Source organism: Passer montanus, unplaced genomic scaffold (assembly GCF_014805655.1).
Source record: "Passer montanus isolate IOZ18808 unplaced genomic scaffold, ASM1480565v1 scaffold31, whole genome shotgun sequence".
Classification (NCBI taxonomy): Eukaryota; Metazoa; Chordata; class Aves; order Passeriformes; family Passeridae; genus Passer; species Passer montanus.
The window spans coordinates 1,545,141-1,689,319 of record NW_024367819.1 but is presented as its reverse complement, the minus strand read 5'-3'; the positions used below and the strand labels follow the sequence as shown (position 1 = coordinate 1,689,319).

The following is a 144,179-nucleotide window of genomic DNA, read 5'->3' as shown; positions in this document are numbered from 1 at the left end:
TATGTAAAAAAATAAGACGCCTATCATCTTATTTTTGTTTAATTTTTTTTCCTCAGTGCTTTCATAATATATACAGTCAGTAAAATGAAAAAAATCCAGAAATGACTGACACCAAACATAACTCAATGTTCAATCAGTGACATACCATGCATATTGTGTTAACACAGATTGTAATTACTTTCTCACCAAATGGTATGCCAGATCTTTTCACTGAATAAATGTATGCAAGTGATGTGCCATCATTCTATCACTGCCAGTTTAATAGGCATCTCTTTGAAGAGAAGAAGAAAAGTGAAGGTATTCAGCTCATTTCTTTGAACTTGCACAATCAGTATTGAACAGCTATGTTTACTAGGGAACACAGAGGCTTTTATTAAAAAGTTGTATAGAATTAACATCTAAAATGATGATGAACATGAAGGAAAAAACAAGAGCTCTGAACCTAAGAACCTTTGACACTACTGGAACATGAAATTCCATTCACTAGGGACACAGAAGAAAGAACAACACAGATGGGATGAACTTATTAGGTCTGTACTTATCCTTTCTTTCAAAAAAAAAACCCCATCATTAACATTTTGTCTCAAATCAGTGTTGCAGATCCTTTTGTTCTGGAATCTCTCTTTAGACGGGTACACTATTTTCCTTGTATGTTTTTTTGTTGTGAAACAACCACCTGAAACGTGTGAAGATAAAATAATACTGTAATGCTCTTCTGTGCAATCCTTGAGCTAGCATAGCATTGATGTGTACTACTGAACATAAAACATATTGTGTCCACAGCATATAGATTGAACTGTACGAGAGATCTGACACTGCAGCATGACAGGGCAGTAAGGGAGCAAGAAGGAACAGCAGATACAGACAAAATGTTGAATTATAACAGGTTAAGCCACGTTTGACATGCTATAGGCTAGCACAGAACAAAATCAAGTGAGCTTGGAGACAAAGCAGCAGCAAGCTGTGAAACAATTTCACTTTGACAGTTTCTGAACAGCTACAAAACCACTCTCAGTTCTGGTGCGTCTCACTAGGACTATGGGATGGATGTCAGTTTTATGTAAGTTTGTAGGCAGAGTGGAAGAATTAGGGAAGGAAGGGAGTGTCCCAGCTGAAATGGGTACATAAATAAATTAGTTTCACACTGGCGATAGATTTCATTTTACATGAAACAAGGCTTCGGCATTTTGTTTCAGGCACTTTCAGTAGAAGGAAAGCCAATGCAAATAAGGAGTGTAGATTTCATTTGTGCTAGACCAGTTTTTGGCTTTTATATGCTACTCAAGGATTTTGGTAACTCAGAATGTAGAAGACATCTTTTAAACTCATTCTCTGTCTGAATCCTGCAAAGCCTTAAATTAGAATGTTATAGGATATTTTGGAACAGAAAAGGCTCCCCTTTTAATTCTTCAAAACTGATAGGATGTTTATCCCTCTAAATCAGGACATAAAATTCAGATGTTGAGTTAGGCCTATTTTGGACCATTGATTTTTTCCCAAAAATAATCTTATATCCTCACATCTAAATTGTAATCCGTATATCCAACTAGTACTGAGAGAGGGGATTCAACATCCAGTCTTGAACTACAGGAGATATAAGAGATAATTGACTTTCAAAAATACACCTCTTCATGGCTTTTTCAGGAAGTTTAAATGTTTTGTTTGAATCTCTCTTTTTGAATGTTCAAGGGAAATATTTGTGAAAAATATCTGTTGTTTTCCTTTTCAGATCATGGTGCTAATAACAGCAGGATCATAGGTTTGATCACTCTATGGACCATTCACTTAAGAACTGAACTCAACGACCCTTCTGTGTGCCTTCCAACTCAAGATATTCTGTGATTTTTGTGATTTGTTTTTCAAAAACGAGACCAAGATACATTATGGGAAATAAAAATGCGATTAGGAACGTTTTATCAAGTACAAAGTAAGGAGACACTAGTTTCACCTCCTACAACAGATCACAAGATATTTCTAAGTAATTTTTTCATGATGTTATTCTTTCTCATAAAAAAGGTAAAAGTTTTCAAGTAGGAAACCATACATTTTCCAGTTAAGTATTTCAAAGGTAGCGTTAGCATACTCAGGGTTTTGAAGCTTCATAGTTTCAACAATTTAATGCCTTTTCCTGATTTAGGGTAAATTTTGGCAAAACACTTCTAAAGTGGTATTTTCTAGAAAGGAGATTCAAGATCGCCCTCCCCCCAGCCTGTTTGGGAGGTAAACCTCCTTTGAGAAAAGTGGAAAAAACTGTTTATTTGGCAAGCAAGGTATGGGAAAATGAATAATATTAAACAATAAAACATCTCACTGTTCTGAAGAGATGGCAAATTCAGAAAGTCCTTTTCATGGGGTGTAGCTCAGCTCACTCAGTTTCTTAACAGTCCCTCCTGCACTGGAAATGCTGTGTCCTGGGCCCCTGTTTTTAGTCCAGAGAAGGACTGATCAGTTCCAAGAAAAAGAAAAAGTCACAGTCCAGATAACTTCTCTACCTCAGCTAGCTAAAAAAACTAACTAAAAGCAAAGGAGAGCTCTCTCCAGCTGTCTGTGCTGCAGATAACATGCACCAAGAGAAAAGGCTTCCCCCTCTCTTCATTCTCAGATTTACTTTTAAAGATGCAGAACTTATTTTTAGGCTAAACAGACAAATGGGGATACAATTTGGCATCATAAAGTCACCCCAGAACATGCCTGAAGAGTTTCCACAGTTTCTTCACTTTTCTGCATTAATTTCCATGAAAAATTATATTCACCAACAGCTCCCTGTCACAGGTTTCTTCTCTAAGCTCACAGCATTTTTGAGGATTTGATCCAAATTATTCCTTCAGTATAAGGGCTACTACATATATACATATATATCTATATATACATATATATTTAAAGCGATAATTTTACACTGAAAGAATGACACAGGAATAAAAACTTTAAATCTCATTAATAGTGAGCCATCATAAGAGCAACAGATAAACAGATATTTGTTACTTTGAAAAAACAATCAATTAATAAAACCACAAATATAAATTAAGAAAAAAAATTGTATGCCATTATAAATCAGTATCTAGTAGGTCTATCTTTCAGGAAGTAAAAAGATGGTTTAATCCCCAAAAAAGCCCCAACCCAAACTCCCAATCTCACTAATATACATCTATAACAAAAAGAACAAAACCAAATTTGCAATAAAAAGGAAGATCAAATGCAGACAAAAGCTTTTAGATATTATTAACATTGACTTAGAACAGAGGATTTTTAAAAATTTGTCCAATCAAAATAGGTCTCCATTGTTTGGAATAACTGATACAGTGCTTTTTATTGTCTCTGTTATTTTTAGCATAAGTAATTTTAAGCTGATTAAATTTATTTCTCATTTGTCTGCAATTGATTTTTTTTCTTTTTAAAATTAACTGTATTGATCTGTTTATATTCTTTAATAAAAAAAAATCTGACACGGAAACTCAAGTGGTGGAATTAAAAAGTTGAGAGACATAACATGAGTAAAGAAAAAAAAATCTTTTACTCCACAATTTTGTCTGTTATTTATATAAGTGAAATTAAAGGATCAAATTAGGAGCTAGATCAATCTAGGTCTTTTGATGTATGTTCAGTTATCTGAGATGAACTTAGTACCCACTCGATAAAACTGAAAAATAGTACACAATAATTTCACAGAGAAATATGAAAGCTACAATAGACGCCTAAGTCTAATAATCTTAAAAATAATAGAATAAACTTGTAATTCTGTTTGGAAGTTTCTCTACAACTCTTAAAATATACATCTTGAGTGATTCAGTGTAAACATGTATGAATTAAATTGAGGTGGGATTTTTCCATTTACTACTGTAATTTTTCTTGATGCTCAGACTTCAAGTCTGTATTGTCCTTTTTTATGTTTTTCTTCATTTGGGTTGCTTTTTATTTTTGTTGGTTTGTTTTTTTTCTGGTTTTGGGGTTTTTTTAAATTAGGCTGAGCTGAGTTTTTTTGTATATGGAAGTTTTTATCTGTTTTCTAACCTTGTGGCAATTGATAAAATCATATTTATATGTCAATGAATATTATGTGTAAAAACTTAAGAATTGGGAAGCCTCAGTAGTTTGTCTCTTTGCACTTTGTATCAATAAAACAGGTACTCTAATGTTGGAGGTCATCTTGAGGATTTTGTTTTCTATAGTATAAATTACATAAACATTCCTAAATTTTGTATTCCTCCATAGATCTTTTAGGTTTTTTTTCTATCTTTTTTTTTCCTTCACTCACGTTTGTCATCTATACTGGACTTCAATGTTATCTTTAAGTCTATTTAGAGTTCTTAATAGTACATCAATTGTTAGATTAGCAAATAAACTGAGGCTGTCATCTCTTGAAACCTTTTAAGATTTGAAGCATTTCCAGCATCAGGGTTTCCTAAAAAGGCAATTTCAATTCAAAAACAAGATTACAGATACTTTGATTTTCTCTGAGATATTCTCAGGACTGATGATAAAAATTTGTGCTACTTTCAGTAGCCCTAATGAAAGAGAAGAGTCTAGATTCATGTCTCCTTCAGGCAGGAACAAAGCCAGAAGTCCTGCTATGTTTAGATTTCTTGTTTTTTTAAAACATGGATTTAATGTTGTACAGATAGAAGGAAACTGCTTCCTCGGGTTCACAGGAGAAATCAGTAAAAAACCCAGGGATTGAACTTGTACCTGGATTTGGAATCCAACTGGGATCCAGATGACAAAATCCTCTGGGTATCCTGGGACTTAATTTGGGCAGCTGAATGCATGTTGTTCTTACGCTAACAGTACTGGGTTAATTTGTGGAGATGTAGCTTACTGCATTGACACAAAGTGCTGTTCCTGCAACCAAAGAGAATGATGACCATCTTCATGATCAGTACTAAAAAAATCAGAACCGAAAAAAAAATCAGTACTAAAAAAGCCCCAAAGGGTGTTGACTAAAGTTCAATAATAATTATTGAAACATGTATTCACTAATGAAAAAAATCCATAAAAATTCAAAGACTGTGTAATCAAGACTTGATGATCTATGATAAGACAAATCTCAGCCCACTGCTGAGACTCATGACTGGATGCCAGTGAGGCTTTTGATTTTGTTTTTGAGATATAGGTGGTGCTCTCAAAGAGAAAAAAAAGAAACTAAGCACACATTCCCCTGACTTACCCTTGGATAGACTCAATCTAGTGAGTCTGAGCCACTGATTTATTTTTTCAGCATCATCCATTTGAATCTGTCCTTTTATAGACAACTTTTATTTCCATAGTGTAATCGTAAACCCAGTAAATATATAATGCAAATATACATCACACACTGTCATGATTGTCTGTTGTATCATGCTGAATTTGTTGCCACACTTCAGCAAATAGAAAATCCAGCAACCTTAAACTCATGCAGAAGATTATTATGGCAGAATTCATTAAATTGTTTGACAAACATTATCTAGCCAGGCATTATGATAAGCAACACTTATTGCTTGAGTCCTAATTATTTCAAAGGTATAAAGAGCAGAGTTTCCCATAGCAACATGGGAACAATTACACAGGTGTCATATAATGAAACATCTGTGTTGGAGTTTAGGACTTTTTTAGAATGAGGAGCAAAGAAAATGCTTCCCAATTATGGGTAAAAGAAGATTCGTCTTCCTACTAATTTGGCACAAATTGAAAGGTTAGGCTTTTAATTGCTTCAAAGAAGAAATTGGACTAATACAGTAAGAACAAAAGAGCAGAGTGCTGTCGTAAAGAGCAATGCAGTCTCTAATTTTGTATTAAACAAAAGTAATCAAAAGACATTTATACAGAAATAAACATAGCTGTGAGCAATCTGTTTCCACTCAGTGTGCTTAGACCTTAAACCTCAATCCACTGAAACTGGTTTTATGTGATAAGTATTTTAGAGCAAACAGACAGCAGGTGCTTGCCATTGAAGTTTGAAGTTGACTTTTACACTTCCTCCCAAAGGAGCAGCAGATGGTGATTCTGCACTCTGTAGGTTCTTGGGAGGTAAGAAAGAAAGCAAACACAAGAAATTTGCTTAATTTTCAGGTGTCCTGCGCAAGGGCTAACCTTCCACATGCTAACCTTTTCAAGTACTGCTCATATAAGTTCCATCTGAGGTGTTACCAAGGAGGAGGCAGAATCTGTAGCCTTTTCTGCTTGTGTACAGACCCAGCTGGGTGACAGCTCTTCTTCAGGAGCCCAGGCACCAGCATAGCTCCTCACTAATTTTTTTTCTTCAGTTCACTTTCAAACTTTTTATTTTATCTACACTTTATCTTATCCCTTTCTAGAACAAAATGCCCCAATATCAGAGTGGAGATATCCTTCTATGTCTTGTTATGCTGCTTGTTATGTAAAATCAGTAATGCTGGACAGAAAGATATATCAAATTATCAGCCATTTTTCAGGGTAGATATCACTGATATAATTTTCAAAATCTAGAAGCATTCCTAAACTTTAAGGCTCAGATCTATAATATATTAAAACATTTGTGCAAAGTAACTTGGATAATTACAAAATTTTCATTCAAGGTTTTTTATTTTCAGAAGAAATTAGGATTTTCTACTGATTTGTTTTTAGTGGGAAATGTTTATTTTTTTGTAAAGCTCTTGAAGTGTTTGCAAAAGAATTTTTTGGGTGAGAAAGAGGTTTTTTTCTTCTTCAGACACGTTCATTCTGTCACAGTGACTGACAGAAGAGCTAAACAAAGCAATACCTATGAGTATGCATCTTAACACAAAAGGATAACTTGCGGAAGTTTTAGCAGTTGCAAGGGTGCAAATTATGGATAAAAGTCTAAATTCTAATTGACATTCAGTGAAAAGACAGGTTAACATACAGAATGTCATGGTCATAATGCAGTAATCATCCTAGATTACATAGGAAGATAAAAGAGGTATTGTGTTGGAATATCTTCCAGGTTTTCCAATCCTCTTCTCATTCTTGGAAAGTATTACAACAACCACATCATGTATCTCCTGACCTCATGCAGGTGGAAGATCTACTGCGAAAAGAGAAGAGAAGAGAAGAGAAGAGAAGAGAAGAGAAGAGAAGAGAAGAGAAGAGAAGAGGAAAAGAAGAAAAGAAAAGAAAAGAAAAGAGAAAAGAAGAGAAGAGAAGAGAAGAGAAGAGAAGAGAAGAGAAGAGAAGAGAAGAGAAGAGAAGAGAAGAGAAGAGAAGAGAAGAGAAGAGAAGAGAAGAGAAGAGAAGAGAAGAGAAGAGAAGAGAAGAGAAGAGAAGAGAAGAGAAGAGAAGAGAAGAGAAGAGAAGAGAAGAGAAGAGAAGAGCAGAGAAGAGGAAAAGAAGAAAAGAAAAGAAAAGAAAGAAAATATCAAAATATGCATTCTGATGAACAGCAGGCATCCTCCCTTAACTGATGCCATATTTTAATTTTTTTATTCTTACAGACTACAAGAAAAAAAAACCTAAAATTTTTTTTTTGCTGTCATTTAGCAGGTTTTTGGGGCCCTATGTGTACAGAGCATTTCATGTGTCATTTGCGGGGGTTGGTGATTGATACCCAGATACAGAATTGGCTGCCTTTGGTCTTGACATATTTAAAAACTGCAGGCTTCCCAGTCTTCCCCATATGTTCCATTTATATATTGAAAACTAAGAGAAAGAAGGCAGATGTACAAGAGAAACAAGATGTTGAGTAAAATGAAAGTTTGTTGCTTGGTTTATGTATTATGTTTACAGATTCTTTGGGAAGAGTTGCTTATGCATGTGGATAAAACACTTCTTCGGAAAGCTAATCATTGTACATGTGTAGTTTAATTTCTTGTTTGTTGTCGAGGTCTTTGCACTGACATTCAACTACTCAGTTGCCTGCTTGTAAGGTGGATGACCAGTTTGCTAGACATGCAGGAGGGTACTTACCAGTAGCTACAAGGACTTCAATACTCTCTTAATTTGACCCAGTGGTATGGCAAGATTATATAGTGTTTCAATGCCCTGGTTCCCCAGCTGTAAAATAGAAGCAACATCACAACTTTACTTTAGAGCAGTGATATGAAGAGAATCGTGTTAAAATCTGTGAGGTATTTAGTTATTGCAGTAATGCTGTTTCAGAAATATATTTTTAAAAAATAGGAAAACGGGCTTTTCCCCTCTCAATGGAATTTCATTTATCTTTTGTGGCTTGTTTTTTTTTTCATTTGAAAATTGAGATAAAAGTGTATGATTTTTCTCTTCTGGAAAAGTTAGCAATATTGAGAGAAACGTGTGAGTTTGCGTACAGGCTGATAAAAATGGAGGATCACCAAAAGCTGACATCAGATTATATGACTCTGGAATGAAACGACATCATATGACCTATTGGACATGTACTGAGATATTCTAATGTCATGATGTTGCTTGCCAATAAAGTCATTAACCCCATAAGAATACTCCAAGTCTCTTTATATTAGGAGGAATTTTAACTGATTTCTTAAGGAGCTGACTCTACAAAAAAAAAAGTCCTAACTTACTTCATTAGAGTTCATCCTATTCAGCATAATTTATTTTATATCAGAATTACTCTTGGTTGGAAAGATAGATAACACACTTCAATTAATGTCTTCCTAATATAGCAAGATGGGTATAGTATAACATGCTTTACAAGATATTTATCTTCACAAGGTACCTAGTCTGTCTTATGTGATTCAGAATTAATAATGTGACATAAAGCAGATAATAGACTTGCCTTCGATAAAGTGTATGTTCGTACATTGTCGTGAGGTTATGGAAAATTATGCCTTGATGATTGTTAAATAAAAAAATAAAACACCTTACATTTGGAAGAGCAAGGAGAAAGAAATACGAGAGGAGCTCAAGGGCTTGAGGATGGGCAGAGTGAAAGAAAGGTGTGGTAAGAATCAAAGAATGATTGATGAAATAGGTTTCATGCATTCCTAAAGCTTTTTTTTTCAACACATCTTGATAATTGTGTATTGAAGTGTTCTTCACTTCCTTAATCCACCTTTGAGGATCATAGTGGCCCTAGAAAAAGGCGAAGTGATAGATTTTACTGAGTAGCATAAACAGCTGCATCTACTGAGCCAGACACCTCTCGACTGTAGCTCTAAACCAGGTGAAGGTTACGCATTAAAGGCAGATGTCATAAGAGGAATACTGCTGAGGAGTTTTCATGTGAAGTTGTCTATACTTGGGATTGGGTGAAAGCCATCTCAGTTGTCTTGTTGCTGACAGCTTTTCACTTGTAAAAAAAGTATTGAGTCCCTTTTGAAAAAAGTTTTTGGATTTCTTTTTAGTTTTTTTTTACTCTAGTAGAATACAGGCCAGAAGGCCAAGGAAAAACATGTCTGCCATGGAAACGTTTAGTTCCTCTCCTCTTGTTCTGAAATCCATCTCTAAGATGGCTATTGTCTCCTCTCTTACTGTTGTCAAAGGCTGTAGTGCTTGAACCCTCCTGTCAAACAACTGTACTGAAAACCAGAAAGAATTATCAATTCTGCTCTTTTCCTATTTCTATTGAGTTCATACTCCTTGCTTGTGTGCCTCTGTATTTTGTAAATATTGTTTTTTCAGCACTGTTGTCCAAAGGCCAGGTTTTTTTTTCTTGGTTATGTAGGAAATCTTAATGTGTCATACTTACAAATAGATCTTCTGAAAATAGTAACCAATCTGAAGTTTTGCATGAATCAAAATACTTCGCTAGCTGAGCACAGCTTGTGACTTAGTGGATTTCTTTTTTTTTTTTCCATTCATTTTGATATCATGAGAGAATAACATTGAAAAATCTTGGTCTAAACATTTGATGTCATAGAGATAATGTCAAGAAGTACGTTAAAGTTCATGCTTATTATGATAATCCTAAATAGATGTTGTAATAACAGTAAAAATGTGTTTATATGATAGGAAAAACGTTTGTTTTTTTTTTTCAAAAAAACCAGTGTACTACATTTTACATACTAGTTTTGCTAGGAGTATTAAGGCATTACTCTATTTTTCTGGCAGTTTGTAACTGTGGAAGGGTCTTTTTCCTTGGGGGAGCAGCCAATTGTATATAGCTGATGAAAAATTCAAAAATCTATAAAAAAATGTGGGTTTTTTTTTCATTTTACAAGTAAATAGATTTTATAGGCGACTATAATTTTTGCCTTACATCCAAACAACCTCATTGTAAATGTTTAATTTTAATTCAGCCATGAAATCTTGAATGCCAGCTCAATGACTATGTAAATTTTTTAGAGTCAGAAGTTGGAGGCACTAATTACTGGCCTTTGTGCTTACAAATGACTTCAGAATTGTTCAATTCATTATGCTGCTTTCACAATAAATCCCAGAAGCAAAGAGGCTTGTCATTTAAAATGATATAGTGCATTTTATCCTGATCAAGAGAAAGAGAAAGCTGACCCAGCAATGAAACTCTGGCACTCTCTATGTTTAGACGCCCTGGCAGTCCTCTGCTGGTAAAATCAACTGTAGTTTAAGACTGTGATTATATAAGATTTCAAGTATCTTAATTCCCCTTGGTTTCTACAGAATTCCAGTTTCATGGTACTGGCTACCAATAAAAAGGAGGTGATTGATCAAATTACTACAGTCTTCACTCTATGTACAATCTCACACAATGCAACAATTGCCTGATTTTAAAAAGTCAGTGCCTTTTGCTAACTGATGTGACACTTTTTGCTCCATTTTTTCGCAACAACAGAGTTCCATTATTATTGGTTGATTTCCCCCTTTCATAAACAATGTCTGGACCTGTGAAACACTAGCAATGTTTGTTATTTAATTGATTTTCACATCACACCCCCTTTCTAAATGGCTGATAAATGAGGATATATTACATCTTTGAGGGCCTTTCCTTCTACTGGCCCCTCACTTCAATGAAATTGCCATGAACAACTCTGATATTACTTACTTCGGCATATTTGGGAGAAAAGAAATCTGACAAATGGAAAAGTCCTTAAAAAATCCAACAAGATGGGTAAGACGAAAGATCTGGATTAATAATTTTTAATTACTTTCTTATTTCTGTTGCATTAAATTTGAAGAATAATCTACATATCAAGTGTCTTGAAAGTAATCAGACAATAATAAAATATCAAGGTAGATTTAAAGAAAATATTTTGACTATTCAGTTTTGATAGTTATTTTTACTTATTTTGAAGTTTATAATAGATTCTAAACATATTTTGAAGTTTTCTCTGAGAACATGAGGACTGGGCACTTTTCGTGGCTTTAAATGAGCCTCTCATGTAAACAGTTTTGTTTCAGTGAGCTGTTTTTAAGAAGACCAAATATTTTAAGAACTACAATATAATTATTAGAATTGTTGAATTAAGTCCAAATTTGTCACTCAGCTGGTATCAAGTATGCAGCAAGTATACACTGTACATTAAATCAGTCATGACAATACATAATGAACTTTGGTGTTAAAGAATGAGAGGATTTCTGCAACCGAGTGTAACATGGTTTGAAAATAATTGTTTCTGAACAGAAGTTTTGTCCCTACTCTCCCTCTCCCTAGTTCCTTTCTACTCTCCCCATTTGAGGCTAGTGATAGAAGCAGCATATTTACTTTTCTTACTTACAAGTTAAATAGCACTGCAAACATTTAGAAGAGAAAAAAAGTAGTGATGGTGTTCTAGGACAGAGTAAGAATAATAAATTGTGTTGTGAAAATCATTGTCTTATGATATTAAGAGACACCACTCTTTCTTCTTTCAATAAACTTTAGCACGTGTCAAATGCCTTGAAAACTTCTATTTGAGTTAAATTTTTTACTCTGTGCCAAACATTTGCCTTTTAATTTTATCATTATCAGCTTACTAGCTAAATATGATCACAAACAGAAAAATCACCATCTGTGTTAATGTCATCCATAACAAAGATATTGTCAGAAAGGATGTGGAAAGAATCACTCATTCACATGGTAATTCTATATCATGGGGACAAAGTCATATACCATAATATATTCAGTTGGTTTTCGTGGAGAAATAAAATTTCCTCTCTCTGACTTTTCTTATTTTCACTTTCACCCTCCATTTAATTTGATAAACCTGTCCCACAAAAAAACCCCAAACAACAAAATGACAAAAACAAAACCAAAAAAACAGCGAAAAACCAAACCAAACCAAACGAAACCAATAAAACCCCAAAAGCAACAACAAAAACACCCAACCAATCAAAAATCCCACAGCTCCCTCCCTCTAAAACCCAAATGCCCAAATCCATAACTCAAAAATATCTTTAAAACTGTGCTGGTGTGGGGTTGGTGTTTGCGGTTTATTTTTTGTTTTTCTTCCCATGTCTATTTTACAAGGCAAGAGAAAAATCAGATACCACTTTGTGAATATATTTTTCTCAGAATCAAATTTGTGAGGTTTTTATTTAGTCATAATAATTTAGCCATTGTTCTTCATATGACTTAAAGGAATATGTCCTTTTTGGAACACATTTTTTACTTAGCACAGAGAATTGAACCATTTCATTTATTCTTGATCCTGTTCACTCACTCCAGTCAGACATATATGCAGCCCTTCGGTAAATGAAACCACAGTTTATGCACCATCGACAATGGCTGTGAGTTTGTATCCACTGATTTGTGGAAATTGAGGTCACACTTCATGGTCCTCCAGTTTCCCCTCTGAAGCTGCTCCTGTGGTTGGGTGCCCTGTGGCTTTCAGTGGGTGGGGTGTGTCGGTCTGCAACACATCTGCTACTCCACTTTCTGCTCACTCGATTCGTATTCAGATCTCGTGAAACAAGCTGACGGTTCATCCTCAAGGAGCAGCTGCAAAAGTATTCAGTTCAAAGGATACTGCTAAAAAACAACTGCAATTCCTTTTCAGTCTGGTTAGAGCTGCTCTCTTTTTTACTCCAGTTCAAGCTAAGTCGTATGAAGAATTACCAGCTGTGCAGCATTGATTTGAACTGTAATAATGTGCTTGAAGATTGACTTCTAAAACTAAGAGGAAACCTGAGTATTCTTGCCAGTGTCAATGGCAACAGTTATTGAGGTTGTCCATAGGTTGGGGGTAAAAGGTTCAGTTCTCTTTTTTTCTTCCAAATCCCTATCAAAACTTTTATGTCAGTTGTTCAGAATCATGGTGTTCTTTCTTTCTTTCCATCAGATATACTGTGCAATTCCTGCATGCTCATGTCTGTGTTCAGATTTTGACATACCTCAGGAAAGCAGCTATCATAAACTAGGATTAAATGCAGCATTAATTTTACAGTAAAGTCATTAGTTGCAGGTGAATTACACCATGAGTTCTGTTTACACAGTGAAACACTGTTTGAAAAGGTCATTTCAATGCAGCATATGTTTTTTTTTTTTTTTTTTTTTGCTTTGCCCTAATCCTCATTGTTTCAAGCATCACTGTTCCAGAAAGAATGGCTGAGTACGTTTCAGTTGGTAGTTGTTAAAAATATACTGCTACTGAACAAAAGTGACTGTTTGCTTACAAATAGGCTATTTCTGGGTCTCTGGGCTGGAAACTCCTGCTGTACTCCCAAGACACAGCTCCAGCTATGAGTATTGCTCTTGCAAAAGATTGAAATTCTACTTCTCACAGCAAATGATGTTGTGCCTTTACATGAAGCATGCCAGACTGTATTTTTAGCTTGATAATGACCACATGAAGGTGTTACTAAGGTTGCATAGGAGTACATGGTCATGAATTCTGGAACCTTACCTATGTGGCAGGCAACAGCATGCCCTTTTAAATACAGGGTGTACCCTAGGTTTTCCCTTTGTGCATACAATCTAATTCACATTAGGTCTTACCCTTGTGTTTCTGAAGGTAAATATTATGGAACAACAAAATTCTTGGCCTCAAGGTCACTAACACGCTGCCATGTAGATTCACACAGAAGGTATTGAAGATCAGGTTTTGCAGTACTCAGGATTTTGATCATTTGCACATGATGTTAGCTTTCCTGGAAATTCCTCTATCAATAATGGCAATGAATCAATCAAGTGGCAATATTTTATTTTAAGTAATCAGTTCTATTTAGGCTCTGCTATGATCCCACTCCAACAATGCTGACTCAATATATTTTGATGGCTCTGAATTAAATATTTTGGAATTCCTATTCCATGAGAAATTCTTCAGCAGCAATGCTTAGTTATGATTCAAGACAAGTAAAAGCAAAACAAAAGCCTAGTCTTTCTGAGAGATGAAAATTTAATTTTTGGAACAGCTCTAATAAGCAGTGGCTTTAGTTTAGTTCATGCAAAAGATAGATTCCTTCTTGAGGAGCAGTATTTTTCCATACTTTAAAATTTGCTTTCTTAATTTGGTTAATATAGCTGCTCTTTCACAAGAAAACTTGACATCTCTGTTCTCCCACCATGGTCTCAGTGAGACACCTTTTCTGTTATGCTGAAGCAACTGATCAAGAGCAGCTCTATACTTTGCCAAGGCAAGACCCACTTGGATATCTGTACCTGAAAGGACACCAAAGAGAAGCTCAAGATTTCCCAGAAAACTCTTTTGTATATAGCACACGTTAGTAAGTATGTCACAGATTGCTGGCTGCAAAAAGAGATGCACCAATTATACTAGGGAGCAATGTCATTTTACTGATATTCCACTACTTTCCCATAGATTTCTTTTTCCTTATTTTTCTTTTCTTCCTTCTCCGGGTACCTTTCAAAAACATCTATTCTAGGTCTCAACATGACATAGATGGCATTGATTGTAAACACTGAAGCATTTTACATCATAATACCATATGAATGCCAAGGTGACCACTTCAGCTGCACTGTACAATTTAAGGTCTCTGTATGGTATCTTGTTTTGTTTTGTTCTTAAAAGTGTTTTAAATTGTATTTTCTATTCCACTAAGGTTATCTGCTCATATTTCATCTATCAGTAATTTTTGAACTGTTCTTAAATTGTAACCAGATTTTAGATGCAATTGGAAGACAGACTCATCAATCAATTCTACCTGTGAGAAGACAAACAGCTATTACTATTGTCAACTGGCTGTTTCCAAATGCTCAGCTTCTTCACCATGTTCAGAGACGAGTCCATGCTTCCAACAAGTTATGTCATAATTATCTCTGGAAGCAATGTTCTTCCTTGTCTCTGGGGATGAAGACTTAATGCTACAGCAATTGAAAGGAAGACTAAGGAAGTAGATGCATATGGGTAAAAAGTTTGATCAGTTGAATGACTCTCTTTTTGTCATTTCTGTCAAATATTTCCACTCTCTAGATCCTTTTTTTGTTATAGATTTGTGATCTTTTCCTTCCTTTAGAGTTCTATTTTTTATAGTCTTTACTTCTAAAAGCCTTCCATTCCCAGCCACAATCTTTGCTACCTTTGCATGTTTCCACAGCTCCACTTACATCCAATACATAATTATTTTTCTGTAATTTTGTTTTTTATGACATTTTCTGTTAAAATTGCATTTATTGTACAGTCTGATGAGTGATCTTGTGCAAACTGGTCACATTCCTAACTATTGCTAAAATGCATCATGGGGTTCTTTTGGACAAAAAAAAATTTACAGGTTTTATTGGAAAAGTTTGGGATTTTTTTCCTGGAAATCTTGAATCCAATAAGATTTGAATAAACCTGATTTTTTTTTTTCACCTATAACTGATTCAGCTGAAGGCTTATAACACTTTCTCCCAAGCTTGCAAACTATTTGCATTAACTTTGAGAACGGATCAGAAGAGTCTTCTGCATGATTCCCAAAATATTCAAAAATTATCTTTAAGGAATATACACATGAAAAAAATAATTTGCTTGCCATAAGAGAGTATTTCCTGTGTTTCACTATTTTCTAAAAATCATTGCCTGAAATTGTTTATATTTTATCCAACAGTGCGTTCAGAATTAATTTTTGTTTGTTTCTCTTCATTCCTTTCTCTCCTATGCCTTCTCATTTTTCTCTGTACAGAGAGTTCTTCTCTGCCTTGTTATATTCCATCTCTGGTGAGGCAGAGATATATAAATAATATCAAGTATATTCAAATCTCATTGGAATTGAGGACAGGTAAATAAAAGTTAATGGAGGAATTGGACTAGAGAAATAATAAACCAAATTAAATATGTATAAAACTCATTTGAAACTAATAGACATTAACTTACATTAACTTAACATTTCTGTCACCTGTTTTCCACCATCTGACCTAAGAAGAAGATCTGGATGAATAATAGGTAAAATATGGATTTCTATCAATGACAAAAATACTTCTTATGTCCCTGATTCCTTGTAATATCCATGCTGTGTAGGTCCTTGTGGTGCATGGTTGAATCTCATTTCACTTCATGAGGATTCTTTGAATTAATGTTCTAATGTAAATGGGGAAAGGTAATTCTTCAAGAATTCAAATAAATTTACTTTTCTTTCACGCCTTTTTAAAGTAATTTTTATTTTTAATATGTGTTACTCTTTATAATACAGTTTAATAGAGACATCATTGAAATAAAAATGAGTAGGTAATACTGTAAATTTCTAGTTCTTGAATTTTTCAGTATGCTTATCCACACAAATTCCTTTGAAAATTCAGTATTTTTGATCAAGGTCAATCCAAATGATTTATTAGAAATTTTTGAAAGAAATTGACATGAAAGAAACCAATTTTTCTGTGGGCCAGTTAAGAAATGGTATTGGTTTTAGAAAGAAATCCTGGGGCTCTGCTTAAGCCTCATTGATTTTTAGTGGGAGTTGCTGGACCTATTGAAAAGAAAATAGATACCTTTGAATGTTCAGCAACAAAGAAGCAGCTCCCATCTCTGTGTTACTCTAGTGACAAATGTTGGCTGGCTTCTCAGCACAAAAGAAAGGAGCTCTTTTAATAGACAGAGCTTATACTTGCAATTCTGATACTGCCAAGCTTGAAAAGGAAAATCCTACCACCTCCACTTTCCTTATTGCTGGAGTCAGTATCACCTGTAGGTAATGAAGCAATGGACACACTGCAAATCTCTGTGTACAGAGATGAAAAAATCAGGATTCAGATTACAAAGACAGATAGCAATCGCTAAGAGCAAAATGAAAACAATCATTGTAATATGAAATATTTCAGACAAGTCCTGTGGAAATAAATTACTGTTGTACTGTGGTAAATTACCATTCCCTTATGGTAACAGTATCAAGAACCTTCTGATTTGATAGTTCAGTATGAAGGAGTTTCTCAAACAAATGAGGAATATGGGGATTTCGTATTAGAAAATTAAGAAAAAAATATCACAGCAATTGCTAGATTGAAGCAAAGTCATTATTTACTTGGTCTATTACACATTAAACCAGCATGGGACACATACTAATAGTAGTTTTGGCTAGCAGGCAGCAGGGCAAAGCAAAGATGGTTCCTATTTGGACTATAATCCTGCAGCCCTGTGTTTGTGTGCAGCTTCTGAAAGCTGCTGGCAGGGCAGGAGTGGCAAGAAGCCACTGGTAAAGGGCCAGTTGGTTCCCTTTGCTGAGCATGGAGCGAACGAGGAGTAAAACTGTAAGCAGGCTCACAGCAGATGATTAAGATAACAAGGGATCACCCCTGAATTTGATAGCAAATATGAGGACAGTTTACAAAATTATGACTGGCACAGTCCTGCAAACTTGGCTTTCTTGTTTGGGGTGTGGTTATTTATTCCTTTTAGTAGCTAAAATAAGATGTGTAGATCTAGAGTCACATCTTGTAAAATGGAAAAAGAGAATGTTGGCATCAAGTCAGTCTAGTGCTATTCTTAATATGTAATGGGATTCCATTGGATTTAATAATGTGTAAATGACTTAAATCTATTTGGAGGAAGAAGCATTCCCTGATAATGGTGGCTTCAAACGATAGAGTGATATCTCACCCCAGTCACTCATCTACCAATTATTTATGTTCATCCTTGAAAGCTGCTCCATTTGCAACTAGAAAAGAATTTCCAAGTGCTTTGTCCTGTGCTGGTTTTAAATATTAAATTACATTCTTTAAGCAGATTTTAAAATTTATTTATTTAAAATGCATAATTTTCTTCATGAGTTTAAGTGTATAGTCCTCTCTGTACTTTACTATTTAAGTCCTTCTACCTCTATAAAATTTCATTTTATGCATAGAGAAGATGCTTTTCAGGAACTTTCCTTCATGTTGAGATTTTTGTAAACATTTGAAGTACTTTAACAAAATAGCAAATTGACCCTAATAGTATATTCTTAGGATAAATAGGAAATCAACACACCATACTGCTGTAACAGGTTTTATTTTCTTCATTGCATAGGTTCTAACTTTATAATTAATTTTCTGTTAAGTGTCACAGTAAAAACAGTGAAGTATAAAAAACATTGTATGTGATCCATGAAAGCCTTCATTGGTTCAGTCCTCTACTTCTTTACAAGACCAGTGAATTACTTTCAATTGCATACATATCTGAATCCTGATTTTTTCATTGCAGTGATTATTTATAGCCAATTTACTGAAAAGGTGTTGCAGAAGACAACAAAATTTCTGCCAAAAAATATAAAATAATCATCTCTATTGTGGTCATTGTAACTTTGATTTGCATCTGTCCATTTAATCACAAAGCTGAGGACTATCATCATGGTGCTCTTGCGTGGGTTGTGGATGTCAGGCTGTAAAGAATTGTTCTATCATACTCATTTCTGATACTTTTTTATTAAGATTTGAAGGCAAGTTTTTGTTGGCAAATCTTTATGAATTCTGAAAGACATAAAATTCCAGCTCACTATTTCTCTAAACCCTGTTCTTCTGCTTTGCATATAACATCTAAAATTCATCACAGATGTTTTTACATTTTAATGTGGTCCATTTTAGTAGGACACCAAATGGACTCAGGGATACTAAATGGCTTTTTCCAACCTATGAGACTCTATGAATCTCTGTGAATATATTGTTTTGTATAACTTGAATCACTTAAATATATAATTCAAACTCAAATGAAGAGCCAATAGCAGGACTAATGCAATCATTCTTTTCTAGCATATTCTCTAAGCCTCTAGCACTTCTAGGAATTTTACTCAATTCCAGCTACTTGTGAACACTTTTATAATAGTGATGTGGGGTTTCTCACTTTTTTTTTTATTTTTAAAGAAAAGAGGAAAATATTTTGGTAAATTCATGCAACTTCTACCATACAAATAGAAATAACACATCCCTATTTGGAGGATTTCTAAAATCAGAGTGACTATCTATTACAGAGGCATACTTCCTAGCAGAAAATATTCAAGGTGTTCCTTACTAACTAAATTTGTATTACTGTGCATGCTGGGAGCCATGAAATTCCAGAAGGGTAACACAAAGAACAAGGGCAGTCAGCATGCTTTTCACAGCATTCTGGAACATAGACACAAGAAGATGGGGTGTGTGAACACTGAATTTTAAAAGCTTCTTATACTTCAGAAAGCCTTTAAAACTATAAAAAATTTAAAGGATTTGTAAAAACTACATATGCACAGTCATCAAAAGAGCTTGAAATATGTTTGGAAAGATCAAAGAGGTATATCTTACATTATCATATGATGGAGGAAGGAGAAGAGAGGGAGAAGGGAGAACAAGTTTCTGGAGTTTGATGTTGCAGGTGAAGAACGGAACTGAGGATAAAGGTCTGCTTTTCACAGTCTTCTCTGGCACACACTGTTTGCCATCTTCACTTTTTATATCTATCTTAGTGCTACTTAGAAAATTGTAAAAGGAGGTGGGGTGTGAAATGTCTGAACAACCCATGATATTCTGTGGAAAAGAAATGTGCCAGTTTTAGTGCTTGAATGGCTGTAATTATCATATTGTGGGCGAAAGTGCTGAAAGCTTAACATTTCAGTGAAGTATGGTAGGATTATACAATGCAAGATGTTGATATGTACCTATAACTTGCATATGATATAGTGTGTCATTAAAAGCAACAACAGAACACCCATTGCCTTTAGGCTAAAACCATATGTGAAATGTAGGTATTTTCTAAAGGTCCCTTTATATGGATTCTGTGGATTATTTGCAACAGGCTTACACTGTGGCACTTGACAGTTCAAAGAGTTCTTTCGGTTTTACTATGGTGAGGGTACTGCCAAACTTGGGATTTCAGTACACTCCCTCCTAAGCAATTATAATGTCTTTCAGGATATTTAAGGAGCTATTTATTCAGCTTGCATATTTCTCTCCCTTTTTCTGACTTCTTTCTTTTTTTACCTTAATTTAAGGGGTGATGTCAGGTTAAATTTTGATCGAGTTTTATGTTTATGAAGTTTTCTTTAAAAATATAAAACAAACAAACCACAAAAGCAAACCAAAAACATGCCATGTATTGGGTTTGCATGACCAAATTTTAGTGGGGCTACAGGGGTGGCATCTGTGAGTAGCTGCCAGAAACTTCTTTCATGTCTGGCAGTGCCAATGCATGGCAGTGTCAAAGACGGATTTGCCGCTGGTCAAGGCAGGGTCAAACAAAAATGACAGTAACCCCTCTCTGATAACAGATTTAAGAAGAAGAAAAACAAAAGTTATTGTGCAGTCATAATTGCACCCAGAGAAGAATGAGGTGAGAATATGTGAGAGAGACTCCCTGCATACACCAAGGTCAGGTGCTGCATTGCTGCATAAGGTGCTCCTACTGCTGGGTCTGAGATTCCCATGCAGCCCATAGCACAGGCCATGATGACACAGCTGTGCAGCCCATGAAGGACCACAGGTATTCAGAGATCTACCTGCAGCCCATGGAGGAGAGCCATGCTTGAGCAGGTGGATGCCAGAGAGGATGCTGTGAACCTGTGGGAGGACCATGCTGGAGCAGGGTCCTGGCAGGGACCTGCAAACTCCTCTCTCCTGCAAGCCCATGGAGAGCGGAGCCCATATTGGAGCAGGGCTGTGACTGAAGGTCTGTAACCCAAGGAAAGTGTAGCAGTATTGTAGCAGTTTGTAGAGAACTTTTGCCCATGGTATGGACTCACTTTTATTAATGGGGAACTCTCTCCCATGGGAGGAACCCCACACTGGAGCAGGGGAAGGACTCCTCTCCCTGAGCAGTGGAAGGGACGTATGATGAACTGACCATAACCCTCATTCCTTGTCTCCCTGTGCCACCGGGGAAAGGAGATAGAGCTGGGAAAGAGGGAGGGTTGTGGGAGAGGTGTTTTTTAAGGTATTATTTTATTTCTCATTATCCCCCTTTTATTAGAAAATTCAATTAATCTCTAATTTGAGCCTGTTTTGTCCATGATGGTATTTGGTGAATAATCTCTCCCTGTCCTTATCCCAACCAGGAATCCTTTGTTATATTCCTCTCCTTCTCCAGTTTCCGAGGGGACTGATAAAGAGGCTTTGGTGGATACCTGGCATCCAGCCAGGGTCAACTCACTACAACAGCTCCCACCCCAATCAAAGTGAAACAAAACAATAATATCACAGTTATATTTGAGGTTTTTGTGTGTTTGTAACTGAAATATTACATTGTTGGTTAAGTGTTGAAAAGACAATAAAAATATTTTTAAATAAAAAGAAAACAAAATAAATAATATTAATTTGTTCAAGCAGGTGAATGCAAGTAACCTTCCCCAAAAACAGCACAGAATTTCTCATGTAACTTATTTCTGTGTACTCTTTCACTTTCTGTTTGTTTCTCTTTATGGGTTTTTTAAAAACCATTCATGGCTTGTGCTCGGATAGGTCACAATTGTTCTGTCTCCTGATTATCTTGCCCAGAGAGAGAATGAGTTTTGTTGGTTCAGAATTCAATTTATCCCCAACACTCACAGTCAATACAAATTACTACTACTCCATTCTGCTAAAAAACCCCAATTTCTGATTCTTTACATTTTCCATGTTGTCACTTTAAAATCTTTTGTACCTGCTTACTGGATTTTGTCTTCTGAGGTCTGGAGTCTTCCAGTCTATACAGGCCATCAGTGAAGTGCCCCTTTCACCACTTTCTGCGCCTGAAGTTACATAATAGCTCTTACTATACACTGCACTGAATATGAAAGATCCCCTACTTTGTCTGTGCTAGCTGCTTTTGAGACAAGGTCCTTTCGTGTTTTGCAATGAAGAGCCAGGAAGAGTCTAAGCAGATTTTTGAGCTGTTTGAGAGACAATAGCTATCCATGCTGGACATGAAACTATAAAGAAACAAATAAGGAATAGATTCCAGCTGCTTCCACTGTCTGTTCCAAACTCACATATATCAAATTTGCTTAACCTGTAAGAGCCATATTTTGAGTTTTTAATATTATCAGAGCATTGAAATGAGCAATAACTTTGTAGAAGTGTTTAGATGTTTTATATACTTAAAATGTCCATGAGGCTTTTCATGATCTACGGAGGTTTTCAAAGTGAGGTGCATTGCTTTATGGTGCCATTTATTTCCTCTCATATTTCCTCTCTCCTTGTGTTTAATGATATCTTACAAAAAACTACAGTATTTTTTCCTTGAGAGAGATCCCAACATATTTTGTAAATGGCATAATTTGGATTTATTAAAACTCAATGTAATTCTATTAAGCAGCCTCTCAAAATAGGTATGTGCATGTACAGTTCCATATTTCTGGCTGCCCTATGAGGAATACAGAAGTGCTGCACATCATATTTATAAGCTCTATCTTGAATTCTTTCTGCGAGTAAGACTCCCACTGAAGCCATCAAGCAAGTTACTTTTACAAGGAATGCAGACTTGTACTCAAAGTGAATATTCCTTATTATAGGCCAAGCCAGGGGATGCTAAGGTAATATTTAGTTTTGCCTTTAAAAGTACAAGGAAGTTTTGAGTTCTGAGCAAGAGCATTACAGGAGAAGATGAAGGGTGTACAGTGACAATAAAGTAGCACTTCTCAGCACAAACAGAAAGTCAATTAACTTTTCATCAGATGCCTGATAACCAAATTATTGGATGATGATTTCTGGGAAAAAAAAAAACAAACTAATAAAAAAGTGATTTTTGTAAACAAATAGGCAGAAAAAAGGAAACAAAATAATATGCCTGTGTCAAAGTCTGGTTTCAATTCCTTAGCCTGAGCACCCTTACAAAAATGAAAGACTAGATGGATGTGCTTACTTGTGCTCAGATTAGGCGTATGATTTTTTTTGCTGCATGTCCTCATCGCCCACAAATACTCTTATCAGAGGCTCTTGCAACATTTCTGTCCCCAGGTATCATTTGCCTGTTTATTATGTCCACATAATGTTGTGCTCTTATTATTAATACATTTTGAAATGTGAAGTCTAAATGCATTATTTTAAAAAACAAAAAAACCAAACATACTATTGAAATATTTTGAAATTTTAAAGCAGTTTTGGCTTCACCAGATCAGAATTGGTAGTTACCATAGTAACAATTCTGCAAGAGGGAATTAAACTTCATTACAATCATTCCTAAGTGTTGAATAGCTGCTCAAAGATTTGCCTCTTGACATATTGCAAATTTAAAAGTTCACAGTTCTATTGTAGCAAGAAAACAAACAAAATGACTCTTGGTTTTCTTTGTTTTTTGGGGTTTTTTTTCTCTACCAACTTGCTCTGAGATACAATGGTTTAGAAGCCTTCCTAAAAACAGCAGCCAGAATGACAAATTATAGCTCAGTGAAAGGTGTTCAGGAACAGTAAGGAGCCCATGCCATTTGTTCATGCCTATTGTTCCTTTCTCATCAAGCCAAATTCCTGTAATATCCTTTCAATGTATATGCAGAGTGAAAGATAATGGGCTGTATTTTAACTCCATTAGCACAAAAATTGTATGACATAGTCAGAGTTATGTAGCACTAGCTAGTGTGTATATGCCACCCATTGATTTGTATTGGGTTTGGATGGCCAGGTTTTGGTAGCACTGGGGGCTACAGGGATGGTTTCTGCAAGAAGCTGCTGGAAGCTCCATCCCCTGTCTGATAGAACCAGCTCCAAGATGGATACACCATTGGCTATGGCCAAGACCATTAGTGCTTTGCAGAAACAGATTTAAGAAAGGGGAGAAGTTACTGCTCAGGAGAGACTTCAGCCAGAGAAAGGAGGAGTGAAAATATATGAAAGAAACTGTTCCAGATGCTGGAGCAGAGGTTCTCCTGCTCAGCCCACAGTGCACACCATGGCGAGGCAGACTTTCTCCTGTAGCACATGGATCCCCACAAGTGAGCAGACATCCACCTGCAGCCTCTGGAGTGTCCCACAGCACTGTAGGTGGATGCCCAAAGGAGGTTTATGACCCCTTGAGAAGTCCACACTGGAATAGGCTTCTGTCAGGGCTTTTGGAAGGAAAGGAGCCCATGCAGGTTTGCCAGCAATACTTGTGACCCTGGGAGGAATAATGCTGAAGAAATCTAATCCTGCAGGACTGCACCTTTTGTAAGGAACTCACACTGGAGCAGCTTGTGGAGAACTGCAGCCCATTGGAAGGGCTCACTTTGGGGAAGTTCATGGAGGACTGTCTCCTGTAGAAGGGGAGTAGAGAAAGAATGTGAAGGGGAAGTAGGGTGGATCTGGCACTTCTATTCCTATAAACCTTTTAGTTGTATTCTAAACTTCTGTCCAACAAGATGTGCGCATTTGTTAATTGTGCAGTGCACATATAGAGACTTCAGCTGGTTCTGAACCTGACAAATGCAGTGTGACGCCTTCCAGAGCACTGGGATGCAGAGCTACACAAAATATACTTTTGGGAAATCTCAGCTTCCTCCACCTCTGCTGGGAAGGTAGACATCTGTTAAACACTCTTTTACAGACTTGAACAGACATCTTAGTTCTCTCCTACAAGATAGACAATGTCAGTTTTATACACATGTGTGCATATAAATACATATATATATACAAATGTATTTATTTATATATTTTTATATATAGATATATATATATGTGTATATATATATATATATATATATATACAGGCTCTTTCCCATGTGCAACTTGAGAGGGAGAAAAGATTCAAAAACAGAATAAATGTGTTTATATATATATATATATATATAGATATATATATATGTATATATATATATATATATATATATAAACAAAAGCTAATAGGGAAATTTCCAGGCTCCAAGGCCAGGTCATGTTTCCACAGGCTGAGAATTGTCATATTTGCAGCTTCTATCTCTTGCTATACCAAAAAAACTTTTGTGGGGATGGGGAGAGGACGTGAGGGAATTTGGACACAGTAAGTTGAATGGAAATGTTTCATTTGTATATTTGAAACTCTGTCAGTACTAGTCAAAATAAAACCAAACCAAAATTAAGTTCCCTGAGATGGAGAGAGTGATTTGAAGGGAGTGCAGTGTAACAAGCTTATTTTTTTAGACCATCTCTTAAAAAAAGAGCAAGCTCAGATTCTTCTCTCAGAAAAATTTCTATATTTCTTCAAATAGTGTTTCAAGTAAGTTATAAAAAAATCCTCGGATTAGGGATTTTTTTTTTTTCAAGTCCCTTGATTTTATACCCCCAAATGATTAAAACAGAATATCTAGTAACTCTCTGACATATCATATCAATTCACAGCAGCATCCCACAGTAATGTGTCTTCTTTTCTTGTATTTTTTAGTGCTTATGCAAACCCTCTTGGAAAGATGATTCCTACAGCTGAGGAATACTGCAATTAGTATGCTATAGATAGAGAAGTGCATAATATGCACAGTATATAATTTGTCAATGGTAGCATAAAAAATTGGTTCCTACCCTGTAAGAATTCTTGAATAAAAGTATCTGATATGCCAGATCCACCTCAGAGAATCAAGAGTGAGAAAATATAAAATTCTGTGTTCAGTGCTTTATCTGCAGAGTATGCAGCAGATAATTTATGTGGCTAATATAAAGTAGTAACAGTATAAGAAAATATGAAACAGGTCTTCTTTTATGAAGCTAGTTGTGGTACATATGAATTGGGAAAGTAGAGAAAGTCCCTTGGGAAAATAATATACAAATAGTAATTAAATACTGTATTGTAATGAATACACACTAGGAGATAAAATAGAACTTCTGGAAACATTCCTCAAACAGTCCTAGCTCTCCAGGAGTATGATTTTCTTCCAGACTAATAAGCAATTTCTGTAATCATAGAATGGTTTTTATTGAAAGGAACCTTATAACCATCTTGTTTCAATCCCCCTGGCATGGGCAGGGACACCTTCCCTTAGACCAGGTTGCTCAGAGCACCATACAACCTGACTTTGAGCACTGCCAGGGATGGGGCGTCCACAACTTCTCTGGGCAGCCTGTTCCAGTGCCTCATCACCCTCACAGTATATATATATATATACATATACATATACATATATATATATATATATATATATATATATATATATATATAAAATAGAGAATTCTGAAATAGTTTTCTTTTTTATATTAATAGATTTGGCTACATTTTATTAAAGATGGTAGAAGAAGATGTTCCCAGGAAAAGAATAGTGATCTCTGCTGTATTTGTATTAGCAGCACATGCATCTACAGTATAAATTGTGCTATTTTTTTTTAATTTATTTTCAGTATGAAATTTTTAAGGCTAGTACAGATGTTTCTATAGTTTTAGAGTAGCTTTACAATAAATTTTAAATTTCTTTAATTAAAAGGAAAAAAAATTCTGCATTTGCCAGTTGCAGGCACAATGGTAAAGAGGACACTGCTTTCTCAGAAATATGGTACTAATGACTGCCATTTAGAACAAATCATTAATTTGGTAAACTATTTCTGCCAGATTAGTACTTTTAGTTAAAACACAGGCAAAATTAATATACACAGGGACATTCAAAGCTGTGTATTTATTATGACAAAAATGCTCCCAGATATTGATATGTCTCTTAAAACATTATGATTTCAGGTTTTGTGAAACATGAACTTACTGATGCATTCAGTACAATGGTAAAATATATCTTAACAGTAATTTGAAAATTCAAACAAAAGTGGTTTTCTATTTGCTTATTTTTTTCTTTATTGTTAGAACAGAAGTCTAACATCTTAAGTCGAGAAAAACACCTAAAAATAAAGTGTAACATTGATGTCATTATCTAGTTATACAGCTGTCAGCAATACCGGTCATAGTTTGAACAAAATATCAGTAAAGTTACTGCCACTTAACTAACTAGCCCAGAAAATTAGATCCTGTTTTGCTCTATATATTTATGTTAGTCAGTTTTAATGTGCTACTTAACAGCGAAAGCAGCAACATAGTAAGTCTTTTATCCACGGTTTCTGAAGTGTAGCAGGTTTTCTTTCATCTTTTTTTGCTATTTTTTTCTTCTATCAGTAATAATATTAATGATAGTTAAAAAATCTCTTAGTTTTGTGATTGATGTCAGTAACTGAAGACTGCACCCCTCAACTGTAAGAAGTAATTGAAGTTTTCACAGTATCTGAGAACATTCCCATGGTGCTTTACCAATAAACCAGAATTTCCTGTGTGCTACCCTCTCGTTTAGTGCATGAAAGAACATGCTTGAGGGTGAAACCAAAGGCATTTTTTGACACAACAGCTCTAAAATTTCACAGTTTTTTAAAGTAAATATTAAACTATATATAAAAATTCTGTAACTTCAAAGTAATTATGAGATCAGGTGGCATGGCAATTATTTTCCTTATGTTTTGTATTGTGGTTCACAAATGGGTAATAAACAGTTAATATATTTAATGTATATGGCTTTTGTGAGCTTTAGTTTTTCATACTGACATAAAATAACTGGCTTTGGAGAGTAGTGCGAGATTTTTTTTAGCAGAATCTCCCACAGGTATATCCTGTGAACTACAAAATCGAATTTACAAGTCCTTCAAAAAGACAAATTAAATAACCTGTCTTCCTTTGACTTATTTCTGACCTGCCTTTCCTCCATAGCTACATCTCCCAGAAAAATACAAAGATCTTGCACTATTTTTCTCTCCAGTCCCTTTCCTTCTTAACCTCTTTTTCTCCTTTTTTTTTGTCTCCTTAATTTTTCTGTAAACAATGTCCTGCTTATAATCTTGATTCTGGGCATGACAAGAAAGGTCAAGAGGAAAGCAATGTAACATGGAAGAAAAAATTTTATTATCCTTTCTCACTCTTGCTCATGGTGCTCAGAGTGCTTTGTGTGTGTAATAGTACCATGAAATTCTTCCACGTTGAACTTCTGGGTATTCTGGGGTGTGAAACCTATGGTTCTTCAACACAGCTCTTAGATGTGTTTTCTTACCCTGGGGTAAATTATTTGTCCAAATTCAATGAGCGTCCTGCTGTGGCTTCCTTAGAAACCACTTTCCCTGAAGTAGTTAATGTCCTCTTATTCTCTGCTAATGAAGAGATTAATCAACCTGATTTCAGTATTTGACATTGCTGATAATCCACTCTTCCTTAATTATCTCCATAGCAATCCTAGTTATTTTACCAATCTAACCCATTTTTGTCCTACTTCATTGTGTTGAAAAACCTTCTGCTTCTAACATAACAAAATTAGACTTATGATCTTCCACTGTACATTCCAGCTATACAGCCATCCTCTATTTCCTTGTCTACATTTAGTAGGCTTCAATTATTGTTTTATAATAATAAATTCTGAGCACTTTTTACATGTTTTAAGGACAGGAGTACCAGGTTACAAGTTTAACTGTTTGCATTATAATTATTACTAAGCCGTGAGATCACAAAAAATTTGGTATCTTTGTAGAAGAAAATGCAAATAATCTAAAGCAGCTATATAAAAAGTGGTTACTTAATTTTTCAAAAGCTTGAAAAAACCCCAATGACGTGACCATAGCTGTATCCATACGCACTCTGTGAACCAAGACACTGGTTTTGTTGTTTTTTTTTTTTTTTAATATAGGTCCATTAAGTTGTTGTTAACAGTTATAATTAGCGGTCATATGCCATTCTAGAATAAATGTTCTGGCAGTAACATTTATGATAGTATAGGCTTAGCAGTTTTAGTGGTTGACTCAACCAATCCTACCAGCATTGCAAAATCACCAGGATGCTGGAAGAATTCTTGCTGAACCAATAAGGACTAAAAGTTGTATTGGTGCACCCTCAAATCTACAGTCTTTTCGTGGTGAACTGGGAGATGTTATCCTTCTAAATGAATAATTAAATTTAACTATCTCTAACAGGAAAGTTTTTAAAAACCTATATTGCATAAAGATTTGAAGGGAGTTGTCCACATGATTAATATGCAGATGGACATGACTCTTTTCTAAGAAGAATGCAGATATATTTTACTGAAAAATCTAGGTGTAGCTTCACTTAACAAAAGCAGATTTCATAATTTCTTTTTGTTTTGTTTTGTTTTTAAATTTGAGAAGATTCAACAAGTTATGTAGTACAATTTCACAAAATCCCAATTAAGTTTTTATATTTTATTATTTATATCCTATTATATTTATTTTATTCTGCTAATACATGCCTCCTAATGTCAGGTTCCCTCTCTAATCATTAAGTCCCAGTACAAAACTGAAGCTAAAATCTGTCCTGACCGCCTGTGGAAAAGAGAAGTGGCATATAAAACTTACGCAGCAAATGCAAAACAACATCCCTTTTCTACAAAAAGAAGAGAGGGCATACATCCCTCTTCTGCAAAAAGGAGAAAAGAAGGCATAAAGACTGATTGGGGAGGAGCTGTTTCAGATCTGAGAGTTCTGATTTCTGACCATAATGTAATCACACTCTAAATTGGTCACGTATGTTCCTTTTGCCTAAGTTGCATGGTGCTGTGTAGCAGACTCTTTGGCTTGTATCCTCATTTTCAGACCAGCTGCTCCAGGTGGGCAGAACAGCCCTGCCAAGGGCAACTACTTCCTTTTCCATGAATCTGGGGAACTGGCAGAGTGGAATGTCATATCCTGCCAAATATCTCTGAGGAGCACAGCAGGCACAGTGGGTTCTGCAATGTATTTCTGAAGTTGTTTGCCTATCTAAATATTCATTCAGCTGGAAAGCTGTATTGGTTACAATATCACAAATTTGAGTATGGGTTTTGGTAAGAAGCATGTGTCAAAAAAAGATTCAGAAATATTGCAGAAGGGTAAGGGAAAGCAGTAAGCTTGAATAGAGACTAGGTTAAAATAGAGAAATGTATTGAAATAGCATAAATACATCCAATTTAGTTCAAAGTTGGTGCTTGAGACCTTGATTGTGTGTTTTTTTCTGCATTGTGGTTTAACCCCAGCTGTCAAATGACCCCACACAAGTCACTACATCACCTTTCCCTCTGGATGAGGGAGAGAATAGGAATGATAAAAGGCAGAATAATCATGGGTTGACAGGAAGATAGTTTGATAGGGAAAGCAAAAGGTATAAACACTAGCAAAGTAAAATAAGGAATTAATTCATTGTTTCCCATGGGCAGGCTGGTGTTCAGCCATTCCCAGGAGATCAGGGTCCCCTCATGTGTGACAGCTCCTTGGGAAGACAAACACTATCAAACACCATCTTACTCCTTCTTCACCCAGCTTTATATGCTGAGCATGGTGTCATATGATAGTTCAATTGGTGGATTTCACAATGGTGAGTTTCTGAGCAGTTGCTTTTCTTTGAACACAAGTTTTTGTAGAAATCACATTCTTATTCAGTGATGTCCTATGGCAGATAGTTACTCTAGGGTTTTTTGCCCCCTATGGATCAAGACTGCAACCATCACTTTGACCAAAAAACATTGAAATTGCAACAATCTGCTCCTCTTCTTCGATCCATGGGTGGTCAGATCTTTCTGTTATTACAATTTGTCTCTTCCATATAGATTATTCTTCTAAAATAAGCATATATGTGTGTGTATATATATATATATATATATATATATATATATATAAACATTGATCCTTCAGTGTAATTTCACTCTAATCTGCCCTAAGGGGTCAATTACCAAGAATCTGAGATACCCTCACCTTCCAGGGTGGGTTACAACACGCCCCACAAAATAGGCTTCAAAATAAAGGATTTGGCCTCAAATATTTTGTGGTCAGTATAAGCCAACAGCAATAAAATTGTGAAAATTCTTCCCCAGCTTTCAGTGTGGAAAGCTCCATGAAGAGCTAATGCATGTTCTTAAGTGTTTTTCAGTTTGCCGTGGTCACCCTCCTCCCCAGTAGCACAGACTGTGATTCAGCGCAGTGAGCTCTGGGTCTATTTCTCTGAATGCAGAAGCCCATCCTTTCTTCTTGTTAGGGTTAGCAGTTTTGTCTGTGAGTGATATTTTTGGTAGCTTTCTGGGTGACAGAGGAAGTGGCATAGAAACAGCAAAAGCCTGTGCCCGCTAGGTTTTTCCTAATGAAAACAGTGAAATGCTCTTCCTTTTATTTATTCCATGCTTTTGTCCTCTATATATCTCAGTATGATAATGGCAGTACAGCAAATAATTTCAGCGTTATATTACACATAAAATGGGGAAGAATAAAGGAAATGTCCACATGAGAATGATAATATTTATATGTGAATGTAGTGTACGAAATGTGTTTATGCTACTGAGATTTAAATTTCCATATCTGACATATTGGTGATTTGTTTTTCTTTGATTACATCCTGAGAAGCAGCACAAGAAATGTATGCTCTTAACAGCTGATACATTGAATGTCATGTTTAATGTTTTTCAAACATAATCAAAATATTTAATATTTTCTTGTGGTTTCTTCTGTATAATGCTGAAATTAAAGCAAATGAAACATCATATTTTTTTAATATTCCTTGGGAGAGCACGAGAACCTATAAATGACACATACTGGGCTGATTCAAGCATATTGCTGTATTAGCATAAACATTTCTTTTTGAAAATATACACATAAAAATCGCAGCAGGGTTGTAAGTCTGACATTCCCATGCCCCATAGGCTTTATGCTTATGTACCAGTGCTCAGAAATGGACACCCTCTTCTTTTCAAAAAAAAAGAAAAAAAAAAATTACCAGTAAAGACAATTTAATAGGGGTATTTTGCATGTACAGAAAAGTTTGTCAGTGGAGAATCTCTAGAGGACCATGTCTGCACCTCAATACTGTGCAATTAAAAAAAGGAATCTATGCACAATCATTTAATGTAGATGATACTGAGTAAAAGGGTAATATTTTTTACTCCTTCATTCTGTTTCCATTCCTTATGTCCTAGCACAATGGTTCTTTACTGAATTACTATTTGGTCTTATCATAGTACGTTTTAACTGTGAGGAGGAAATGAGCATCTACATTTTTCTTGGGGAGATAATTCTATAATGTAACAAATGTCAATGTTTTGATATTGAATTTCCTTTTAGTCCATCTATGTATCCCTATTCATACTTCTATATTGAATATCCTGTGTTTCTTAAGAGAAGTATCTTGTAGACCAGCTCTGTTATTGAGACTTTTCCTTTGTTCTTAAATTTCAAACGTGCAATTCTACTGTGGAAAATTGCTTGAGCTTAAGGACATTTCTTGTTTAATTTGTTCATATTATTTTAGACATTCTGTAGTTCACAAAGAGGCCAAGTTATTTCTTAACCTATGTGATATCAGAAGAAACTTTATTTTATTACAATTATTTTTATCCCACAAAATCTTCTCCTTCCTTCTGTTTCACTTTTCACTCCAGAAGTTTTAATTGCAGAATTATGGGTGATGCATGTGCAGAAAGGAACACAGCATGACTTTCTTCTTCTGTGCTGCATTTGAAGCATGATTAAGAATGAAAAAAAATATTTCTACTAGGATACTGAGAAAATATGATATTGAATACACTGAAAATTTGGAATCCCTATTTTTGTTGAACTATTTGCTAGGTTAGACCTATATTGTCTGCTAACAGTAACAAAATATAAGATACTCTCTTAGAAGAAATTGTATTTGAAATTATTTTGAAGTTAATACAAAACATCCTTAAGAAAACTCCAAGCTAGTTAAAAAAATTAAGTGTTTTAAAGTTATTAATATTTTGAATAAAAATATGTAATTTTTTATGATTGATGGTTGAAAGAAGTTCAAAAGCAATCCCTGTTGATGAAATAATAAACAATATCAATTCACAAGTTCAGCATTTTCTAGTTTTATGGTTATCCCTATTGCTAAAACCAAAAGCCTAATGCAGATACATAAACAGATTTCTGGTTAACCAATTTCTATTTTTTGTCACTGATCATATTTCTGACAGTTCACTTTTGGTCCCTTGATGAGTCCATTTGCATTCTGTGACTCTTGCTTTTAAAATATGCCTAAAATGTTTTTGATTTTGGCTCCCAAATTTTCATTATCTTTCATCTTCCCACACATCTATCCTTTTTCATGCTATCATTCTGATATATGTCTCTCTTTTATTATATATTCTGATGTTTCCCAAATTGTAACTTGAAACCTGTGATCCACATCAATTAGTAAAAAACTAGTATATAAATAGTCCTTTTTGTATTGCCCCTTCTCCAAGTATAACTATAGCATGAAAGTAAAAAAAAATAATTTCCAGGAAAAAAGATGGATAAAGAAATGTGCAGTAAGCCCTAAAGACTGCAGAAATATGCCATTATGAAAAGGGATTCATAAGTCTAAAAGCATGTCTGGCTTCATTAGAACAGCTAATATAGATGGATAAAAGATGCTACCTCTTTCCTCAGGCTTTAGCTCTATTGCAAATGTATAAATGTATGAATTAAATCAGATTGCATCACCAGTAGAAATGTGTTTGTATTAATGATGTAATGCATATCTCATTTTTGCTTTATTTTTAAGGGCTTTTCATAAAATCAAGAGAAAGACCCTTAACATATGGGGTTTTTACCTCTAAAAATTACAGTGGTCATAATATTTTCCAATGAGTTTAGTGTTGGTAAGTACAGCAGCATGTCAGTGACTTGGGAAGAAAAATGCAGCGGGTGAAATCTGGCCCTTACTGCTATTGCTGTGCAAAAGCTGGCTGTAAAACAGTGCAGGGTTGGCTGAACATCAGTGACAACAAATATTCTGGCACTGTTGTGCAGAATGGCTGAAGGCACTCATCCATGGCACAGAAGAAAACACACTGGCATTGCTTTGGAAAAGATCAAACTTCCCCTTTGGTCAGTAAGTTGCAGATGGCAGCATATGTGTTAGCAGGTGGGGAAGCTGTTTACTCTCTTTAGCTCCCACTCTGGTTCCTGTTGGATGTTGCTGTGTTGCCTGGTGCCCATTCTGTATCCTAATTTGAGCATTAGTTGAAACAAAGCCCTTCATTTACACAGTGGATGGGGTTGAAAAGCCTCTTCATGTCTCGCTTTCTCTCTGCATCCCTGCCGAGTGCTGTTCAGGCTTGTTCCTAAAGATTTGTCATTAAATTACAAATCTGGAATTGCTGGAGAAAAAAATTATTTTTTTTTTCAGCAATCAGAAGATAATGTCTCATCAAGAAATCAAACGAAAAAGCATGGAAGGAGTCCTTAGGAATAAAACCCAATCAGTTCTGAAGGAGTGGAGGCCAGCTGGTGTTGGGTACTACAACCTGATATTCTTCTACTGTACCACTGTAATCTGCTTTAAGTGAGAGATTAAGGATAGAACGACTTCTTTTTCAAATCTGAACATATTCCTGCAGTCTTTAGGGTTTACTGCACATTTCTCTATCTATCCTTTTTCTTTTGTACCTGGAATTAAAAGCCTCTTTCATTCACTTTCCTGCACAAGGCAAATCCAGGAAAGCAACTGAATTTGTCCTCTTGAAACTGTCTTGGATTTGTCTCCAAAACACATACTTGTCCAAAGAGCAACTTAGTTTGGAAACAATCCTTGATTCACAGTCATATGGAAGATTTTCTTCTTTTACGATATCTGAAACTTGTGGGGCAGTGAAATCTAATTACCAGCAAAATTTCTACTTACTTTTATCAGTGAAGGTACATAAACTAATGTCTCCTAAATTGTTAGCTCTCCTCAAGGCAGTATGGCCGGTGGAGAGAAGAACAGGTTTTTGCTTGTCTTCAGTATTGTCCTGCTGGGTGTTTTTTGGGGGAACTGGTGCACAAATAAGAGGTTTTCCTACCTGTGAAACAGTGATAATAACACTGACCTTCTTTGCAAGAAAGCTTTAAAAACTAGGGATAAAAACCTTATATAAGAAGTATTATTATCATCGCCCCTAGCAACTAGCAGCCTCCTTCTTGACAGCTGAAAGAGCAAGTTTCAAGTGACAAAAATCCCAGACCTAAATTTCTTCTCACTGTTTTTGCTCATGAAACTCTTTCACCCCTTTTCCTCTACTATGTGCCAAAAATCTACTTACATTATTAAGTGGCTGGGGTGATCATTCTGCCTCCAGCTGCTAGAGGAAAGGGAAGACTGTAATGATCCTGGACAGGTTTTGAGATCCTGTGTTCCTCCAAAGATATCCTTGCACTGCTCAAACAGATAATAAACTGTTTCTAGTCTGGGTTAAATATCTAACCATAACTCCAGAAGTAAAATGAAGGACAGAACTATAAGCAGCGAACAATGTTATTATTTTACTCCCACTAAAATCAGGATCTCTGTTTTTAAGGCATACTTTGTACAGCCTGTCATTCCCCTGTGAGAAGTGATGTGAGAAATGCTTGCCATGCTGACTCTAAAAGCAAATGCTTTTAAAATTACAGAGTTCATTCGAAGCTGGATAAAGATATATTAATATGTGTTATGACAGGAGCTGTGTCAAATTCCATGATAAAATGAACAAATCAGGAATGTGCTCATATTTTAAGTTACAGGACTGTTATGAAAATGTATTTCCTTCTAAAACAGTGCAAAAGAAAAAGACATTGGAGGTGTGACAAGACGCTGTCACTTTTCGTCTCTTACTGGTAATTTGAAATTTTTCTAAAAAGTATTCCAATGAATTTTTCTGGAGTGGGAGAAAGGTTGCTTGCTTTGAGTGGAGATGATGGGGGGTGGGTAGTAAAAGGAAAGTACTTGTTGATGGATTTCCTATGCTGCAGGGTGCACTGTGACAGCCAGTGGGTTGATTCCAAGCAAAGACATTCACTTCCCCTGCAGAAATAACGTCAACATGATTTCTTTGGAATACAAAAACATTGATATTCATAGCATTCTTTTCTGCATTTAGTTTCTGTGAGATTTTAATGAAGATGAAAAATCCCAAATTTGGAAGTGATTTTTAAGTAGAGTTCAGGCCAGATCTCTCCTCATTTGAATTTTGATTCATGATCTGAAACAGAACCAAAGTGTAAAATATACCTTCCAACAAAAGGATACTAGAACAACTAGAACAGCATAAATTAATCTGTGAAATCTGATTATTTTATATCCTCCAGTTTGCACTTAGCTGAATGTGTCTTGTGTTCTGCTATGGATTTTTTCCTTTTAGATGGGCATCTCTGTTTGATGAGGTGTGGTACCTAAAGTTGCTGTTGGTAAAGGTTTTAGATGATAAACTGGGAATTTTTTTTCTAATATAGGTGTATTTGTACATTCACACATGCATATAGAACAAAAAAATCAGGTGCCTGTAAAATAATATCCTTGCCTGTTCCTGAAAAATTCTTCCAGAATTCCTCTATTTGCCATTCATTTTCCCATGGCAGAAGCAAAAAACGTGATATCGCCATTCTGATTTTTTATTTTTGTTTCTGAAACTTCTCATTTGTCTACAAAATCAATTACAAAACATAAAACATAACAATACTCCAATATGCAATGATCCAGACACTTATGTGCACTGTCTACTTAGCACAAATGAGAAATGAAGTGCAAATGTAACTTTTAAATATGACTTCACTGTAAATTATACCACTAGTAGTTGAAATGCCTTTGGTAGAACAAAAGGCATTAATGTCTATAGTCATCAATGCATGAGAAATATGCTGATGGAAGTTTCGTATTATTTTCATTGTTCTGTGTATGACTATTCTGTTCTAAAACCAGTCATTTAGTGAAAGGACTAAAAATTTTAGGCATTTTATGTATGATGGTGGTTTCATTTAGGCTACTTAACCTGGCATAATAAGGAGCTTGTTTTGACATTTCACTACAAAATGTAACCCTCTGTGGAGATCGTCTCCAGCATTATTTTGTACTAAAACTACTTATCAAAGTCAGCTTGTAAGTTTATGACAGTAGCACAAAAGCCAGTTTAAGTGAAAAGAAATAGAAAATACATAGATATTACAAAACAAGACCTACATCAAGCTGGAATGGCTTTATGTTTGTTTGGTTGGGTTTTTTTTCCCCTTGGAACAGTCACTTGACATTTTTCTGTATTCATTTTTACTCCTTTTTCTAAGCTTATTTGTTCTTAACCCTGGAGAGACCCCATTCAAAATCGATTTAAGTTTGTTCAGAATGATCAGTAAATCTAACAATATTTCCTTGGGAGTTACTAAATTTATCTTGGTCCTTAGTAATCACAAGCAAGTTTTCTGCTGGAGATTGAGTTAGTCTTGTAAGTTTCAAGTTTTCCCAACTGCTTCTTCTCCTTTGCAGTGAACCACAACAGAAAGGTTCTGAGTGGCAGAAAAGAGATCCTTGGTGAGACTGTCACCATAAAAATTACTTTTCTCTTTTCTCTTGAGTTCTTCTAAGGTCCCGAGGCCTTGAACTTCACAGTGAGAGATGTCTGACATATTAGTCAGATCCCATGGATCTGGAACTTTGGTCAACAAGCATAGATTACTTCACAGAGGATGAGGATGTGCATAAATATGAAATGCCCAGCACTTCAGTGCCTCAGTTCACTAACAGAGGGAGGAAAATCTGCAGGCCTGGAAGGAGAAGTATCACTGGAAGGAATTCTGACCTCTCGTCTCTCTCTCTCTGCTATTTGATGCTTAACCAGTATGGCATATCCCACTGTTAATCAGCACGTGTGCCCATTATTTGACTTATTTGCCTATCCAGCTGAATCCTGGTCTCTGCTGGTCTTTGTTTGTTGTACCTTCTCTAAATTGTACACATCAATATCACTCATCTTGAAATACCAAAGAAGCTAACAACTTAATCAGTACCTTTTTTTATGGCTCAACTCCAAGGCATTTTCTGTGTCAGTTAGCTCCTTCCACCACACTAGGGTAGGAGTATCCAAGCTGCATCCAGGTGTAATGTGGAGTCAGTGGCTGGAGACAGAGACAACACACACTCAATGGTCCTTGTGACAAGCAGTCTAGAGTTTATTCCCTCAGCTCCTTTTATAGGAGCTCCAATTTCCTTAGCTTACACGTGTGATTGGTTGAAATCTTAGCACCATCCAGCTCTCTGGCCAGTGATTTAAGGCTGAATGACATTGGCTGAGGGTCTCTTTGTAGATTGGAATCCAACCTATCCTTGCCCACCCAAGGACTGCAATGCTACTCCAGGTTTTCCAAATATGGACCTGTAAAACCAGCAATAGCCATCAAATTCTAAGAGGCCTCTCATAACCTTCTTTTCCTTCTCTGTGTCTTTGAGAATCAACTTTAGTTGTTAGAATGCTTGAAATTCTCAATAGTTTTGTGAAATTACTTGTTTTACTATGTCAACTACATGAATTTCTGTGAGCTGCAAATCCATGTAGGTAATTTTTCAAACACATATTTTTTAAAGAATTACAAGGTTCTTGGACTCACCAGTCAACTAAGAGGAAAGCATGGGCAAGTCTCATTCTGAAAACAAAGGCTCTGTCTCTCTCTCTTTAGTGGCTATGACTCAGGGGATGAGAAAACCTAGGGTGAGAGAAGGGGAGGAAGATACCTTTTTTGGTTGATTTTCTGGACTTTCTGCTCTTCCAAATTACCACAGTGGTACCGTGACATGGTGATACTGAGCACATGCCTCTACGAGAGCATTTTGTGAGGTGACTTCTATTATGCTTTCTACTTTCTGTAACTGAAGGAAAAAAACTCCTGAAAAACCAAAAACCAAACAAAAAAAAATCAAGAAACCAAAACAAATAAATCCCACAAACAAACAAACAAACAAAAAACCAACAACAACAAAAAAGAAAAAACAACTCTCCAAAATACAGAAATGAACTTGTTTCTATGTGGAATGTATAATTTTTAATGCATTTTTATGTCTTCAAGGAAGAAGAATTTCTCACACTCAGTTCCTGTTATCCTGCCATTGCTAGTAGCCTCTTTGAAATCACACTGGTATCCTTTGATGTGTCCTGCTCCAGGTCTTGACAACTTAAAAACTTAGTCAACTCCAGGGGTATATATCTTGCCTGTATCAGTTCTTGCTTGAGGATAGATGTTCATTTTTCTCTTCCCTGTCAGTTTACTTCACTGTGTGATATTCAGGCTTCTAATAACAATTTACAAGATTGCTGAAAGATGGCCTCTACTGTGTAAGGTGAAGTTCAGTGTACAACTTCTATAAGTCAGAAAAGGTTCTTGCATATTTTCTTTCTATTTTGGTTTTGTTTGTGTTTCACTCCTCCCCTCTCCCCCAGTCATCTCTCTTCAGGGACAAGGGTTTTTATTCTCCCTTTACTTTTTCCTCTATCCCATCTTGAGGCAATGTCTTAAAGTTATGGAAATTTAATTCAAAGACTAATGAATTCCTGTACTTCCACTTTCCCAGAAACAGGTTCAGAACATAGACTCCATAACTCTTTTGTTTTCACCTCCAAAAGAAACAAAACAGAAACAAGCATTCTTATGTCATCAAGTTATACAATAATGCCCTGTAACTGCATCACATCCATGTAAATAGCTGCCACATATTTGTAGGTTTTTTGACATTTCTGTAACACTAAAGTTTTTTTTTGCTTTCAACATAGTGTCACAGACCTGATAGGCATCTCACAGCAAGCTGTTCAGGTGCCTGTTTGGAGCCACAATCACACAGACATTCCTTCCCCCAAAAAAAGGAGTTCAGTACAAAGAAACTTGAGATACATCCTAAGGGCTGGCAGAAGAGTATAGTAGAAGGACTAAATAAAGAATAATAAAGAAATATTTCTGATAAATAATCTGAAAGTCAACATAGTAGAAAGATAATTATGAGTGTGTTCATATGTCTGGCTGAAGAGTCTCTGAGTCTGAAGCCTCTTTAATATTTTTATGGTAAGAGATAAGTGCTTCAATAGTCCACATAACATAGTCAATGTGTATCTTAAGGTTTGTTATAAAAAGACCTGAAAAATAGCTAATTGATATAGAGAAAACCTTGAAACATTGTTATTTTGTAGGTGTTGGTTTTTTTTAAACATCTGTAGGTGTTGGTTTTCCTTAAAGTCAAAAAAAATGGAAATGCTATGGATAATGTACTTCCTATATTGTCGAAACTGTTTCTTCTTTTGCATGAATTTGAGGTTTTATATTCTTCTTTTTTTAAACAAATGTGGATAAACCCTTCAACTTTGCTAGATCACCTGATCCACTTGTATTCCTTTTATTCTGTGTGGATATGATTTTGCATTGCAAAAAATCATATCCTCCAAATAAATTTTAAACAAAAATATATACTTGATGACTGCCATTAAGGCTGTAGGAAATATGCAAATGTACACACTTCTTTGAAGGACTAGAACATTCAAAACTTTAATAAAATACTATTTAGACTTTGTTTTTATATGTTGGCTCCCTTTTATTTAAAAGAAATTATCAGTAATACCTGATTTTTCTAATTGCCTCAAAGCTCCAAAATAAGATTAGTATATAATAACCTTCCTTTCATTATTTATTCATCATTCAATTTCTTTGCAGGTATATTAAAAATTGTTTTCACATCTACCAGAATAAACTTTAATAGTTCCTTACATCCCTAGGCATCTATCTGTTCAGTCCTCTCAGTGGTCATCTGTACATGTAAGAAGGTATGTGTGAGTGAGCTTCACCATGAAACTATTATTATGCCATGTAGCAATACACATTGCAAGTCAGAATGTGTTTATTTATAATCACTTTTTCAAAATAATTTTTTCTTTTTTCTACACTGCAGTCCAATTACAGAGCCCTCTCTCCATATCATTCTTGCACAGTACATTGCAAGCACTAATCTAAGATGATGCATTCAAAAATTAAGTATCGCACAATACAAAGTTTCCTTTGTTCAGAAAGATTGGACAGTTCTTTATGATAGACAAAGTACATGAGTAAGTAGTCTTTTTATAAATTCTAATTTATTTAATAAAAATACAAAAATATAAATATACATATATAAAAATATCAGGATGAATCAACACACAGACATTTTTAACTCAATAAATATGGCAGTAATATTAATCTTTTTAAAGTATATTTTTGAGAATAAGTTACAATGCAGATGCACACTATCCAACATAGTAGGAAAGGTAAAGCAAAGCAATTTAAAAATATGGAGTTTCCATGTAATTATCAAAGGCGCAAAAAGCCTTTTATTATATTTTCATTCCCTATAAAACCCTTTCATAAGAGGTTTCTAGGCAGAGAGAGTGGGTTATAAGGTTTTTTTTTAAATCTCAATCGTTCATATTCATTCACGTTGACTTATTGATTAAGCAAACCCTTACTAAGACAACACTTATTTTTTGTAAATTTTTTATTCCCAAGTAAGAGAGTAGGCCACTTTATTTATCTAGGAACATAGACATGAATTCCACTAACACTGACCAGGTAACAGATTACTTTGTCAGTCTCTATCACTGTCCTCTCCACCATACATATCTGCTAGCTTTTTAAAGCGTGGTCCCCAGTCACTGAGGTAATCATAGTCTTGGTTGCCTTCTGTGGTAAGTGATTCCAGAGAGCTAAGTGAATTTGCTATGGAATCATTTCCTTCATAGGCATATGTTGCTAATGAATCATAAGGAGGGGCAGCTGGGTCTGAATCATTTTCCTTTAACCTTCTATGAATAAAATCTTGAACATCGATGTTTTCCCAAAGAGGTGCAGTCCGCCTTATCTGAAATATTGTTTCTGGGATAACATCTCTTCTCATCTTACTTTCCTCCCTTGCTTCTGGATTTCTCAGCGTGCCAATGTCAAAAGCCTGGGTGTCTTCTTCCCCACCTCCTTCATCATTGTAAGTCACAATATTGTCCCGAACATCATCTTTCGAGATGATCAAGGGCTCTTTCTTCCTCTGTCGTTTGAGAGCCGTAAACAAGACAACTAATACTAAAAGGAAACAAAAAGTGAATGAACAAATGGATTGTTAGAAAGTAAATAAATGAGGCAAAATTTTACCTCATCTTTTGCCCTGGAAAGGTTTAAGGCTGGAATGGTATTTCTATTAGGAATGTCATGATAAAATCTATCTCCAAGTTAATAAGGGAAAGTATTAATTATTTGATAGCAATCAAAAACTTATTATTTTTTAAACTTATGGGAGAAATTATCAAAATATTTTGTATTTTAAATCAATTTGTAACTAAGCAGAAGTTGAAAAGTAAACAATATGATACAATATTATCCTACAAAGGTTTGATTTTTATTTTAATTTTGTAAGTGCCATCTTTTTGGTAGTCACTAAGGGTCCTTTCATCAAATGTAGTTGAATCTCCTTGGCAAAAGCTATTCACACTCTTGAAAGCTCATGATTTAGTATTCCCAAGTGTCTAATTCTCTTCTGAATATGGGATCTACAGGTCCATCTGAAAATAAGAACCTGAAGACCTTAAGCTATCAATATAATTGACAAAACTACTTTTGCTTCAATGACTGGGAGAATTGAAATCCAGTCTTTGTTACTAAATGCTTCTTTTGAAAAAACTTGATCCTCTTGGTTTATGAAGTGCTAGTTGAATAACTCCTTCTTCTGAAAGAGGTAAGGATTGATATAAAAAAGAAGCTCTATAAGGGGAGATAAAAAAATGAAGTCAGGATTTTGTGAATACATTCTGGTGTCTCAATGCTATTGATTTCAGTAGCAATTCTTAATGCTTAAGTGCATGTAAAAATCTGACTCTCTCTCCAGTACCTGGAGTAAATAAGAGAGGCCAGAAAGACCATCTGTCAATGAGACATAACAATGATTGCTGAACCATAAATTACAACAGTGCTGAATGATTTAGTTGAGTCCTAAGAGCGAAGTTTTTACTCTGAATCACCTGAGTACTGGTGAATAAAAGCTAAGATTTGACATGCTGCAGGTAGGGAGAGGGGAATAGAGATCTTCCACATGCCATGATATTATGTTGTGAATGTAAAATTAATAAAAATATGTTCCATTCTGTATTGTTTGTGTTTTCTTCCTTGTATCTGTACAGAGGCCTTTCTTTTCATAATGCTAGATGAGGAACACTTTAGTAAGTTTAAGAACTCCATGTAGGAGAAAAAAGTAGATCACTGAGTGGTTATTATTAAGTGTCTTTCACAGCCTGGTACTTAGTGTGTCTCACTTATGTTGGGCATGTTGATACCAGTTTACTATTATAACACACTACCTTGTTGAAAAATAAATAAGATGCTGAGTATCACCCTAGCTGTAGACTAAAAAGTCTGTTTATATACTCCACAACCACATGTTTCTTTGACTTTACATATGCCAGCAGCGCTAAGCAGAGCAGGGCCTCTAACCCTGGGGCTGAGACACGAAGTGGTCACTTGTTCTGCACAGTAATGATCCCTGATCCTCTTCTGAGTCTCATATTCTGTTGCTTTGGGCCTAAGGCACATTTAACTTCAATAAGTTCAAAGTTTAATACAGATTTGTTCAATCTGTACTAAAGCATTGCAGCCAATCAGAGCAATGTTTTCATTCTGAGTGAGTAAAGGCATGTGTTTCATGCTCTTTTTTTTTCCTGCTCTTGTTGGGGCATACAGGATGGCTTTAAAGATGCAAACCTTGTTGACATGATGATAAGAGCTGAGCAAGGTGAAGAGCTAGGTCTGGCAGAGTTTGAACCATAATTTTCTCCTGAGACTTGTGCCTTTCAAGTTCTGCCTCTCAGCAGACTATCAGAAGATTCCCTGACTATGCCTGGGTAACATCCTGGGAAAGCCAAGGGGGCTGATGCTGAAATCAGGCCAGCAGCAATTCCTGAATCTAAGCAGTTTATCAGTTTGTTAGAGCTCAAGTATTCTCCCTGTCTTAAGCCCATTACAGATACAGTTTATAGATATTACCCTTCTTCAAATACCTATAACAAATATTAGGAGGATCACAAAGTTATCTTGAATCCAGGGTAAAAACTGAAAGAAAAAAATCCCCTTATAATTATATAACCTAACATCTGTAGCTTCCCACTGACCCCTTGGCAAACTATGTTTGCTTGGACAGGTGGAAAAGGAAAGAAGTTTTCTGCAGAGTTTTACTGGAAAGTAGAGGTGATGACACTTCTCTTGCAAAACATGCGAGTTGAAATTTTTATGTTCTTAACACCAGATAATGAGCTAACATTTATTCTACTTCCTTCATATGTAACTACATCTTTCTAATGCTTCTACCTTCCAAACACTTATATGACTTCTGTTCTCATACTTATTAAATCAGCCGTTCTCACTATGACTTGCAAGAAATTGAATATTTCTATCCTATGCTTTTGAGCTAAGTATTTTCTGAACAGAAAAAACCGAAACCTTTCATCATTAAATAGCTAATATAATTCATAACATTTAATTGTTGCAAAACTTAGCACTCCACTTCAGAAATATTATTTTAAAGTTCTGGATCTAAATGAAGATTTGATTATGGTATTAACATTACTGAAACAAGCATGGTAACCAAAACTGACCCTATATTTTCAATTGTATTTAATTCAAATATCACAGTCTTACTCTTCTCACACAAACTTCTACAGAGTAACAATGATATATTTCTGCAGGGTCATGTGAATAAGGGTCTTAAGAATATCAGGCCTCTCAAAGTGACTAGATCTTTGTCTGGTCAAGTAAATATCTCATCACAGGTACCTACTTAGCAGGATGATGATGCAGAGGAGAATGGCCACCAGTGCCCCCGTGCTGAGGCCGGCAGGGAGCAGCAAGGCCTCGGCGCTGCAGGACTGCATGTTGCCCCGGCTGTCACAGGCACACACGCGGATGGTCAGCGTGCCCGTGCTGCTCTGGATCGGGTAGTCGTTGTCAAATATAATGATTGGCAGAAGATAGGTACTTGTCTTACTACGGCTGTATCCATTTCTTCTGGTCATAATTCCTGCTGTGTTATCTAAAATGGAAACACAGAATCGATAAATGTTTCTGAATTAAGTTTTATGTGACATTGTGGAGGGGGACGTTGGGGTCAGCACTTACCTTTGTTGTCCACAACAGAGAAGTTTGGGTGAACAGCAAATTCTGGCACCAACTCAAAGAAAAATTTGTGTCCTTGAGGAGGCTGATCTTTGTCAATTGCACTCACAGTCTGTATGAGCTATAAAGAAAAGAGTATTTCATGCTATTTTAGAAATCTTGTGTTTCAAATCTCTGTTTTTCATGTCCCGTAAAAATCCAATGAATCTCTATCTGAAGACAAAAACTGATGTCCTAAGCCAAATATTTCCCACATAACTACAGTAGAGGTATTAACTACAGTAAACAAATTATTTTATGGTTTAAACACATAACAAAGGATGAAAAAGGGTCCAGTCCTCACTGCAGAACAGCCATGTGCTTTGATTTGTACTCAGTATCTTGCAGTGATACAGAAACATTTGCCCTTCTGAATAAGCCATAAACCTCCTGTGGCTTCATGTAGCAATGACAGAGAGTGCTGTGTAAACCAGTTGTTAAGTGGGTCTAATTCTCAATCCACCTCATCTGCTCCTGGCGATAAATTGGAGTACTGCACTGGCAGGATTCTCGGTTCTCCTGGGGTAATAAAAAGAGAAGCTTTACTCCCTCCTAAATTGAAACCTCTGGCTGTGGAGCTTAATAGCTGCCCTAACAAGGCCACTCCAGCCCAGCTGGGAAGGAGTGATAATAGTGCCAGAATAGGGTCAGAGTAGAATGGGCTGAAAAAAAGAGAGGCTTCAAGAGTACCTCTGGATTGCATAAGGTTTCCTGTTGCATCAAAACGTGCAAACGTGGGCACTTGCATTTGTGTAGACACACATAAATGCTAACAATTTGACTCTTTTTTTAATCTATCTGCTGCTGGACTGGCAGAGAGGCTAAAGGAAACATCTGCAGAACTGAGGAAGGAAAAATTACATGGGAACAACTGTGGTTTGTGAATTCACTTGCAACATTTAACACCGTGCCACACTGCGGAGTCACAGTAACTCCAGAAAGCTCTGTGAGTGGCTGTTCTGTCATTTGCCCTTCCTGGTGAGTGTCACAGTAGAGAGTAACCCGTAGTCCACCTTGGCTTGCAAGGACAGGTTTGGATTCCATCACAAGATTACAAAACTGGTAGCATAAGAATAGGAGTGAGTCTCAACTAAGGATGCTATAACTCAGTACAGGTTCATTCCTATGGCACTTAAAGGCAGAATGAGTTCAGCAGCCAGACATTTTTCTTTCAAAGCCAAGAGGGAGCCAATGGCTGTTCTGAGGTTCAGATGTTTCCAGTGTTCAGGGTGTCTTGAAATCCCACAGATATCAAAGCCACTTGTTATCAAAGACTTTGTTTTTCTCTCTTATTTCCAGAGAAGGTGCAGCTTGACTTCTTCCAGAAATACAGTAATTGACAAGTAGCATTAATATGATCTGTAAATGTTGTGCCAATCAAATAAGGAATTCCTTTTTCATATATACTGTCTCAGAACATTGACCTTAATGGGACTTGAGGATACAGTTACATTTTGGAAGGTATTTAGTATCTCACAGAATTAATCATTATCTATAAAAGTATTTTTTCCTATTATAATTCATAAACTTGCTACTGCTAGTAGCACCACAAATATTCGACCCATTTTTTCTAGTTAACTTTGGATAATTTGATTACAATTAATCATATTGAATTATAAAAGAACAACAACAAAAAAAAACCCAACCCCCCCAAAAAAACCATAACAACCAAACAAAAACAAAAAAAAAAAAACCAAAATACAAACAAACAAAAAAGCCCACCAAAAAAACCCCAAAAAAACACAGAAACAGTTGAGGGGTCTGAGTTTAGTTCATTCACTTTCCAAACGCCTACTAAAAAAGCACAATATATTTTTGAATAGTTTCTTTTTATTTTTGAGGTATATTGAGAAACTTGAATGGTAATTTGTAAACATCAGCCTTGCACAAAAGGATGTGACTATGCTCAAAGCAGGATTATGAAGTTTTTCTAAGTGTAATTAGAGTAATAACTACATATAAAATCTCTTCACTTTTAAAGCATGTAATGTGCATTGATCTTTTGATTTCCTTTTTTAAAAATAATTTTTAGCTGTTTCACAAGATTAGTCAAATCCTTGTTTATGGTCAAGGATCCTGTTTAGAGTGTTTCTACATTGTAGTTTATGTCAATAACTTTCCAATATTCAATTGCTTTTGTCTTTCCTGTAAGCTGCTTCTGAGAGTTTTAATACAGAAAGCAAGACCAGGATTTGGTTTAATTTTAGTTTTTCACAGTTTAAAATATGCTAAAAAACCCCAAATATTTTGAGTGGGCTAAGACATCAAATTTAAATGAGAAAATTTTCCTTTCACATTAGCACAAATTTGAAAATACAGAAGAAATACAAAAGTATCAGGGAGAAGAGAGAATTAGAGTAAGTGACAACATTTGTGTGGTTTACAATTACTTGCTGAAAAACTCAAGGAGAAAATATCCTGCTGCAATAACTATCAGAAACTGTAGCTGAAGTATCTTGGGTCTTTTTAAGATGTAATCATTTAGTGTTTGTAAGGTTTAAATCCCTTCATATGCAAATCACATAGAGAAATACAATTGTACCAGGCACAGAAGAATCTAATTACAACAAATAATTATTGTTGAGGGTAAGGCTGAAGAAGAAAAAACCCAACCTCATTACCTGATCTAACAATTGGCAACCTAAATTGAGAACCAGCTGTTTGCCTAGCAGAAAAAAATGGGAGATTAAAAGAACAATGAGAAACCATGATTGCAGGTGAATTGTTCCAAATGATGAACAGGTGAAAGGAAATGAGAAATCTTATGTAATTAATGATTTTTTTTTTCAGTTATACAGCTGTAAATAAAAGACAATGATTTCAATGATAACCACCAGAGAAATGAAAGTGATCTGGTGATTTTTAAGTATCTCATTTATATGAAGAAAAGCTAGTACTCTTTTGTGTACATTTTGTAGTTTAATTTAAGAAATATATTCACCCATTTTGATGCACTTATGGACATTGAGTTATAATCACTTTTCATCAGGACTTGAGAGCAAGGTCTCTGATGCTGTAAGATTTATGACGGAAGAGTTATTCCAAGAAAATTGCTTTTACTCGAATATATTTCAATCAGATAAAGCTTAGAGAAAATAAAACCAGTCTCATTATTTTCTTTCTTTCATACCTTCCCATGTGAGTGAGCACATTTTAGAAAATACAGCAGTATTGTCACTATTTTGAGGGCTGCCTATGCATGTGCATGAGTACTTCTGTGTATTTAAAAAAAAATGGTATCATACTCTTGAGTGGATCTTAATGGGTCAATTCAAATTTTTTAAGTCACTTTTCTTTGAGGGTAATGAAAATTTAAACATAGGCATTGACATGAAGTTTTCTCCTTTACATTCAGGACAAGATGTTTGCAGCAGTTTGACAATGTTAACTGAGTAACAAGAAGAATTATTCCCAATAGAAAATTTCTTCATGATCTTGGGACCAGTGCTCATTTAACCATGCTCTTTAGCAGTACTCTGACAATGACTGGTGTCTTGGGAAAGGTGTTCTTTGATATCTTTATCATTGACATAGGCATTGAGATCAAGTGCATCCTCAGCAAGTTTGCAGATGACCTGAGGCTGAGTGGTGTGGTTGACACAACAGTAGAAACCTAGGAAATCTTGAGAAATAGACCTATGAGAATCTCACAAAGTTCAAAAAGTCCAAGTACAAGGTTCTGCATGTGGGCCAGGGCAATCCTAAACAAAAGCACAGAATGGGAGAAGATGTCATTGACAGTAGCCTTGCAGAGAAGAACTTGAGGGTTCTGGTGTATGAAAAGCAGGACATGAGCCAAAAATGTGCATTTAGAGCCCAGAAAGCCAACTGTATCCTGGGCTGCATCCAGAGGAGTGGTCAGCAGGTCAAAGGAAGTGATTCTGCTGCTCTACTCTTCCTTTGTGAGATCCCACCTGGAGTGCTGAATTCAGGTCTGGAGTCTTAACCATATGTGGGCCTGCTGGGCCCCAAAGTGAGGAACAAAGATGGTTAGGGATATGGAGCACCTGTCCTATAAAGACAGGCTGAGAGAGTTTGGGTTGTTCTGTATGGAGAAAAGAAGGCTCTAGAGACATCTTATTGTCATCCTCCAGTACTTTAAGAGGCTTATAAAAGAGTGGAAGATTGAATTCTTACATAGGCAGATGGGGATAGGAAAAGGCAAAATGATTTTTAACTGTAACAGGAAAGATTTAGATTAGATATTAGAAAGGAATTCTTCACTCAAAGGACAGTGAGACACTAAACCAAGTAGCCCAGAGACACTGTGAATGATCCATCCCTGGAAGTGTTCCAAGCGAGGATGGATGGAGCCCTGATCAACCCAACCAGTCTAGTGGGTCACATTCCTGGCCATGGCCAGGTTGTTCCAGGGTTGGAACAAGATGGTCTTTAAGGTCCTTTTCAATACAAATAATTGTATGATTCCATGATTCTATTTATTTCTTTCATGATGAAGACAGAGATTCTGCTAAAGGGTTTGGACCTATTTTCCACTGAAATAATGTTATTTTCAAGCATTGAAATACTTCACTTGTAATCCTGTTTCATATTGCTTTGTTTGTTCAACCTGGATGCTGTGATTTTAGGACTTGCACCACAGTCAAAACTATGACTGTGGTTTATGTTCAGGCTATTTTATAGTTATTCTTAATCATGTCTGGAAAAGCAGTTGGGGGTGTGTGGACTGCCTAGAGATACAGATTCCTTTTATATATCTCATACATCCTTAGGCAAAGGCTGCTCTTCAAGTTGTTTTAAAGACAGCAAGCAAGTAGAAGCTAGGTGGGAGAATTCTGAATTAAGAAGGGTCTCTGTGCACTTCAGAGCATGCTGTTAGTGTTCCTAAGGCTGCACTTGTATACACAGAAAGCTGCACAAGTAGAAGACTTTGGTTGTAGGCTCAGCCTTGGGAATGCCTTTAAAAGAAATATAGGAACCATTAAAGCAAATGTTAAGCTCTATCAGCACAGAGGTCATCACCATCTGGACACTTTTAAGATGGGCTTTTCAGTGCGTGCTGGCTTGGCATGTCATGCCAATAAATGGCTGTTGCACCTTGGCTCCAGGGTGTACTCTTTAAAAACTACAGCCACATGCTTCGAAAAGTTCCTTGGAGAAACATGAACAAGATGAAGTCCACAGGTGGCACATACAATATATTTTCAGGTGAAACATTTCTACTAATAAAACAAAACCTGAGACAAATGGAATGTTTGCAAAGAATTTTGCTGATACTTCTTTTCAAAACAGTAGTGCAATGGTGGTTGTTGTTTTATTTCTATACCTTTTCCTTTTTCAAAATTACTTCTTTCAAAATTCACTATATATGGTGAAAAATAATGTCACTTTCACAGAAATTTAAAGATGGTCAGTGTTGTAGATTGCCTTTCTGAAGTTTAAATACAACAAGATTAACATATAGCATAAAAATTGTACTTCCAGTCACAACGACCACTAGAGAAAGATATTGCTAAGGTAGAGAAACAGTAACAACTTCTGAATTTTTGTTGTTTCTGTATGTGACAGAAGGAAGGAAGAGGCTTTTCATACACTTGAAGCATTTGGGCTTTCATTTTTAGTTATATCACGCTCTTAATTAAACCTGGTTGTTGTACAACAGAGAAATATACTTTAAAGTATCTCTAAGCGCTTGAGAAAGAAATGTCTAGGTAATGTTAGGGTTTGTTTTTGTTTAACATTTTTTAACAAGTGGTATAGAAGAGAACAGAAATTCTGGATCTTAAAGCACTGATTTTTTTTTTAAAGTTATTGAACTTGTTTGGTGCTGCAAGTGTTTCTCTAGGAATCTGGAAAGACCTCACCACTTTGTATGCAATAAAATATGCAGAAAAAAGTCATGTGAGAGAAACTATGAATGGCAATCATGAAAACAATGTGTGCAAATGTTACAGGGAAATGATGGAAGAATCGCTTTTTTTCTCATCTCCTTTCTTGATCTTGCCTCTTTTCCTGCCTGTATGATCACAACTTAACCTTGAATGTATTACTAACAGCAAGCATAAATATGTGGGACAAAAGTTATGTAAAAGATGTGATGATATGGCCCATAGGAGCGCTTCAAAATCAATCCAGCTGTCAGTGGATGCCCATCTTGTCATTATGCAGCCTGAGTGATCACATAGATTTTTACACATAGATTTTTATTAAGCTTAGACACATTTCTAGGCTATACCCCTGTAAGGTGCTAGCTGCAGAAAACTGCCTTCATCGCGCATGTGCAAGCTTGAATAGATGTCTGCCACTTAACAAAACTTCACGTTCAGTAGTGCAAAGCAGTTTGGTTTCCAGATCTTGGCTCTGTTCCACAAATGTGTTGGCAGTTTTATGCAGGATTCAATGCTTATCAAAAGTTGGAAAACTCTCACTTCAATTCTTACTTAAAAAGACAGACTGTTAGCGTGGGTCTGTCACTAAAATAAGCCAAAAGGTGTCTACCTAGTGAAGCAGCTACAACGTATATAACATCATGACTGGTAATTAGCAATGAACTCTTGAGCAAAAGTGATCTCTCTCTGCTCTATTTTAAAAAGAGAGGGAGGGTATGGAGAGTAGTGAAAAGAAAAATCAGCCAGGTCTGTGAAGGAGAAAACAAACTTCCTACATTCTGATGTCTGAATGCCTGTGAATGACAGGAAAGAATATTGCCTCAGAGGGGAAAAATAGTGACCCAGGTTGTTTTGTTGATGGATGTTGAAATTAGATAATTTTTTGCCAACAATAAATGATGCAATAAACTATGGAGCTAAATTTTTACCAAAAAGTTGTTCAGCTAAATCAGTCTCCTTCTCAAGTATATCTTCCTGGTTTCCATGGAGAGTACTCATCCTCTAATCCAGCTAAAAAACCCAATTAATTCCTGTGACAAGGGTATGAGAGAGCTTGTACTAAAGCCTTCCCCACAACAGTCCCTGGGGCTCCAGGATTAGGGGTTTGTAAATTGCACAAGAGAAAGTCTGCTCCCTATGTTTCTTTAGCCTGTGTACTAGCCAATGGGATAAGATTCTCATGGTGACAAATGTGTTTCAGGCTAATGAGCATAAATTTTTATTAACCTTTTGTGATAAGGTTTTTCCCCATTGTTGCTTGGAGACAAAAGAGAAGGAGAAACTCTAGAATTTTCTTTCCTCTGACCCTCCTAAGGCTATCTGAAAACCACAAAGCGAAGCCTCTAATATCTATTGATGCTGAGAATGAGTAATGGTGGCAGAGAAAAATATTTGATCATTCTGATGCTTCCTGATGCACCTGAGACTTAGAGAGCAGTGTGACTAATAACTGGTCCCAGTTAAAAACAAAAACAAACAAACAAACAAACAAAAAAAAAAACAAAACCAAAAAAACCCCACACAAATAAACAAACAAAAAAACCCCTAAGTATATTTATCTTCTCAGTCTGATTCTTTTGTTATGTTACCAGATGCAGAAGCAGTGCTGTGATGTGTAAAGAAGCAATAATGGTTATAATAAAAAAGCTTGTTTAGGCAATCTCTAAAATAGGTTGGAATAGTACTAAATGAACACATTTTTATTTCTCTTATAATATATAGGGACTGCTAGACATGAGCAATATAGGTTCTCTGGAACTTAGCACCCTTGCCAAAACATTCAAGTTCATATTTCTATATTCATTGCTATTTTAAGCACCAAAATAAAAGTTCTGTCATGTATTGAAGGTAGTCTCTCTTCTGAAATACTAAGTCAATTACACATAAATGTCCTGATATGAACTCAGATGCCTCTCTTGAAGACCTCAGCTGTTAACAAACAGAAAACCAAAATGGATCCCCCTTTTTTCTAGCTACACTTGCTGCACATTCTATTTCTAGTATTTTTGTGGGATTTTCCAATGAGGAAAAATAACTGTAAATTAGATGTGTAGGAGGTCTGAAAAACAACAAGCATACCTATCTAAAGGGTCTCTGTCATATCTGTTATTAGGTAAGCACAGAATTTACCAGAAAGATAAATTATACTTCATACATTCATGGATATTTCACAAAGTATGATAGACTTGATGGAAATTGGATTAAGGAAATTGACAGCCAGTATGCCTGGACTGAACTTCTTCAAATATATGACAAAACCTGTGCTTGCTGGTTGGCAAAATTGCACAAGATTAATTTCAATTAGATCTTAATTTCTAAGCTTTTGAACCTTTCTTTGTGTTATGCAAATAAAATAAATGACTCACATTTCTACCAGTCATCACACTGAGATTTTAAGATTTATTTACCTCAGTTTTGTCTTTTGTAATGAGACATTGTTACCTTAACAGAATTTGGGTTCTACAGCAGCTGTTTGAACTTAATGGCTAGAATTATCTGAATGCATTCAGCATGAAAAAAAGCAGCTAAAAAGTCTTAAAGTAAAACTCTATAGGTCTAATAGCCAAAAGCTAGGAGAATTTTTATACTTTCTGTAAGATTTGAACTGTATTGTTATGTGGCAATTTATGTCACTGGTTAAGACAGGATGATGTGATTACAAACCTTAGTTATTGTGAAAAGCACTCTTTTTTCATTTTTCTGGTATGATAATTCCTCCTACTGTTTTAATTTAATTCATCACTTCCTTTGATGTGTATATTCATCTATTTATATAATTTACATGAAAAGTAGTAAAACTTTTTTTTAAAAAAAAGAATGAAAAAATTGTCAAATACCTCTTCAAAGGGACGTGACTTTTTAATCAAAGCATCCTCTTCCATCTTAACCCATTTTGCCTGAATTCTGATATTGTGTTTAATGAATGAAAAATAAATAGAATCTTATGCAGTCTCCCCACAATCTATTGTATCCCCTTTTTCTCCTTTTTTTTTCTTTTTGTATCTGTTAAACAATTCATAAAACATCACTTGAATTGGATCTGAACTGAGCAAGAGCGCATGTTCTTGCTCTGCATAGAATTTTGCAATACCTGAAAAGCTAAACTCATTTCAGGTACCATCTATGCTACCTTCAGTGAAGCCTCTGTGATTTAAATAAACACTAGTAGAAAATCAGGTAAAACATGAGCATGATTCTTGATCTGTATCCATATCACTCATCTTTGTAAAGTCTTTGAAGAGTGCATGGTCACTGTGCTCTAAAGAAAAGAAAAATAGTGTGCATTCTGATCCTTTCCACATATTTTCTGTGAAGCCAGACAGTTTTGTCTGGATGATGACAGCCTAAAGATGCTGAGACATGAGGATAGACCTAAGCTGTTCTTAGGGCTTCAGGCTGGATTGTCTCTCCTAGACTAGAAACCCACACATATTTGTGCTAGTGAAAATAATGATCTCAACTTTTTTCTTCCAAAAAAATTAATCAGTCTAGAGAAGAGGGTCATACATGAGCCATTTTGGAGAGATAATCTTAAAGTACTCTATCTGCTGCTAAATCCAGTTCTTTTGTAAATACTTTCTAAAAATCTTCGCAGGATTTAAAACTTAAGGACTGACTGGCATTAGCATAAATAGATGATGTAATGGCACTAATATTAATTTTCATAATATGCTGGCTCCAAATTCTGTTGATTTATCTACTTAATCAAATCCAAATTATCATTTTGCTTTATCTTCTTTTTTTTTTCTTTCTTGTCTATTGGAATTTTACAGAGTTCTGAGCTCGTTTAGGAAGGAATATATATTACCTTTGACCAGACTCCACTCAATATCAGACTTAGTTTTTACTCACAAGGGAAACAGTTGCATTGTCCTTTATTTTTGAAAAAAATTGGTTTACACATCATCTTAACTGAGACATAATAAAGATTTTCCTGCTTCATGTACCTGAAGGTGTTGCTACATTAAGTAAGCCAATGATAAAAATCCAGAAATAAATTGAATTATTGCACAATATAAAGCATTTTGTAGCATTATGCAAAACTATTTCTGAAAAATATTTTCTGATATTAGAAATTAAAAACCATCTTAAAGTACCATTTTTATTATATCCTGTGCTATTGTATTAGGATATTATTCTTTATCTTTTATGTTCTTTTTTGAATCAACTTTTTTTGCAGAAGATAGGAAATGAAGATGTTGGGTTAGTCTACTGCTGTTCAAACTAATATGTTGAAGTCTTCATGATGGCACTGCAGGATAGTTTCCTTATAAGTTCTTTGGTAATATAAGTATTGGTTTACCTGTCCTGCTTTTGCATTTTCACAAACAAATGTTTCATAGTAGTTGGCAAACTCTGGTGCATGATCATTTATGTCTAAAATCCTTATGAAGACAGGTATCTGGCTACTTTGTTTAGGATTATCTGAAAAAAAAATACAATACAAAGAGATATTTATATGAAAATAATCCAATACTTTTTTTTCAATATATACTAGAAATTTTCCATTTTCTTGATTATACTAAAACAATATATTTCATTTTCTGATGACATACACTACATATACATGAAAGTCCTATTTATAATTGAAACAAGTTTTTCTATTATTATATATATATATGTATATATAATGTAAAGTATGCTTAAATTGATTTGCATTAAAAACAGGTCATTGAGTTGTTATGGAGTTGTATTCTTTATAGCAGTTCAGCAAATAATTTATTGCAAATGTTGTTCCATGGGGCTGAGATGTTAAGAACATTTAACTTTTCAAATCAGTAAAGCAATAAAAGAGTGTCAGTGAACAACACCACCACCACTAAAGGCACACACAAGCACAAAACCATAAAAAACCTAAGTTGTCCTTTCTCCCTTAATTGTAAAAACCAAAATAATAAAATGATATATGCAGGATATGATCATCAATCAATCAATCTTCAAAGATCTCCAAACTGAAAGTATTGCCAGAAAGGTCCCTTACAATATGCATATTGAAAATGTAGTACATGTTTGACTAAACAATGAAAATCATTTAAGAGGAAAAAGTAAAAGATATGAATCTTTCTGGAAATGGTGATATAATTAATCTCTCCATATTACCCAACTCTCAGACTCTTAAGCACATTGACTCCAGGGGGATCTATAGGAGAATAAAGGGAGGCAGAAGAGTTTTTCACTAAAATCAGTCTGTTTCCCCCTTTGATGACTATTGCTTCAGAAAAAAGGTAGGAAAGACACATATAACCTGAAAGTATCTAACAGAATAGTAAAGAATCCAGGTGAAAGATTAAGCCCAGGGTTTACTTTGGATACGGAGGGCAAAAAATTTCCCAAGTCTTGACTTCAAACAAAACCATTTTCTGAGATAAGTTAAATCAGTTGAGATAAAGCATAATTTTTTCTCATTTACAGAGGTTATTCTGACAATATATTTATATGTCAGGGACATTTTTTCTTCTCTTCCCTCTAGGATTTTCCTGAAGACTTAGCTTGGGATAGAGTCAGTCCTTCACTCCTGCACCAAATTATTTTATGTGAATTCTCAAGGAACCAGTTAACTTATCTACTGTATATTATACATGGTTTGGTTGAGCCTGAGAGTTTCTACATTTCTTTGTAAAAAATGGGCAAAAACATATCTTAAAATAATAAATTGGACTTTTCTGTGTGTGTTTAAACGTGTCTTGTCTATCAATAATATCTGGATAAGGCCAAAACTAATGAAACAAGGTAAGTCATAGAAGCTGTAGAATTTAATTATTTTCCCAGTTCAAATATTCTTCTGAGATAAATTTTATCTTCATCTTACTGATTTCAGTTGCTATGACTGTGATGTTGTGCCAGGGAGTTTCTTCTCGGTCAAGTGGCTTTGAGAGGAATAAGGATCCATTTCCTGAGTAGATGTTGAATATTCTGTCAAGGTCAGTGTGTCGATCTACAGAATATCTGTCAAGATACAGTAAAACTGAGCATCACAATCTCCCATTGCAGTCTCCAGTTTAGCTCACAGTCACCTCTAAAACTGTGCTTAATCAAGAATGTTTTATTTACAATTGACCTAAGCTTTTCCATAACTACCTGCATGCTACAAATACTTAGAAACAATTTTAAGACTAGTGAGGAGGATGAAGAGCAAATTATTGTGTGGGTGGTATTTAGATTGATAATTGAAATTCCATTTTAGCTCATAATGTGAATTTTGGAATAATAACTAAAAGTGAATGTTTTTAGATAAGATTTTTTGTAAACTAATTGTTTCTTAGAGAACTCTGTCACCAAAGAATACATATTGCAGACACAAGGAAGTATCAATTTTAAAAATCTATTTTTGAGGTGTCACAAGGACCACAAAACTCAAGAGAAAAATCTTTCAATTACTTGTTCTTTGAGATGAAACTTCTTAAAATCTTGTTTTGTGATACTTGCTTTTGCTTTGTTCTTACCCAGTGAGGAAAAACTTGGTTTACAGCTGTTTTTTAATCAGCCTAGTAGCTGGCAGTCATTATCAGGTTAAATTGAGATTTTATACATATTTTACTTAGAAAATATTTTATTTTCCTCCTCCTCTCACACCTCCTACCTCAACACATACTGCTGTAGGACATAGAAAGCTTGTTCAGAAATGCAGAGATCAATTTTCATAATCACTTGCATGGTAAATAGACAAATTTAAGTGCTGTGTTTGTCACTGCAGATAATAATAGCAGTTTGGTAACAATTACAGCAATTTTGCAGCACTGAACTCTTAATTCTAATTGTTATTACTTTCTTGCAGACATTTTTTATTCAATATACTGTGATCATTAAATAGTTAAGTTATGGAACACGGATGTTATGTACAGAAATGTGACTGTTATCAAGCATCAGGGAGCAGAAATACAAAATTTTGAATGTTTTAGATAGTATAGAAGAATAATTTTATTAACAGCTTGCTACAACTGCTAGAACATGCTGACAATTAAATGCTGATATATCCTTTCTTTTTACCTGGTTCCTGTAGAATGCTCTTAAAAAGCATTCTCTAAACTTCTTATGGTGTTAATTGTATTTGCCTTCACAAACTCACATAGATATTTCTCTTGGACACTTTCCAAGAGCCCCCATATGCTCAATTACCCAAACAGCCTCTTTCTACCTTGCACTCTCATCGTTCTCTATTGATCCACATATAAAGAATTTTACATTGTATAATGGCTTACTTTATTGCATTCTTTGCTATGTCTGGGTCTTGGGCTACAACCTGTCCAATAATGCTTCCTTCCTTGGCATCTTCATCTACCTCTATTAAATACCAGGGTCTGCTGAACACTGGAGGTTCATCAATGTCTTCAACAGAAATTTTGACAAAAGCCGTGTCTTTGAATGGTCCCAGCTGAAGAAAACGAGGATCAGGATGAGTGTTGCTTGCTTCTACTTTTAGGGTATATAACACCTTGTTTTCAAAATCCAGATGCTGAGGAGCAAATAATAATAATAATAAAGAAAATTACATCACTTTAAAAAAAAATGTGAGTAAGTTTTAAAATCTGAATCAAAAGGTGAAATATTTTTAGGAGCAAAAGCTCAAAATTATAATCAATCTTGGGGAAGATGGAGTATATTAGATCTTATTCTAGACATTAAAATTAAGGATTATTATAGGATCCTTCTGCCTATTAAGTGTTCAGGTTCCTGAAAAGAACAAGGAGGCTTTGACTTATATAAAAACAAAAAGATAGAAACATGGAACTTTTACTCAGTCTACAGCAAGGAGTTGTGTAAAGTCTTATTTGTCTCTTCTCATTGGCAGTAAAAAGAGTAATTATTCCAGTTCTTAAATTATCCCTGTCCTATTTATCTTTTCTTTACTTTCTTTTATCCATTACCATTTACCTGTGCCTGTTCGGCACTAGGAACAAACCAGACTTGTCCCTGGTCTCCACGTTCTTCAGTAAAAAGAAAATCTGTGAAGTTTGATTTTCAATCCATGTGACATTTACAACATGTATATCCATATATGTATATGTAGGTAGACCTTCATAGATACATATACATAAAGAAGTATATGTGTTTCCGAATATGTTTATAGATTGGTATTTTATTTACAGGTAGTTATGAATTAAAGTTACTGATATATTCAATAACACTAAAATAAAAAAAACTATTCAGAGTTTAAGAGGCTGAATTCTGAAAAGCAACCAATAAATTTGTCAGACCTGGTATTTTGAATTAGATTTCTGCGAATGTCTTTGTTCTTTGGAGTTTCACTGACATCACATGTAACAAATGAAATATCACCAAGACTGGACTTAAACCAAGAGAGATTTTAGGTACTGGAGATAACTGTCTATTGAACAGATTAGAGAGTGAGAGTTGTCTCGGACGTGCAAATTCATCAAGCTCCAGGTAAGCCTACCACTCTTGTAAGTCTTAGAACAGCAATCAGCTGATAAACTCCACTGTGAACTGAACCTCTCCAAGTTTTCACTGCCCTAATTTGAAAGTACTGTGTGTGAGAGTCTATATATTGAACAGACAGCAGCCCCTGAAATATTGCTTTATGTGAAGTGACATGCCAGTAAATTTCCCTTGAGAGTTGAAAATAACAGATACCTGCTGAAGAAAGAGAAGAACAAAACTAATACAACAGCTCCTTGGCAGCCTGACCCCTTGTGAGATCTACCCTCCCTTCCCCTGGAAAAAGAAAAATAACCATAACACCTGAAGAGCTAAGTACATACAAAAGAGAGGGAGAAAAAGTAAACCTTTTTGACAGTTATAATCCCTTCCTGAGTGTCCTTGTCAGTGATGATATCAAACATGTCTGATCCATCCCCATTGGAGATGCTGTACTCAATCTCTGCATTTTCTCCCACATCAGGGTCATTGGCTTTAATTCTGCCAAGAGGAGTCCCAGGTGGTGCAGATTCAGGAGAGCTGAACTGGTAGGAGCCTAGAAGAGCAAAATCAAACATTTATTGTTTTGAGAAATATATTTTTTTTCTGAATAAAAATTATCTTCAATTTCACCTAGATTTTTTAAAATAACTAGAAGTTCCAAACACTGTAACAAAAATGCTGCTAGTCATCACATTAAACTTTAAAACAGGATTTGGAGTTGATTGACAAACTGTCAAAAAAATTCAAGTTATTCTTCAAAGCCATATAACACTGTGTTTCTTCTTTGTTTTTTTCTTCAGTTTTAAGGGACAAAGAAGGTACTAAACAGTGAGATACCAGTTCTTACTCTGATTATTAGCAGTATATTTTTTTTTCTCTAGAAATGTTCCTAGATATATTTAGAAATAGGAAAGGATTTTGTTTTGTTCTCTTAAGGTTGTTCTCAAACAAGAATTGAAGAAATAAGTGAGGATTTTGGAAAGAGACTATAATAGAATAACCTTTTCTTTTAATTATTTTGAAATATATTCCAGTAAGTATTCTGTTTGAAAATAATAAATTCATCTGTTATTGATAATACATGCTAAAGTCATGGTAAAGGGCATTTGGCTATATGTTCATGATAATTGGTATTGCTATTTTTATAATCAGGGTCTTCTCGAAAGAAATCTGATTACACAGACCTTTTACTCTTGCTTGTGCATATGAAAAGTGAATTCATACATATTTTCTGACAACATTTAAAAAAAATCTGATTTCAAAGCCATGCTGTAGCAGAAAAACTATTAATAGATGGATTTCTTTACCAGGAAGAAACAGACATAGAAGATGTTTCCTCACTAACAAGAAGAAAAAAAAAAATTCAAATTCAGTATTTCCTGTTATTTGCTACCAAGAAAATGTAAAAAAAAAAATCCAAACTAATCTGATGGGTTCAGATTTTGCACATAACATGCCAGAATCTGATGCTTCTTTTGATCTGTTTTTTCATGTAAATTCATATTACTTTACTGAGTGAAGTAGTAGCATTGGATAAATACCTTAAGTATCTGACAAAATTAGCACTTAATAAAGTGTACAACCTTTATTCAAAGTTTCGGAAGAGGACATATATAAATTGTATTGACTTGTAGTAATGTACAGTCAACTCTCTTTGTTGCAATTACCCTATTCCCTCTATTCACATACCCTTTTAAAACACCTAAAAGATCCTGACCTGATCCATTTAATACAAGGAATATATCAAAATTCTAAGTGCAGTATGAGTTCTGTCTCAGTTGCAAAAACTAAGTACAAAAGAGAGTGCCTGAAAATATATTTATATAGATATGTAGCAAAATGGAATCTAATGCTTGATGCTAAATTGTGATTGCTGTTACAAATTCAAGGTTGTAACTGTAAACTCAGCCTATTTTTCTGTGATCCACACAGACTAAATTGTATATTGTTCTCTCGACCCAGTCTGCAAATGGGATGAAAGGTAGGATTCCTGGCAGCTACACCATGAATTTCAAGCCCTGAACCCTTGACAAATTCAAGGGTTTGGCAGCTGAGCCAGATCTACCATAAGAACAGGTTCAGTCATGGTACTTATTACTCCTTCCACATAAATACCTCCCTTCAGTGCTGTTTTGTTTGAAAGCATTCCTATTTTTGTGGTGCTGTGTGAATGCCACACATTTCAGCATGTGAGATGGCTATTTGGTTCAGAGTACAATAGAATTCAAATATGTAAGGTTTTCATTACAGTACCAATTTAATTCCATTTAGGTCTATGTCTTCTAATTTTGCACAACTACTTTTAGGAAACAAAACAAAACAGAAAATGCTTCTTCTTGATGGAGACTGAACAACCACTACTTCACAGTGCCATTTTACTTTCTCCACTCCCTCTAAGAAATTAATTTTTGACTCTTAAATATCTTGATATTAACTGGTGTTACTTGCAACTGCTGTTCACCCTCTTCTTTGGGAAACAATTTTACTTATAGTTGGTTCACATAAGAGAAAATGGAAGACAAATATTTTCATAAAAAGCAAACTTCCAGAACAGTTTTTTGAAGGTGTACCCCTCTTCTTAAATACCTAATAAGGAATAAAATCTGCCTGATATTTCTCTTTCTATGATTTCCTAGAAAATATTAAAAAACACCATGCTGAGGAAAAAGAAAATGAGAGGGAAGGATCATCAGCACAACTGAAACTGCAGCATCGGAAGATCCCACAGCAGGCCTTCTGTAGGCCGGCCACACAATGTGTTTCAGAAATGTTCAAGGTAGAATACTAGGGAGAACATTGTGTGAAGCATCAAATGTTAAATTGTGTAAATTTCTTTTAAAAGTTCCCAACCCAAAGTTTATTGAAATAATCAGAAAAACATTCATAGACTTGAGGCTTCTGTTAATTTTGAAAGAAGAGCATCATTAAGAACACAGGCTAAGGGGACTGGAAACCTTAAATTATTTTGCAGTTCTATATGTTCATTCTTTCTTTTATCTTACTTTATTTTATTCAACAGGGAGGCTTACAGTGCAATGTGCCACCATAAATTATAGTTTAGGTTCCAGAATTCCTATTTGCCAAAATACTATAGGCTGCATCATGCTATACGTTTTTAAGAAGTATCCCCTCATGAAGTCGAACAGGAAGTTCAGTTAAAAATTGATATTTTAATTTATCGTGTGAAGGTGACTCTGATCAAGTGAATTCTGAATGTGAATTGAAATTATATTTCTTTATGAGAGTTTCCCTCCCCTCTCTTCTTTTAAAGCAATGTGTTATCATGGATAGAATGAAACAGTAATTTATAATTCCAAAGATCCATTCTTCCATGCTGTCAGTTTTCCAATATATATTTTTTTTTTATCTGCACTATGTTGAACAGTTTGTACTATTCTGGGTGTACTTATTGCCATGGTACTGAAGTGCTTTTAAAGTCCAGGAGAGCATTTTATAAATCAGCTCTCTTTGTTCAGTCCTTAGCGGATCTGTAAAGAGCCAGGTCTCTCATCAGTGTGAACAAGCAATTCAAATTTTATTATGTGAACACTCTTCTGGCAGGCACTGAACTGAGGCTGTAAATTTCTCCTATCTGCAGCCTATCAAACAGTTATCAGACACTGACTGTAACAACATGAGATTGGATTTAAACACTGGCCTAGGATAAAAAGACTTTTTAGGGTATTACTCTGAAGCTTTCTGTGTTGTGCAGCTTTCTGCTATTTGCTATTTTTTTCCTTATGCAAAGAAATTTTTAAAAACCTTATTTTATTGTGTCAGACTGGCCTAGATTATCAAAATCGTTCAAGAACTGAACACAGATTACTAGTACGTAAACCAAATGCTTAGACTGCCAGGAGAACAAAAGACCTGATCAACGCTGCCTGTTCAAGTCAGAGCATTAGAAAACCTGAAATGTATTTGCTTGCTTCAACACAAAAAACTAAAAGCATTAAAGAACAGATCTTTATGTTTTGCAATTAAATTCCTCTAAAGTCCCTGCAGTTGGCCTAAATTATTGTTACAGTTTATATTTCTGTAAGCAGAGTAAGAATGAGAAGTTTATTACTCCAACAGATAATTTGATATTAAAAAAATGTAGGCAGAGATTCCCATTTGCCTTGGGATGCTGCAAAATAAACAGACACAGCAGTGGGAAAGTACTACAAAAACAGTGACAAAAAACCCAAAAACAAAACAAACAAAAAAAACTTCCACAAAACTTCCAGATGGCCAAAGCAAACCAGCTGATTTTTGACAGGTTCTTTGGAAAACCAAACTCTTAGATGCTCCATACTCTGGGGAAAGCGAGGTGGATTGTCGTTGACATCAGTCAGTGTGATGTTCACGGTGGTGGTCCCTGATAATCCTCCCATCTGGCCTCCCATGTCTTTAGCCTGGATGACCACTTGGTATTGCTCCCTGTTTTCTCTGCTCATGTCTGGTAAAGCAGTCTTGATTATGCCTTGAAGGAGCGAAAAGAAAAAGCAGAGACAGAGTGGTGAAGGAGAAGTCCCATTCACTATAATCCCAGAGCACTTAGATGGATTCACATCAAATACTCTGTGCAGATGCTAATCCACAGCAAGGTGTACAAGGTGTACTGCAATAAACCTTTAAATCTCTGGATTATTTAATGTGATTTTAAGAAAAAAAGACAAAAAATGTAACAGATTATTCATTGGTTTTGTTTTGCTAAATCTATTTGATTATTCTTTTAATGACAAAAATTTCAATATGTTAATTGAGTTAATGAAATTTTGCAGTTTCTGTCCCCAGTTATTATTTATTATATTATATAATCTTCAACCCTGGTGGCATTTTGATATTATAGCACAAGGCTGAACTCTAACATGTCCAGTACTCATTATTCTGGGCTGTAATAGATCATAGATTTTGATGCTCAGTGATGTCTGCTGTAAATCAGCTGGAATTACAGCTAATAAAAAAAATTGGACAAGAGTCTAAAATTAGTTTTGAAAAATTATTTTGGGGTGCCCAATTTGAAGGATTTCATAACTGTAATTTGAATGTTTCAGACGCTTTTGTAGTACGAAGAAAAAGTCTCAGGTGAGAAAACTAAAAGTTTTCTGTACTGTACAAAAAAGTTCTGTACACCACTTTTTATTAAACTTCCTTTTTGAAAACCTAGAAAAGCTTTTTATTTTTATTTTTATTTAGAGGACTGGTGGCTTTTCAAAGTTGGAGTGAGCAGAGCTTTCTCTTGTGAAATGGTAAAATGTAAGCATAGTATCCTTTTCTGCTTGAAGGATTCACAGCACTTCCTTTTCTTTCTCAGAAGAAGGCTTTCATTATAGGCTCAGTTTGATATTGCAAAAAAAAAAAAAAAAAAAAAGGCAACCCTGGAAGATTTATACTTCTAGCAAGTGAGTGAAATAAAGAAAAAACCTTTGCAGCTTCGTGGTTATGACATTTATCTCTGAGCCAGGATTACCAGGTTCTGATTATCATACCTAGGCTTGCTAATACATGTAACATAAAACAGCAAATTGGATTAAAATGAAAAAATAATCCCTGAACCAAAGATGAGAGGCTGCGTGTTTCCCTTACTTTCTGACTGCCTAAACACTTGCTGCCATCAGTTATTGCCCATGTGGTACTGGTCCTGTTTCCCTGCTCATGACTGGTAATGATCTGTGAGTAGGGGACTGGAGAAAAGAGAAAAAAAAAGAGAGAGATTGAAAAAGGGGGGAAACCCAAACACTTTTATCCAATGCAAAATCTTTATGCTCCCTTTTAAAATTGTAGCCATGGCATTCATTATCTTTTGAATATTATGTCTTTGATGTATTTAGAAAAAAAACCAAATTGTTTCAACAGAAAGTTAGCCATCATCTGAGCACTCTCAATGGATTAGGAATTTCAGGGATTATAGAGAGAATTTCTCTTAAATTCTCAGTTAGAAAACCAGAATAATTTTGATAACATGCAAGAAAAACTAATGCAATGCCTACTGAGTCTTGAGTGCCTTAGGATCAGATTTTTGGAAGAGGAGAGTTCTGGTGACATCTTTCTTTTCTGAACACTAATTTTGAGTCATAGATATCCATAATCCACACTTGTTTTGTTGGGGTTTTTTTTGTTTTGTTTTGTTTTGTTTTATTTTGTTGTTTTGTTTTTTTTAGCTTGTGCTTATTTCTTATCCAATTTCTTGCATAACAGTGACAAAGGCTTCAATTCATTCTTTTCAACTTGAAAGCATTAATGATACTTGGTTCAGTTCCCATACCTCTTGGAATCATAATGTAGCTTCAAAAAAAAGCTTAAGTTAAAAATGAACTGATTAAGAATCAGTGGTCAGGGATCGATTCCAAACTTTTAGAAATATTTAATTGCCTGTGTGATTTTTTTTTTACCTTATAGTATGAAAATGTCCAGCTGCTACTTATGTTTTTCAAAAGTAAACTGATTAATTTCCCAGAACCTGCTGTAAAATAGGCTTGTGATTAATTTTGATGATTCTTTAGACCCTTTACAGTACTTTACACCTTTTTTCTTTTTTAACTTTTGGCCTTTCCAGTTAGCAAGCATCTTCTGGAAATCTTAGTCATACCAAGAAAAGCAATTTTTCTGCATTAATATTATTTTAACAGAATAAAACCCCCCATACTTTTATTTTGTTTCCAGTGAGACCGAATGGATTGCTAACCTGTTTCTGGATCCACTGAGAAATATGGCTGTCCCTGGAGGATGCTGTACACCACTTTGGCACTGTTCCCGTAGTTGGCATCATCAGCGTCTGTGGCTGTCACCTGAATAACAGATGTGCCTAAATGGGTACCAAGCAAAGAATCAGCAGATTTTAGGAAGGCATCTACTTCTTATAAAACACATAAACTTGTTGCAGTATTGAATTCAGTAAGAAATCAAACAATATACACTGAAACAATCCAGAGTTACCCTACTCAAGAGACAGTAAAATAAAATCCCATCTTCCTAGTGACTGGACCTAAAATCATTTTCACTTAAGATTCATGCTTCAGTTTAATAACATACAAGGACTGACACGTCTTTGAAACCCAACACAGCATTAGGTTTTTTGGTGATCAAACAGGTATGAAGGCTGTTCTCTGGCAATAACACAACCTCAGCTGAAACTGTTCACTTAAAGGTTTGGCTTAATTAATAAATAAACTTTAATCAAATTTCCCCATACTCATTTTCTGCTCAGACGAAAAAAGTCAAGTTTCTGAATTCTGGCTCAATGAAACACTTTGTCTCATCCTAAACTGATTTTTGAGGTTCTATTTAAAAAAAAAAAATAGTTTTGCAAGAAGAAATTTTATTTGTGGGATTTTATTTGTTTGTTTGGGTTTTTTTTTTCTCTTTTGGTCAAAGTTATTTGGCAAATATAAGACATTAAATGCTACTGATGTTTTTCTGGCATTTGCTCATTTTATGTGACAATAGTTTACCCTTCATGTGACCATCAAAAAGAAAATATAGGTTATATGGGATTATGAGTACTGTGAGCCAATAAATTTGGTGTAGTTTACGGGTTGGAAGCAAATGAAAGCTTCTGTAAAGCCTTTCTTATAAGATATAAAAGCACAAAGGTATCCTTCACAAGCTTTTATTTTCCTTAGTACTTAGATGTCAGAATGCATTTTGTTCACACAATCTAGAGCTGACAAATGTCTAGATAGATGGAGGCAGCCCAATAGCTAAGGTGTAAAGGTGCTTGACTCCTTGCCAGGGGAAGAAGGCTGCCTGAGAAGAAGCTCTTTACCTTATTTTTTTTGAGGTTCTATTTTTTGGGTTTTGGGGTTGGTTTTTTTTGGTTTTGTTTTGTTTTGTTTTGTTTTTGTGTTTTTGGGGGTTTTTTTGTTTGTTTGTTTGGGTTTGTTTTTGGTATCTCACTTTCTTTGCAAGGAAAAGTTCTAGTAAACACTGTCTACTTAATTGATATCATTCCCTATTCCTCTTTTTCTATACCTTCAGTCTCTCTAGATTGAAGTGCCCTCAGATAACTTGCAGGAAAATGTCTGCCTTGACTGTAAGTTTAGAAGACCCTCATTTACCTGTGATTAATGATATTGAAGTGAACAATTTCTATTGTTTCTTTTGAGCATATCCCAGGGACTGGGAAAAGTAGAAATCCAGAGTTAATCAAACAGATTTGTGAGGGTACATTATTATCAGGTCCTATTAGACACAACTATTTTTTTCATAGTACATAATACAGCTTTACAAATAATAGTTTTACCTACATAACAATTCCTAATATTTTAGGTTATTTGAAGAACATATCAAGTGAGGATGAATACTTCTTTCTCTGCAACAAACCAGTACAAAAATGTTGTAAAAATGCTTTGTCAGAAATCATCAGACTCTGAAGACGATTTTTACCATCAGGTATCTGTATTACTTTTTGCCTGGTTAAACAGCTAGATGTCATCTGTGTGCCATGCTGAGCTGTAAAGATTATCCCAAAGAAGATAATATTTAAGGACATTTTAATCACTTGCAGTGTCCAGTAGAACTGCTCATCTGGACAAAAAAATCAAGACACTTCTTTGATAATCGTAAAGTTCCATTACTCCCATCTGCTTTCAGAAAAGCAAGTTATATCCCCTGCTTCCTCAAGACAAACAGGGAAAGAAGAGTCAATATCCCTTGTTAGCCTATAAAAACCATAATCAATAGAACAATGTGCTTATACTGTGTGACGTTGTAGCGTATAGAAGCTAAGAATCGAGAGTAATTTTGCTGTCCATCACCAAAAAAAAAACAACCCAAAATACCTTTATGATTATGAAAGGTTTTTTCTGTGGCCTCCTGATCTAGGCACTGTCATGGGACTGACGCAGAAGTTTGAGTATGGTTATAGCAACCAAATGCACATGAATGCTCTTTTTTTTTATTTTCCCAGTATATTGTTTTGGTGAAGAGAAAAAATGCTGAATTTTTTTTTTTTTTTAGTTAGCTTTTGTTTGTTTCTTTTTTAGAGCAGTTATTACAGGGCTTAGGGCAGTCTTCAAGAGACTTCTGTGTTTGTCTCATTGGAATGTCTGTCTGTTTCCTGAGGCTCAAGTGCCATATAATTATGGTTGCTGAGGAGAGTACAGAAGATGTAACCATACAAAAACTTTTCATGAGGTGAAAAGATAGTATTACAAATCTCCTTTTTTCTGTTAAACTAATGGTACAACTGTGAAAAATTATTAACAAGAGTATAGCCTCAAAAAATTCAATGTTAGCAGGCAGTTAACTCTTTGCCAACAGTCTGCTGTGTCAAAAAGAAGGATGTTCACAAATGATAGACAGTACTTGTGCAACTTTCTTTCATGAGATAAGAAACTTCTCTTAGCTGTTTGGGTCAGAAATGCCAGTGAAATAAAAGAAATGATATAAAAGAACTCAATATTACCTATGGAATAATTGGTAAACGGGCAAAACTTTTTAATTAAAGAAAAGTAGGCCTTATCTTTGCCCTATTTGAATGGCAGCCACAGTATGATCTGATCATTTATTTGTTTATTTATAGACTATATTACCTCACAAGTAGCCTCTTACTACATTTTTAAGAGAAAATGAGCTTGATTTAAAGTACAAATAGGCTGTCTGGATGAATACAGCAGGAATGAAGGAATCAAGTACAGTCTTAGAAGAATGGGGAGTGGGGGAAATTATTTTAGTGTTTACCTTTGTTTCTCACCATCCAACTCTATTTTTATTGTGCAGTAAATTAATTTTTCAAGTGAAGTCTGTTTTCCTCAATGTGGTAATTGTTAAGTAATCATTCACTCTTTACTTAAACCCATGAGCTTTTCCATTTTCTTTTCTCTCCCAGTTTTGTTGAGCAGGGGAGTGAGAGAGCAGTTGGGTGGGCTTCTGGCATCCAGCCATGATCAAATGTGCCACAGAGCAAATTGGTGTGAAGAATGACACAGAAAATGTGAAAATAACTGCAATAACAGTCTAAGTAGTCTGCAAAGCCAAGTCCACTTCAACCCAATCTAACCCAGCAAGTTCTAATCCATTTTAGGTTGGTAAGTAAATCTCAGAATTCTCAAGAGGTATGTCCTTTTCCTTTTCCTTTTCCTTTTCCTTTTCCTTTTCCTTTTCCTTTTCCTTTTCCTTTTCCTCTTTTTCTTTTCTTTGTCTTGAGAATGGAAACTTAAGCACTTTGATAACATATATGTTGTATGATGTATGGGTCCTAATGTCCCTACATGCAGCAAGTCCCGAAACTTAAGCACTTTGATAACATATATGTTGTATGATGTATGGGTCCTAATGTAGGGGCAGCAAAGCGGACAAGGTAAACTTTGAAGGTAACCTGAGAGAAGACAAATCTAGATCTGTGTTAAGGCATGCTTCTGCATATATTTGTGTGTGCATAAAAATTCATGTAAGTGCATGTACAACTGTAGAACCCAAAAAGGAAAATTATTAGAGTTAGAGAGAGCATGCCTTCATATCTAAGTGTAGAATTGAGTGTCACTAACACAGATAACTAGAAATCATGAGGAGTGAGCCATAGATGTGTTAAGGCATGCTTCTGCATATATTTGTGTGTGCATAAAAAATCATGTAAGTGCATGTACAACTATAGAACCCAAAAAGGAAAATTATTAGAGAGAGCATCCCTTCATATTTAAGTGTAGAATTTAGTGTCACATACACAGATAATTAGAAATCATGAAGAGTGAGCCATAGATTTGAAAAAAGAAAAAAACAAACAAAAAAACAACAACAAAACCAACAAAAAAACCCAACAAAACAAAACCCACAACATTTTAAATAAGAATGCTTTTATGAATTATGTTTAAAATGCTTTCTATTCTTTTTGTGCTATTAAGTGTTTGAAAGAATCCCTCTGGTATAATTAGGTCTCCCAGCATGATACCAGAGTCCATTGCAAAACTGAAGTAAATAGCTTGAGGAGGATTGTTGCAGTGCAAAAGAGGTCTTCCACTAGATAAGACAGGCACATATTTTGCTATCTTTTGATGTGAAGTCATGCTGTTTAGCATGCAACTCTTGTTCCTACTTGGCTCTTTTGGCTGACATGAATTACAACAGCTTTTGCCAGTCAGAAGGATATATCTGCATCTACTGGAAAATTTTAGTTTTACTGATAACTTGTTCTGTAACCTTAATTTTAAACAGTGCTGTCCATCTTGGGAGAAGAAAATTAGCAGATTTTGTTATTAGTACCATGTGCTTCAAGATTCTACCACAAATGTTGAATAAGAAAATGGCAGATTTTTTTATAAAATTAGTATTTCAGAACAATTCAAACTTCTGATTTTAAGAAAAAAATAAGAAGGCTTAGGCTTTGGTTAGTAAGTATAAAGTATTCAAAAAGTTGTTTGGAAGTAAAAGAATCTGAAAATGCTGAAACAGGATGTTTTTTACATTATGAGACAGCTTCATTTCTATTTTTTTTAAGTTGACTTCTGTCAAAACTGGCAATTATTGAAAAGTTCTGACTCTTACAGAGGAGTTTTGTCTGTGTATGTGCAGAAAGTCTGTTTCATTTTCAGAAATAGAAGACCAGCTGGGGTAACTGGAGAGGCAGGAAGGACTTTATCTCCCTAAAGGAGAAGCTCTTATGCTTGCTTCCTGTTTTCAAACACAATGACAATCTGCTGTTCATCAAGTTTATTTACAGAGCGAAGACTTTAGAATGGAATTACTTTTAGAAGTGAAAAATATTTGGGTAAGCTCTGAAAAACCTCTGGAGGTAAAATGGATAATTTTGTATGTCTAGAAGCCCAAAGACTATGAATGGACATGTAGTTTGCTCAAACAATATCTCTCCAAGGATTATGCAGATGTAGTCTGGAGATACCCCTGCTGAAAACATGAGTGAAATTTTAAGTGAGCTACAGAAATGTTGAGGGGTTTTAAACCACTTTTGTCTTTGGGAGAAGATTGTTTCTGTCTGGAGAACAGGACAATTCACTAGACAAATGATAGAAGAGAAGCTATGCGGCACTAACCCAAGCCTAAAAAGTTTAGGGAGGTATTGGGCTCCCTAGTATCTCATTAGGCACCAAGTATCTCATTTCCACATCAGCTGGATGACATGCCTTCTGACTACTTCATATGTGAAGTACAGGAGTAAATAAGGTTGAGATATTATTTATCACAACTCTTATATTTTTATTAGAAGACAAACCTACCTAGAAAGATAAAATAATAGCAAACCACAAAGTGAACTCTGCTCTTTTTTACATGACCACAATTTAGTGAGGTTTTCTCTAGATTATTCTTCCTTTTATGTAGAAAGGGCCAGAAGGTTGGTAGCATGAAAGATTTTGTAAAAGAAAGGAAAATAACAAATAAAAGCAGAAAAGGAGCAAGTTTCAACAGGTAAATAGATACATGATCCAAGGCAGAAGAGTAAATGGGCATAACCAAAAAAATATAAAGCCAACTTAGAATAAGTAAGCAACCTCAGGAGCTAGACTCAAAAGAGCAGTAGCATTAAAATGAAAAAGTAGAAAGGACCTTAAAATATAGTTCAGTCATGTACATTGAGAAGAAATATCTTAAAAAGACAAGAGTGAGAAGGTAAAAAGATGGCATAAAAGTAGACATACAATAAATAATTTATTAATTCTATTTTACCAAGTTTAATGATTTTTGATAATCTATTACATAGTTATGAGGTGAAGCTTAGTTTCACTTGAAAACATGCTGTCTTATTTTTGTATCTCTTGTCTCACAAAATTTTTGATTGAGAAATCAGCTGATATACTAGCTATTGTACATGTTTACTGTGTCCTTGTTTTTGATATCCACTGACCTTCTCTTTTCTCTCCTTCTCAGGAACCCAGGAATCACAAATATTACACCACTGTGGTATAGGTAAAGAGTCACTGCAATCCCTGCTAATGTGACCAAAAGAAATTTGTGAAAGACTTAAGAACACCAAGCTATGCTGCCTACTGTAGCCTTACTTTCCCTACTTTCTCCTCTCCATTTCAGTCCTTAGCAGTAAAAGCAGATGGACCAAACCACTCATTTCAGAAATACAAGATGCTATTTTTGCACACTTTTACTTCAGAAACAGTACTTTATATTTTGTAAACAAAATGAAGAAACAATGCTCATAATTACTTGTGTGTGTTGCATTGGGATGGTTTGGGGTTTTGTTTACTGCATCCTTTCCTATGACAGAAAGAAACCCCATTTTAGATTGTGTTATTTGAGCTTGCATTAGAGCAGGAACCAAGTGCTAGTGATTGTCTCACCACACAGAGAGATGTAATGTGACTAAACTGCTCTGTCTACAATCTGCCTGCATTTGCAGTGAATAAAATACATACACCATTGTAACATAATGTCAGAAACTGAACTAGGAAAGAATGGCTAAAGCTGAACAAAGTCTCCCGCACTCACCCTCCTACTGTTTGATACCTTGATACAGTAACTTTAGTTTTCCTTTGGCAGTAATTGTAACTGTGAAATGCATCAGATGCCCTGCATGAGAATTTGAAAAGCATTATGGATGCAATAACAAGTGGGAAACAGTAAAAAGAATGAGGAATAACTTGAAGGACTGGTGAGTGAACAACTCTGTGCAAGTTTATTCTTTTGTGAAGCTGCTTTTTCCCCTTCTCACCTTAAAGTTACTTCTGAAACAGTAATACTGGTGCAATCAAATGGCAGAGATGAAACAGGGAAAAAGGTAGTCAGACTCTTAAGTGTTAACGCAGATTAGCTTTCACATTTCATTTTCTAATGACTAAAGAGGTACAGTAAAAAATTATCTGCCATCCTTAATAAATGACTTGCAACTTAGAAGTCTTGATTTTGTTCAATACGCTGTACATCTTTACAATTAGAAAACACTTTTTTTAAGGCAGAACAAATGTTTACAGTCTATGTTTAAAAATACGCTAAATTCCTATTAAAATACTTAATCACAGAATTATCCTCAAAATTCTAATTCACAAAAATGGTGAAATTCACCAGTAATGTGTTTATGGGTCTGAAGCTGCTGTATGTACAGAGGGTTGATCTAACAAGAAGTAGTTGCTAATGAAATTGACATGTTGAAGGAGCCACAAGTAATGCTGTAGTATGGCCATAAATCACCCTGATTACTCCTAATCTGCCCACAGGGGACATGGAAATGGGCCACCTGTATGAACTGGCAGCTGCCCTCCATGACAGGTCAATCACAACAGCTCCACAACTTGTTTCATTTTTAAAGATGAGAGTGGCAGTTTTCAGCCTATGCCTCATCTTAATTTCTGGAATACTCCAAAAGAGAGAAACAACATTCTGCTCTTTTTATAATTAAGCATAGGAAGAGTTCACCCTGTTGATCTTATTAAGAGAAGCTGCAGTTCATAAAGGCTGCAACATGCTTACCTCTTGGTTAAAAATCCCTACTCCTAGCCAGCAGTTTCAAAGAAGGCTTTAGTTTTATTCATAGGGTTTTAAGTAAGAACTTTGGAAATTTTTTGGAAGACCACAACTGCTTTTGAGAAAAGCCAAAGCAAAAAGCATCTTAAAGCTATACTACATGAATGAAGGAAGCTAAGAGTAGTGAAGAAATAACATTTCTGTGATTAAGTCATTATTCTATAAAGTTTAAAAAAAAAAAAGAAATAAAAAAGCAAGCTTAAAGAAACAGTTTTCAAAGATCCAGTTCTGATGTACATGCCTGTACTGTTTTGTATTTTGCAATGCACCACTAAAATGTATGATTTTTTTTTTTTTTTGAGAAGGAGCAAGCTGACTTTCTGTACTTATTTTTTATTTGCTCCTTTTTTGAGCTCAGCTTATGTATCTGTTTATGAGTTTTTGAATTTCTATCTATGAATGAGAACTAGAATTTTACTCTCCTTTGTATCTTCAAAATTAGTCTCTATATACAAATTAATGAGAACCTTTACAGAGTTTGTACTTTTGCCAGATCTGCAAACAGGTGCATTTTAAGCCATATGTAAATCTCTTTTTTGACCATGAGCAAGAACATAATTTTTACAATGGCAGGCTGGCCTCATCTTTATGTTACTTGGGATCATTTTTGTCATCTGTTGGAACTCCCTTTTGGGTAGTGATAAAGTTTGTCTCTTTAAACATTAATACAGCTGTGGAAAGCAGCAATTTCCATAAAAATGCAGTCAATGAAGTATTATGGCAGCCCTAAATTTACATTAGTTTACAATATGTGATTCTTGAAAATCTCTTGCTTCTGTGATATTTAGATACTCTGGATGTTGTCTGTTAAAATAACAATAAAGACCTATAATTTTGAGGAGAAATGGAGTCTAAAACAAAGCAAATTAATAAATTCCAGAATTATCTCAATTATTTGCTTTGTAAAGTTACATTAAGTAGAGTATCATTTTCACACAAATGCAGAACACTTCTAGCGTGTGCATGCGTCTATTTAAGTAAATACGAATGTAAGTACCTATATATGTGTGAGTGTATTGGTGTAGGTATGTGTCTAGAATATTAAGTATGGTCAATCAAGAGATTTTGCTATTATTGTCTCTAGGCACTTCATTTACCTTCAAAAGTGTTCAAATGCCTTAAGTATAATGTGTCAAATGATTCAAAAGCAAACGTGTTTTGCTAAAGACTGTTGAGCTTTCACTATGCCTGCAAATCAATTGAAAGTTCATTGGTGATTTAGTGCAAGACTCTACTGACAGTAAACGATCATGGGGACAATCTCATCTGGACATATTTCACAAATGGGCATGAAGAAAATTAAAGGTGCTGACTATAAGTTACTTGCTTGCAAAATACTCTTAAAAATGCCTGAGCCAACTTGAAAATGCTTAGACATTGTGGTGATTAAGATTCAGTGAAAATTAATTTGACATATGCTTTTAAACAGTTTGTTTATTTTCCTCAGGTAGACATACCTTCCTGACCAAGGTGTCTTTTAAAATTGTAGTCATGAAGTCAGTATCAGTCTTCTGGACCATGAAATATAATATTATTTTTAACCTTCCTCTCTCCTAAACCACATCTATGAACTAAAAAGGTGGCTACCCTTTAGGCGTGTGGTAATTTCTTTTCACGACTGTCACATATTTTGACTTTATGAGGAAATAAAGCTTTCATTTTTTTTTTTTACTGTGTACATAGCCTAATTTATCACAGGTTATTTATCATTGGTCTTGGAATAGAATGAAGTAACTGCTATTGAGCTGGCTTTCTGGCAGGAAGCGTTGATGACAATTTGGAGTTTATTGGCAGTTAAATGTAAGATATTCACACATGTACATACTTTGGGGATATTAAGTTAGATTGTATTGTTCTGGTTTGGTGCAGGGGGTTGTTTATTTTTAATCTCCAATTAAGTGTGAGCAATGTATTTTGAATATGAAGATATGAGCAACTTGCATAAGGAATAAAACTGTTACTTGTACAGGTCTTAATCATTCTTGATCTCAGTTATGCATCTATGAGGTTGTAGGAAAAAGCTACTCTGGAAAGTGTTCTGAGGCATCTGGTAAGGTAGTGCAAAATTAAGTAAATGTGAGCATCAGGATCTCTGTCATTGTGGAAACTTGCAGATGTACATTTTGAAAGATATTGAGAAAAATACATGAGTAATGGTGTAACCTATTTGTTCTCATGCTTACTAAAAGATGAGTAACAGTAGGAATAATATCAAGCGCTTTTCAAATAAGCAGAAGTCAGACAAGAGAGTTCAGATAACACTGGAGGATAACACTTTTCTTACCTTCATTTTCCTGACTCTCTGAATGCTGTGTATGGTACAGAAAATTTCAAAAATGACTATATGATTGGTAAGAAGGAAAAATGCTGTTTTATAACAGAATTCAAGCTGAAGTATTAATCAAACTAAGAAAAGCACACATGTACCTGCCATTCCTATAATTCATCTTCTGTGTTGCTATAAACTTGCAATCAATTATCATACTTATTTTAATGATTTAATTGAAAAAAAAACATATTTAAGTAAGATATACAAACTATGTATCTAATGTGTGTGTATATGTATATAAACATGTATATATAGGTACATTTTAAGTGAGTAATTTTTTTATTTAATAATACTGCATCCATTATGGACAGATATTTTATCATATCTATTAAGGTAAATAGTGGACTTCTTGGGGACAGGTAATGTTCTTTTCCTGTGTTTTCTACTCTTAGGCTGCTGGAATTCTGCAGCTAAATAATTTTTAATTGAATTGGTACTAATCATCCAGATTTGCATGAGGTAAAGCTTTAACTTCCCAGTAAACCTGCTAAAATTGAGGATTAAGGTGGAGTGAGATAGCTCACAAAAAAGAGGTTTACAGGATAAATGAAGGTTTTGGAATCTAGACCTTTGTTTTCTGAGAGATTGATCTGTTTGATAGGACTGCTATCTTTTTGGAAGACTGAAAATTATGTCCAAGCATCTTTATGTGTGTTCTCTCTGTGTGATGATTAGTTAATTTATATTATTTTGGAAAAAAAATGTTTTTTATCTTGAACCCAATATAATCTGTATTGTTTTACTTATATGTTTTAAAGATTCTTAGAAGTTATGCAGAAATCTGGTAGGGAAAAACAGATCAATGGAAACAACCCTCTCTCTATGATTAGTTTCAAAATAGATGCTTGCAGGTGTTAGTATGATTAAAAATAAAATCCTCAACTTTACACTCAACTGCATAATATTAGCAACTAAGGTGTGTACTCAGGCATCCAAAAAGCTGTCTTTTTAAAATAAAAAACTGAAAATATTCTGCATTCAATAGATTAGATTAACTAAGCATCCCAGATAGACTTTAATCTAACAAACAATAATAATTGTTAAAAAATTATACTTCTCAATATAATTTCAAAGATCTCTTTTATGGATACATATGAAAAAAATCTCAAACACATTCATCCTTTATCTAGTTACTTGCAATTCTTGACTTAGATCTGTGTAACCAGCCTTCCCATGCAACTACAAAACCAGCATTTGAGAAATCCCATTCTCAAAAATTTTTAAATTAAGAAAAGGGTTTTTTTTTTCAGACATCTAAAGGATTTTTTTCAGACCCCTAAAAGTGTACATAAAGTAACATAATTGCATGGTTTCAGAAAAGAACTCTGCATTGGCTTGATATAAACAGTGACATTAATGTTAGCACTTCTAATGCATAATCTGTCCAATACTAAACTGTATAATTTAATGTCTGGAATATTTTAGTTGTAATGAAGGCTATAACACACATATGCCTCTGTTTGACATGTTCCTTCTGAAAAAGACACAGGGGTTCCTAATATTGGTGCTGGTAATTCCAGTCATTATTACCAGCAGTTTTCTTGCTGCAGGCTTCAATATGGTCCCATAAATGTGAGAAGGGTCTCACTGCAAGTCTTATTCTGTAGCATGTCTTGAAACAAGGAAAACTATTTGGTGGTTGGAAGCTTCAGAGGCTCATAGGGGAATAAATTAGGTGCCTATAAACTGGCATTGTGCATAGGAATCCATTTACTGTGGCTCTGAAAACAGGTTGCACATGGTTGTGAATGGTAACTATGTTTATATCAAAAGATGTATAGGAGGGTGTATGTTGGTATCAAGAGGTTTAGACACTGGCTGAAACAACATGCTGTTTCAGAATGTAAGTGATAATTTTGGTTTTCAGATGTGAAGCCATGAAAGGATTTAACATCCAGTCAGAGGGACAGCATCTCTAATCAGGCAGACCATATCCTACTGTATTTCCCTGCAGTGTAAGTAAAAGTGCTGATATGAAAATTCTGGGAGCATTATGCTTTTGTTCACAGATTTTGCTGTTATGGCTGAAAATCTAATGAAATACAGGTAAGGAAAATTAATGCATCAAAAAATATTTAATGAGGTATGAGAGAAGAGCTTTTAAAGCTAGTTTCAAGCTCTAATTTAGAGATGCACAGGTCTCTGTTTTGGGGGGAGTGAGAGTTTATTGCTTTGGGTTTTTTTGTTCTTTCATTTTATTTTGCTTTCAGTGTACATAGATAATGGGAAATAATAAATTTGTTGCAATATTGTAGCCTGGCAAACAGTTTTGCAATGAGATAGAAAGAGATTCTATCAAAGAGATAGAAAGGGGAGGCACATTTAACACAATCACGATCTGAACATTCCGTTTGGCAAGTTGACTGTCATTCCAAGGCTATTCCAATGGACATTTCAACATCCATTGCTGCAGTAGCTGAACTTATTATGGCATATCTATGGAGCAGAGCTGTTCTAGTCTTCTATGAAGTAGTAGGAAATGAGTTTGTAGTCAGCTTAAAACTGCGCCTCCAAAATTTAGACCAATTAATTTACTAATCCTAAAGTCCCATAAAGTGGTATAAAATTTACTTATTCTGCTTATTAATTGCTGCATTTGGAATTCTGGTACCTTCTTTTCTCTTATGAAAAATATTTAAGGCCAGAATACTGTGGAAGGTCAGCAGCTGGAGGTCTAAGGGAGCTCAGAGGTCACAGACTGACAGTGAGTCGACAGTGGTTCAGTTCTCACAGGACAGAAATAAAAAAATTGTTTATACCTTCCTGTGTTAGCAGCAAACACTAGTTACTTTTGCTTGCTGACAGCACTTGTACAAAACCTCAATTTCTTGTAGCACCAAGAATCAGCTGTTACTCGTATCAGGTGACTCAATCGTTCTGGTTTTCCCAATGTGCTGCCTCAGATTTGTGGGGTCTTAATAAGAAATCAAATTTTTTTCCCATCTCAAAAGAAGAGAAAAAATAAGAAAGAAAGTGGGGAATCCTGTTTAGGTTCGAAGGATTTTGTAGCTGAAGAAAAATGAATATGTCAAGCGATTATTTAGCTGGATGAAAGAGTCTCACCTGCTTTTACCTGCTATATTTTGCATATTCCTGGCACTTCCCTAACACTAGCTCTAGCATCTAACCTCATGTTATCTGAATCAGGGAAAAGAAGTAGTAGAAAGGGAATATTGATCTTGAAAAATCCATCTATATGATGATTTAGCTCCTTAAACTTTCTTCTTCTGGGTTCAGAGGACAGTGGCAAAAACACAAGAGATCACACAAGAGAGGGAACAGAAACCAAAAAGGAGAAAAAGTGTGCCACTGTACCTTGATATGTTATCTGTAACGTTCAATGTAAACTTTAAATTTGTGAATTATTTGAAATATTCACAAAGATGTTACAGGTGTTTTCTAGCCAGGCTTCTGTAAAGTCTTTGACATGGTCTCCCACAGCATTCTTTTCTCCAAATTGCAGAGAGAGGGATTTGTTAGGTGGACTGTTAGGTCCTTAATGAACTGGTTGAACAGTCACATCCAGTGTGCAGTTGCCAATGCCTCAGTGCTCCAATGGACATCAGTTACAAGCAGTGTCCCTCTAGAGTTTTTACTGGGAACAGTGTTGTTTAATATCTTAATGACATAGACCAGGGCTCAAGGGTAGCCTCAGCAAACTTGTAGATGACCCCAAGTGAGTAATGTGATTGACACATATTAAGGACAGGATGCCATCCAGAGGGATCTGGGCAAGCGTGAGAACTGTCCCTACAGGAATCTCATGAGGATTAACAAGACTAAGTGCAAGGGGCTGCACCTGGATCAGGGAAATGCCCCATATCAACACAGGCTGAGGCATGAACATTGAGGAGCTCTGCCGAGAAGGACTTGAGGGTGCTCGTGGATGAGAGGCTGGACATGACCCAGCAATGTGCACTCACAGAAAGCCAAACATGTTCTGGTCTGCATCAAAAGCATCTTGGCCAGCAGGGTGAGAGACCACCTGGAATGGTGCATAAGTATCTCTGGGATTCCCAGAAAAGGAACAACATTGACCTGTTAGAGCAAGTCCAGCAAAGGCCATAAAAAAATTAGGCTGACGGATCACATTTCCAGTAGGGAAAGGCTGAGAGAATTGGAATTGTTCAGCCTTGAGAAGAGATGGCTTCAGAGCTACCTGATTGCAGTCTTTCAGTACCTGGAAGGACCCAATAAAAAGGGGGAGAGAGGCTATTCACAAGAGTCTTTAGTGACAGGAAAAGGGGGAACTGTTTTAAACTGAAAAAGGGTAGGTTTAGTTTGCATATTAGGAAGAAATTCTTTTTTTGAGTTTGAGGATGGTGAGGAACTGAAACAGGATACCCAGAGAAGTAACCCCATTCTTGGAAGCATTCAAAGTTGAGTTGGAAGGAGTCTGAGCAACCCGGTCTAGTGGAAAGTGTACCTGCCCATGGCCTACAAGGGACCTAGATACCTTTAGGGTCCCTTCCAAGCCAAGCTATTCTATGATCCCATGATACACACAGTAGATTCATATTAGTCTTAGATGTGATTACTTATATTGTATTTTATGTGTTTATTTTATCTTCCGTCTGCAGCAAAGAATAATATTAGTTTTAAAAGGACATTTAAATTTCAGAGAAATTATACATATTGATTGTGGAGTGAACAACATACAGGAAAATCCTAACACTACTGTAACATGCAGCTTGAAATCAGTGGAGCTGTAAAAACCTAAAATAACCTGTTTACAGTACCAGAGCTGTAAAAAATTCCTTGCAGACATCCTTTTTGCTAGGAAGATGATGTCCATATTATATACATAGATGAATGTGTAGACAATGCATAAAAGAATTTAAGGTAAAAATAATAATGATCTAAATTAGATTCTTTTGGTGTTCTAGTGATTTTCTTTTGAACGTTAGAAATATGAAGTTTAAAGCATCCATTCATACTATTCTTTTAAAGTTCTGCCTCATGCCAAATGCAAAATACTTATAAATACTTCTATATATTTTCCTAATAAAAATACTACACATGTCCTTAACAGACTTAATGCCCAAAAGTGAAAGAAAAAAATCCAAATAGTCCAAAATTATTTGAAAATATCCTAGAAAGATTTATTATTTTGACTACTTAATAAAATGAGGGTTTTGACTTTTTACCTTGATGACTTAAGATAATGTTGGTAGACATTGAACTCTTATTTTCTATATTTTTATTTATTTCATAACAAATACATTTTATTGCATGAAAATAAGAAAGAACTTAAATTAGGATAAAAATTCTGCATTTAAAAAAGATTCTGACATTTACAAAGGTTTTGAAATTCTTTCGTTATAGTGGCTAATGCAAAAAGAAATATTGAAAGTATTCTAGTTACGGAATTTCTGTCATCATGCTTAGTTTGACTAAAAGGAATTCTACTTCTATCTTGTAAAATATGGAGTTGTGGATGAAATATTTATTTGAAATGTATCTTTCTCTTAAAGCTAACTCAATAATTCATTTTAAAATAGAGTGCACATTAACAATTAGAATTCTGAAGTTTTGCAAGTTAGCAAACTTGTTTTTAAAGCTTGTGTCAAAGTCAAACCAGTCATTTATAGCTTCTTTTTATAAACATCTGAAACCAGGGAAAATATGCAAAAGAGAAAATATAAATATTTCCTGCTGAAACTTGAAAGATGAGAGCTGCTTCTCTTTAGTTGTTTTTACACATCTGTAGTTTAATGGTTACTGAGATAAGCAAATTCAAAAATAGAAAATGTGACAGTTACTGCATTTGGTTTATTTTCTTCCTTTCTATTATTTTTTAATTTTTTAAGCATAAGGCCTACTTGTTCTTGTAAGAGCTTCCTATACAAAATAACAAACTGTTTTTAGAAATGGACCTGGGATTATGTGATGCTGAAAACATGGTGTAACTAAAAATAATATCAGAATGGAGCGAGGGCTTACTTAAATGAAGCAGTAGTCATGATGATTATAGATTCCCAGGAGATACTATAGAAATATTGAACAATGACAAAGGAACTTCTAAGAGAATCATTGTGTAATTGGTGTTTCAGGATATACTACTGCACTCAGAGACAACAGCACAGTAATATAAAAGGTAATGTTAATGCATATTACCCAGTGTGTTTTACTGCATACTCATCTTGCTTTTTATTCTTGTGTATGTCTTTTACATATATATATTATTTGTATCTTTTACATAGAATAGCTCTTCAATACAAGGAATGTTTAGTCTTGCTATAATCCTCTACACCTCAGTTGAAAATGGCCATATTTATATTTCATACATAACATCCTTCTAACAAACCCCACTGACCAGCTAGAGAAAAACTCTTGCATTCTGATTATTTTCAATAAAAGTGATATAATGGAAAAATTATATGCTCTAAATGTAACCATTTAAATTATTCTGTGCTGTGTAGAAATCCTCCTGTGTAGAAATCTTAAAATATGTTATGTGTCTTTGGTTAAAACTATAAATTTACAAAGTAGCATTTTAAAGAAATGACTGGTAAACTAAATTAAGCGTTGTCCCTTTTTTAAATAGAATCAATGCAAAGATTAAAAATTTGTTGTGAAATACTCATCAGCTGCATGCTAAAGAAGCTTAATGAGATAAAACTGGTAAACCTTACTTATTAAAATTAGCAAAGCAGGTACAGAGGGATGTAATTGACCTGGGTGCCAAAAAGGATTAAATACCTAGGACATCTCATTGCTAACTTCCCTTTTCAAAAAGTTCCTAATAAATTTACTTATAGCCTGAAAAAGTGGTTTACTCACTGAGGTGTGATGTTTGATTGGATTTTTTTAGGGTTTTTTAGTTATGTTTCACTTGGAAAAATACTTGGACTGATCTTATACTCATGTAATCCTTGAAGATGAAATGAGTAGATTTTAAGTGTGATTAAGGCAGTATTTTTCATTCTACATGAAGAAAAAATTTTTAAAAATCATGATGCATAATATATATTTAACTTCTCAGAAGTTTTTGGGGATTTGGATAGGTAGTTCAGACTAGGTCATGCTTGAAATACAGCAATTCTTCATTGAGACCAAGACTATACTTTAGAACTTTGACATTCCATCAGTTTAAAATGTTGAAACTCTTTTTAAAATTTGCTTCTTTTATTATGTTTTGATTAACTTTTGTGGGTCTTCCTAGCCTCTTTTTCTCAGTTTTTGAAATTATATTTTATTTAATCAATTTACTAAATCTAACATGATTGACAGGATTCTTCCAGTCCACTCTAGTATTGTTCAAAAATATAGCTACAGCAGTCATATTTTGGAACTTCCATACAGCAGATGATTTTAATGAGAAAATCCATGTTATTGAGTTTTGGAATGTTTTAAACTAACTTTCTCATTCAACTTTTGAAGTCAATATTTGTTTAACATGATCATTTCCATAAAATTTATCTGAAATGACTCTGCAGTCAGCTCACTTCAGTGGTTTTGGTTACTCCCAGTACTAACTTTGCTACACAGCATTTTAGGTCTACCCATAACACTGTTGGATTGGATCCTATTTAGGCACAGCAGAGCTAATTTATATATAACTTGATGGCTGCACAACCAAGTGTACAAATAAGCATTCACATTTCCCCAGGGCTTGAATAGGTTGTGCTGAAAAATCCACATTATTCTTTCACTCTTCTTACTATCAAACTAGTTAAACATGACGGCAGTTTGCTTATTGGTACTGAAAATCACACATTCTGTCAGAGGTGTTGACTTACCATTTTCCCTTGTGTGCTCTAGACATAGTTATTCCAAGAAAGAGTCAGTAACACACTGAGAAGTACATAGTATGATTGTAATTTGAATAACAGATAGACACACAGCTGGAAACATTGTTAGTGATGATCCCTCTTCAATTTCTTAATCTTAGTGATATTTTCCTGGGCTTTCATAAATATCTGCTGTCATATTTGTTGCACTTGGCAAACATAATAAATATAATGATTAATAAAAAAAACAAGTGGTTTGAGACACAATAGAGAAAATTGGAAAGAGATGAAAAATTGAAAGAAACTGGGATTTTCCTGTAGATTTTTGACCTGCTTTTCATGAGTGTATCTATTTTTTATAGTGTGTATAGTGTAACCATATAGTGATTTCCAGTCAAAAAGCTTCATTGATTAGGTATGGAAGAATCTCTATATACAGTCAAAAATATCCCTCATAAACTCAACTGTTTATGTAGGTAGTACAGGAATACTTTAACTTTTTTATTTTAGTAGTCTTAATAAAATTGATTGCCCTCTTCCGCTTCTCTCTTTACTCTCTTCTTGATTTTATTATATTATTCTTATTTCCATCCAAGTGTTTTAGAGGAAAATATACAATTAAAAGGCACTTAATTTTTAATTCTGGAATCTGCTGGTTTTTTGAAATGCTATTTTGTGATTTCTTTCTTTCTTTCTTTCTTTCTTTCCTTCTTTCTTTCTTTCTTTCTTTCTTTCTTTCTTTCTTTCTTTCTTCATATTCACATTATTTGTTCTCACATTTTTTGAGATGTATTACTTTCACAGCAGCAATAGCCCTAATATGTATTTCTCAAATAATATTTTTTTGTTTTTGTTCTTACTTCATGACACGGCAGCCAGAAGAGCCAACCATGTCGGGGTGGGTGGTGCATGAGGCACAGCATCACCAGCTGGGAAAGGGAAGGGAAGGGAAGGGAAGGGAAAAGAAATTGGTTTCTGTTAGAGAGCATCAAATTGAGGGCAAAAAAAGATGGAGAAGGGCCTTGAGGGAAAGCTGAATGAGGAATGGCTGAACCCACTTGTTCTGCTCAGCCTAGACAAGAGGAGACTGAGGGAAGACCTCATTGCTGTTACAACTTCCTTGTGAGAGGAAGAGGAGGGGCAGACGCTGATCTCTTCTCTGTAGTTACCAGGGGCAGGACCTGAGGCTATGGCCTGAAGTTGTGTCAAGGGAGGTTTTGGTTTGATATTAGAAAAAGGTTCTTCACCTAGAGGGTGGCTGGGCACTGGAACAGGCTCCCCAAGGAAGTGGCCACAGCACCAGGTTCACAGAGTTCAGGAAGCATTTGGACAATGCTTTTCAGCACAAGGTGTTCTTGGGGTGTCCTGCCCAGGGCCAGGAGTTGGACTTCAATGACGCTTGAGATTCTCTCCCAGTTCAGGACAGTCTATGATACTGTGGTTCTGTGACTTGTTTTACACAATACTCCAACCACAAATTGCATTTTAAATTTTATATGAGAGAAGTGGTTAAAATGTTTGGGCTTACTGCTTTAACAGCTTCAACTTTGGGGCTTCTATTTAAGTTGTTTTTTTTAACAAAAAAATTGTACAAAACGGACTCCAAGTAGAAATGTATATATGTACATAATCTTATTTATATCGGTATATACATCCTCACTCTTAAATTAGCATTATTATGACTGTAATTCAGAAATATAGAATATCTGTTTCTAGAATAGACTGGTCTGGATTTGGCTTCTTGTTCTATTTCATTAAAAAAAAAAAAAAAAGTAAAAACTACTTTTATTCATTCAAATTCAAATGCTAAAAATTCCCATTCCAATGGGTTTTTTTAGTTTTTTATATTCCTAAATGCCAATTAAATGTCAACTAAACAGGGGAAAGACTAACTCAGATCCTTACTTTTGTCTTCATATTAGAAGCCAAAGGACATTTTTTTCTGGTTATATACTTTTTCTTAAGGAAAAATACACAAGCTCTTCTTCAAAGTAAAACTCACCTTTTTTGTGTCTTTTATGGACACTCCCCCAGCTTAAAGTACATTATGGTACTTATGCTGTTATCCTCCTCATCAAATATAAACATTTCACAGATTTAGTATTTCTCAGGCAGTGCCAAAGCACTTGTTCATATTCACTTCTCTTTTATTCATGCCTCTCCATTGACTCTAATAAAGTTGGACTAAGTGATAATGTTAAACATGAACATCATTTTTTTTCCTATCTATTCCCATAGAGTTCCTTCCTTACAAATATATTTCAAATTAAATGTGACAGGTGATCTGCCAACACTTTTCTTTCAGTGATTATCAGCAAAGCAAATTTTCAATGAAAAGGATTACCTTATTTTCCATATATCTTTAAAAGAAGCATGCTTGGGCTACTCACATCACACATGGTAGTGTATTTGTTCCTTTCTCACGCTTACAAAATATTATTTTATCATTATAAAATATCTTATTTTATAAATTAAGTAAAAATAGTATTTATACTCATGTTTTTAAAATAAATTCTAATTCTGTTATACTTTTCCTTCTCTTAGAGATATTAACTTCTGGAAATTATTTTGTGAAGATGCATATTAATCACAAGATTATTTTATGTGTATTTTATTGTATCTCTTAACAATGTCATCATCCATGGCTGATTTTGCAAACTATTACAGTAAGTCATGAAAAGTAAATAACTCTTGAGGGTTTTCCTGTTAGTTGTTTCCCACAGCCTAGGGATTTTATGTTTACTTATCTTATGACAGAATTTGTCTCTGCTGTAAAAAAAGTGGAGCACTTGGATAATCATGATAACTTCTGATGAATGTGTGCTGGTGAATATTATATATCACTTTATATATTTGAACAAAACTCAGAGAATTATTTTCCTGTTGTGCTGTATTTGTCACATCTACTGTAACTCCATATTTTTACTTATCATTTCAGCAGTTATAAATAGGTATAAGTTTTTACCCATAAAGGCAAATATAACATTCTAAATATATTACAATATATAACATAAAAATCCCATATTAGATCAAACAAGCAAACAAACAAAGAGCCTGCCAACAAGAACTATCAATACTGATAACAAAAAGAAGAAAAAACCCATTTTTTCATCATTTTGATGTATTAAATGATTTATATACTTACACATTTAAAGATGTTTCTGTCTAAAGGTACAAAAAGTTTTAGTAAATTAGACCTTAAAATACAAAGATGATACTCTTTGTGCAAGTGATAATGTCATCTGTGACAAAACTATGTAGTAGCTGATGAGACAGCCATCCATTTCTTGATGGTTCTGGTGGGCTTGAAAGACTAAAGAGTAGTTTATAGCATGGAAAAAGGATTAAAAAGTGGATAAAGATGAAACAAATGAATAAAAGCAGAAACCATTTATGGTACATTGCTGGCAACAGAAATTGTTCCATGAATATTCAGAGCAGCTAGTGGCAAGTGCCTCAAATAATAAATTACTTATGAGTTCCCAATCAGCTCAAATCTTTTTGTATTTTACATAAGAAGTTTTTACCTACCGACTCCAGACATCTCCGGAATACTGGCGGTGTACATGTCCTTGGTGAATTTTGGTTCATTGTCATTGATATCGTGGATTTTAATGATAAATTCAGACTCTGGCTCCACTTGTCTTCCAGTTTTTCTGTCTATAGCCTTGGCACGTAGCACGTACAGGGACTTTTCTTCTCTGTCCAATTTCTTTGCAGCATGAATATCTCCTGTATTTTCATCTATAATGAACAGACTGCCAGCCCCATCTCCCGTTAATATGTATTTTAAATTTCCATCTCCTTTATCTTGGTCAGTGTGTAGCTTCAGAGAAGTAGAAAAGAAGAATTTTATAAATATATGTATTGTTATTACAGATCAAATAATTCAGCATATATGAATAAGTCTGTACAATCTTTACTATAATTGGGGTCAGTAGTGGTTATCTTCTGTCAGTCTGTTGGAAAAATTGAAAATTTTAGTCTCAGTCATACACAAAAAATAGCTGCAAACAAACCCATAAGGACAGAGGATGATGTAGAGGATGTTGAAATACTATTTAAAATAACACATTTATAACAAAAAATTATATTTCTTTGAACAATATGACCAGAAACTACCAGAATTCTCCTTTTAGAAAATGACATGGACTGTAAAACTCCCAAATTTCTATTTGTAAAATAACTCTTGCCTTATATTTTCTAGTTGCTGATAAGGCAATAGGATACCTTGAAACAAAACAGAAGAAATTAGTTTTCAGCATTAGAGATTCTGAACTTCCCCAAATCACCTATGATTTAAGTAACTTTTGTTTCTAGTTGTATTGTTTTCTTATTTTATTTTTCTAAGGAACATCTTACCTCTGTTGATTGCTTCCTTCTTTCTAGTCCTCTCCACAGAGAAGAAATAATTTTCAAGAACACTAGGAGGTAAATGTTCAAAGCATAGAGAGGGCTTTAACAATCCTTTTCCTACTCAACCTCTTTGTAAGAGTTCAAAACTCTCTCCCTGTGAACTTACAAGCACTGGTTAATTTGCCATACAGCACTATTATGGAAAAGTATGTAAAACCAAAATCAAAAAAAGACATTGAAGCTGACCCATGCACTAGAAATTCTCATGTAATGCACTTCTTCAGGAGTACATTCCTCTTATTTCATTTACATGGCCCTGTAGTTCATTTTTATGAGCTTCTGCAGTAAATTTTCCCTATAAAAATCCCTACAGTCACATCTGGCCCCAGGTTGGTGACTTGAGTGCTTTTCAAGCATGGACATGTTTTCTACTTGGCATGTTTTCTACTTCTCTGAATACAAAAGTATAGTATATCAACAACCTGAGAAAATCTTGCTCAGTATCAATAATGGTATTACTCTAGAGAATCACTAGAACAATATGTTTATTTTTGCTACATCTTGCCTTGTTTCTGTATTCCTGTCAGGTAAACACTGGTTTACCTCCATGTTTCATAGCTGAACCATTGAACATATTTTTTATTCTACCTGTATAAAGAATGATTGCAATAGATTTTTTCCAAATTATTCACTTTAATTTTTCCTCTCTTTTAACACTGTATTATAACGCTAGTCACCAAATACTATCTGATTACTGTTTTGGTCTTCAAGACATAAGACTGGATGTGACAACCATCCAAGGTAGGTCATCTCATAGTAAGTTTTAGTGCCTACTGTGTTCAGTGTCTATCTGTAATAAATACCTGTGAAAATTATTAAGTATTGTGTCTGCTAAAAAGAGGTTCTATACACTAAAAGGTGCAGATGAACAGCAGGCTGTAAATATAAATATTATGAGTTTGCTGACCTCATTTTGACTGCTCGTATGAGCAATTCTGCTGGTCATCAACCAGGGTCTACAACCTTCTGAAAGGGACGACAATAAGCAAGTAGTGGGAGCAGTGATCTTTTATATGCTAACAAGTGGTTCTGACAAAAAATCATATCTGTCCATTACCACTCCTTTACCCATCTTTCTAACAATATACACAGCCTCCAGAGATTAGGCTTGTTTATTTTATCTGTCTGTTCAAACTATCTACAAAAATGTCAGGTAACTCAAACTTTGATAGGTATTTTAAGCTTACTACTTATCTTAAGTTTCTACCAAGTTTTTTGTCTCAAATTTCTACCAAAAACTGTGACTAGAATGTGACTTCCTAGCAATGAAGAGTTCTACCACCTATTGACAATTTACTATTAGGAAGTACTAAAAGTATGTGTGCAAGCTATCGCTTATCCTAAATGTGACAGTTTCTAATTCCTATGTATGTTTTGTTTTGCTCCTCACATTACAGGAATCTCTATTTATCTGTGAAGCAATTTTGCAAGTTCATAGCTTGTGGAAAAGAAAAGAGACCATTTTCATATATAAGAATAAATAAAGTAAAATATTATCTGGCATCCTATAAAAATAAAATACTAGTTGTGTAAAACAGAGCAATCAACCCATCTTCTTACTGTTTAGAATTATATAAATACAAAATATGCTTTCAGCTTCTGAGACAGAGTAACTTCAAATCATATTGTGAAGATTTATGCAAAATTAGTATACTGAGATATATATTTGTAAAGAGACATTGCAAGGTAATTTTGACTAATCTATTCTGTTTCTTGATGAATAGTAATCTTCTATGAACCATTTAAATATTTTGAATTTCTAATATAAAATACAATTCCAGCTTTTCAAATGTTAATTTCTCTACGTAAAGTCTACAGAAAATTGCCTGCAGTAAATCACATGCAAAAATGTGATGCGTTATAATAATGATTTTATTGACTTTTTATTGACTAAAGCCAAGAAAAAAGAACCAAAAAATTTTATAATTCCTGTTTCCAATTACAGTAAATAAATTTACATAGAAAATAGTTTGTGGAATTTTTTTCATTAATAAACTGTTTTGGTGTGTGAAAGAGACTCAGATGTTCAAGCTGGAAAAATAATATTAATACATATGATCAATATATTAATATATATTAATACATAAAATTAATGTGTATTAATTCATTAAAATATTAACACATGTGATCTGAAGTAATCCTTGACTGCTGTCATTTCCCTCTACCTTTTACAGACTCAGCAGGTCTGGGAATGCCTACCATTCACAGAAAGCAAAGCATCATTCCTGTTATCTATTCTACATGACCTTTCACTAATTGGATTTGGGTAGGTTAGAAAGCAAAAACTTCACATGGGTGGCACACAAACTTTTCAAACATTTCCTTTCTCATATCACAAATTAATCATCTTGCCAGTCAGAAACATGAAACACTTTGATAAATGGAAAAACCCCATGCCCAACACCCCCCCACCAAATCAAACCTACAAAGAAAAATCCAAACAAACCACCCTCAAACATCCTAAACAAAAACAGATAATACATCAGATCCTTAATATGTATGTATAGTACATATTGACTGCTGATAACAAATGCCATCCCCATTAATTAATTTGAAACGTGTTGGAATGAAGATATAACCCAGATACAGTGCTGAGAATCTGTATTTTTGAATATTCCTTTACACACATTTCTCTCTCTCTGGTCTTCTCTGTGACTGGCTAAAAAATTCTCAACGCAAATTGTCCTGTGGGTCATCAGACACAAAGATATTAGTGATAATTAGGGGAATGACAACCACTTATTTTTTTAACCATGTATGTCTTATAAATATGGGTATACTTATAAATAGTCTCACAATCTTTTTTTTTTCTTTCTTTTTTTTTTACCTAGATAAAATGTGCTTCTCAAATTAGCTTGTCTATCCAGTTTTATGAACTGTATTTTTACGTGATGTGATAATTGAAATCTTGGTATTCTCAAAATTTTGACATAATTTTATGTGGATCACTGTTACTCTATTTTTCAATTAAAAAATGAGTAAGCAATCAGAGATTATCTCAGAGTTCTGTAGCATAATTCTATTTTCCTTAAATCAAGTACCTTGCTCCACTAGTTTACACTTCATCCCTATTTAGTACTCAATATTTATCAAAAAGGTGTTTATGGCACATAACTTCTTGGTTTTAGGCAGTATTTTATTTGACTAGGTATTCTTAGTATGTCTGAGGCTAATTCATGACTTCTCTCAAAAGTGCTGTTACACACAGTAGACGATATCAGTATTCTTTGAGATGAAAATGTATCTCAAATTGTTAAGTTCAGGAATTGGGTATAAACTGTCAAACAAAATATAGAGTAAAAAAAAAAGAATATTACTTTAGAAAAGAGTTCCTTAAAGGTCCATGTTTCTTATTAATTCAGTTTTCATTTGCTAAATTTCCTGTAAACTGCAGCCAATCTCATTCTTAACTGTTTGTAATAGACAATAACTCTTTTCAAGTTAGGCAGACATATAATCAATGAAGAGGAGAGAATCAATGGACACAGTTAACAAATTATATAGTGATATGAATGCATTTACTGCATTGAGAAGCAAGAAATTGCCAGACTTCATTTAGATTTCATTTTATTTGCAGTTTACTTCTATACAGCTATTGTTGCAGAAGAAAAGGAGAAAAAAAAAAGCAGTAAGAGCTACTTATTACTAGTTATGAATGGTTATGAATAAATACAGTGAAAACACTTATTTGGTAGCCTAAATTCAGAAAATAAGTATAATCTCCTTTGTGGAGAGGGGAGAGGGGAAATTAAAGACAAAGACAAATTTGGAGAGGGCAAACCCATGTTTATGTTGTGATGGGCACTCTGCTAATGCTTACAAATTAGAAGGTTTACAGTGTGCCTCTGTACCTTGGTTAAGAAAAAGGTCTATTACTACAGATTTCTTACCTCCACTGTCTCCACCCACACAGTTGTCTCCTGCAGAAGAATCCTGATGTCCTGTGGTCTGTTTGCCTGAAAATACTTTCTAGTAGGAGTGAACAATTTTCTTTCCTTACCTTTAAAGTGAAGAAAATACATTGGGGGGTTGTTGTGGGCAAACAAACTCTTTGCTGGCATTAAATTTATATATCTGCGTATTTTAGGGAGATGAAGACCAAGCTGGTGAAACTACTACCAGAACACAAGTGAACACCCTCTTAAAGGGTATGTTGATGAATCAGGATTGCATGGCACAGCTAAGTTAGAATACAGATGCATATGGGTGGGTGAACAGGTGCAGAGTTTTAAAGTCAGAAATATTGTAATGGGGTGAGGAAGTGTTCAGATGTTTCATAAACTTGAAGCATTATATCAATAGCTCTATAGCTAGAAAGTGTTGGGGTTTGGTTGTAATGCAGCCACACCTCCTGGCTCTGCGAAATGTGTAGAGAAAGAATAATAGACTGTCATGGCATGAACTACCAACCTGAAAAATGTAATTAACTGCCATATTTAGTATGAGTCTTTGAAATATCCTTATACCTGTTTAAATTTTAAAACACTGAGTATTATAGCAGGCAATGGGAAGGGACATGGAAGCATAAGCTATTCAGGTGTGTCCAAAGTGACCCTTTTAAAACTAGAGAAAAATAAAGAATTTTTCTCTATTTGTAGGATTCTTCAAACATCTTTTAATCACAGTTTTTAGCTAAAGCTCCTGGCCTGAGGGAAGAAACATATTAAGTAAAGGAAAATGTGTGTATGTTTCTTCTACAAAGCCATGTGTCTATTTACATCAATTTCTATTCATATATGGTAATTATACGATGCTATTTATTCTGAAACTGTGAAACAGAAAGAAATTGAGTTTTCCAAGTTATACCAGTATATATTAAAACACAAATTGATTTGAGCCTGAAAATTTGACTGTAATTATTGTTCTTAGCTTGTTCCAATTAAAGAAGGTTGTGTATACAGAAGTGTGAAAGAAGATAGTATTTGTGAAAGAGGATAAATATTACCTGAAAAAAAAATTAATTCTAATAAAAAAAAATGAAAGTGGTGTGCTTGAAATAAGAGCTGGTATCATCTCAGTCAAACCTAAAATCTCACACACAATATATTGAGTGCTAGTGACAGGCAGGATACTAAGTAGTGCCCCTACTGTATAATTTCAGACCTGTGTGAGATCCACAGCAGTTAGGATACAGCATCAACAGCAGCTCAGCCAATATTCTCTTTCATTAGCATTTTAAGTAATTAAAAACTCTAAAGACATCTTAATAGCTGCAGTAGTTCTTCAGTGTGGATTGAAGTAGCATTACATGCATTGCTTTAATTTCCTATTTATGTGTGTTTAATCAAAAGTTTTATGTATGTGCTAAATGGCAATGTATATACCTGACTTGAATTTGTGACATCAGCACAAACTTCTTAATTAAACAACCAGACTCTGTGTGTGATGGTAACCTGAGTGACTGTATATTAAACAAGGCAAATGACATTTACTTTCCTTATCTTCTGCTTTCCAGCATCTGGTTCTTGTGTTCAGCTGTCAATTGTTAGCAATTCTCTAGAGAATGATATTGCAAAAAACACCACTGACATCAGCTGCAGGTTCTGATTTTTACTAAATACTTAACAGTAAATCTTGTTTCCATTCAGTAAGAGTTCAGCAGAATTCTTAGTAGTCTTTTGGTTCGAATTATAAAAATACAACATGGGGAAATTTCATATATATATTCTGCATACGTAGGAAGGAGTCCTGGAAACCAGAGCGGTATCCTCATGCACCTCCTTACCTTTCTAACCTTCTCGTCTCCTGTGCCCTTTATGATAAATTGTAGTCAAACGTGCAATAGTGGTTTGCATCCTTACTTCTGTACAAAGAACTGGATTTCAGAGCACTTAAAATTTTTTCTCTCTAATCTCCAAATCAACAACTGAGTAATAGGTTTTCAGCCTGATGAAAAGAGCCAACTTTTTTTTGCTATTGTTTATGGTTTGCCATACACATTTGTCTGCTCCATAATATAAGATACAGATTTACGGGAAGTGACTCCAGTCATCAATTGTGTCTATAGGTCAGAAATTATGACATCGTAACACCAAACACTGCCACTTTAATCAATTCTTGGAAAAGGTGTTAAATCCATCACTATTTTCAATGCTTCACAATAGCAGAGGATATCTTTCTCATGGAGTTTTCTTTCTCCAGAATCTCCACAGTGAAATCTGTCTGTGTGCATGACTTTTGCTGCTGTTTTAGAGGCACTCAAAATGTCCTTTGGTTCCAAAAGATGTTCACAATGATGAGCACGAATAAAAGCTCTGGCCTAGAAGGAACATGAGTTTGTCATATGGATAGATTATCCCCTACCCTCTGCAGAAGTAATTGCTCTGAGCTCAGCTCTATACTAATAAGCTTGTAAGAAATGCTGTAATAGGGGAGACCAGCAGTTTTTTAGCCAAGTACTTTATCTCAGAGGCAACAGGAGGTGCTGGTTTAGGAGAGCAGTCATTCTGACCAGTGTACTTTTTGATTATCTTAGTGTCCCGACCTCTCAGGCCCCAAAATTTAGAACTTTTAGATTATAATAGACCTGTATTTGGTTTTGTGATTTGTTCCATTCTATTTTCTTTTATGAATCTGATGTTCTTTAATTTGTATGGTTATCCATTCCCCTAACTTTGAACAATGACTGTATTGACTGAATATACTGAGTGTTTAAGTGTTTCCAGGAATGGGTCATCCATAACAACCTCAAGAATATATCAATAACTAGAATATTTGAGTATTTTGTCACTTCTGATCATAATGTCATGTGCATATATATAAATAGATAGATGATAGATAGATAGATAGATAGATAGATAGATAGATAGATAGATAGACATGTATACTTATTGACAGTTATGCACTGATCAAGACTCTGTGGGTTTTAGGAAGTCATACAGTATAATGGATATTGAGATGTAAGGATATGGAGATATAAGCCAATATGATCAGAGTCTTTTTTGGCCTTAAATATGTAAACAGACTTCCAGGATTTCAGCACCAGGCAAACAAAACCAGATGATAGACCTGCTGATTGAATTTTTTTGAAGCTGCTGGATATGTGGTTTCCAGCAATATTAAAATATATTATTTACTCTCCTTAAAACATACTTGTTTTTGCATTACTGCATTTCAAACCTGAGAAGCGATTATGCTGAGTTTCATGCTTGTTGATTCAGAATGACCTCTACCACATAGATTAATTCTAAAATGATCTATTTTTCTTAAGATCCTGCTTTGCAAACTGGTAAACAAAATGTTTTGTGGACACTGCACACACCTCACAAGAAGAAATTAATTCATTCCTCAATACTAATTTCAGAATTCCATTGTTATGTGGCGGCACATTAAATATCTTAAATGTTTATCTAAAACCAAATTTTCAAAGGAACAGTACTGGAAAAAAGGCAAGATCATTGTTGAAATTATCACTAAGGTCCTTTGTTACTGCTTATTTATTTACAATGTTGGCCAAAAAAAAAAAAAAGAAAGAAAAATAAAAGCACAAAGTGAAATTAATATTAAGTATTATACTGTTTCTTTGTTATGCTGTGTTGAAAATGTAAATTGTCATACCAGCTCAATAGTAGTCAGTGAAAATATTCTGTAGAGTTATCCATGTCATACCTTCATCAGTGTGAGTACAATTCCCCCAACCCATGTCTGCTCCAAGACATACATATGCCCAACCCCTGGAAAAATCTGGGAAGCAGATACTCAAAGGTAGGTATATCAAAGAAAAAGGTTTTAATCAGGACAGGGCATAATAAGAACCAAGCCTTGAATCTGTGTTATGATAAGGTAGCTTCCTAGGGGAAGATATTTGTTCAAGAAGAGTGTTCTGAAAACCAGTAATTAGGAAAAAAAATGTTTAGTCTATTTTTTTCTTTTTCTTATTTGTCACCAATTTTGCATTTATTGAAATTTGCATTATCTACTATTGTATAGTAAGTACTATACTTTATATACTTTATACTTTACTATACTTAACTAAATTTAGTAAGTACTAACTTTTAAATCTTGTTTTAAAATTTCAGTCATAACTGTAATGAGGGCAAAGGCAAGGTAGTATCTGGAATAGTTATCAACACTCAATGACTTCCATGGCTCAACAGAAACTGGTGAGTGTAACTGCATTTGGAGGGTGCCTGAGATGGACTTCGGGTTCTGTGTAAAGCACAGGCTGATTGTACCTGTCTGATTAAACATGAAGCTTTTGGCTTAGAAGGGAGCCAGGACAAGGCTCCCTGGGGCTTCAGATGAAAACTCCATGAAAGAGAAGTAGTGCCTAGAGAAATCGAAGTGTAAGGCCCAAACCAAACATAAAGCCCTGCACACCAACAGTGTTTCTTCATGTTTAATTTAATAGCTGAATCTGCAAACTGGTCAGATGAAGTGAGATTAAGAAGGAGAAATTAGACAGTGCAGGAATTATTTAGATGGGATTTTAAAAAAAAGGTTTTTAATACAAATATTACTTAAAAAAATAAGGGAATAGTTATATTATTTGTTCAACAACAAAAGTAGTCAAAGCATTTGCAGGTGGTTAAGGGAGATAAAATTCTGATTGCATTGATGTTAATTTCCTAATAACTTTATGAAAAAAAATGGAGGGGAGAGAACTGGAGAATTCAATGATGACTATCTCCATTCTTTTCTGAAATCCATTTTTGTCTAAGAAAATTCTCTGTGCTTTGGAGAAGGACACAGCAAACACAGTAAAACTGGTTGTTTTGCTAATTATCCTACAACCTCAGCTGTATTCAGACGTTGACCATGATCTTGTTAAAAATTTGAAAATAGGTTTTAAGATAGAACTTGAGATTTGGTTATTTTTAAAATAAGGGAACAGAAGTGTTTTTGTTTTTTTTTTTTTTCAAATTGTTTTCACTCCTATTGAGCGCTCTCCTTTCTGTCTTGACTTCTCCAAATAATAAGCCTTGCCATTCTGTGAACTTGTCCCTATCTATTCTGTAGTAGGTATTCTGTTGTGCATCAAACAGTTGTCATTGACTTGTTCTGTCACCTGAAATCACTGTTTCAGCAACTTTGTTGAAATTTTCTCCTCAGAAGAGACGTTTTGTCAGTGCCTATCTCACCATAGGTGATGCTCATTTAATGTAAAATACTTTGATAAATTTAATTGGATTATTCTTATGGATGTGGAAATTATAAATCCTAGACTCATGATTTTAACATTTGACTTATCCTTTTCTCTTTTATTCACATCAAAGAGATCAATGTAAAACCTTTCTTTATCCTGAAGATAATCCAGTGATTTACATGGATATACACACACACATATATATATTTTCATAATTTTTAGGACAATAAAAGGACTTTAAATTATGGGGAGGAGAGGGCATGTTGCTTCTTTATCTTTTACAAAATGTGAAGTTAGACCAGATTTAGCCACCTGAAGTACAAAGAAAATTAATTGCACTATCTATAATAAGATGAAAACAGAATGGGTGATTCCTGTTTCCCTCCATATTTTTGAGGCACTAAAGAATTTCTTCTTCTACAGACTCATATTTTTCCCTTCACTTCATGGCTTTCTGTATGTGATTCTAAATTTTTCATATGGAGTGTGCAGTAATCAAACTGTGACCACTTCCGTTTCATAATTAGTAGCCTTTATGGAGATTAACGTTCTGGGAAATTTAAAGTTTAAAAAAAAAATCAAAAAACCAACACACTTTAGTGGTTTATTTTGCTTTCTTGCAACAACCTTCCTTCCATTTGCTTCAGCAATGATGGATACAGAAATATTTGCTTCCATTCCAAATTTCTTTTTAAATTCTTTTTATTGTCCACACCAATTGTTTATATCTAATTAATATAAGTTTAAAATTAAAGGCAAATGTTTATTTCTTTTAGTCACTTGTTTTGCACAGAACATACAGTCTTTTTTCCCTCTTTTTGTTTTTTAATTGTTTTACAGGGATTTTAATGTCACCCTTTTAAATACAAACAATGTAATGGTAGAGGGGGAAAGCAAATACTTTTAATATTTTGTTTTTCATTTCTTAATTTGTTCTTATCAGTCAGCTACCTGTTGTATATAAACATTTAATGCTCTGTTACCTCCTGGTATTTGACAGGGTTCATTCATCAGAAATGCTTATTAAAAAGAAAAATATGTTTACTTCCACAATGCCTGTAAGACTGAACTATCAGAAGAACACCATTTCAAAAGGTTACATCAGTACTTGCAAAATTTTATTGGTGTGATATATTAGTGTATTATTCCACTTTGACTGCCTAGAAGTTGTAAACCAGTACTTTTTTATCAGAACTAAAATTATTCTCAATATTTGGAAATTTAGTTGAATTCAGCTCTTAATCAGAAATATGTAGTAACAGCTAGAAGTTCAAAGGCCAAAAATGGCTACAGGTGGTTACAGATACAAATTTTAAGACAAATACAAATTTTAAGTTAGTTAGATAAATTTTATAAATGCTTGAGTAGAAGTATAACAATATCCCATTTAGTATCTGTCTTGGTCATTGTTATGCTTTAGGAAACTTTAAAGCAATAGATTATATCACAAATTCAAGCATTCAAACACAGTTCCCCAAGTAGGTAGATCATAAATATTTGGTTCTGTATCTTTCTCCTTTTCATAGTGTTCCCTGATATACCATTTAGCTCAATACTTCATGGCTATTGTCATTCTATTCCAGAGCTTTTTTTGTAATATTGTATGGGAACAACTCATACACAGACATGTTCTGCGGAAAAGCGTCATTAGAGAAATGTTGGCAATAACAATTTACAGATGGAAAAAAATAAAGTAAAATTTATATAAAACAAAAATTAACCACATTTTATTAATAATTATTTCCAGCATTACCAATTATTTTTATGGCAGGATATGGGATAAAAATTCCTTCTTGTATCTGAATCAACCATTCTAAAGACCTTTTTGAGATTCTGGCAAGAACTTTAGAACTAAAGTAAGGGAGAATTGGTGCCATTTCTCCTTAGGTTCCTCCTATGGAAATGGAGAATATATAACAAAACTTTCTTTTCAGTTAAATGATTCAATTAATATTATCACCCTGGTTGTTATTGCCTTGCTTTCAAAATTTGACAAAACTGCTATAGTGGCTTCGACCTGAAGTGTGAAGGAAGACAGAGAGGAATTTGTGACTTCTCAAATGTTCATGGAGGTTGTAATGCTTTCTTATTAATTTTACAACATTATGTTGTGTAAAAACAGAAAAGAGGGATTTCAACAGTGTTTCTTGACCCTAGGTTGATGTAAGAGTGAGCAGAAGTTTTCCCAATGTGTTTGTGCTGCTGCAGCAATACATACAGCAATGATTGGACCGTGGTTATGTATTTCCAAAACTGATAAGAGTACACAGGTTCCTCTTTTGATTGATATCCAGCACAGTGTTAAATTGGCCAATTACATGTACTAGAGCAACATTTTTTTTTTTTTCCAGTTTCCAGAAGACTGAAATGTGTGATGATTTCTGAAATACACAATATTTGATGTATCGGGCACATATAGGAAGAAAACACTTGCTGTTCTTGGCAGTTGCTTGTTGACAGCTTCACTATTTGTTGTCAAGATGACTATTCATAACCCTCTTCCTGACAGACAAGACATTGCACAATACCATCCTTTGATACTGTGAAACTGACCTTTTTAGGTAGTCTCATACAGTTTTGCTCTGATGGCTTTTGCACTCTATCACTGGGCTGGAGGGCACCAGTAAACCATAATACAGTCAAAGCACTTTCCCTCTCCAGAGTCATTCCCATAATGTAATCAAGGGAATAAATAAGCAACCTAATGAAAAATATCTCACAAAACACATTTTCCTCAGCCTCCTACCTTTTCATGCACAATAAATGATTGCCTGATAATAAATAATGATAGGTCTGCAGATTGCCACTGGTCTAATCTTCTTTTCCTGGGCTTAATGCTGCAAGGTTAAGAAATACTAGCCAAGGAAGTTTTAATAAGATAGAGCTATTCTACGAATAAAAATTACCTATTGTGCCAAGTTCCTGAGCCAGACAGATCTTCAAGCCAGATCTTCTTAGGCCTTTTCACATATGGAGCTTGACAAGAACAAGAGACTTTTAAGCTCAGAAGAAACATTTTTATTAAAATGAAAATTATGTTTTAGCTGGCAGCTGGAAATCACCACTTCAGACAGAAGAGGACTCCATTCTCCATGCCCACCGCATCTTTAAAACAGGTGATTTTTACTTCAAGCCTTGTTTTCTTATTAGTTTGTCAACATGCTCAATTCCAGTGAACTCCACAGGGGGAGCCTCCCCCATTCCTGTTGTCTGGTCCCACTCCCTTGGTGCTCTGAGCGCACTCAGGACATCTGCAGGGAAGGGTAGCTATGACTAAGCCAAGAGCAAGCATTGAGGTGGACTATAAAGTAGACTCTACGCCTTTGCTGCTAGGTTGGGTATTGGGTGAACATAATTCACCTATAATTCACATTGGGTGAATTTTTCCACACCTGAGAGAAGCATGGAGGGAGAGAGGGAAAAGGGAAAATAATTGGAGAAATATTGCTGGTTTTGCCTGTGCTGAATTATCTTGAATTGACTTCAGCTTTAAAAGTAGCTCAGTAATTTTTTAGATGCCTGCATTTTTGCTATGGGTGAACTTTTCAGTTAGTGCTGCTAAATTTTCAAAAATTACATTGAAAACTCACCTTTTTCCATTAAGTATCTATAAAGGTACATATTTTTTAGCTTCCTGTTTTATTCTTTTTAAATTGAAAATCATTGTTGTCTGGATGGTCTGTCCCCAAAGAGGAGAAGGAAGAAGAGACAAGGAAATGGGAAAAAATAAGGGAAATGAGAAAGGGCAAATCTGCAAAGAAAGCTTTGAGGATTTCCTAATTTCTTGTATTTCCTGGTTTGTTTTGGTTCAGGGTTTTTTTGTTTGTTTTATTTAAATTTTTCCCCTCAAAGCAAGTTTAGCTGATTTAGCAGTTGAACTTGATAAACATACACAAAATTCTTGAGAACAGAACAGCCAGGGGCCTAAAGCAAAACACAGGCTTCAGCCTCTGGGTAGGATCATTGTCACCTTTCTGGCATGTGGTATCAATATAATCCTGTCTCTCTGAGACTTCTTTGCCTAGCACTTAACTGTATTGACTGTATTTACCATCAAAAACTTTTTCTTGATGATAACTGTAAATCAACTTTATGACAATATGAACCCAACTTCTCAACCTGAACATGACAAGAACTTCAGATTGGTTTTTAACAGCCTTTTATGTAGCTGAAGAAACAGAAGCTGTCAGATCTCATGACAGCTGCTCTATCTGTACCAAACAATGCCAACTCACTCTTGTTATTCGTGTCTTTGAAGTCTCTGATCATTGCAGTTGTTTTCAAAAAAAATTCTTTATTTTATATGAAATATGATGTTCAAATTTGACAGCAAAATTCTAGCTTAGGCCCATTCTTGCAATGTAACATTCGAGATATTTCCTATGTAAACAGTTTATACTTGGGTTATGCATGAAGTGATTAGATCTCTAATCACTATTAGTGATCTCTGTCACTATTTTTGAAACTTCAATCAAAAATGTGCATAGATTGTCATAAATTACTGTTGTCCTTTCTAGAAAAACAGAGTCGCATTGCATTTGGAAGATGTAACATTTGTCTTCAAAATTTTCTTCCTTGGCCCTCCAGCCTTCTTTTTAAAATAGCAAAATTTATTGAGGACTTTGGTTCTTATTATTTTTTGACAAAAAAAAAAAATTACTTCCAAAGATTTTTTAATAAGGTTTATGTTGAAAGCCTCCAGAAAATAAATTATTTTAAAACAAGTAAAGTTATGGCTCTCTATTGGTGTTTGCAATTAATTTATGAAAATATCTAAGTCAGGAACTTCTTGTGGCACTTCTAAAATTTTTTTCCCTTCTGTTTGTCTGTTTCAATTTTAGCTTCATTTTGGTAGTTCATCTGCCTAGGATATGGCTGCTTGAAACTAGATCAAATATTTATTGAAAAACGCCCTAACTGAGGAATGCAGTGTAAGTGGAGATGATTTATTAATTTACAAATCAAAGAAGTTTTCTCTTTCATATTTTTTTAAAATATTGGTCAGAATGATTTTCGTATTTCTTTGGTATTCACTGTCTTTATTTTTTCCCCTTTCTGTTTTGATACATCATTATTTCCTTGTATTTACTCAAATACAAGGAAAAATTTGAGGTCTGAGAAAGGAAAAACAGAACAACACCCTACTAATTTTTTCATCTTTTATTCAATTTAGATTATTGGTTTTACTTTAGGAACAAAGATTCTAATGAAAATATTTTATTATACCTTCTTTAAAAGTTGTGATTTATAAGATGGCTTTGGGATACAGCACATACTAGATGGAATATATTAAGAATATGATGAAATCTTCTCTCAGTTGAATTATATCTTTAAATGGTAGAAGCGTATGATTTTTTTTATGATTCTGTGGGGTATTTTTCTTTTTGTTTTCTTTTTTTTTTAATTTACCATAGTGCTAAGTTTAAAAATATCAAGAACCATTCTGTTTCTAGCCACATATAGTTGCTGTTCTGATGCATAAATGTGAAATAATATTTTCAGCCATTAATACATTTAGAGTCTATATTTTCAAGCAAATATTTTACAGGGGTGACAAATGGAATGTAGCTATAACAAAGTAGAGGGCACACTTGAAACTCTAAAAGGATAGTGCACCTGCATATTCTTTCATCCTTACAGGTCTTTGTAGAGGGAAAGAAACAAATGTTATAAAGAAATCCTTATGGAAAAATTGCATAAATTGATTTCGGTCACAGTGAAAAAGTAAGTTCTGTCTCTCACTAAAAATGCAAGATAAAGATAAAAATTTGGTACACAAAGAAAATAGTATTAGGTAATTAGTAAAAACTACTGTGGAAGAGAACATCATGCTTCAGGATGGAACAACTAAGGTTATTGATGGTTTGGGCACTGTAGTGTTGCCAAGAGCCAGCTTTTTGGGCCACCCCTAGGGGCTATAAGCTTCTTCTTCCTAAACTGCTCAGAGCAGAGACTGAGTATGACCAAGGCCTCAGCAGAATGGTCACAGGACATGAATGAATGAAGATAAGACTAATGAAGAAAGTGCTTTACTGCTCTCAGGTTTCCAATTTTTCTGCTGCTTTTCATATTAAGAGGCAGCCTACTCTGGACTGGTAGATGTACCAAAGGCAGAGAACAAAGTAATGTGAAATAATATTTTCAGCCATTAATACATTTACAGTCTATATTTTCAAGAAAATACTATCAAATTCCACTAAATAACAAGGAAAAAATCCTCAAAACTGTTCAGTACAAAGGAGTATTTGAGTGATTTTTTTAACAAATAATCAAGTCTGAGAGGTTGGTAATTCAGTGATACCTCTTTTACTGTTTTTAAGTTAAACAGTTATTAAGTTAATAATTATTTATGAAGTTTAATTAAGTTATTTTGGTTTTGTCTCTCTCTTTTAAGAGAGACTGCTATAGCATACAACCTTACTTGCAGATGTCTGAATATTTGTAAATGTATATTACAAGAAAGAAATGGCTGAATTTAAATATATGTTGTACCCTGCCCTTCCAAAAACCAAACCAAACACCTCCCCCCCACAAACCAAAAACACAATAAAAAAAACTACCTTTTTACTATTTTTCTTTTCACTTTTTACATCTTGGTAAGACACAAACAAATGTCATGAAACAAATTCTTTGATTAACTGGTGATAGAAGAGAAATATTTCTTCAGTTTTCATCCAATTTAAATGCTGTTTATGACATGCAGATCATAGTTAATTTGTTTTTATGAAACTTGTTAAACAGAAGGTTATTCATGCAGATAATTTTGAGCAGTGACATTAATTTTCTTGTTTTATATTTCCCCCTTTATTATGAGAAATAAAAGTTGCAGGTGGTGTGGAAAAAAATGTTTATATTCTTTTTTGTTTCTTCTTTTTAAAATTCTGGGATATGGCAGGTGTTTCGTTGTAATGCTTATGAATGGTTGTGACATATATTGCATGGTACTTCACCCCTTATCTGTCCATCAAGATTAGTAGATGTTATTAGCAAGGTGCTTATTTGACAGAGGGAGAGAAGAGCTTCCATGTAAAAAATGTAATTGAGTGTCTTAAAGGAAGGAAAAATCTCATCTCTTGAAATCACTTCAATATACTGTTCAAAACATAAAGGACCATGTTTTCCAAAATGGCTCATGATTGTGATCACATCTATTTATTCTTTTCTAGGAATATTTCATAAGGAGTGGAATTAAAGGTATTTGACATTTTGCCCAAGTGATGTCCGTTCAGTAGGTATCAGTTATGTCATTTAGAAATGGAGACACATAAAATCATTATCTTATTGATAATAATATATCAATTGGGAAATAAAACTATTTTTAACTTGAGGGGTATTTACTTAGAGCCTTCTGTACAAGTTTTTTTCCTGTGGTTAATGAACATCATCCTCATCAGCATTTTAATACTTCTTGAACTGCTTATCCATTTTAATTATCTCTCTGGATAGGTTGTTAGGAAGCAAGTACATTTGGTGAAGTTTTCTCATAGAAGGTCAGTGTTTTAACTTTCATTTCTCAGGTTCTGCAAGGGGCTTAAAGTTAGTAGCAGCTGAGAGGCTGGATCTATGGCCCCTCCTTTGCAAAAGAAAAGGAGATTCCCAGATGTGACATACAGTCAGGTGTTTATTTTCTCAACACCTTCTTATTTTATAACACAAAAAACCCCTATCAGATTGTTTTTCTTCCTTTAAAAAGAAATTAATTTTATAAATGTAACTATTAATGCTATATTGTAATCCACTTTTTCTGTGAATTCTTAGTGGGCAGTATCAGGTTCTATAGTTTCTCTCACTACATCCTCTGAAAATTCTTCCCATTAATAATCAGATTTAGATATACATCTCACTAGGCAACAGGCATTTGGAAAGATATTTTTATGTTTTAGAATTTATTTTTTGTTCTTGTTTAATTTTTAAATGGAACTCTGGTACTGCTTACCTTACATATGTGTATGACTGAATATTTAATTTGTAAACTCTCTAGAGCAATGTATACCTCCCTATGCATTTTTTAACCAATGTATTTTATGCATTCACCTGTATTTGAGACATGAATCCTCTGAGTTCGCAGAAGGAAAGAAAGATGTGAGGTGGACATACTGTAAATTGTCTGGATTTACCTTGACTTCCAGCACATCTACAAGGCAATTGTTCTGCATGTATTCCCTGTCCTTGAAGGGTGGCTGCCAACAACCCAACTGTAAAAATTAATAATTTTTAATATTATGGCTATGATGCCCTAGACATTTATTTTATGATAAAGTTTCTTAATTAAGGTTATTTAAATTTTAGTACTAGATTTGTTATTCAACCTCAGAAACCCATCTGCCTGTGCATATCCATATTAAGGAGGTGATAGATAAGAATGCTTGCTATGAACTAGTCCCCATGGATTGGAATAAAAGTGCTCTTACTTCACACATACTAGTTTGCTAATTGCCATCACTTTGAAGAAGAGAATACTAAACCTGAGATTTAAGCCTTTCTCAGCATAATGTTGCTCAATGAACTTGTTAGGGTGCTTTTTCTTTCTTCAAAAAACATCCTTGTTTGACTTCTTGCTGTAGCAGCTCCCTCTAGGTGCTGTACGTCACATGTACCTATGGTAATTTGAGCTAACTCAAAATGTATTTACCATGGTTTTGTACCACTGAGGACAAAACTGGGATAATTTCATCATAGTATAAACTGTTATAAAATAAATGAAAACACATGGAGTTTCCCCCCATAACAGACTTCATCAGATCAATGCAGCTCCTCTTTGGAACACATGATAATATTTGGGGTGATTTCCACCTGTTTAGAGAATAAGTGATGATGACCTCTCTAAGGGGTCTTTCTGTAATATTTTGCAGTGAAGTGAAAAAAAAAAATCAACATGTAATTTGAGTTAAAAGAAGTGAAACATCTCAGAGCCATCTGGCTTTTCTTCCTGGACTTAAGTCTATGTTAATAATGTCCAATAAATTTTTGTTAGTTTGGAACAAGTAAGATGCAATATTACCTTACTCGGGTAAGTTGGGATCTGTTACAATACAGCATGTAAGCATTCCTTTTGTAAACAGGCGTGGTGGTGATGGTCTTGATGTAAGCTTAATTTATTTGAGTGTTAAATTCATCTATATTCAGTGGGACTGGAATTGGAAGCAGCTCTAATGTTTGACTTTTGCTTCTCTTCTATGACTGATTTCTACTAAAAAATCAGTCTATTTCTGTCAGTCTAGGTAGATTTACAGCTATGGATTTTGAATTATTGTGCACCTTTTTGTATATTTTCTTGACAAGTCTACACAATATTAAATAATACTTGCAAAGATGTTGTTTTTAGAAGTATCTCTATGTAATTAGTATATCCTTTATTGAAGACCCTTTTGCCTACAACAAACCTTCCTATTTTACGTACTGATAAAGAGATCTAGCAATTGGATTATTTGCCTTTGTCTCATTTCTGCTACTTCAGGTTAGAATTTATTTCATGGAAAACAGAATTGTACAGGTGCTGGTATGAACAAGGTAAGAAACAAGTTCTTAGTTACAAGGCCTGACTTTGACATTTGTTTCTTGATATAGGGAGATGATTTTCATGTTTTCCAGATGATAATGTCTCCCATAACCAGAGATATTAGCTAACGTTCAAAAATATTTTGGAGTTTTTATCTACAAATGTCCAAATCAGTTTAGTAGCTATGCACCTGAAAATGAGAGAGTCACCTGATAATAAGAGCTAGTGACAGCATTGTGGATGAATGACAGGAACTGAATTGGACATTTATTAATTTAGGCCATTAAGATAAACATTTCCATAATTGCAAATCACTCTAGGTATATTCTAGATCCCTGATATTCTAGGTCTTGATAAAGATAACTTGGTTATACTAGACTATAAATCAGATCTGTGGATGGTGTGACACCAGAGGGATAAATATCTAGAAATTTTTGAGTGTCATCTTATCAGAAAAGGAAGGACTGGAGACAACTGGAATTCAGAGGTGCCATTGTTGACGACATCTGACGTAGATAGATCTCAAAGAATGCAAAGCCCTCTAATATGTTAAGTAAAATTTTCAGTTTATTTCAGAAATCACAAACCCAGATTTTTTTTCCGTCAAACACTACACCCCTACTTGGAACCATGGAGAGACAGTAATTTTATTGTTAATAGAATTGTATATTTCACTTGAGAACGTATACAGCCCAGCACTCTGACAAAAGCCAGAAGGTAGATAATTGAAATCATAACTTTTATATTCTCTTATTTAGTATTTATGTTTAATAGTTGAAAAAGTGATAAAACTTGCATGGGCATGTGTAATAAGAAATTGGAGCATTTTAGTCTGAACAGTTTCCTTTCTTTTTTCACTGAACTTCTTTGTTTCTCTCACACTTTTGAACAATCATGGAACCTCAGGTGATCTGTGGTGTGTTTTGACATAAAGAGAAATTGGGACTACTGCTGTACAAAAAGCAAAACAGCTGTGGAGAAGGAGTGAAAGTACCAAGGGTGTTAGATGCAGCACCTTTAAAGAATCCTTTAAACACAAGGCTTACCTTGCCCACGTATTGAGTATCTGGACCTGTGTATTCCTCCAGCAAGAAAAATTGATTCCACATCCAGCCACGCTTGGTGCGGTGCAGTGTTTTTCCATCATTCTCTGACAATCCTGTTATCCTTTCACTGTGTGAGTGCTTGTTAGTCCTTTTTTGGGATGGCGTCATATGAACCACATAAAACACAGAGCTCCAAAGCAAAACTGTCAGAAAGGAGTGAGTCCTCATCTTTTCCAGAGACGCTGTTAGCCTCCACTCCTCTAATAATTCACCAGAACAAATTTTTCAAATGTTATATTCCTTTTGTAAGAAAAACCTAGGGGACAGAGAAAAGCGTTTGTGTAAGTTGCAATAACTCTTTTCTCTAAGGAAACAGGAATACAGTCTAGTGATCACAACAAAAACCCAACAAATAACCATGAAAATTACTCAGAGAGTTTAAGTCAAGTTTTTTAATGTCTTTTTCATCTTATACTAGTTCACTCACACAGTACATTAGACATTAATTTAAAAGACAAGCTGAGTAAAATGCTTTCTCTGAAAGCTTTAACTAGCAGCAGCATCCTGACACAAGGAAAGAGCCCAAATAAGAAATCTTCCAACCTAATCTCTTCCAGCTTAATCTGTTATTAACTTCCCGTACTATCTGTTAAGTACTGTCTGCAAATCTGAATTCTCTGTTACTTTGTGATTAATACATCCCATTCTTCCCCTTTGCTAGCTCCCAATTGTTCAGAGGATCTTCTATTTCTGCAGAAAGGAAGTAATAAAATGAAATTTGTAAAGTATTATTGATGCGTCCCACAGATTCTTTAAACACAAAACAAAAATACTTGTTAGACAACTGTGGGTTCATAGGAATCCTGCTGGGGTTAATAAAATTCTGTATTTAGAAAAGAATTCTACATTTGGAGTGTATTTAATTTTTCCCTGTATCATTTCCCTGAATTAATGGGAATTTTCCTTATATAGGACCTTACTGTAATTAGTATTTTTCTGAAAATTACTCTGATGTTTTCTGTGGAAGTTTGTAAACAATATTTTTTTTTTTAAAAATCAATCTCATACTCTTTATCTAGCAGTGCAACTGAAGTGCCTGATGTCCCAGTCTTTTCCATAAACTTTTTCACGTTAATTCTGTTTTTGCTTTCAGATGTCTTCAGTTGAGCTGTCATTGTATATTACAGAAATCATAGGAAAACAATTCAGAAGCAAAAGTACATTTTCTTTGAGAGTCCTGGTCCATTAACAGTGATAGTAGTGTGAGACCACAACACTCAGATATTTTGGAATTTAAAAAAAAAAACATGCAAAATTATCCCCCTTTCTTCTGCAACCCAACATTACCAACAGCTATTTTCACCCTGTTGTTGATTTGTTTGGGATTTTTATAGAAGATGGGAAAGTAGTCTTTTCTTTACAAAAGTTCATTTTGGAAATAAAATGCTTTTTTTGTGAAAATTATTAGTCAGTTGAGAACAAAGACTATTTAATGGAAAACATTTATTGAATTGTACTCTAAAGGCCTTAATGATTAAATTACTGGAATGTGCCCTTGTGTGAAATTGTCTTAAAATGATGATATTCTGAATGGACTCAGTGTCTTAACCAGCAATCCTGAAGCAGGATCAAAGTATAAGCATTTTAATAACTTCAAAAAGAGTTTTAACTGAGCAAGAAGTGAAGGCTTGGAATATTTATCACTTTCTAAGATCATGTTAGAAAAACAAAAATAAAACAATCTAATAGGTGTCATATTTATGCAGAAGATCATGTATATCATGCAGGAAAAGTTGTTTTCCTTTGCTTTTCATTTTAATTGAAGAATCAAAGCACTAAGTAAATTAATTTGCATGAAATTGTGAAGGTACATAGATCTTAGCATACCTTCATGAGTGTGTTTTCTTTGAACTATGCTTTTCTCCCTTGTAATGCTCAGTATGTTCCTGCTGCAGGCAGAGGGGCAAAGTGCAACTCTCCTGTGGTTAATTTAATACCAGTAAATTTTGACATTAACTGATTAATGTTTAGTGCATCATGTTTAGTACATGATGATCCTGTCTTGTGATTGAAATTTACTGGATGCAGATCAAAAGAAAAGAAAAACCTGGAATTAGCGAATCTTCCATCCATGTTTAAGTTTGATGAGCTGAATTCCTTGTATAATACTGGGCTGAAGTAGGTTTTATCACTGAATAAAGCTATTTATTTATGTAAAGCATAAGACATCATAGTTTTTACTTCAAACCCTTTCCACTGCATCATCTGAGGCTGATTGAAGGGCCTCTTCATGCTTTGTAAATTAGATCCTGCTTAAGGTATTGCAGAATGAAAGTAGGCAGCAACAGGAACCTTTGGAAATATTGTATTCAGAAATCAGACAACAACTTTGTCCACTGACTCTTACTGAGTCTCTTATCTCTTCTGGAGATCTTCTTGCTTGATGTGTCCTCAAATAGTGCTCTTTCATTTGCTCTTGCATTTGGACTGTAGCTCAAGAATCCTCTTCTGTACATACTGAATATTAATATTCAAAAGTTCATATTAATCAAATTTTGGATTTGATTACTTTTGCGTTGATATGAACTATGTGTTGTAATGTAACTATTCTGATAAAGATTGTGTTTTTACATAGTTAAGTTCATGACTGATTTATTTCTCTAATTTTTTGGACCTACATCTTTTCTGCAGCAAGACATAACAAGCCATAAACCAAGCAAAAATTCCTAAAAATAACATGCATATTTGGCAAAATTTTAATGCATAGTTAAGTCTATAAAACTACTAAAACTACTAAAAATATTCTTCTAAAACCTCTAAAACCTTGAAAGACTGCTGTGAAAAAGAAGTTATTAAAAAATGCCAGAGCTAATATTTTTGCCTGAAAATGTTCTTAATTCAAAACCTAGAGAAATCTAACACTTAGATGATTTAGTCTACTTTGAATTTTTTTTTTTTTTTTTTTTTTTAAACAGAGAAGGATGGGTGACATCCATTATTTTCATTTGGCCTTCTAGAGATGTATGATTGCGTGTTCAGTTTGATGATAATTCAAAATGTAAATAAAATATCAAGTGCTAATTTTTGTTATTTCAAAACTGCACATTTTTAATTTCTTGAAATTGCCCTCATTCCTTTCTTTCCAAACACGATTTGCCCTACTCATTTAGAGGCAGGAGAGGTTTATACTACTCTTTTCTTTGTACTCAGAGAAATACTTCAAGGTTGTTATTATCTTATGCATCTTGTCTTATACTGAACTCTTCATGCAAGTCAGGAGTTGTGGTCTGTAGACTCAGAGGGTGGAGTTTAATGCTGAAACAAAGGATTCTGGTATGGTCTGGAAAAGTAAGACCAACTTTTCCAGTTCAGAGGAACTTGGTGCACCGTGAACTGATGTTCTGACCCTGCTAGAAGAAAGTAGCTCATTGCAAACACCAATTTTTCACAGAAGTCTTTTTCTAAAAGGAAACTAATTTTCCATATTTTGTCCCAGCCAGGGCAGAAGTTAAACTGAGATTGCTTTAAACATGTTGTTTTCTGTGTAGCGCTGCCCTCTACTGATTTCCTTGATAATTAGTAGGATTTTACTACATAGTCAAAAGGTAAAATCCGTAATGTCAAGAAGAATGAAGCAAGAATAAAACCAAAAAATTAAGCTACAGCCCATGTTTTCTGATTTCTATTTTTGAGATAATTGGACCTTTTAGGTGTAAAGAAAGACTTATTATTCTGGGTCAGTTCATCCACTGAACATTACACTAAACATCTAATTTGATTTTTCCTCTAATAGAACCAAAGATCTTTAGAGAATATTTTTTTCCAAGCAACTGATCAATATTGTATATGCAATTTCTTCGCACTTTATTTCTGCTCCCATCATATAATCAGTAAAATGTCAACTTATTGTTTTTGTCAAAGAATAGAAAATGTTTTTTTTTTTTTCTAGTTATCTTGGAAACTTCTCTTAAGATGGGTCATTCATGTGTAAAACATGTTAATACCAAACATTTTTGAGAACCTGCTTTTCTTACCCATTTTGCAAAACAGTGGATCTGAGTGGAGGTAGTAAGTATTTTTTCATTTGTAAGGTTTCAAGCATATGTGGTGGTGACATAGAACTATTGCAGTCTCTCCTTGTAATAAGGACTTTGGTACCAGAATCCTACAAAACTTCCAGGTAAATTAATAATCTCTGTATGAAAAACATTATTCTCCTGAGCACAGTAACAACTGGAAAAAATTTATCTCTTGAAGTCCTTTTGAATGCAAAATATTCTATTTAGATTCTTCAGGTGTAGTGTGAAATAAGCCTTGCTGGAATCAATAGCACGGATTTGTTACCGATGATGCCAATTTAAATGTTTCTATAGCAATTGCCATGGTAATGTTTTTAATTAGTGCAGCACAGTCACTCTTAAGCGTGACACAAAGAAAAGCTAACCTTCGGCAACTTGATAATGTATCCCCTATTAGTCTGCTTCATTTGTTAACAGTGAAGCAAAATTTGTGTTTTAAAAGAAAAGATCTGGTGCTAAAATAGCTAACAATAACAGTTAACTGCAGCAGCAGTGCTTCATATTGCACTCTTATCTCTAAATAAGAAAGATGTAACTAATGTTCAGCATGATCCAAGCAATCTGTAAAACTAAGTATGTATTTTAATAGGATATAGCAAATATAAATCTTGTGTATACTGCGTGCATGGAAGCAGTCTCATTGGCTTTATCACCGTTTTTTTGAAAACAAAATATCTGAATGCCACTTTAATCTACCTAGACGGAGCAGTAAGAATGGTGAAGCTGCAGCAACAAAAAGCTGTGCTATAAACAGCATACTGCCACCGATAATACCAAGATTTAGGAAGAGGCTGGATCTGTGCCACTGTAGGTTCACTTTTATCACTTCCTCAACTAATTAAAGATATCCCAGGATGCATACACATGCTTCCCTCTGGCTGCAGCACTCAAATTCTCTGAGTGCAGTCATACTGCAGACATGAATATAGTCTTTGAATATATGACTTTCTAAAAACAGCATACTTTTTTAGCATTCTTCTGCCCAAAAGCTTTTTTTTCTTCCCTCTTTCCTATTCATGGATAAAGATGGGGTTTGGGCTAAGGATGAAAAGATTAAAAGTAAACAACCAATGTACATATGGACTAAACTTGAGGTAATCAAGAAATTATTTCTAGGAGAGCTGAATCAGGTTTTGAGGGATCCCCAAAGCTTAAGGGACAGGTTTTTTAAGTAATGAACACCCATTCTTTGAGTGCAAGTACTCAGATCCTCTTCAGGCACGGAAACATGGGCCACACTAAAGAAACACTTTCCCACTCAGCATCTCCCACTGAAAACCTTCCAGAGTAGATTTTCAGAACTGTTTTTTGCCTGTTGAGTTCCTTATCTGTTCAGCACTGCATATGGTGAAGCTCATTTGAAAATTTTGCCAGCAAACAGCTGAAGGCAATTCTTTATTTCTGGGACAGTGCAGCAAGTTCCCTTAGCTACATGACTCCAGGAGTCATACTAATAAAAATAATAGGGAATTTCAAGTAAAAGCAATTTGTATTGGAAAGTCTGTTGAATTAATGTCTTTAGGCAAATGAATCTATGGTTTGTAGGTGCATTAGGAAAAACATTTCTCTTGCTGTGACAAGAGAGAGCATTTATTTTAGTTTTTCCAGACTCTTGGGTGTCTACATTGGAGATACAGGTCCAAATTCACTTCATCATGGCCTGAGTCATCCTCTCAATAGCACTCACAGTGAGCAACTCAAATCCCCTGGGTGGGTGGATCTGGCGTGAGAATGTGTTGATTCATATTTGGACAAACCCCACTGGCTAAATTGTGCAGACGAAAAGCTGTGGTTTAAAGCAACTCTCTCTGGGCAATGCAAATACCATCTGCCCTTCTCTGGAGCAAGTATATTCTGAGGAGCAGATGAAACTTTTTCTAGATGGCTTGTTGCCCAACCATCCTTCCTTCAGCCAGAGAACAAAGCCTGCAGTATTCCCAACCCATCATGAAAAATGGCCTCTCAATTCTTAGCAATAGTAATAAATGAAGCTAAAAGAGACTTTTAAAATATCTGCTTCCAAGGCAGCAGGCCACTGAATTACACATGTGAAATGTGCATTTTCTCATTGGGAAATTTTTTTTTTCTCCAATAGTAAACATTTTTTAGGATCTTCTTTTCATCAACATGAAGGGAACAAGGAAATATAGCACTTGTAAACCCTTAAAGCAAGGACTTTTGAAGATATTCCTTTGATCTTTAGTATTGATTTTTCTTCACAGGGAACACATTTCACTCTTATCGTATAATGAAGCTGCATTATAAGTTGTTATGCCACACCTTATTTACTAATGCAACATATTCATCACATTCATGGGTTTAAAGAATAGCTTTTAGAAACAAGAGGTAAAATAAGTGCTATAATCAAAGCTAAATTTTTCTGTCTTCCTCCCCTTTAAGATTGTTTCACGTTTTGTCACTCATGACCTGGTTGTCTGTACTTGGACATTGATACCCTGCAGGTGCCTAAATTAAGGCACTTTTTTTTTCTGGGCTTTTGAGGCTTGGGGTCTTCAGGAGTTAGGGTTTTCTTGTTTTCTTGTTTGTTTGGGGTTTTTTTCATAAGCAGCATAGCCACATACACACCCAAACCATATCTGGAGGTATAGGCCCCTATTTTCCAGACATATTGATTCTCATTATTCTCTCTGCATGAAACAGATGATATTAATCTATGGCAGCACTGTTAATGACAGGATTTACCAATTCTCCTGATAACAGGGACTACGCACTTTCTCTAAATTTCCTTTTCTTGCTGCTTCATTATGTATCAGTCTGGTATGGTCACACATCAAGCTCCTAACGAAGCGTACTGAGATTCCACATCTGGTGCTTCCTGTCTCTGCATATCTCCTGAGTATGGCATGTAACACAATGAGAGCTTGCTAAACTTCCTGAGTCTACAGCTTGTATAATGGCCCAAGAGGTTGTTACAAGCCAGAATTTCACAGAATAAAGATATCTTCAAGCTAGTATCTCGAGGTCTTTTTAAAAACCTCAATCTTTGCCATCCTTTTTTTTTTTTTTTTTTGTTTGCTCATATACATCTGAGTCATAAGAAATCTTGTTCCTATAGAGAAGGACTTAATTGCTGCCTGCAAGGGATTATGCATTCATTTCTCTGGACTGGAAAAACTGAGTTGCTGACCAATTAAAGGTGGTTAGCAAATTGAGAATGTAATTGTAGCCCATTGTTGCTGCTTCCTTCCTCAGGGAATTGAGCAGCTGCCGAATGCCGTCATTTATTAGAGATCAGCCTCCTTTATGTCCTTTTGCCTTCTCCAATGGGATCAAAAAATCTAAAGTTTTATTCTCAGAGCTGAGCAGGACTCTTGCAATCCAGGAATTTTTACACAGAAATAATGCATAACCTTAACATAATTTTTTGCTATTAGTTTACCTCAGGTAGTCTGAAAGGAGTCTGATGCAGTAGAGGTTTATCCTGTATAATAATAAACAGTTTAAAATACCTACGAATGGTAATTGTCTCACTTGCAAGAATAAAATAAATCTCAGAAATATAAATTTTGATAACTTTTCCTTCTCTTATTTCTAGGTCTGAATCTCTTCTTAAAAACTAAGAACATTCCCCTAAAAAAAACCTCAAAAATCTTTCACTCAGATGTCATTTTAATGCAAAACAAATATGAAACAAGAATGAATTCAAAATAAGTGTAATAAAGTAGTACTTATTTGTTAGTAACCTGACAGTACAAAAAAGGATATCTTCAACCAGCAGACACTCATGGTAACACCTAAGTGTGGAGAAGCATATAATAGTTCTTCTTCTTTATGTTTTCTTAGTCTCCAAATATAAGGTAGTAGTCCCCCATAGATTCTCTTTGCCATGACTTTCTCAATGTTTTCTTTGAAAGTATATAAATGTCTCAGAGAAACAATATTCTGCAAAGAGACTCATGTTCACCAATCCTGTGAAAAGAGCAAACCCTTTTTGTTTGTTTTTGAAAGTTGTAAGTGACATCTTAATTAGACAACAAGTACAGCCATTGGAAGTCACAGAAAACAGTTATTCCCTCTCCACTCTTTTGCCACTGATCAATGTATGGACTTAAATCAATTTCTCCCTCAGCTGTTGTTTTTCCAAGATGGAAAGCTCTGGGACTGTCTGCTTAATCATCTCTTGTATGGAACCTGTGCCAGAAATTTGATTGCACCTGTAGCCCTCCTCTGAATCTCTTCTACTTTTTTTTTTTAGTATCTCTTGAGATTGGCAATCATAATTTGTTGCTCCATGCATTTATAAACAGCAGCTTAATTGCCTTCTCTGCTTAATTTCATCATGATATATGGCATAACTTGCTTTTTTATTGACCGCACAGCCCTGGGCAAAAGTTTTCCTGTATTATCTCTTGTCACGTTATGGTGTTATTCCCAATGGCAGTAGTAAGGATTTATTATTTTAAATGTATAGTCTGGGTTTTATCTTGTGGGTGATTTCACATAGTTTCACAAGAATTTGTGTAATCATGTATCATTTGGGTGTCCACTCACTGTATTGTATAAACTTCCAATGTAGGTATGTCAAACTCCTGTAGCTATTAGACCATTGCAAGGTAGAGTTTGGTTGGCATAACAAGGCTCAAATCCATGGCTAAACTTTCTTCTTCTCTCCCCTGCCTCAGTCCAAAGTGTGTCTACCACTTCCATACTCTCTATGAAATTTCATGATGAAAGTTTTCTGGGAGAGTGACAGTTGGTGCAAGATAAAATAATGTTAGAGTCTGTAATTACATTAAAAAGTTATGGACAAAGTACATTACAAAGTTTCAGAGCTGCAGTATGTTAGTATAACCACAGTCATAAGATTCCTTTGCACATCCACTTAGCTTTATTATGCTGTGTCATGGTGGTTTATGCCCAGGTGGAAGCTAAGCCTCACACAGCCACTCACTCACCATGTGCTAGAACAGGGGAGAGGTCCTGAAGTACAAAAGTGAGAAAACTCATGGGTTGAGATAAACACAGTTTACTAGGTAAAACAAAAGCTACATACAAAAACAAAGAAAAACAAGGAATTCATTCACTGCTTCCCATGAACAGGCAGGTGCTCAGACATCTCCAGGAAAGCCATCTTAATCTCACCACATTTAATGGATACTTAGGAAGACAAACTACTTTATGCCGAATATCCTTTTTTTTCTTTTTCTTTTTTTTTTTTTTTTTGTTCAAGTTTATATCCTGAGCATGATGCCATGTGATCTGGAATAACCTTTGGGTCAGTTGAGGTCAGCTGTTCTGGCTGTGACCCTTCCCAGCTTCTTGTGCCCCTCCAGCCTGCTCACTGGTGGGGTGCTGTGAGGAGCAGGAAAGGCCTTAGCCCTGTGTAATTCCTGCTCAGCAGTCAGGAAAATGTTTCGGCATTACCATTACTCTGTTTCCATCACAAATCCAAAACACAGCCCATACTAGTCACTATGAAGAAAATTAGCTTTATCCCAGCACATGCTGAATGTCACTTGCAGCATTTTTCACCTTGATATTCAAACCTGCCTTCAGTTTATTTATGGGTATGTGTAGTACTGGCTCTAGTAGGGATCTCTGTGGAGCACTGAAACAGACACTTCAATGTCAAAACTCATTATTTACTTCTCCCTGATGGTTTCTCTCATTTAATCAATTAAATGGATTCCTTTAAAATTTTTAATTATTTATTAATTAAATTAAAATAACTTTAATTAAAATTATTGTTATATAATCCATTACTGATATATGCAGGGACCTTCACTTCTAGTTCATGGGTGCTTAAGATCATGTGGTGAGTCAACGCATCAAAAGTCTTCTGGAAGCAGAACTCTACCACATCAAAGAGCTCAAAGATACCCATGTGCTTAATGATGCCTCAGAGAATTTCAATAGGTCTGTGAGGCAGGACTCTCCTATTGAAGAGCTACACCGACTTTTCCCTGGTACCCCATGTGTCTAACTATTTTGTTCTTTATAAGTATTGTTAATAGTTTCTCATTTGGAGCCCAGATGTAGTTTCAGTTCTACCAGGAACAGGTTGCAGGAATAGTTTTTTAAAACTTAGTATTGAGTATTGCTTTTGATACCTTGAAACACTCAAATAACAAAGAAATTAAAGTGAAAATTTAGAGAAAATTATGAATATTTTAGCAGTTTCAACACTGAGATTTTTAGGATTCCTGGTAGTAAATGTGAAGTGGCTGCCAATTTGAAATCCCACTGTACTGAAATGAAATCTTCTGCTGAGCTCCTGGTCAAATAAATAAATAAACAAATAAACAACCCAATGTGACATTTATTCCTTCAGGGTTTATACTCCTTCTCTTTTTTTCCTGAAAACTGACAAATGAACCACAGGACACTGGGTAGCCACAACTTGGTGCTGATGGTCAAGTGTTTCATGGAACTTCCCAAAGAAGATTTTAATCATAGCAGTTTGATAAATTGTTTCCCCATTCTCTGACGAATTGACAGAAATGGTATCACACTGATACATAGCTCTGGACATTAGGTGTATATGCTTTTGTAGTGGAGCCCTGTTCTGCAATTTGTTCCCTAAGAGTTTATATTTATATTTGCTCCCAAGGGCTAATAGCTTGGATGTGGCCCTCTGGTGTTTGGAAGTCCTGCAGAGAAGCCCACCAAGAGCAATGAGCACTAGCTCAGAGTCCAGTTTTAATGTTCAATTTCATAATGACAATTGGATTATAGTTTTCCCCAGGTTTTGAGATCTCCTGCAGTATTTCCTGAATTTGTCCTCCTCAAATTTGTACAATTAGTGAAGCCTTCATATGTCTATAAACATATTTATTTGTTGCTCCCATAGCAGAAAATTTCAAAATACTTCAGACTCACCTAGAACTACATCTAAAGGTAGAGAAATATGTCATATGCATATGTCATATGCATAGTTTAATTGTGCTCTGGTGACGATGTAGTTGTTATTACTTATACTAACTATTTTGCAATCTGTTTTGCTATTTTGTTCTTTTGTTTCTAGCTGCTAGAGAAGGAAACAACTAGCTTATTTCTCTTAAAATAAAAGTCTGCCTTAAAATGGCATATGACATATTTCCTTTAGTAATGCCTGAACCAGACTGAGAATTTAATCATCTAGATCTCAGCATGAATTTCCAGAACATTCAGGTTTTCATGTGATTTATTTGGATTAATTCAAAACACACAGAGTGCTATTCAGATAGCATTTCAGAATTGCCTCCTATATTTTCCTTGTCCTTTTGGTTAAAAGTCAGTAAAAAGTAAAATTATAACTGCATGAAACCCTGTATATGCTTCCAGTTTCAGAGTGAAAAAAGATTAGAAATATGATTAAAAGAGTTGATATAGCAAAGCATTTGCTTTATGGTTTCTGGTCTAGTACTTTTGGCCTAGCTTTGCCTGAAATGGCAAAGTACATTTGGCTTTAAAATTTTTTTGCATAAACACAAATGCCTGTGATTGTCTCACTTCCTTCTTGCATTCCTAAAAAATCGAGGGAAAAGGATATGTGAGGAGACATATCTTTCTTTGGGCTTCATACTGCTAAGACAAGTTATAAATATGTGACTTCATAGAAAACAAATTAACTCAAGCATGTAACAGGAAAAAAAAAAGGTGCAGAGTTTATCTATTCATAGGGATGTGTCAGGATCTAGTTTTTAATCTTTTAATCTTTTCTTGCTTTAAACAGGAATAGATATTGCAAATGAAACAAACTTATGCCTTGTACAAGTGGATTTCTTCCCTCTTTTTATCTTTTGGATTCTGCAGTCTTTATTACAGCCAAATTTTGCTGTCTTGTTTTAGTGGTATGGCTGGGAGTATGCAGTATCAGTTAGTGAAACAGCCTAATTTCTATTCTCAATAAGGCTTGCTAAATTGCCTTGTTTTTCCTAACTGAAACACTGTCATTATATGCACTATCCACAGACAGTTCTTCATGGGGAAGATATACCTTCATCTAAATCTCATTACTGCGGTGTTGATTATAAAATAAACATTTTATAGTAACTGTTACTAATAAATAGAATGAATAATAATGACCCAGCATATCAAATGCAATTGTCCTATTGCAGTTCTGGTGTTGAAAAAACACATTGCATTGGTGTAACCAAAATGAGCATCATGACATAATAATTTTAAATTAGTTGATATAAATCCAGATAATTTTATAATTGTATAGCTTAACATCTTATTGAATGCTAAGGAATATCTATTTTACTAATAGAAAGTGCTAAACAAAACCTGTAAATCCATTTATTTATATATGCCTGTCTAACATAAATATTTTTTAAAGGCAATAAGAAAGCAATAGGAAGGGATTTTGAGTGAAATAAACCCTGCCTTCTAGATGACATTGCTGAAGTCATTGAATAGTGCTACTGAATTTTGCAAAGGTATTTAAAAAAAAATAATTATTTCCAGTTGTCTCACAGCAACAGAGATACATGAAGAGAATTGAACTTGGAATTATGGAATTATGACTAGATGTTAATGTCGAAGAACTGTGGTATGCTTCCAATACTTGAGAAAACAAAATCCAAATTCAGATTTAAATACAACAATATCTATAAAGCCAACAGCAATTGCTAATCTTAAATTATAAAAAGATCTTAAACCATAGAAGTTTAACCTCTGTCAGGAGTCACTATTTTGTATTGACTGATGCATTTCAACAATTTTACTCTTCCCTCACCCTTCACACATAATAAAAACTATTTTCTTTTAGAATATTTTTTTAAAGTTCTAAACATCTTAGATTTCTTTTTCTTCTTCAATGGTATGTTCAAAAATTTCATAAAATGAATGCATATAAATCTGTAGATTTTTATCTAGGTTGCATTTAAAATAGAAATTCCAAAAGAAGAACCCAAGTGACCATTCATTTAATTTTTCACTCACAGTTAAAAATGAAGTAATAATAGTGTAAGAGTAAAATCTGTTCCTTTCTGGTCACTTTTTCAGAAGGTAAGTTCTATCTAGTGCTTTCATCAATCATCTCTTCATTGTTCTCTATTTTGTATTAACAACTCTGATAAAATACGGAGGAATCCATCAGAGTTTCATGTTCCAGTTTTTATAGGTACTCGATAGACTAATGTTCAACATATTTCAAAAATATTCTAACTGCAGTGCTATCTTGGAAATGCACGTCTATTTATAAAACTGACACCTATAATATATTTGCATTTTGAAAGAAACTTATAAAAGCATGTTTTTGTTTATTTAATGAATAATTTCTAAGCAAGATTTTGGGAAAAACTAGTGCCCTGTGGGGATTTTTTTGGTGTTAAAGACATGATGAGTTTTTTTTTACTGCATACTAGATATCTGTTATCCAAAAGAGGGAGCCATAACATTATACTATACCTTTGCACTTTTTGAGACAGTGAAGCTGCATAAATTCCTTTATTCATTTCTCTTAAAGATGATGCTTGATCTGAAGTGTCTTTTGTTTGTTTTCTATTAATAAGTGTAACCCAGAACTAGATAATACATGCTAATAATCTTATCACATCTGAGTGAAATGTTTTCACTAAAGACAAATATGCTCTATCAAGCATCCTGTCGTGAAAAAAAAAAAAAGTAGTTGGAATAAGTTTTCTTGCTCTTGATTTCACCCACATGCACTTCTATCAATTTTCAGAAAATAGTCTACTGTCTTTTTACTTATTTCACATCTTTTGAAATGGAATATATATATATATATATATATATATATATAAAATGAAAGTGCCCAAGAGTGTTTTCTAAACATACTTTGATCACATGTCTCTGTAAAAAGTAAGATTCGTGTAAAATACCACTCTTAATATCTGATGAGGCTTCTGGTTATTAAACATTTGCTTGCAGGAACTGAGCACTTATAAAGGCGTTGCTCGTATTTTGGAAAGCATAGGCTAGATTGCCTTCATCTCTGAAAGGTCAGTGGACAAGAATGTTTCTGAAGGAGTAGAATTTACTTTCACGATATCTTTGTACATTTCATGAGTTTCATGTGCCACACTGGGATTCCAACACAGCCTTGTAACCCTTTGTGAAGAAGGACTTGATGCTGGTGTTCTCAGCATCAGAGGAGTATTGATAGTTGTTTAATCAATTTCTAATATTTTTTAACTAAAGTACAAGTTTGGTTTTCCTGTTGATTTACAAAGGGGAAGCTCTCTTTATGGTTTGTCTCTTTATGGTTTGTGACTATATCTCAGAATTTTGTACCAATGTATTGGCTGAAAGTTAATGCCGATTTTATAAACCTATTTGGTCAATGATAAAAGACATGCCAAATTAAAATTCCAGAGATGCAAGTCCAAATAAATGTCTGTGGATGAAATTGTATATTCAAAAATATGTTGCGCCTCGTATGGAATATGATTTCTTCTAGTATTTTTCTTCTTATTCCTAAATTAAATTCCATAGAATAATATGTTACATGCTACATCCTTTAGTTTTTTTCTTTGTTGGTTTGGTTTTTAGTGAGATGAATGCTGATCAAATAAGAAAAGAGGAAGGCATGTACTGGGAAGGGAAGCAAGTGAGAAGATGAGGAAAGCACAGAGAAGATGAGGAAAAAGGAGAGAGGATACAAACACTTGAGAACAACAACGGTGCAGGAAGGAGAATAAGTGTTCTTCAGAGAAGAATATAAAGTTAAACATTCCATTTATAACACCTATTTGTTAGATGAAGTATGGCTGTTTATTAGAAACACTTTCCAGTTACCCACCTCAGGAAACATGGATCTGATGTTTTCAGAGCTGCAAAATATCAGCAAGTCCATGAATTCAACTAGTTTTATAGATGCTCAGCAGTTTTGACAAAAGTCTTTATTACACTGCATCTATTGTTACATTTGTTTCAATATTTTTCTTACTGGAAATATTTGTAATAGCAGCACTTTCTCCATGTATTTTAAGAGCCTCTGCTACCTTCTGTGAAACTTTAAAGATAGCTTTTGTCTGGAAATAAGCATCATTCACCCAAATTGGTATTTACCACAGTGGTATCTGATGTCACCTAACAATTTCCACTGCACTAAAATATACAGATAAGTTTTAGGAAAGCTTCTATGTTATTGAGGTTATGATAAGCTTTAAAAGTGACTTCACTACAAAGCAGACAAGTAGGACTGCAGATTTTCATGAGAAAAGCAAATGGATAAAGCATGATGGAATAAACATTCCATGTCAAAATAACTTAGCTGGGAAAAAGCATCTAGGCAGTTTCTTCTGAATGAAATTCATTAGACAGTTTTTGCTTATCTCCTATCTTCCTGTGACAAACAGTCAATCCAGCCTATGATGCACCTTGACATAACAGCTTGTGACTTGACCTCCAGGTAATTTGCTCCAGCAACATATCTGAACTCAAAACTTAAAAAAATGCAAAGTTATTAATCTTCATCAAGTTATTTTTTATTAAGAAATTAATACAAATTAAGAATTCACCATGATTTACTCTCATTACCAGTATTTTTTTCAAATTTCCCATGAAGGGAAAATTCTATAGGTGGTATATTTTAAAATTTCAGTCAAACTTTTCAGTTTTATTATTGATATTTTATGAGCTTTTATTATATTGCCTCACAATATTAAAACAGCTTTCCACTTTTTATATTCATATATCCATCACTTTGTAACATGAAATTTTTTAGTAATTCATATGAAACAATAAAATCACTCCACTTATATCTAATAGAAAAATTAAACATTTAATCTTAATTTCCATATTGGGCTTCCCTTACACTTGTATCATAATGAAAGTGAGTAATTTTGCAGAGCAGATCATTTAATACCATAAAAAAAAAGTCATTAAGTCATCATAAAAGAAACTACGAACTTAAGGTTAAACTTCTTTCTTGTCTTGAGCCCTCCCTTTTTATCATGAATACATAAGAAAACACCTTTGTTAACACCACCTCGAATGTGCTAAAACTATAAAAGAAAATAAGTTGAAAATTATATTATGTGTGAAACTTTCCTCATTTGGATGTGATCATTGTGAATGTAATTAAGATAAAAATGCTTACTCCAGCCATATTTTCTCTTTTTGTTTTCCTTATTGGCATTTGAAAATACATTCATATTTACTTCAATTATGTTCAATGAAGATCTTCTATATATCATCAGACCTATTTTAATACTCCATAACCAAGTCAATAACATTAACACTTTCAATTTATTGTCTTGTTTTAATGACATAAGTCTTCTGTCATACAGTGAACTAAGATTACTTAATTATTGTCTGATTGTAATCCAGGTTTTATCTGCACCTACACTAAAAAGTGGCCTAAATAGGAATTTAGGTAGTGACTTCATAATTAGAATTCGCAATTTCTAGTGATTTTTCCATGATATATAAAATTATAATTTTACATTTTCTTTCTGGAATCCAATGTATTCTGCATTTTTCCAACATATTTCAGTAGATGTCCATTTTGGTATGCATTTAAAGGGTAAGCATATTAAGGTGCTCTTTATTTCCATTCTTTTTTGCTTCGTCATTTACATAGGACATTATTTCAATATTCAATTAATCTTTGTAGGGGTGTTTTAGTTTTTTTCTCTTACCCACATGTATTGCATTTGTTCTGCCAATACGTGCATAATACTGCTTGTATTTTTCTCTCTTTTAGTGTTTGCAGGGCGTTTTAGAACTTTCTTCCTAGCTGTCTAAGTCCATAAAAATATTCTGCTCTCTACAATGGCTTGCAGTTAGGTTTCTGTTGTATATCTATGGTTTTTCCATCTTGCTTCTGTCTCCATCTTTTAATGAAATTTTCTTCAAAATATGTTAATTCTAATACTTTCTAAAGTCATGACTTCTTCAACACAATACTAATGTATACATTTGATTTTGAATTTTTAAACCAAAGATTTTTAGCCCTGTGTCTAATTTGTGTTTGTCTATTGTTCTTGTTATGTAGTACTCATGTATAGCATTTTTTTAACTATTATTTTAATTTAAGAATGTGCTACTTTTATAAACATTATGTTTATTATATTAATTATATTATATTATATTATATTATATTATATTATATTATATTAATCTCATTTAAAGTTATATTAAAATTTTATTTCAATCTCATTTTGGTAGCTGAACAAGATATACTTTCCCTTTCTCTGCCAGCTTATGCAGAAAGAAGCCTTTTTATATTATCTGTATTTTCATCTAACTTTATCCTCTGCTGTATCAGAAATCACTATCTGTTGGCATTTTGCAGTACTGTTTTGTCTGACATTTACCTTGAAAGCAACATGGATTATTTCCACTTGTTTGCTTGAATACTGATGACTTCTGCGCAGAAGAGAATACATTAAAAAAATAAACACAAATAGTTATGTTCATATAATATATTCTAATTGGCTTTGTCATTTAATGTTATCTATCTACTCACAATTTATACACATGGACATGATACAAATAATGTGGATTCTATGCACATACCAATTCCTATGCAGGGGGGAGGATGTGAAGAAACTGGAAAGGAAAATTTGTAATAGTTTAATATTAGTCCTCATTGGGCAACCATGTTGACCATTTCCCACCTATTGCTACTGCCCAGATCGTGGAGCCTGCTGGGGGTCAAGAACTTCAGCTGTTCTGAATAAACTGGTGCTCAGCTGTGCAGTGCATTCTGCCCTTTCTGTCCCTTTGCAGCCCTCAAGTCCTCTGCTTGGCCTTTTAATGACTGTGACAATATTTCCTCCATTTATCAAGATTGGATCTAAATGTTACTGATGTCCATGGGAATATTCAACTAGACCATGATGAGCTTTCCATCAGAACTACATGCACTTCTGTTGTTTACCTGAATCTTATACTTGATTGCTGTCATAGAACACTTTGAAATACTTTGTTGTAATTACTGACTGGTAATTGGCAATTTCTGAGGGTAACCACTGGAATACTAATTTCTCTGGTCTCTAATAAAACAGCTATATTCTTTTAGATCCATGAGATAGAACCATATTGTTATAAAGAAAATGCATGTGATGTCTTCATATTATTTGTATAATTTTCTCATGTTCTAGTATTTCTTGCTTCGAGATTTAAATTCGGTATTTTAGTCTGAGCGCAAACAAAAGTGTTGTTCAAGCCAGTATATTTTTTCTGAACAATAACCTCTGACTGTTTACACTTTCCCATTGTACCAGTAAATTAAGAGGACTTCAAAAGTAAAATCATTTGGTTATTCTTATCAAAGATGGAGTCAAAGGCAAAATGTAAATTTAAACAATGTGAGATTATACCCATGAAAAGTTTGGAACTTGTTAATAGCTTCATATAAAAATTAGAAGGGTTCAAATGTCTTGTTTTATAAAACTGTACTGTCTGTGCCTTCCTCATTATCCTCTTGTCCTTTGTATTTCTTAGTGATATTAAAATCCCAACAAATGTATCAGTAAAAAATTCTCCACTCCCTGTTCTTTTATAATCTCTTCCTTTTTTTATTGCAATCTATGTTCTAACAAAAAAAAAAAAAAAGGTTACTAAGGCCACACATCTTTTTTTATAAACCTCTAATCTGTTGAAAATGCAGTAGACACATATGGTTCTAAATTGTTCCTTTTTGATTCCTACAGATTACAGATACTATAAATATTTTCTGTCAGGAAAGTGCAATTCCGTATGACAAATTTCAAACTGTTTGTAATTGGAATATATATTTTTTTTGTGTAGCTCTCTTAGAAACAGCCTCCTGAGAAGTGTGCAGACTCACAGGGTAAGAACCACTTAAACCAGTGTATCCCTAGACATCTAGGGAGTGCTGTGTTGTTCTACTAAAGATGGGTTCTGTGTCTAATATACAAATAATAATTGACTTTAAATAATAGGCTGCATTTTCCATGTTGGGGGAATGCAGAAATACTAACAATATTTCTAGTAGTTATTAGTTATAATTTTTGCCAAGAAGTCACTATTATTGGGAAAAAATGTGATAGAGGAGTATAGAACTTGCCTTATCAATGACTGCTCTAATAGCACAGCAAGCTATGGATATCCAGTGATATGGATGCATGTACTTAGGCCAGGTGGGATCCTATGTTTAGCACAATTCTCTTCTTTTTCTGGAATCCTCCTAATGATGGAGTACAGATATCAGTAATTACTCTTACCCTTCTCACTCTTTCCCTGTTTCACCATCAATCAAGTGTGGCATTAATTCTTTTGGACAACAGGTCAGGAAGACTTGGAATAGGGGGAAGCATCTTTTAATGTAGCTGATAAACCAGTTTGGTTTCCAGAACATAGGGAAAGGAATTTTTGCTGACAGATCATTCTTTAGTGAAGGGTTCCATCCTCTCTTTCCTTACTTCGATTGGGTTGAGGATCACTCAGATACCTCCGAACCCTTTACTCTCCTCTCTTCAAATAACAAATCTATCTGACCCTGAAAAACTCAATAGTGCCCCAGCTCAAACCACAGCAGAAACACAGAGAGACCAGTTGCTGGTTGTGCAAGAAGGCAGTAAAGCTACACCCTAGGGAAGGGTACACAGTATGAAAAGAGATAAATGTTGGAAGTGTTATGATACTGCTACCATTCTGGCAGGTAATCATTTTTGTAACTGGCGTCACACATATTAAGTTTCTACTAGAATCTTGTGGTACTTCTGCTCACTACCAGATGAACTCAATGAAGTTATAATGTACATGACTCTCACAAGTAAAAGCTTCAACTTCAAGTTCTTAATTACACTTATTTATGCCCACAATATTTATATATTTATGTATATATACATATACACACACATGTAACCTAAGGGAAGCATGTGTATGTTTCTGCTTTTAAATATTGAAGTGTTTTATTATGATTGTGTTGAAATATCCTTTGCATATAATTTCAGAAGACTGTCAATAGTAAAAAAAATGAACGTTGACAAATACTTTTTAAAGTCTCAGTGAGATAACCAAGAAGTTTTACCATCCATTCCTAGCATGTAAGAGTATGGCTGGTGAAGTATTAAGATGTATTAAGATAAATCAATTTACAGTCTCACCTGTATGACATACCATGTGGCAGCATTCCATTTTTTGAGGAAAAAAGTAACAAAACAACAAAACGTGCTGCCTTCAAAAATGAACACCATTATATTTCAGGGTAAATAATTTTTCAAAATATTTTTTTCTGAGTGGGATTGGTGCTGCTGTTTGTCAACCACATCTGGAAAAACAATTGCTTATATATGGAGGTGATGACTTTGTCCTATGACTACATTATCTTTAAATCTTAGCATCTTTCATTGGTTTTTTTATAAATAGAAAAAGAAATTTGGATGCTCTGTGGCAACGCTGGAAACCTCATGCTTCCTTCAGTGTGCCTTAGAATTAACCACTACAGACTACCTGCAAAATACAAAGAACCTGTCTATGTTTTCCTTGTCTTTCCTGTTTTTCAGATACTTGATAAGGGTCACTGGGATGGAAATTTCTGTTTAAAAGAAGCATACTCACATTATTTGACCTTTAAATTACCAGGATAAAACTAAACTTCAGGACAGATTAAGTGAAATAGGAATAAGAAGACAACTTTTATTTGCATTGTAAAGGGACATTAAAATTAAAGTTAACAGAAGTATCATTTTCCGTGAGCCAGATCATTTAGATGACCATAGAGTAAGGAGGAAGAATTCAAAAATCTCCATTGTAAAAAAAAAATTTCAGGTTTCCTGAACCTTTGCTCACTGGCATGCGAAACAGGAAGGGAAGCTTAAAACTCTTTGTCAAAATAATTGCTTAAATTTTGTGACAGTGCAAAATTTGTCAATATTTTTACTGAGTTAAAAGGTGCATGGGTATTTAAGTTATTCACTGAAAGTTACCATTTAGTCATGCCATGTAATTCTATTAATGTGATTTAGTCAAAAGTTCCTCTTTCATGGAATTTTTGCCTCAAAACTAATCTGTTGAATGAAGTGGAATTATTTTCTAGAAATCTTGAAAGAATAAATTTGGGCTGATTTGCTAGAGGACACTGGGAACTGCCAGCCCATCAGTTTCATCTCTGCACCTGGTATGATTATGAAACACATCATCCTGCAAAATGTATTAAAGCATATGGAAGACAACGAGGTGATTAGGGACAGCAAACATGGCTTTACCAAGGGCAAACTCTGCCTGTCTGATCTCATGGCCTTCAGCGGTGGACTGACTGCATCAGTGGAGGAGGTACCTTCCAGTATCATGTACCTGGACTTCGGCAAAGCCTTTGATATGATCCCCTAAAACAGTCATGCTGCTCAGTTGGTGGCATATAGGTTTGCTGGTTAGACTATTACATGGAGAAAGAATTGGATGGTTGGCTTCATTCAAAGATTTACAATCAATGGCTGTGTCCAAGTGGAAACCAGTAAAGAGAGATGTCCCTCAAGGGTCTCTACTGGGGACAATACTATTTAATGCCTTTTGTAACTACACAGATGGTAAGAAAGACTGCACACTTAGCACATTTGCAGATGACACCAAGCTGTGTGTGCAGTTGATGCACCCAAGTGAAGTGACACCATCCAGAGAGAACTTGACAGACTTAAGAAATGTGCTTATGCAAACCTCATGAGTTCAGCAAGGCCAAGTCCAAGGTGCTGCACCTGAACTGGGGCAATCCTCAGCATCAGTACATACTGTGGGGTTAAGAGATTCAGAGCAGCTCTACAGATAAGGACTTTAGGGTACTGGTAGATGAAAACTCAATATGGGCTAATGATTTTTAACTGAAAGAGAAGAAGGTTTAGGTTGGACATATGGAGGAATATTTTGCAGCAAAGATGTTGAGACATAGGAACAGGTTGCCCAGAGAATTTGTGGATATTCCATCATTGGAAAAGTTCAAGGCCAGGTTTGATGGGGCTTTGAGCAGCCTGACCTGGAGGAAGTTGCCCCTGCTCATGGCAGGGGTGTTGAACTTTGAAGCTTCTTTCTAACCCAAACCATTGTATAATTCTGGAATGATAGCATAGACAGAGCAGAGGCTTTTCTGTGTTTTTCTCTGCATTTTTTATTTACCATTCTAGGTCTGATGTGCTACAGTAAAAACTGGACTTGCAAAGACCTCCTCAACTCAGCACATAAGAATATTGCTTTAGCTGTTAGCAACTAGACAATATAGCTCTGGAAAACTTACAATGCGAGTATATGCATGACTTTTATTACAGAGATGTTGTGCACAGAAAAAACCAATAAAAAACATTAAAAAAATCTATATCCATCATTACACATTAGAGCTATATTTACACAGATATATGTAGCTATATATGTAGCTCTGTAGAGAGATATAAGTATACATAGATCCCTAGATCTTTTAATCTGACCTCTGTCTCTAAAATTTTACCAAAACAATGATAAAAATATATCAACACAGATACAGATATAGATACATATATACACAAATACATGTAAGTTTTCACCACAGGCAATGGAATTTCATTTTTTTTTAAACTTTCTACTAAACCTACAGTCTGATTAGCACGAAGTTTAATTAGTGCTACTTCCTGAGAGGTGAAGGAAGCAAAAAATTAATGTGACTCATTTCTTTTTCCATTCTACCACAGAGTCCCCTTGTTTATGTTCTTCTGAAGTTTTTTTTTCAGATTTGCGAAGAAAGGACATAAACTACAGCAATCATTTTGGTCTTATTTTTATTGTTATCTTCCTTCCTTCCTTCCTTCCTTCCTTCCTTCCTTCCTTCCTTCCTTCCTTCCGCCACTTCCGCCACTTCCGCCACTTCCGCCACTTCCGCCACTTCCCAAGGTTTCTTCTAGTAACTCTAGACATGTTCTTTAACAATCACCCTGGGTTACTTAATGCATGTTTCTGTCCCACTTTTTTATTATTTGGGACCCCCACATGTAAATCTTAGGAAAGTTCTCAGTCAGATGCCTAAGACATAGCTACCCACACTTGTCAAAAATATCACTTTATCTTGAGTTCATATATTTATCTTTATATTTATATCCATATATTTATCTGCCAGTTTAAAATATATAACATATATATTACATATATATTGCATATATATATATATGTATAATTTATCTGCCAGTTTTTAAATACAAGTTGAGATTCATTTTAAGTCATGAGACCAGGAACTTGAATCCTTCACTGTTTAATTCTTAAGACTCATTTTAGTTCTAATCAACAGTCAAACTATGAATAAGTTCTATTCCTAGTATGTTACACACACAGACCAGTACACAAACTGCACAGAAACCATTTGTTCTTGCATACAATTGTTAACAAATCTTCAGCTGTTTATTCCTTCAAAATCAGGATTTATGCATTGCTAGATGTTACATAGTATATCTCTTGAGTAATTAAGGGAACCATGGTCCTATGTCTCTATCTAACAGTGCAGTTCTCTATTTAATCATATAACTACTCTGTAAACATAAAGAAGCTAAAAAACTATTGAGCCTGTAGGTTTTTGGTTTGGGGCGTGCTATGAAGTAGAGTCTCAATACATAGGTGACAGAAAAAAGACCATAGAGGGGCCTTTGTGTATTTGAGAAGTTTATTCTTTGCATCTATTTTTTTTTTTTCTGTATCCTATATTTTCCAATTTCTTTGGGTCTCTATTGCAGGGACGTGTTAGGAAAATTTGCTCTGAAATGTAAATGGGAATTTCCTAAGCATAAATTCAAATGGAAAATAAATTAGTACAGTATCATTGTCAGAAGTGTTAAATCTTTCATTTTAGCAGTGCTTGCATTTATGTTTCTGAATGTGCAACACTAGGCATGTTCCTAAATCATTATCTCTTAGATTCAACCAGTTCAGTAGGAATTAGGAATGAACATCTTTTAATTTAATTTTTTTTTTTTTTTTTTTGCAAAATCTTCAGTCTGTGGTGCAGTCTAGCAACTTCTTAATTCACTCCCCCTCTTGAGCTTTCCCCTTTCCTGAATGAAAGCTTCAGGGAAAGATTCTCAACCAGTAGATTCTTTTGGCCAATGATAGCTGAGAGCTGTTGTACCAAATTTTTTGAGAGTTTCTTTTCTTTAATTGCCTTTAAAAGGGATTATAAGTACACTAAACACAACATATTTTTTTTTTATTTGAAAGTCCCTTTGCTTACTGCAGGGATGGTTTGGTACCATAAATAGATTTTTCAAGAAGGCAGTAACTGGAAGATCAGGCAGTACCAGAAGCTTGTGACAAATGTAATTAAAATATCACTAAATCAGTACTTCAACTAATGTGTGAGTTTTCAGCCTTGATGCTATTACTACTATTGCTACTACTAAGCAAAGAACAATTACCTTCAGTATTGTCCTATCTCCATGAAGGAACTTGAAGAGATTAATTAATTTTATTTAGAACACGAGGAATTTTAGTTTTTATCTTACTCTAGAAAAGATGCGAATTCAACCAGATAGCTGTATTGACTAGGAAAGAAATCATATGTAACACAAATTTGAAACCATTAAGAGCAAGATCAAGCGCAATTGCAGTAAATCCATGGATTGCAGATAACAGGAAGGAATGAAGAGACTACATTATTTTATACATTGAAATCCATTTCTCCTACGAGTCTGAATTCTCATTGGTAACGAAATTACTTTTTATATCTGGGAAACAAATGTAAGGATTATTGCAAATCTTCCAGGAAAGAGGAAAATATTTTCTGTAATTTAATATTTTTATGTTTACTCTGAGGAAAACAGATTTTTTTTTTAACCAGATAGCATCATTTTAAGAACACAGATTCCGCACACATTTTTACTCAGGGTAAGGGAAATGCACAAAAGTAATTTCACTGGTTTCAGTGGGACCAGTCTTATTGCAAAATGTTACCCTGTCTGAATACAGGTTCTGGAATGCAGCACAAGCACAAACCACTCTCCTGACAAACAGTTTAAACAACTACAAGAATTTTCTTTTGAAATAAGTATGTTTTCCTGATTTTTTTCTCCTTTTGCTACACAGGCAAAATTATTTTCATGAGATTACCAACAACCAGCATCTGCGACTTGAGAATAAAGAACATTTTTACAATATCTTCCCACTACAAAGCCTGATATTTAAATCCACTAGTATGGAAAATAGTGACAAAGAATAATGCAAACCATGTGAAGGTATTGTAATAAACAACAAAGTAAGCAGAAAAATTCAGGCAGAATGCAGCACTATAAACTTAAGCAAACCCATTGTAATATACTGCTTTCTACAAATATTGCATTATTTTTCTCTAGCATTTGCATGTGTTATACTTGGGTTTATGTCTCTAGATGCAAATGTACATGTATGAAGGTGTATATATATATATAACAGTTCTTTTAATAAACTGGGGCTATTTTATGTGTTAAAATCAGGTGTAGTTAGATTACTGAAACCTTCAAATCATGCAGAACGTATAACTGCTGGATTTTAAAATGATAAATTTCACTTGTTCTGTGCCTATTTTTTCTTTCAAAACAGAAGCAATGGGATTAACTTCACCCTTATACCCAACTCAGCCCATTTTTGCTTTACCTCTTCATCTCCTTAGGAGCAAATATTGAATGATGTAGTACAAAGGAAATAAAATCCAATTATTTTAGTACACTCTTAAGCTGAGTTTTTTTAGTTCATTATATTTTAAATTTCCTTTATTGAACACCTTTTATACAACTTGATGTTTTATTGAATACTTTTTTTAAGACGTCAAAATATGAAAGTCAACCACTGACTGGTTGTGCATCACTGATTGTCAATATAATAGATCATATTTTTTTGAAAGTAATGGCTAAATCTAATTATGCCTGTATATATTTCCAGAAGGCTTGTATACATCATTAATTGACTTCAACTGAGCTGTTAAAAATACGCAAATTCAGATAATCTCCTCCTGAGAGCTGTTGCGTAATTTGTTTAAAATGATGGAAGAGCCTCCTGTTTCCATCCCCACATAATGCATTATCCACTATTTTCTCTTTTTCACAATATCTCTTGGGTGTAATTTATGAAGATCATGTTTTGAATCTGGACAAGTGCTTTAGGAGCTCTTTCTCAACATACTTATGTACAATGGCAAGATGTTGTCAGTATTTTTTAGAAAGTGAAATCCTTTAGTACCAACGTGCAAGGCCCAAAAATGCAATATCATTACAGGCAGAATTTTTATGAAGGTGGTCGTTCTTTCTCTCAAATACAGCCTTTGAGGACAAAGCAGCCTGAATACCATCCAGCATCTATAAAATTTCTACTTACCTAAACCTCCCTGACATTAGCATATGGGGAGATAACATCATCTGAAAATTATGTTTTTCTGAGATAGGGAAACAAAATCCAAAGTGATGTTGTCTTGAGGTTGCTATTACTCTTACTGCTAAAAAGTGTGAAATTTAATTATAGAAGTTTGCATTTTACTAGCAAAGAAATACACTGGACACCCATTAAAGCACTCCATTTTGCGGTTGCGGAAATACATTTTCTGAGAAACATTTGTGGTTATTTATGGTGTTATTTAAGTATTCAAGGTAAATATATTTTTTTTTAACATGGATGTAAACATACAGAGAAATTGGAGGACTGGGAAAGTGGAGGCCCCATTTTATCCCTGTCTCTGACACAGACCTCCTCTGTACCTGAGACCAAGTCAAGTCTCTGTGTGGCACTGTGTGTTTATGGGATAACAACAATGCCACCCACATCCTTTGGTAATCTTCCCAAGATTGCAGAAGAGCATATTTCCACTTCCTGACATTTCTATAATAAAATGACATACTGTGTATTAAAAAAATCATTTTTTTCTAAAACATTTTGGGCCTTCGTCTGAGCAGCAGTTTACATGCAGTATTTTTCCTTTTTCCTGAAGCTAGTAATATTTTCCCAGAAGTAACCAAGTCTCAGTTTTGCTAGGATTTTGCACTATGCACACATAGGATGATTTGATCAAGGTATGCCACTCCTGCTCAGTCATGCTCAGCAAGTAGTCCTCTATGCCACTGGAGTATTTTTTATCAGGATCAGTCACTGAAAGTCAGGAAAATAACTTGTCTTTTAACATTCAGCAATTTCTTATGTGTTTAAAAGGCAAGAAGAGAAATTACTCTGACTGCTTTTACAAAAATTCTTTTTGTTCATTTCCCTTTGCTTTATTTTCCTTCTCCTCCTACCACCTTTGCAAAATTTTGGATTTATTCCTATGAATTATTTTCTTAAATTCCCTCACTCACAGAGAATGCAGGCAGCTTTTACTTGGGCATCTCTATTCATGTTAAAATATTAGTGCTTCTGCAGATAACATTTGAATATAACACCTGCTGCAAGCCTTAGAAATTCTGAAGCCATTCTGATATGTGTGGGAGATGTATTTTTCTCTAGATTTTTGCTCCAGTTACCTTCTGCAGTTAAATAGCACTGACTGCATGGAAGAAACACATACCTTTATATATTATATTGTCTTATAGTCTAGCTTATGTACCCCAGTTTTTTTATATGATATCTCCTGAAAAAGCTCATCCTCAGAGAAAATTGTCAGTCTTGTTACTCTCTAGCTCTACTCAAATGTTTCTGCCGGTAGATTCCCTTCAGTCCATGTTGTGCAGATTCAGAAATCATGTACTGATGCCAGAGATAAGCGAATGTCAGGATTAAGTTGTAAGGTCCTTTCAGCAGCATAATGGGTGATGACATTTAAACTAGTGGATTTTTGTTATTACATTTTGCTTGGTGGATAGGTCAGGGAATGAAATCATCGTTATTGGCTGATCCAATGATGAGAGGGCATCTCTGCCAGTACCATGCAACTGCTGCTGAGATCAGCATCCTTGTGGAGCAGCAGCCAGGTGAGAGGAGAGCCCAAATCCCTGTACATGGGCTGCTGTCTGGAGAGGAGGACACCCTTTTCAGAATGGTAACTTGCGCAGAAAATGTGAAAATTCTGAAAGCTTCAAACAATTTTAACATGGAGCTGTACAAAGCATATGGCAGGCTGTTTCTCCCCACATTATCTCTACAAACTGCATTACCAAACTTCATTTTGTGTTTGGGTGAGATGTATCAGTTACACACAAAGCATAACATTCCACAATAATGGCTACAAGATTACCTCTGAAATTAAAAACTCTACTTATTTCACACAATAAACAGACGAAAACTTTGATTCTTGAACTCACTCCATTAAGTTTAAAAAGATTTGGCAACTGTTTTAGATACAAGCAGTTATAGTACTGATACAGTTACATTTCTGCATTTAAAATTAATCTCATTTACCTAATTTAAATAAGCCCAAACCAAGAATTATTTATTTCACAGACATTTGACTGCATAATCTTTTTTTATTTTTGTTAATAGAAAATCACATTAACTGTAAACAATAATTGTCTCTTGAATTTACATTACTACAGTGAAGTACAAATGACAGGACAATATATTTCATTTGTCAGATTGACATATAGATAGCAATACATCTTTTTTAACAACTAACAAAATTCACAAATAAATTTCTTAATAGTCATAGACAAATTATAACACAAGTCTTCTGAATATTTAAATAGTTCACTCAATTTTTGGAATAAAATTGTCATTTCAGATATGGAGTATTAGTTGGAGACAATGATTTTTAAAGATCTATCATTAGCAATTGCTATCACTATGACTAATATTATTTAACAAAACTTTTGATCTCATCTCTAAAACTAGTGCAAGTATTACACTTGCATTTTTTAGCCATTTTTATGCTTAGCATGAATAGCTAATGTAATACTGAGCAATGAAGCATAATCTGGCTGTGGTTTCAGTAAAATATTAGTTTTCTCACTTTTATCTCTTTAATCAGAGCAAAACTCATACATTGCTTATAAATTTGTCTACTGAAAATGGAAAGTATTTTAAGAAAATACCATTCTATTTTCTGAACTATGACTTAAATCTGTGACAAGGTGAGTGGCTGCTGTATCCATATGCCTTAGAACAGCAAGGGATATCAATTTCCTTTTAATTCATATACATCATTCTTTCTTTGAAGCTCATACAGTGAAATTGAACTGAACACATGTGACAGCATATTTCTCGCATGTGAAAAGGCAAAATGTCATTCAATTGTTTTCTCTTGGTTACTTCAGTGTCTAATGATCAGTATGACCATTTAGGCTTTCTGCCTTGTTTTCTGTGGAACTCTCTGATTATATATATATTAGGCTGACAAGGTAGTTTGGAAGGACTTCTGGAGAGCATCCTTGTACTTTAAGCCTGTTGACTTTGACTTTCTGCTACAGATATCCAAAGGGACAGCTCCCTCAGCTCTCAATCTTTCTGAATCCTAAACTGCACTTCCCCCTGTAACACATATCAAAAAATCCCACTAATTTTGCTACTTTAACTAAAGAAAATTTTAAAAAGCATTACTACTTCATTCTTAGTAGTAAGACATCCCATTTTTTCATCCTTCTTAACCAGGATTGTTTTAATTAGATAAATTGACAAACACATATGTGGGGGAAAAAAAAAGAAAAGGGGGATAGCTTCTATCTGGACAGGTGAAAAAGCATCCTGCACGAAAGTTAGGCTATATTGTTACCTCTACATGGCAAGAAAAACTGATTAATATCTAACAGTATTGCCAAAGAGCATATGTGTTACTAATTTTTTAATGTACACAAGTAGTTGTCACATATACAGTATCAGAAGTTTAGATTTCAGCAATTTAATGCGTTGGGATTTTTTTGAACTCTGTAACAGAAATATCCCCAAAGTGGTCTGCTGACACTGCCCCTCCACTCCCCCTTCCCTAAAAAGTATCTGTATGGCATCTTCAACATTTTAGACACTCCTAAAGAAAGCATCTGCTCTTTTGCTGCCGGCAGTTCTCATGCTACAGAAAGTTGATCTACTCACCCAGGCTGTCTGTGTGAGCCCAGTTCTGTCCGTCCAGCGCTGCTTCTCTACCTGCTTCCTGCCTTCTGCATGTTACTGTGTCTCCAGCGCGGAATCTCACTAGGGCTCCCTCTCTCCCGGCATCACTTTTAAGTCAGGCAGGCGGCGAGCAGGAGCCAAAGGGACTCTCTGTCTGATTGGTTTCCATTCAGTGCCCCTGATTAATAAAAAACGTCCCTCGCAAGGAGCGGTGTCGCTGCCCCTCGCCGTGATGTTGCTGCTGATAGAGCCGCAGTGCTCAGCGTGAGAAGGTTTGGGGCTGTGGGGGACAGAACGGCGGCTTTGCCAGCCAAACAGTGATTTGCAACTGAATGCAGTGGGAGGGTTCAGAGAGGAGGGCTTTGTTAAGGACCCTCTTATTAACTGAGGCTTAAATACAGAGGCTCATGTTACCAGCTCAGTTTGGTCTGTTTTAATAACAGGGTTAAAGGTATACCCCTAAGACGTGAATTATATGGAGAAAAATAAATTGCTCTAAATATCTATACTAGCAACACAGTGTCATTGGTGTGCAATGCACATTGGAGAATGCAAAATTATCCTCTAATGCTACTACGGTGACAAATGATGTTAAGGTGAAAGAAAGCAACATGTGTGAGATTTCCCTGTGTGCTCAATGGTTTTACAGCTCTAGTGTCACTTACAGCTAATGATAATGATAGGTTTGTCACTGTACCTGAAAGTGAACATAATACAAAGTTGCAAGGGATGTTTTGGGAATTGTGACTAATAATGCTCAAGTCATTTACAGAAATAAACAGTTTTGCCAGCAACAATAATGATTTTCCTGGTTTCTGGTGCAGCCTGTTTGAGTACAAGTAATCGCTGCTCACTACTATGACACCAAATGTTCAGTATTACAGAATATTGTGGTTTGCTTGAGCTATCATTTTCAATTAAAGCATAACATTGTTTACTAAAATTAGAACACTAAGTATCCTAAGTTCTTTTTTTTGTTGTTGTTTTTTTTTGCCATTTGTGCCTTTCTGTGGATTCCTTTCCTGGGTGCTAAAGACTAGTACAGTCAATGACATAAGATAAAATTTTGTGCTGGAAGTTCTAGAAACTGGTTGCCATTACTTTCTATACTGACAAAGCCTGATAATAGCTGTTGTGGGCACCAACAGAATATCAGGAAATGCTGCAAGGTGAAGCTGTCTTGTAGCATAATTAATTTAGTACCAACACTTTCTTTCTTGGAAAGATGAATCATGAAGCTAGTTTGTAGTTACGAAATTTTGTTGGGGCTCTGCTTTCAGTAGGTGGGGAGAAAAAAATTGGATTTAATCTGGTGCTGAAACTGTACTATAACAAAAGGAAGATTTGCATCAAATAGCCGAGTGAAAAATCTAAGGGTTTCTTTAGGCTCTTGTTATTTCTTTAGTAATATCATTGATGAGCTCAACAGACTCATATTCACAATGCACTGCACCTGGTGAGAACTAATTCGCCATTGGGTCCTATCTGAAAATATTAAGGGGTTGATGAAATTCACAGACACCAGTCAGAGCCTTTCTGTTGAATTAAGTGGCAGTTAAACTGGGATCTGAACAAACTAGGTCTTCGCTGAATGCTGCATGTCCATGAAGGCAATATTTGCGTACGTGTTACAGTGTGCAGAATTGGGTCTAATGTTGGAATATCAGAAAGCTAAATCCAGAACTAGAACAAAATCAATTACTGTAGTCCAGGTAAAACACATAAAGTTCTAACTAGCATTTTCATTCCACAGTATGTCCACTTTAGCAATGGAACTACTGGGGAAAAAAAGATATTTAGTACAATTTTTGTCCCAGTAAATATATGGGAGAACAAAAAGAAAAGCTACTGACAAGTGTATATTTCTGATGTCCTAAGGTCCTGGTGCAGATTTAAATCTTGCAGATCCTAAAAGGTATTTTCTTAATAGGAAGATGTCTGGATGATAAAAAGGCATGAGTAATGGCTCTACTTTTTTTCATTGTGCTGGCTTTTTTTCACACTTTTGGCTTCTGTTCGGGAACATTGTGGCTACTCTAATCAATATTAGGAGACCATCCAGGTATGAAGGAATCACTGAAACTGCAAAGATGAACAAAGTATCTTTTCATAATATTTTCTTGATCTTATTCATTGGCATCTGGGGAACTGGCCCCTGTTTAAAGGTAGGCTTAGGTCTGTTCAATACCAGTCACAGTACACTCAGATAAATGGACATAGCTCCATTTGATGTTGAGGCCCTCTAAAATTTTGTAGTAAAACAAGCAACTTTATTTATATTAGACAGCACAAGGTCTGCTCCCTCATATCTATTTTTCATTGTGTTTCAAATACAACACAGTAACTATTATAGGGAGGAAACATTGAAATTAGATGCTATACATCTAGAGAGAAAAGGAGCATTCCTAATGCAAATAGTGTTGCATGATGGGGATAAAAAGTTTTGCTATATACACTGTAAGTGTAATATACATCAAAAGTAGGCCAAAAAGGAAAAAACGTAGGTGTGACAGCAAATAGGGAGAGATGGGTGGAAATCTAAGGCTGTACTCTAACATGCAGAAGGCTACTCCATACAGGGGAGGAATACAAAATTCTCCTTCTGAAAAAGAGTGGGCAGTGGAAAATGATGGAAAAAGCAGAAACTGCACCAAAAGAAAAGGCAGGAATGCTTGTATTGCAAGACAGGCTGTACTTCAGTTTTATATTTTATGAAGTCTCTTGGAATCACGTCTCTTCTCTTTTCACTCCTATTTGTCTTTCTTTCTTTACCTTCACAAAGATTTGTCTGCTAGCATCCATGGGAAGCAGGAAGCAGTGATTACATACCTAATCTTCATTGAAATTCTAAACATTTCCTTGTTTCACAGAGGCTAAGATCACTCAGAAGTGCACACGGAGTTGGGCTGGTTGCCATTTTAAATCATTCTGAGTTCAATCACTTTTTCCCATCAGTTTTCCTTTTCCTGACATATTTACACTTAACTTGTTTAAAAAGAAGTAAGTGCAAATAAAACTTCAGAAGGGGAAAGTAATGATCTATTTTTATCCCTCGGTTTCTCCATCTATACATAGTCAGAATATGATGCCTAGGTCTGCTGGTGGGACTGCTATTTCATCTCTTCTGGTAAAAAAAAAAAATCTGAAAAACCAGGGCAGACCTGAATTTTCACAAATCTCTGTTTCCACATGTCCTAGGGTCTGTAAGAAAAACTTGGCCTGCAGTTTATTACGCCACTTCAATATGAGTTTTTTATCCTCTTAATTATGCCACTTCAATATGAGTTTTTCCCATTGTCATAAATCTTAAATATGTATTTAATCTTTCTCAAATAAGAGACTGTGTGATGTCAAAAAAGGACAGTGCTGAACAGAACAATCAAGAAGCATATAGATAAATAAAGGCTTCCAGAGATTCACAGGAAAAATGCTAACAGTTTTGTGAGCTCAAGTTTGCTAATTTTCACCACAGATTTTAAGATTACGAAACATAAAGAAACTGAATTGAATAATTACCACTTGTTTAAAAACTAGTCTTAAAAACCAGTACTTTCACTTAGTCAATCAATTCAGAAGAATGCTACTAGCTTTTTTCCCCCAGCTTTTCTCCCAGCTTTCTACTGTTTTTCTGTGAAAGTCTTTAAATGATCCATTTGTTAAAAAATATGATCAAGTGCATGACTTAGAAAGATGGTTGGAACATTACTGTGTGAATCAACACAGGCAGACAGCTGTAACAACCACAAAATCATTGCTGAAACACAAAGAGTAAATTTATTTCTTTATTTCCTAACTAGAGGATGTAAATCACCTGGACGGAGACATCCAAGTGGGAACACAGGCAGCATCAGGCTCAGTTCATCCTGTGAACAGTGAGCCTGTTGTTTGCACACATTTATCAAGGGCCAGTGCATGTGTAGTTTACCACCATGCTGAGGTCTCCTCAGCTTTGATCATCTCTCTCCCCCAAGACAGGGAGCTCAAACACATCTGTGAGAGTGCCTTTGAGTCTCTCAAAACACCTGCATCATCTCCACACAGAGATTCTTCTCAAAACAGACAGAGGACAAACTGCAGTAGGCGTAATATATGAGGTTTCCCACACTGTTGCTCTCTAGGCCTTGGCATTCTCAGTTGCAAGATCACCTGAGAGAATCTACCATCCTCCTCACCATTCTTCTGCTTTTAACAATTTCGTCCCAACTATTGCTAAATGAGACCTGACAAGCATGAGATTTTGGCTGCCTCCAGCCTTTGTATATACTATCCAAATGATAGGACATAAGAGAGAGAATAAGAAATCTTCTTTTTATTTTTTTCCCCATAATCAGTCTCTTTCTTTAATAAAATTATGCAAAGAACAGTCACTCTGTTTTGTTTTGAAGGAGAGTTTATTTCTGTATATGACTCCAAGTTCCCAAAAAAGACATGAGAGAAGGGAAGGCATGTATGTGAGAAGAAACCCATATCAAGACCAAAACATGATGAGAACAATTAGACATTGCTAAACTCTGAGCTGTTTTCAAAAATTATTAAGTTAAAACATATGCATAAAGCAATCCTGTGTCACACAGATCATTGGATTAGGCTAAGATATCTCCAGGGTTACTTGTGCTTCTGATTTGAGAAATACAGTAGTAAAAGCTTTAATTAAGAACATGTGCAGTAATCAATTTTATAGCCTAATAAGTATATTCTCTTTACAGCATTTTAAAGTTAATTAAATCCCAAAATTTGATTTTTCTCCCAGCTTTTTAAAAACCCAATAATTCATTTATATAGTTGGCACAAAATTATTTGATTCATTTGCATGTAGGTACATATTTACATACATGCATCTCTTGTCCATTTATTTCCATGAGAAAGTTTGTTTATCTCAGTAAGTCAAGATTCAAGAACAATGCCATAGTTACCTTGATTGTGTGGGTTAAAGAGATGAAAAAAAACATTCTGAGAAATCCCTAGTAGTTTCAAATTTATTATTTATTTTTCTTTTTTCCTTTTTTTTTTTTTGTCATCCATAAATCAATGGTATTAATCACTCCTATCTTGCTTCCTTTTCCTCAGTCTGCAGATATGCTGTTTTGAAATATTAAAATTAGATAAATATGGGTTAGGTTCTTCTGATCCAAAGTTGTAAAATGTCAGGCCAGATTTTATAGCAGCAAACATTAATGTTTTCCAGGCATTTAATCAGTTTAAAGCTGGTGAAGATTTTAAAAGTACACAAACCTAATCTAACGATGTATAAAAATTGAACTGTTCAGATTCTTTATCAATTTACCAAAATGACCATGGAAGAATGATTCATTACATACACAAAAAGTAAACTTCAGTGTACAAAAGTAAAACTGACAAATATTAGATGGAAGGTACAAATACATGAAGTGAAAATAAAGCAATGTACATGAAATTATGAGTGTCGAGCTGAATTTCCAGTTACAATTATTTTATAAACTGACTTAGAAAATTATTTTTCAGTGTTATATAAAGACTTTTTACATTGATGGCTAGTCTTGGTCATAATCTTTAATACAGATTGTTTTCCTTGGAAATACAGGTTCATTGAAAGTACTGACAAATCTTGGTTGCTTTTTGTTTTCTTTATCCATGCTTTGAGTGTAAAACTGTGACCATATGATTCCTGCATTTAATTAAATCTTTCAAAATTATTTAATTTGTTTTGATTTACCTTATCTAGATATCCTTTGTATCTTATTCTGAAAATATTTTGAAACTAATATGCTTGGGAATAAGACTTTTCATTTCACAGAAATTTGAGAAATCACATTGAATGAAAAATTTCTTGGCCTTTCTACAGTAATTATTCACTTAATTGCAGCAGCAATACACTTTCTCAAAGTGTTCTTTTGAAACAAATTTGCTTAACTTGCAGAGGAAAAATAAAGAATATATTGTTTTGGTACAAGAAATAAAGTTAAGGTAATATTTTGATTTGGATAACCTGAGGTCCATTTTCAACTAAAAAAAGGAAAAAATCCTCCTTACATCTAAATATTAAAAAGATAAGGCTTCCTAAATATTGGCAAAAATATTAAATCCTCCTGGCCAGTACAAAGGAGCATACATTCCAGCACAGAGTTAACCTCCATGTGAGCTGCTTACAGAAGAGAAGACCAAATCTACAATGGTCTTTAAGTACCTTCTACAGAAAAAAAGCGTATAAACAAAGCATGTAATATGTTTTAGAAACTGTGTCATTTACATGGACAAACAAACCACTCTACCTTTCTTGTTAGGGAAACATGTCTCTAATGTGCCACAGCAAAGCTCTCATCTCAGAGCAGACATGTTGATCTGGAACTGCTCCCAGCCTCATGCAGGTGTACACACACAAACACACACAAACCAATTAACTACCTACCAAATGTTTCAGGGCAACATTAGAATTGCTTGTGGTTCAGAAGAGACACAAGTCAAGTGCTCTGCAGTGTAAACGTCACCTTCTAAGTACAGACACAGTGAAATTTCTGAAAATAAATACTGCAATATTTGTGACTTGCTAAGGAACAGATATAAAGCACTTTAGCTCCACATGAAATTTCCATCCTTAATTCCATAGCTAGAGTGCT

General features: G+C 34.7%; 1 protein-coding gene across 2 annotated transcripts; it reads right to left on the bottom strand.

Annotated features, from left to right (window-relative positions):
* Positions 1–40,823: 40,823 nt before the first annotated feature.
* CDH9 (cadherin 9) lies at positions 40,824–137,878 on the bottom strand. 2 transcript variants are annotated; one of them, XM_039714803.1, is made up of 12 exons: positions 137,569–137,878; positions 107,687–108,002; positions 87,172–87,466; positions 65,840–65,959; positions 63,467–63,634; positions 59,535–59,722; positions 57,990–58,162; positions 56,600–56,736; positions 55,094–55,215; positions 44,906–45,023; positions 44,568–44,819; positions 40,824–41,827 (listed from the first exon to the last, which is right to left on the bottom strand). In XM_039714803.1, the coding sequence occupies exons 2-12, from the start codon at positions 107,912–107,914 to the stop codon at positions 41,340–41,342; spliced, it is 2,289 nt and encodes a 762-aa protein (XP_039570737.1). In that variant the 5' UTR covers positions 107,915–108,002; positions 137,569–137,878; the 3' UTR covers positions 40,824–41,339. The 2 variants fall into 2 exon arrangements, with proteins under 2 accessions (XP_039570737.1, XP_039570736.1); XM_039714802.1 differs by having other exon boundaries at positions 40,825–41,827; positions 57,990–58,243.
* Between the last annotated feature and the right edge of the window lie 6,301 nt (positions 137,879–144,179).

What these genes read in the sequence shown, in the direction of transcription:
- CDH9 (XM_039714802.1), bottom strand. Translation starts at nt 107,914, where the DNA reads ATGAGGACTCACTCCTTTCTGACAGTTTTGCTTTGGAGCTCTGTGTTT. An exon ending in AAAATGCAAAAGCAGGACAG is followed by an intron (nt 45,024 to 55,093) that starts GTAAACCAATAC and finishes TTTTCTTTATAG; the next exon opens with CTCATACAGACTGTGAGTGC. An exon ending in CTCTGTTGTGGACAACAAAG is followed by an intron (nt 44,820 to 44,905) that starts GTAAGTGCTGAC and finishes TTTCCATTTTAG; the next exon opens with ATAACACAGCAGGAATTATG.